The sequence below is a fragment of the Tinamus guttatus genome, unplaced genomic scaffold (assembly GCF_059628265.1).
Source record: "Tinamus guttatus ecotype Peru unplaced genomic scaffold, ASM5962826v1 Tinamus_guttatus_pri_ptg000368l, whole genome shotgun sequence".
Classification (NCBI taxonomy): domain Eukaryota; kingdom Metazoa; phylum Chordata; class Aves; order Tinamiformes; family Tinamidae; genus Tinamus; species Tinamus guttatus.
In genome coordinates, this window is record NW_028288902.1 from 2,195,189 (window position 1) to 2,325,636 (window position 130,448).

The following is a 130,448-nucleotide window of genomic DNA, read 5'->3' on the forward strand; positions in this document are numbered from 1 at the left end:
AGTGATAACCGAACGCAGACGAAGCAAGGACACTGTCGCCTTACACACTGCAGGCCACAAACTGCCTGCATCTGGGGAGCTGGACCTCCCCACCGAGGCAGAGCGGAGCCGAGTGTGCAAGGGTTTACCGTAAAACTAACGTGAAACGAAACAGGAAGAACTAAAAAAGGGCATCAGGGAGGGAGCAGTCACACTCTGTCTCTTCAGGAGTTACTATATTGCGGGACACTTGCGTAACACTCAGAATTCTTCACTATTGGGAAACGAAAGCGGGTTATTTCCTTTACAATGGCGACAGCCAGAATATTTCTTTATTATTTCATAGGCGGTTCCTTTCCTTTGCAACCTGCCAGGACTTCAGTCAGCCTACAATGCAGTGCTGTTAATTAATTACCCAACCTCACGTGTGAAGTAATAACCCGTGTGATACGTGGCTCTTGCTCCATAAATGAGAGCTCACAATGAAATGCCTTTTGCTGATAAGGGTGCCCAATCTCTGGTCCCCCTTGACTGCACATAGGTCTCTGCTACAGTGAATCTACAGGACAGGGCATAAGGCACTGAGGAAAGGGTATAGATTTCACAAACTATATCATAAAATGTTTACATTGTAAATTCTTCTGCACCCACGGTTAAAAAGGACATGCAGCAGCTTGCTACATTGCTGTAAGAGAACCTGCAAACCATAAGCAAAATAATGAAAGAAAATAAACATTTTTAAGGACCTGATCCTGCAAGTTGTTGAGTCATCATCCAGTGATCTCCATGGGAATGTCTGTGCTTAAAGTTAAGAACATACTTACGAGTGTTGCTGATTCAAAGCCAGAGAATTTTCTAGAACTTACAGGAACTTTTTGTACCTACCTTTTACAAATGGATTTGTGAATCATCACCCTATTATAAACAGAGATGTCATCATGTTTATGACACAGTGTTTTCTTTTTCTTTCTTTCTTTTTTTTTTTTTTTTTCACCGATTTCCGTTCTGGCCTTAACAGAACAATTTAACCTTGCACTTTCACCATCGCTTCCTGTGTTCATTCCACGCTGCTGAGAACGCTCTGCTGATCTCTTCACCTCCTGCCTGCAACCTCTTGCTTACTACAAATCACACAGTCATTAATAGAATCAGTAACATTTTCTTGGAAACTTTTTCAAAGTCACTAAGGTTTTTTGGATTGTTGCCTCTTAGTCATCTGCCTAACAAGGAATACTGTAGTACTATAAAACAGCTCTTAGCCAGATCATGGCTCATATTATTGCCATTCTCAAAAATAAAAATGGGATCATATCAGAAGCTTCATACATACAGGAAGAAACATTGCAGAGGAGTTCACTGTAACTCAGATAATGCAGGTTTAAGAAGTCTTTACCTTTAAACAAAATGGCATACAACTTGCTTTAGTGAACAAATGTTGTAATGGTTCTGGCATCCTCAGCTAGGATCAAAACAGCTGGTTTTGGAGAAGAGCAAGTTTTCAACAGAACATAAAATAGTATATAAATGCTGTAATTCCTCTGGCTATAAAGAAAAACCTTTCCAAAGTAAATGGCTGCAAAAATGGGTCTGATATATCATACTGGAATGTACTCTGGATCTTAAAGCCAAAGAAAAAAAAATTTTGCTCGTGTTTTAGCATACCGAAAAGCATAATGTAGGTGCATATTTGTGCACTATTGGCCATTAAAAAAAAAAAGTTGAACCTCAAAAAGTCAAACAAAAGTGTCAAACTTGTGCCACATCATCTACCCTATCTTTTGATTCACATGTAGGACATTTTTACATATTTATCTCAGAATAACTGGGGAAAGTTTATTGTTGCAGGGGGTTGCCTCACTCGTCGCAGGCTGCAGACATGTCAGGAGGTGCCGGGGTGGGAATGTGGGACGAGTGGCAGAACGTGGGAAGCGTGAGAGCTCCTTGCATTGATGCCACCCTTGCGACACAGACCTTCATCCTGAGAAATGTCCTCTGGCGGCCTGGGACCGGCATCCAGGAGGTGGGAAGGAGTCTGCCGCGAGCTACTAGCACCTTGCGTGAAAGCGAGGAGATGTTGACTCTTCCACAGCAGCTTTGAATTTCAAAGCTAATTAGCTAAGCTAATTAATCACAGACATTACAAAAGGAAAAAAAAAATCTGAACTAATACAAAATGCAGATAAAAATTCCTCCTTTTCTTGGAATTTTTCATCCCCTCAGATGTTGTGATGTTACTTTACTTTCACCTGATGCATCTTCCTTAACTGCAGGGCTAGATGCAAAGAAGAGCTCGGACCAGTCGCTCCTGCTGTGTCAGCACCAGCGCAGGGGGTTACCTGCACAGACCTCCCCAAGCTGCTTTTCGGGGCCTCGGTGCCCCGAAGGAGGGACAGCGGCACCTTCCCACCCGCTGGCACCACTACATGCGCTCTCCTCTAACCCAGTTCTGTCAGAACTGACTCAAGCACTTCTTTAAACAGCCCTCACGATGAACTATTTTAAATCATTCAAATCCTTCCAACAGAATAAAGTTAATGTCAACCGTGCTGGAGCCCAGGAGGGCCAAAAATGCCCTGCAGAGGGACAGCGGCAGGGAGGTGGCAGCAGCCTGGTAAGTCAGTCCCTTCACCCCGTTCAGCAGCAGCGTGTGTAGGTTCCTTGCATGCAGCCCGGCCAAATATGACCCGAACCCTCAGTTACCCTGAATGAGGCTTTTCAGCCCCTCAAGAGCATCAGTTACTCAAGAACAACCTAGAAAAGGCAAACCAAGAGCACTCAAGCTCAGACACGGACTGAATTTGTGGGAAAAAAAAAAAGCTATAACAAACAAATAAATATGTAATTTTTGATCTTTTGTTTCACATCATAATGCAGAGAAAAATCTAAAATACCAGTTTATGTTTCAACTTTGACATTTAAGTAAAACTGCTTTGAATGAGAATTGTGCAATTACAAGGCAAATTAGTTTCATAGAATGGACTTTTCCAAACTATAATAAAATATGGAGAGTTCACTACCTTATCTACCTTCTTCTTTTATCTACCTTCTTGCCTTTTCTTTCTCAAGTTCCTTTTTCTATCAAATATGTTTCAGCTCTGGTCATGTGGTACTGATTACATCACACTTGTTCTCTTTTGGATGAGTCTTGAATTGAGCAAACTTAAAGCTAAATCCAGAGCAGTTCATGCAAAATTTGGCTGTGCCAGAAACATAGAAAAGAAAGAACCTTTCTGATGGCAAAAATCACTTATTATTCAATATACAAGATCTTACAGACCTGATTCTTTTTTAACTATCCTGATATAAATCAGTGTTTTGCTTTGTATCAAGCTGCATTGCTGTTGACTGAATACAAGTAGCAGAATGCAACTTCTCTGAATCATTTCTGTCCTAAGCGAAAATTACCCGAGTGACACTTCATTCTTTAGTATAATTTGTTCATGTCTTACTGCTTTCAAAGGAAAAGCAGGGCTATCCTTTAGAGTCATTGCAATACCTAACAGGTATGGTATTGGACAATTACACCTCACGTTGAATAACCAGGTATTCCTAAAGAGTCCCTACAAAACCCTAGGTTTGCTCACATTAAAAATCCTTCCTTACCATTCTTAAAACAGAGCAGTCATGTATCTGCTTACATTATTTTTGCAGCTAATCTCAAGGTTGACGGACAGACTAAAAGTTTTAACCTGTTTGCTTGTGAACGTCTGCTTTTTCATATGCTGGTGTAAATGACAGAATGTGTAAGTCCCAGTGTAGCTCAGACTATTTATCTTCTTATAACTGACCTTGGAAAAGAAAGCAATCACTGTTATCAAGAGCAGCAAATTCATCTCCATCACAAGTTTGGAAAGATTTTACAGGAAGATGTAAGAAAAAAAGCACTTCTCATATAGAAAAAAACACTTTCAAAAATACTCTGTCTTTTAAGGTATCTGTGTATTATGTATCTGCTTTAAGATATCTGTTTATTAGAAGTTATTGGGGGAAAAGAAAGTGCAATAGAAACATTAGTTTAAAAAATATGAAATTTTGAAAAACCTGTGTGAAACCTGAATATATGGGGTGACTTGTATGTTCACATAGGGCCATCAAGGAAAATTAAAAACACCCATGCCACCTTTTTTTTTTTTTTTTGGAGCAAGATATGATTTCCTCTTCAGGCATGCTGAAGCAAAAAAATGTTTCATTCCTCTTTTCAGAGACCATATACAGCGTGGCTTTCTAGGCACCTATGTCCCATGTATCTTGTCTTCAGACCACATAAGTTCTGCCTTCTGAATGTTTGTTGTTCTTTTCCAATTATATTTCTAATTCCTTTCCATATTCCTAACTTTCTTCCTCCCTGACTGTAACACCTAGCTTCTTGAGAAAATAGGCTAAAACACATTTAATTTTTCATAGGATGGTTTAGGTTATGAAGCTATTTTTTAAATTCCTAGGATGGTATCCAAGCCTGATTTCCATATCCATGGTGAGATATGCAGCAGGTAGAACTCCCTGGTCATGTAGAAGAGGACACAGATGCTGCAGATGCTTCTTTCCAGCTTTAGGTCTCGTGAGGACCCTCAACAGAAGTGTTGTTTGTGGTTGGTATTCACTGGTCCCCAGGCCTGGGGGATTTGGCAAAAGCTCAGTCCATGTCTATCACGTCTTGGCATCTCACTGAAATAATCCTCCATCCCTGCTGTGTCTGTCCTGTAATTAGGAGTGGTGATCAGGACATACCATACCCATCTCATTGTACAATATTTACCCTGGATCTGGCACTTTTCTGTTTTTCCTTAATGATTTGCATAATGGAACCAACTGCACTCTTATTAAGTTTGCAAATGATGCAATCCTAGGAAAATCTGCAAGCCCTCCAGGGAGGGCAAGGTTTGAATCCAAAAGGATAAACTAGAGAAACAGTTCGGGTTCATTACTGAAATAAGACGCACGTGGACATTAAATAAAATGGTTTTCATTAAGGACATATCCAAAGTCCAACACTTGGGAGTGATTGACTGAATAAATATAAGATGGAAAAGGGCTAGGCAGCAGTTCCATAAAAAGGATGAGAGGTCAAATTGGATCATAGACTGAACATACGTCAGCGATACCCCAGGGTTACAAGTAAAGCAAATATCACCCTGGAGAAGCGTCAATAGGGAGGCTTCATTCAGGTGGAGCGCTGTGTTCGGCCTGAGGCATCGTGATCCGGGAATGCCGGGAATCCGGTAGAGATAGCGCAGAGGAAAGCACTGAGATCGGAGAAACATCGGAAGGACTGAGGCTGCCTGTCTCCCAAAGATAAGCCTGCAGGGAGACATAATAACGGTCCTGAGGAGGGCACAGAGCCACGGCAGAGCAGTCACACTGCGCTCACACGGCAACGGGAGGGAACCAGGGCAGGCCTCAAGGAGCCTTCTAGCAGGTGGGCACTGACCGGGAGGCTGGACCCAGGTCTGTGAGGAGCGAGGGGACAAAACACGGCCAAAAGGTGGTTCAGGTGCAGGCGGATAGGCCTGGAGAACAGAGAAGGGACCAGCGGGCTTCCCTCAGGCAGCTCCATGCCTATTTCCGTGACTTCTGTGATGAAACACTCACTAAAACCCTTGAATCTCTCCAGAAGCAAAACTCAAACATGCCTGCAGCTTTGGAGACATACTAACTTAAAAACACACAGAGAAAAAAAAAATCTACTCCTCTATTATTAAAAGGGGCTAGTTTAGAACTTAAAAATAAAAGTTAGAGACCAACATCCCCCCAGCAACAGTGAGAAAACATAGGAAAAATAAAAATAGCTTCTTGCGAAGTATTTGCCAATGTCAATGACCAAAAAAAAAATCAATAACAACATGATTGCTAAAAGCATGCATGACTCTGCTGACGCCTAATAATTTTGTATGAGGGCTAAAGGTTTTTACAAGGACTTGCCTCACGACAAAATCAATTGGCAAGCTTTAGCAAAATAACCATTTCTCATGTAGACTCATTTTTTCAGAATATTCACTTCATTATTCAAAGCTATTTTTATCTTGGAATGTTTTTTCCATAGGAGAGTTTTAGCTACAGAGTTAGAATAGATTAGTTATTATAACTATTTCAACACCACCAGCAATAAGAATAAGTCTGGCTCCCCAGGCTTCCCGTTAACTAGGACCTGATTTTTTGGGCTCCAGGGTGGGTTCATTGAAATATTTTTATCTAGATAAATTCTAACTGGGTTTTGAATTTAATTATCGCTATGCTTGGGAACACTTATCATATTTCCTGGTATTGCCTATGTTGGCAGGAGAAAAGAAAGTAGCGCTTTGGGTCAAATACCTCTCCTGTACAGACAAGAGCATCTCTCTGTCCCTGATCTTATTTGCAACTGCACATTTCCACGGAGAGGCAGAAACTTGGAGGAGGATGGCACAGATAGTTTGGGATAAATTCTCTGAGCAGCCACAGATTATAATATTATAGTAGCAGCAAATCCCCCTCAATGTCCTGCTCTGCGTAACTGGTACCGATAACACTGGGTGTTAGTCTCATTCCTATGAGCGGTGCCTTGCTAGTACCAGACTAGCAGAGTAATGTCATGCTTCAGAATTGCAACAACAGGATAAATTACACAAAATCATTTCATTTAACTGTTGCTGCTTTAGCACCAAAGTAAGGCATCTAGGCATTAGGACAAAAGCTTGCAAAAGAAGGATATCCTATGAGGAATATTGCATTTCAGTTTGAAAAGAAAGAAATAAGAAAGCAACTGAACTTGTTACCCAAGGAGGAATTTCAGGTTCTATACATTGAGCACTCAAGCTCAAACATACAGATAATTCATTGAACAAGATTCTGTGAAATTTTAATAATACAAATAATTTTAAAATTTCAGAGTAGGGTATTTATTATTATTATCCAAAATGCAGAATAGCTTCCTCAAAAACATGCTATCATAAACAGCCAGAAGAGGAAATAATTGATCCTATACCACAGAAATACCAAAATGTAGCTATTTCATGTTTCATCTCTATTGGATGAGAGATGTATAAAAACAGAGAGCCAAGAGTATCACTTGCTACTCATGTAATTTTTTATTTATAGACTTGGAAATGGTGAAATACTATACTTAAGGATACATATACCATCAGGAAACTCTATATTAGCTCCTCTTAAGAGACTTTTGAAATGTGTTTGCCTGTATACTCAGACATGGTATTAAGTATCTGGTTATAAAAATGAATGAGAAATAGCACAGAAATGTTCGGAAGTTCTGATGGTTCTTTCCCTATATCGCTTTTACTTATCTGACATAAGCAAATATCAAATATGCGAAGACAAACAAATGCTTTCTTGCATTCTCACTAATCATAAAGGTGGTGGAATTTGCAGTTGGAGGTTTAAACAGCAAAGATTGCCAGATGTTTGTGCCCACAAATGTAGTGAAAGATGAAGTGTCCAGAGCTGAGGGAAGGACATGTGAGCTTTCCTGCTGTATGCCACACAGGGCAGCTCGGGTTAATTTAAATTATCCTGGAAAGCTACAGATTTTGCAGTGAAACAGAGGAGTGCAGTTCCGTGATGTGCTGCTCCCGCGCGGTGGCCGCGCCGCTCCCGCCACGAGGTTTCAGCGTGAGCTTGGGAGCCATGACCAGGCCTGGCTAGGATCAGCTCCAAAGCCAGCGCTAGGAAGAACCGACTGCAGGAAATCCAGCTGCCTTCCCGCTCCAGTTTACACAGCTCATCACAGCATTGGTGGAGCATGCCCGAGTTTTCATGCGATTATCCAAAGACCGATAAAAGGCAGAAATAGAATCACAGAATGCTCAAGGTTGGAAGGGACCTCTAGAGATCATCTAGTCCAACCCCCCTGCACACGCAGGGTCACCTAGAGCACGTGGCACAGGACTACGTCCAAGCGGGTTTTGAAGATCTCCAGAGAAGGAGACTCCACAACCTCTCTGGGCAGCCTGTTCCAGTGCTCTGTCACCCTCACTGTTAAGAAATTTTTCCTTAAGTTCCTGTGGAACTTTTGGTGCTTCCGTTTATGGCCATTACCTCTAGTTCTGTTGGTGGCCACCACTGAAAAGAGAGCAGCATCACCCTCTTCACTCCCTCATTAGTTATACAAGTTCTGATAGTGCTTAAAGAACTCAGAGATTGGTTACAGTAACTTCATACATTTTATGAGCATACCAGAGAAGAATATTTGCAATTACTTCTACTGCTGGAATGTTTTTTTTAAATATTCATGTGGTCTCACACAGCTATGACCATCTAGGTATGGCAGTGTGGGTGAATGTGTTTGTGTATGGAAGCACGAAACCAAGGCAATATCGCAGAGTATTATAATCTTATGTGCTTTAAAACACCTTTGCATAGTCCTCCTTTTATTTCATAGCAGTATAATGTTGCTTAACATTCGGTAATACAGAACAGAAAACCCTGAGAGAAAATGTTATATAATATAGTGGCATGTTTTATACTCTATAAGCTACTACAAGACCTCACTGCTCTTCAGTATTTCCAGTTTTCAGATTTATAGTGGTTCAAAAGAAGATCAGCTATACTTAAAAATGCAAAGACTGTCCCCTGATGCTGCATTTAGATTCTCACTTACAGAATAACTAGGCTGCGCGTTCCAAAACAGATCAACATCATCTAATATTGTCCTCATCGTGATTTGTAAGCAGCTGGCGCGTCAGACTACAACTAAAATAAAAATAAAAATAAATGTGTAGTACTCAGTAAGAAAGTATTTTGTTTACCCATGAAATCTTGCAGTGACTCTACATAGGCAGACTCCCACACCTTCCTTTTATTAACTGCAGGATTGGGGCCAAATTCCTACTGAGTGCCTTTGACTATAACCAACATAATATTATGTAAATACACACTCCCAGAGTAGTAAAAGGAGTCTTGATGTGCAGTAAAAAAGAAATGTTTTCATTTCTACTGCATGACTGTGTACTGAAAGTCACTATACTTCAAGAAAGACGGCGCTAACGGGCATGAATCTGCACCATTTTCCCAGGAATTAGGAAGGTTAACAGACTACGAAGGTGCACATGGGAAGCTGGGCCCATCTGAGGGGCTGCTCTTACCAAGATGAACAGTGAAATTAGGCAGCACTAAGGAGAGGGCTGAATATGGTCTATTCATTATTCTTTTTCCAATGCACTTCACGGTAGCTTGTAAACGCAACAGCAGCAAACCAGCTTTGAACGCACTTGGGAGAGGGCTGGAAGGCGACGGCAGGACTGGCAGGGCTGAAAGACGACGGCAGGATTGGCAGAGGAAGGGGAGAGCTTTGTGGGCGCGCAGCGCTGCTACGACCCGTGGGGCCCTGCGGCTCCCGGCGCTCGTCCCTCGGCGCGAGCGGCACAAGCAGCGCTGGGTTGTTGGAACAACAGGGACACCAGGAAGATGGGAAAAGAGAGTTGTCAGAGTAGCTCTGGGCCAGTCAAGATGGCATTTGACTGCTTGCGTGAAGGGGCTGTGACAAGGTCCTACGAGTCGAGCAGTGAATGAAGCGATGAACTCTTGATGACTCTCTCGCCTCTCCGTGACTCCTTTTTATGAGTCCCACTCTGGCCCTAGTATTTTTTTTTTCCCTTATAAAGCTTTATTATCGTTTCATTCCAAAACTTTTCATAAAATCAAAAACTACAGAGAGAGAAGTTGTGGTTTTTTCAGTGTCATTAGGGTTTTACAAGGTGCTAATCTGATCTGAGGAGAAAAGGTCACGGACACCAGGTAGATACGGAGAAGTCAAGTGGACGAAGTCAAGCCTGCTCTTAGTGGGGAAATGCACATGCTACGTGTGGAAGGCAATAACGCTCATTTTGTTCCATTTTCTAAATACCTGTATGATTCTGTCTAGGCTAGTAATTTTTTCTCTGCAGCGATACTGTCTCACACATCTTCCTTAAGAGAAAAAGAAGACTTCTACATTTTTATGTTTTCTAAATGCATTTTGGCAACAAGGAAAGAGTTTCATTTTACCACAAACTGCATTTGTTGGATTTGTTCCTAATAGCACTAAAATAAACAGTATTTGTAAGCACAGGAAAAAAAATTAATGATGGGCATGTCTAGGACACTGATATAATAATTATTGTCTAGTTTCCTTCATGCTGTAGCAAAATTCATGTTGAAATGATCTCGACATCTTTATTTTCCTGTGAGACTTTTACATTTAGGACTGTTTACTAAAAAGCCATGAGAACAGATCAAGAGAAGTTCAACTCCTTGAGGAGCTCTGCAAACTAACATGATGCTAAAAATAACTCAGCAAACAGAACAGAAAGGAACAAATTGTGTTTAATAATAGCATCCATGAGCCATAATTAATTCTAAAGTTCCATTAAAACCATGTTTCTCTTTTTAAATATACTCTGTGTTTCAACACTAACTGGTGAGTTTATTCAACCATATCTCTCAAGATCATATTTTAAATGGCTCAGTTTCTGATGAAGAAATGTCATTCTACATTCTTTTCTGGAGCCTCCCTGCTCAGTACCTGCACCCAAAACCACCCGCTTGTAGATGTGTTTCTTTGTGTGTGCAAGAGTTCCCGCATGGAATAGAAGCCAGGCGTGCAGATGTCCTGTGTTCCCTAATTTGGGGTTGCTGTGAGTCACACAGATTGCTCCATGGAGCTCCGATCAAAAGCTAACCTACCAAAATGTCCTTATGTATTCTATACATGTCCATTATTTATAGAACTGTCTGCAGTTTTTAAAGTCTTCAGATAATTTATAAAATTTATAGTTATATATAGTGGTGCTTCCAGCAGCCATACAAACTAGCTACTTACAAGATTTTAAAAGAAATAGTAGCTGTAGATATTTCAATGAATTGAGCCTGCATTCTGTCTGCCACAATCCAAGCGTGTATTTGAGCATTCAAGGAGAAGAACATTTTTAAAACCCTACAGGAAGGTGCAATAAATGTATTGGACAGATTTGTGATTCCATAATAAAACCTTCCTACATTTATGAAAAGGAAAGCAATGTTTATAGCTTTTTTCTGGCTTCTTCTGGCCTCAGAAACGACTCAATATATATTATAGATTAGTATCATAAACTATAGATTATCTAGATTTAGATTTAACTGCTCTAGTTATGTACATATTTTCCCCTGTTCAGAAACCATGCCTGCCTCCCTCCCACCTAGAACGATGCAAACATTCAGGCAAAATTTCCTCTGAATAACCACACTGCAAAACTGCGAATTCAGCACACTGGAATGAGCACTGTTATATTATGTTGTTTACAAAATGAGGCATTACAGCCAGGTTTAAGGCGAGTAGCTCTTGGTTTACTTTGCGCGGCTGCCCGAGCGCGCTCCCGCGCTGCTGCGAGCCCTTTGCAGCGGGTCAGCCACACTGCTGTGTCATCCTTTCATTTCCCAAGCCAGGGCTGTCGCCTGATGCACAGCACAGGAAATCCACCCATTCTTGGAGGAAACAGCAAAGCGTGACTCAGCAGCACCCTGCCCACCAGAGATAAACACACGGCGCCGGCCCCTCGCAAGCACAGGAATGCTCCAGCACGGTCATAAACAGGAGTGCCCCAAATGAAAACTAACAGGTTGAAAGGGTGAAATGTTCCACACGTGGGCACTGGTCAATTTGAAGTACTCGGATCTACAGCAAAAGCTCAATCTAATAAAAGAGGGTGAAAGCTGTTCCTTGTGACACTAGAACGTGCATGCGGGTATACATTGGACTGAACACAGAACAATAGCAAAAAATGTACAAAGAAAAAGAAATCTGCTTGCTGCCACTGTATAGGAGACTCCAGGTCTTCATGCTACTCGTTAGCAAATAAAAAGACACCTTAACAATCTTCATTGCCTCTAAACCTTGTCTAAAGGTTCAATAATTTCATGCAGGCAGGTCTATCAAAAACTATTAATTGCAAATATGTAGATACATCCTCTGGCTCAAAAAATCAAAAAATGTCCAAATACTAGAAAATACAACTCCAAAAACAACTCCATGCTTCTCCTCTAATGGTCTTCCTTACATTTTGCTCCCAGAGGAATCTTCTACTAGACTCTGTAAGGAGAAGAGTGTCAGATTCTATGGGCTTTTTCTAATACTGTAAACAGCTGCCTTACATTTCTGTTAGAGTAGATGAAAAGTCAAATTTTAACTTCAACAGATAATGGTGTCATCCATACAGTGACAGTGACATCCATACAGTGACAGTGACATCCATACAGAATCCAATCCTCAGAACAGTTAGGAGTATCAGCTATTTTACAAAAACAGGATAATATGCACAATTTTATACATATTCATTTGCAGAATGGAGATCTCATTAAAATGCTTATTTCTTGTTATTAGTATGTGCTACTTTTTGTCAACAAAAAGTAAGTCAGGGACTGATCCTACTGGCTCACTGAGACTGTTTTCCACAAAAATTCTTGGCTGACATTCCTGGTTGATTGCCTGCCCTAGTTCGTCCTTCACCGCTCTCTGCCCCCATCAGTGCATCCACCCTTACTCTTAACGGGTGAAGCACGTAAACATCTCGGATATTCTACACAATACTCACAGTTTTGGTCCCTTCTGAACAAAACTCCGGCATAGAGACTCTTGCCTACAGAAATCTGTCTAATTTCTTAAACTCACACTGTTTTTCAATGGAACCACAAAAAAAAATGCAAGTGACTTTTGCAAGATCTGAAGCAATACTTATTTGACAAACAATGTACTCAAAGACCTGCTGACATAATAAGTGATGCCAACGTACAAAACTGTTGTAATTACGGTGGAAAACATCTTTGGGAATCCAAACATATCTTAAGTTGTAGTCTCTGCCACCAGCAAATGTTGAAAGAACAAAAATAGTAGCTGTCATTCCCATAAGCATCCAAACAAAAATCCATGGAACAGCTTATAGACAATGACCGATCTTTTGTTAATTAACAAAAGCTATTCCTGGAACTTTTATAGACTTGAGTGTGTGCGTATACTTTAAAATTCATGTAGATTTCAGGAAACAAAACACAGTCAGTGTTTGCTGGCTGGAAGAGATGAATCAAAATTAATGGCAAAATGCTATTTTCACCCCCATCCCCCAAGAAAATCTTTCTGAGTTGAAAACTTAAAAGTAAAAAACATTTTTATAGCAGCTAGCAATGTCTGTTTAAGGCTGACAATTTTTTATGCATGAGTAGTATTACATATCACATGCAACACAGTTTTGTGTGTTTTGCAGTATAATAGCATAATCATATGGCTTAAAAAATCAGACTCAATCTATCCCTGCTTTTGGTATAAATCCAAATTATAATTACAGTAGATGTAATATTTTTTAAAAGAATGTTGTTGCTTATTTTCTTAACATAGTGATTTTGTTGTTTTCATATTGCAAAACTGAAACTAGACTAGGATAAACACAGAGGGAAAAAATTAAGGCTTAAACCAAGTCTAATGTGTAACTCCAACTCACCATCATATAGCCCAAGAGGCAAGATATGCAATCCTGCATTCCTTATGCACTCGTAATTCCTCTTGGCTTCAGTGGAAGTTTTGTTTGGGAAAGAATCATATAATCAGAAGCTACAATTTCATTAATTGCATGCCACAGGCAGGCAGAGTGAGGTAAGAAGAATAAACCAAACTGCTTGGAAAGAAGGTGGAATCCTCAGCCCCACCTGCACCTCCGTGGACCACGGAGCCTACGCAGCAAATTTGCGGATCCTGGTGCTTTTGGTGCCCACCCGTTTCCAGTGCTTCCTTCTCCTACGACGTGCCTGTTGTGCAAAGGGGACCGCTGTGCAGATACTCCACTCAAGGCCTGGCCCTCCAGTCCCTGTCACTCCTCTCCGTACCACGAACCTTCCTCAGCCTCTTGGTAGCACCTAGAATTTCACCAGATACACATCGCTGTTTAAGAATTTTGGTGTTATTCTTTCCAGGCACTGACAAAATGAAGGTTATGGAGCTATTAATACAGATTGCTTTGACATATTACGTATTTCATTGTATGTCCTTTGGGCAATTTAGGAAGCATCATCTCAGAACCATGTGGATGGACTTGACATTTAGAATGTTAGTGTACACATAACTTTTCAATACAAAATAAACAGGAATTATTGCACTGTGCATGTGGCACAGATAGTTTTACAGTACTCTACAAGGCTTGTTTATGTATGGAAGAAGAAACAGTATGAAACAAGAACTTCCTATATTATATTTAGAAGGCCATTTATTTGCTAAAACGTGACCAAAAAAAAAATCACACACACTTGCCAAGAACTTCTTTTTTCCAAACATAAAAACAACAAACCTGATTTAAAAAGAAATCATTGCCAGGCTGAGAATTGGTAGGCCCTGTTAGAGCCAGGGGTGAATCTAGTGCGCCAACTCAGCTAAAAACTGATATGAAGAAGGGTATAGCAGATAATTCTTCAACTACAGAAACCTTGTTACATTCCAACATAATAAATTGAAAACTCTGGTTCACTTCTGCTTATGTAATTGAAGATAACTCAATTTCCATAATACTGTAACTGAAGATTAACTCATAGCTTTGCTCACAACACCCATACAAGAGTAAGTCTTATTGTTAGCAAGTTTTGTTTCATTTTGAAAGTATAAAAACTCTAATGGTGCTAAGATACCTTAGCAAGAAAAATCTGACTAGCATGTTAACAATAGAGAAATCAGTGACAGCTATAAAGATATACTCAGTAAAATACAGAAACTTGTTTTTTTCCAGTAACTTTAAAAGATCCTTAGTGGTTTTAGTCTCCAGAATTATGCTGGATTATTTTTTGCATAAGTAAAGTAGAAACTGACTCTCGAGACCAAAAAAGAAAAAAAAAAAAAAACTTTGTAACTGCACTACAAGCTTGAAATTTACAAAGAAGCTTGAAGTAGATACAAACACAAAAGCAAAGGAGAAAGGGGGACAGTCAGGAATAAAAAAAAATGAAGGTATAAAGCTGAGGGAAGCTAAGGGATAAACGATAACGAAATAAATGGAAGAAAAAATAACAGAAAAAATAAATAATAACAAGTAGAATGAAAAGTGAGACTAAAAGAAAACATTGTTGAAATTATGGTGGGAGGAACTGATTAATATTACGTTTATTATTGTGATTCCAAAACACATTTCGAAATTGGATGAAATACAAATTGTGTGCATGTTTTGCCAAGGACATTCTTAGCAATTACAAACAAAGTCAAGAAAGCTGTAATTCAATCAGTGAAGCATTACTTAGAACAGCTTAAAAATGGCCCATTTGAGCCATCTTTCGAGTTCTGCGGCTAAGGATTCGAGAGAGCGAGTGCTCCGGAGCAGCACAGGCCTGCACTCTACGTGCTGCATGGGGACACTTTCAGTAATGGGGCCATTAGGTAAAACAAAAAGGCGTTTTTTCCTCTTAAATGTATTTTCTGAGTTTTTCTTCATACACATAATGTATGTGTGTAGGTATGAGGGGGCTGCCACCGGCACTCCTACAGCCACGCTCCGTGCTGGGAGAGCGTTTCTACAGGGCATGTCCCGGGACGCCTCCGCGGCGCCCAGCCCGTTATCCCGCCGCCGCATGGAGCACGGCGGCCCGGCTGCTGGCGACCCCCGGCGGCGGGGCGGGAAGGCCCCAACGGCGCCTCCCGCGGAGCCGCTTCCCGGACGCGCCACGTCACCCTCTCCCCAAAGCGCTCCCCGCTCCGGCGGAGGCAGGTGCGACATCCCCATCCCCGTCCCCGTCCCCATCCGTGTCCCTGTTCCCGTCCCGGTCCCTCCCGCCGCTCTCTTCCCGCCCCTCCCGCCTCACACGGCCCCGCGGCACGGGCGGGGAAGGGGGGAGAAAGGAGCGTGACGTCACAGGCCGGATGGAGGTGGGGGGGCAGAACTGCAGTTATGGAAAATTTTAAGCGCCGCGTCTGCTGCGCGTGCGCGACGCGAGGCCCCGCCCCGCGCCCGCCCTGCCCCCACCGCGCCCCCTCCCCCCCGCGGCCGTTAGGGCGCTCCAGAAGGTTCTGCGGCGCTAACGGGCGCGCGCCCTTCGCGCCAGCCGGCAGCTGCTCCTCGGCGGCAGGGGAGCGTCCGCCCTGTCACCACAGGGGAAGCTTCTGAAGCTTCTCTTGCCTTTGCCCGAGAAGGGTGGCGGAATGGCACTGAGGGGCGGCTCTGCAGTCAGAGGTGCTGGTCCCTTTGCTGGCAGGCATCGACGGCCGCCGTGGGACGGCGTGCACCATGCACCTCTGCACATACCTCCACACGGGCTTTCTACCATAGGGGATTGAGGGCCATGTTCAATAAAGTGGGATAAAATGATGGGTGTCCACTAGCTTCGAGGCTGAGACTTGCTTAGGGCCACTGCCCTGGCTCTGGCTGCTGGGTGAGCGTGACTTCAGGGGTTTGGAGGGATTAACCCCTTCTTCCAGTTAACAACATGTCCTGCTCCTCCCAGCTGCTCCCACTGGAGCTGCATTTGCTGTCACGGCCGTTGCAGATGGGGCAGGCAAGCAGTAAGGATGGGCCCCCAAATCCCATGGGAGAGGAGAGGCGCAGAGCAGGCGCTACAAGGCTGCTCACACACGCCCATCCTTCCTCTGCCATCCTGCCCCAGGCGCAGCATGGTTCCTGTCCAAGTTGGATACACACAGAATTGAACAAAATCCTCAAAAGTTTCCGGACTGAGTAATTACCTGATGGGAAGGAAATAACGCGTGTGGCCCCTCTCCTGCAAATAGGATTTATCCTAGCTCGCATCACTGGAGGGAGGCCGTCATTCCAGATGATTTCCCAGGGGAAATGCTGGGATAGCGCGAAGGTCAGGGAGCTTCCCAACTGTCCCCAAGCCCCAGGCTTCCATGTGCAGCTAGGTTACATTAAAAATACTAAGTGACAACAGGGGATAGCTGTAGCTCGGTGGGACTGATTTCATCCCTGGTAACTTTTGCACCTAGGGCCCGGTGTGTGGAAACACTTCAGCGCCAGGTACAGGGGACAGACAGGCAGCTCCACCAGTGCGTTTCTAAATGTCAGAATGGTCGGGTTAGCGGGTGAAAAAACACCTTTTTGAGACAAAAGCGCGCTTTGGCCAAACGCCACCCCCTCACCGCCCCACAAACACCGCGGAGGGCCGGATCCCCCCCGTCGCCGTGACCGCCCCTGCCGGCTGCCCCGCTGCGGGGCTCGGTGAAGGCGCCCCGGGCCCCGGCGCGGCGGGCGGGGCGGGGCGGGGCGGGGCGGCAGCGCGGCCGCCCCCGGCCGTGACGCGCCGCATTCCTGCCTGAAGAGCCGCGACGCCGCGCGGGGCCGCCACACGGGAGCGACGCGCTGCGCACCGCGACACGCTCCGCTGCTACGGGGAACGCTATTTTTTTTTTCTAACTGGGTTTTTTTTTTAAGTGATTTTTTAACCTATATTTATTTAGGTTTTTTTTTTTTGTCCCTGACGTTTGATAGCTAAGGATTTTCTTTTTATTTTCCCTCCGCGAGAAGCGGCCGTAGAGAACAGCAGCGCGAGCCTCGTTACGCGGAGGCTTCGGGAGCAGAGACCTCGCCGTTGAGCTTCGCCTGAGGTAACGCGCGGCGCCGCATCCCCGGGCAAGGGGACTCGGCTCGGCGGCCCTTTGTCCCGGGCGCCCTCCGCTTCGCCGCGGTTCGGTGCTTGCGGGGGAGCCCACAGCGGGGGTAGCAGGGAGAGAAGGGCGGGCAGGGCTGCCGGCGCAGTCTTGTGACCGCTCTTCTTCCTCGCGGAGATGCGGGACCGCCGCTGTGCGGGAGGGCAGGTGGGCAGCGCGCGGCGGAGGATGTGACAATCGCCCCTGGGTGTTGCATCAGGCTTCCCGCCCGTAGCGGTGGCGTCGGAGGGGTGGGCGGGAGCCGCGTACGGGGCCCCATGGCGATCCGCGGCGCTGCCGCCGCAGCAGCCGCCGCAGCGGCAGCCGCCCGGGCGCGACCCCCCCCCCCGGCGCCCCGCGCCGCGCCCGGTACTTTTCCACTCGCGCTGGCGGGCGGGCGGGGGGGCTGAGGCGCGCGCGGCCACGTGACAGGCCGCGGCTCGCGCGGCGCCCGCTGCGGCACTGACGTCGCCGCCTCCTCCTCAGGCGCCGCGAGCCCGGCCGCCAAGGACAAAAGAGCGGCCGCGTCCCCAGCGTCGCCATGAGCCACGCCGAGATGGGCAAGTTCAACATCTCTCCCGACGAGGACAGTAGCAGCTACAGCTCCAACAGCAACGACTACAGCTACCCGTACCCCACCAAGCCGGCCGCCATGAAGAGGTCAGCCGCGGGCCTGCGCCAGCCTAAACGCGGGGTCACAGTGGGCTCGGCTGGTGTTGACACGGGTCGCGGATAGCGGAAATGAGTGTGGGAGTGAGCGTGCACAACGGGTCCTGCAGCCAGAAGAGCAGGGGGTCAGGCGCTTCTCCGCGGGTGGAGGGGAGGGGAGGTCTGCTTGGCTGTCTGTGTTCCTCTCTGAGGGGAGATGGAAACGTTAAGGAAGAAGCAAGCAGGCAACTTGCACAGGATAATTGTTAAAAATGAAAATTTTCTTACAGCCGGTATGCAGATATTGATCCAGAAAATCAAAATTTCTTACTTGACTCTAGTGTTGGAAAGAAGAAATATGAAACTCAGTATGTAAGTATATCATAGTGCTAAATGCTTGCTTTCTTGCCAAATGGAAGATGTTTGTTTTAATTCTGAAGTGATAACTATCTAATTATTATTACCTATCTCCCTTTTTTCAGCATCCTGGTACTACTTCCTTTGGAATGTCAGTATTTAATCTGAGCAATGCTATTGTGGGTAGTGGCATCCTTGGTCTTTCTTATGCCATGGCTAACACTGGAATTGCTCTTTTTGTGTAAGTATATTTTGGTTCATCAAAAAAAGCTTTTTGCTTTGTAACTGGTGCTTGATAAATATTTGAAGTAAAACTAGATCTTTACAAAATTGCCACTCATTGCCATCGGCACAGAACTGCAATGTTTTACTCACTAAATGTTTTTAGTTTATATTGTGACATTGAGAAAGAAATACGTGAATTAAGCAGATACATTACAAATCCTTAAATCTACAGAACAATTTACAGTAAATTTACCTTTAGTCTTAATCTGTAGCTTCTTAAAAATAAAAAAACTATTATAGCTTCCTTGAAAACTCCATTATACAAGTGGAAGAGAGAGATGCCAGACTGAAATCTGTGTTTGTTTTTCCTCTCAGAGCTCAGTGACTTGAACTAACTGACAATTTCCTGCCAACATTAGTGGGAGTCCTAAGAAAGAAAAAAAAGAATTGTAGTAAATTGAAATAATCTTTATCCTAGATTTTTCTCTTGTTTATCTCTTGCAAGTCTGGTCTTGCCTACTCTTAAAGGTACATGAGGCACACTTCTTCTCGTGAGGGATGTGATTTTTTTTTTTTTTTTAATTTATTTCCTCTGCTGATACAGTTATGCCTACAGAGGTATCACATAAATCAATGAAAAATCCATTTTACTGTGGTGCTTTACTCAGTTTATGGGGCTGGTTTCAGCTGTATGTGTAAAAACAGCTGTGTCACTCAGCAAGGGACTGAGGGGAATTACCAGTATCCACAATCCGTATTGGTATATCTGTACTGGTAAAACCCGTGGAGTGCGAGGCAAGGCCATAGTAGCAGAATTGGAAATGACGCTAGTAAACAGTTATGTGCAGTGCAACCCGCATCCATAGGACTGGCACTAGTGAGTATCCGTGGATATGTTTAAATGGACTTTGTATTTTCACCCTGGAAATAGGTGAACGTACTGAATGTTCAAGAATAAATGAACAATAATATTTATCTTCAAAATCTGGTTTACTCTGTTGCTGTAGGTCAGATTCCCTTTCAGATATTTCCCAACATGATGAGACGATGTTTCGTTTTCATGGGAAACCACTGATAAATAAAGTTTTGGTCTGAAGGATTTTATTTTAAATATTTGCTGTTCTATTTATTTTTGCCAAGACTTTCATTTAATTAAATGATACTGAACTCTGTGAACAACTTAGCATAAATTAAGCATAGAAATAGTTACTTCACCCTTCCACATGCCATTTTCATTGTTCTAAAGTTGTTCTACACAAGGCATAGGATAGCCTGCATAGTGCGTGTTACAGCATCTCTGAAGGGGGGGGGCGGAAATGGGGAGAAAAAAGAAAAGTAATTGATTTTTGAACAAATTTTTTCTAATTGTGATGTTCTCCCTTCTTCCCCCCCCCCCCCCCGCCCCGTCCTCATCCCCCCCAAATATTAAAATGTTCAAAAATACTCATTCAGCAATCAGGTGCTAAAGTGATTTGTTTAAATGTGTTTACTGATAATTTCCAGATACTGCATTCAGATCTGTTTTTATTAAAATTGGTTTACAGGAAAACTAGTTTGCTGTTATTTAAAACTTAAGTGTGGTTACTATAGTTCAGATACAGGAAAGTGGAAATACCAATCACTGATGATAGTGAAGGTTCAAATTGGAGTAGTAATGGAAGCACAGGCATCTTTTCAATATTTAGGCTACAGATTGAAACCCGGATGTAGTTGATTATGAGACTAAGTTCCTAGAAGACTCTGAGATGGCTTATCTGCAAGCTGTGCTAAGTACATGAATGTTCTGGTCTTGAAACCAGAAGCTGATTGAACTTCTAGAACAGTTTAGATGAGTATTCAGAAGCTGTACTGTTTAAATGAAATGCATCCATAAACATTCAATTCTACTGTTCCTAGTAGATTGCTAAATTAAATCCTACTTAATATGTATCTTTCACAAATACGGAGGCTTATCTGCGTTCATTTGCACACTATCACAGACACGCTAACACAGATTTCCTGGTTTACTTATATAGACCTGTGAAGCTGTTCTCGAGCAAGCTTGTTTTCAGGCTCTATTTACTGCTTTCACAAACACTAACAATCATACAAAGAGAAATAGAGTATGCTGGGAATTCAGTAAGTTGAGGTTCACATTTTTGAGCAGATGGATTGTTTCTTAGGTTTACTCCTCTATAAGCAGAATGTTTGTATTACTGCAAGGACATTGTGCGCACGTGTGTGTATGTATATATGTATATGGTGGACCATAGGTTTCCTCTGTGTTCTTCAGCTGTGAAGAACAGTCCCCCCCTAGTGTGCTGCTCTGGGAAGTGCAGATGTTGTGGTACACTTGAGGGATTTGAATTTTAGGTGTTGTAAAAATGTGTTTCTGGAAATAATAAACATCTCTCACAAACCGTGTAGGGAATATAGACAAGCTACTAGCAATTCCCATGTAAGCATATTTAATCTGTGCCTCTGAAATTAATTTTAGTACAAGTCTTTCTAAACTAGGCAGTAACTGTTTTAAACACTTTTAGATAGCATTAGAATATGTTTTTTTTTTCCTGAGGTTGTATTAATAATATGATTTTTAAAATGTAATGATGGGTTTTACCATTTTTCTCCTGAAATAGTAACTTAATATGATTATGGTGAGTCATTTATGATTGTTAGAAAGTAAACTTTTTTCTTCTCCCTTAGGATACTCCTACTAGTTGTATCAATATTTTCTTTGTATTCAGTGCATCTCCTTTTGAAGACTGCTAATGAAGGAGGTATGACAAATGATTATTTTACAAACAGATATTTATTGCATGCTATACTTGCGTAGACTACCTCTGGCTCTGTAATGGCATAAAGGATATAATGGCTTTTATTTTGTTTTTTTTTAGGCTCTTTATTGTATGAACAATTAGGAATGAAGGCATTTGGGATGGCTGGAAAACTTGCTGCTTCTGGATCAATTACAATGCAGAACATTGGAGGTGAGAATTAGATTTAAGAAATGTCAGTGCTTTCAATGATAATTATTCCCTATATATTCTTGGAGCCTATTTTTCACACAACATGTGTTCATTAACTGCTTGTGTTCAAGTGAAGTTATGAAACATGTTATGTGATTCTTGCGTCTTGTGCCATATTCTATATTTGTAATGATCTATGATGTTATTCACCTACAGCTATGTCAAGCTACCTCTTCATAGTGAAATATGAGTTACCATTGGTCATCAAGACATTTATGAACATCGAAGAGAACACAGGGTAGGTGTTAGAACGCCTCATCAGAGAAACTATTAGGAGAAAGAAATATGGAGACTGTATACATTTTTATGTGAAGACCACGTTCGGTACACCATAGGGTAGCTTCTTACTCAGACAGAGATACAGTAAGTTTGCCCTTCCCAGAGTGGTCCCATCTGACATAGGTCCAGCATGTCCTGGGAAAAGGGTAGAAAAATGCAGGTATTGCATCATATTACGGAAAACTGCTCTTTAAAGCATGTCAGGTAAGTGCTGACGAATGTACTAGTCAGTATGTATTCTCAGTAATGGAAGGTAAATATGATATTTTTTTAATGTATTCCAACTAGTCTGGGCTGATAATTTTGGTTTTATGATGTTAATGTTGTGGGGATTATTTGAATATAAAGTGCAGTTTTGTAATGAAGGTCTTAAAAGACAGCTTTTGAAAGGGGGCATAAGGTCTAAATACTGGACTTTAACAAGACCAAAATAATAGGCACATTATCATTTAGCTTCAGCAACATCTGAACTCCATAGTGGCTTTTCCATTTGATTTTAGAAGTTGGTTCCTTGGATATAGGGTTCATTTGAGTTAACTAACTTTCGCACTGTTATGGTTATTTCCTTGGAACTAGTTATCTAGTCTCTCTGATCAGTGGAGAGAGGTGACTGTCTCTAGTGGTCAGTTCAGTGCACCTGTTTCAGGCATCTTGCAAGAGCAATTTATCAAATCACTCTGTTCTGTGAGAGTGTGTCAAAACAGCTATCTAAAACAAGATGCCCCACTTCAGATGGATAGAGTTAAGTGCTATAAATCTCACCCTTCAGAGTTGTACTTCTGTGCCTTGTCCTGAAGTGGCCCAGTCTTGAGAGGGCTGAGCAACTCAAGACTCCAACTCACACCTAATCCTGAGTTCAGAAGGTAGGCATTTTTCTGCCTGTGTTCCCCAAGGGGTTCAAGACATTTGGTGTTCTTACAGTTTGATGATAAATACTGTAGGGAAGATGGTGCTAGCTATCTTTTTTTTTTTTTTTTTTTTTTTTTTAATTTAGATGATGCATTCAAAGGAAGAAAGCACCTTCCCTATTTGTTTAACTATGTACTGTTTATGATTTTTTTTTTTTTTCCCTCCCAAGAAGGTTCATTTCCCTTCTGTGGCTGAATTCAAGTCCTTATTTCTCACTTGGCAAGATTTAAGTCCTTGCAGTAGACGATATTAATGAGGGGGCTTGGAGTCAAGTAATTTTTAATTGTCCTCTTCAGAGAATTCAAAATCAACTGTGATTCAACAGGTAGCTGTACGCTGACTTAAAGTAAATCTTTTCTCAGTGTGCCGGCAACTGTGGACCCTATTTTAAGGTAACTGACTCCATGTATTGCATGGGGGAGTCTGGATGGCTACCATTGACATGGATTCCATTCTGGCAGCCTGATGCCTAAAATGTAAGCATTTACACCTGTTTAAGTGTCCCAAAATAATGCTTAATATGGGAGAAAGTATTTTGAAATTGTGTAGCACTATAACAAGTATTAGCTCAATTACTGAAATTCACTTAATGATTTTTAAGATACTCCATATATATCTAAACTGTTACATTCCTATTCTTTTTCTTCAGCACAGAGAAATCTGAAAATTCTGATTTTCGTAATGTAATCTGTGCACACAGATGTTACACATTGTTGTGGCTGTGTCAGATGCGATGGTACTGAACTCTGGCTGCCTTTAAGTTTGCAACTAATCCCTTTCCTAATAAAAGGAGGGCGGTAAGGCTAGCCAGGAAAGGAATATCACATTAATGTCTTACACATCTGAAATTTCTAAATTATATTTTTAAATCTGTTTCAAGTGAAGCTGGAAAAGAGATCACCAACTTCTCAGAGCAAGTCTGTTAAGTTATTTCAAATTTCCACTGGTGCATACAGACTTGCAATTCAACAATTGAGTTCGAATGCCCCACTTTCCAATAGGACCATTAAATACTTTTAGTTTGCCAAAGTAGTATGCAGTCTGTTTTGAAATACATCCTTTTACTTATCATCCAAAAGTATTTAAATTATTCTTATTTGGGATGAATACTTAAGTGTTACTGGGATTAATAGAGAAATACAGGATGTATCTAAAGAATCAAATTAAGAAATTGGTTACCCCGCCACTATTAAGTATTCAGTTCAGCTTTTCCATTCGTTCAATGACATTTAATGATGTTTACACTGATTCAGCATGATTTTTCTGAGTTTTGAATGGAGATGATGGTCTTGAAACACTTCAGAAGTCTCTATTAAGCAAAAAAAAAAAAAAAAAAAAGAAAAAAAAGTGCTACTGCTTCATAGTGGAATAAACAAGAATGATCTAAATGACCAAAACTTCCTAACATGGTTTCTATATTAGAGGGGAGTAAGTGTGCCCCTAGTAGATGCCCTGTGCCAATTGGCATTTTCTCAGCCAGGAGGCTTGAGCTACTGCCTTAACTCCAGCCCTCACCTGTTTTTCCTTATGTCCCACAGAGCACCCAACAGAACTGTATTATCATTAAAAATGGATCACTACCCTGCTGTGGCCCTGCAACATTCTAATACATTTGGAAAACTGGGAACCAACTTTTTTAAAAAAGAAATAATACTTTTCTATGATTAATCCCAGTTGGCTGTTTTTTGCTTACTCAGTGAGAAAAGGGCACTAAAGGAAAGGCACAATGCAGTTTGGGGGTGAGATGGGAAAGTAGCTGAAGGGTTTTAGGTTCATACAGTAAGCTGAATATGCCAGATGCAGCCGCATGTTGTAGGAGAATATAAGTGAGGACTAAGCTACATATGTCATAGTCTTAAAATACTTTGATTACTCATATATACTACCTTTTTCCTACAGAGAATGGTACCTTAATGGTGACTACCTGGTGCTGATGGTGTCCATCATTCTTATTCTTCCTCTGTCCTTACTGAAAAATTTAGGTAAGTCATAAAGTACAATCAAAGTAAAACTGTATTGGAAATACTTTGGGGAAAAGGGTTAGTAACATGTTGGAGTCCTGGAGTACTATGTGAATCGACAGCTGTCTTCCAGCTTCTCTCTTCTGACTGGTCAATGTTTAGATAATTATTGTGAGTCTCTTTTAAAAAATGTTAAGACAAGTATCTTTAGGTTACAAATATGTTTGTGGAATGCAAAAGGACAACTAATCAGATAGTTTTAGAACGAGGGTCAGCAGTACCTTCTGTCTTTGTAGTTTGATTTATCTGCTCTTCTCTGTAGAGTAGTGAAATAGTATTGTTAATCATTAAAGTCCCTTACAGTTGTGGTTAGCCATTGCGTAACAGTCTCACAAGAATGTTGGCCCTGGATGGCCGCTGGGCAGTTAAATTGTCTTTGCAATGTAAGTAAACAGCCACCTTTTTCGTTTTTGGTCATAAGCAGTGGAAGAATATTGGTACCAGATGCTTTATCTGAAATGACTGTAATTCAATGGCATGTGTGAATAGTTCAGATAACAGATCGTCCGTTTAAAGAATACTGTAGTGCAATCTTAAACGTAACCAAGAGTCTCAGTGTGAATTACTTCCTTGAGTTGCTACATTCTACAACCAAGAAATGAATTTAATAGTACAGACCATCACTGCTACACTTATCCAGTATGTCTGGGAGATTTCAGAGATCAGCAGTTCGGGATCATTTAAAGGAAGTAATCTATCAGAATGTTGTTACGGCGTGAATGTGTTCCTGTTTACCTTAGATTTTATTTTTTCTGTTTCTCAAATACAGGATATTTGGGCTATACCAGTGGCTTTTCCTTACTCTGCATGGTCTTCTTCCTGATTGTTGTAAGTATGATTTTGCAGTCTTCCAATGATTACAACACTGCATTTCAAAGTGAAATGAAGAACAGTTTCTGGAAGTTCTCACATACTGCATTAGATAAGAACATAACAACTACATGGATTTATTTGTAGGTAATTTGGAAGATGTTTCAGATTCCTTGTCCTGTGGACAGTGACATCATGAACATGACTGTAAATGCAACACTGATACCTTTAATAGATGAAAACATAACAACTGATGACATGTGCAAGCCAAAGTACTTCATCTTCAATTCACAGGTAACTGGCTAAAAAAGGGCTCTCTGTTGAAGATAAGTAGAAGAGAATATACATGAGGTACAAAATAGATCGTTTTATCCATCATGATGTGAAGTGGGAATGTGCTAACACTTTGAATTCCGGTAGAGGTAGGCACTGGGCATCTCCTGCAATCAGGTATTTCTGTGCTCTGAGTGCATGGTAATGGCAATAAGCACTTGTCACAAGATTCTTCAGCACAGCATTTCTCAAGTCTTATGTAGAGCATAGTAGTTCCATTCAGGGAGTTTAGAAAAGTGTTGGAAAAAAAGGCAATTAAAAAAAAAAAAAGTAGATAGCAGAAGATGATGAAGTAGATGGTGTAAGTGTGTGAATGGAAAGTGCACGATAGGATTTGGATCAGGTTCTAAATTCCCAGTCCCAGATTTTTGCCTCATGGCTATTTGTAACCATAGCGGTGAATCTGCAAGTGTGAGAAAGAAGTGTTGTGTGATAGCCAATACTAGGATCAGACTATAAGGATTCAGATGTATGTGCTGCAGAGCGTCTCCATAGAAATACAGAGCACATTCAGTCCAGAATGGACCTCATTGAGAGTTGAGAGTATTTGATACCTCATGATTTGGACTTTAAAAACCCTATGAAATCCATGAAATTGTTATTTAAACATCTGCCAAAGTTTCAATTAGATTCAGCTAGTCTTTATGAATCCCTGAAGGAGATACCTAAGTTAAAAAATGGGAAAATTACTGATGAGTTCTTCAAAACCTGATTCCATTGAGATATCTTAAAAGCATATTTGTGTTTTTCAGACTGTCTATGCTGTCCCAATCCTAACATTTTCTTTTGTCTGCCATCCTGCAATTCTTCCTATTTATGAAGAACTGAAAAGGTAAATGTTGGACATCTCTCTAATTTCACTTTACCAAAAAAGTACTGTAAAACATTATCTTCTCACTGCTAACAATATTTCTCTTCCTCTTTTTTATTTCTTTAAACAGCCGAAGCCGTAAAAGAATGATGAATGTGTCCTACGTTTCTTTTTTTGCCATGTTTCTCATGTATTTATTGGCTGCTCTCTTCGGATACCTGACATTTTATGGTGAATATTGCCTTCCCTGTTCTCTTCTGGGTGAATTATGCTATACAGAAACACAGTGCTATTTTTAAGTTAGAGCAAGCATGCATTTAATTTTAAATGCACACTGCGTTTTTTTAGTATTTTAATAAGTGCACACCCAAAAAGAAATCAGTAGTAGAATGGAATTAGAGTGGATCCAATGTCTGCAAATAACCGCTGTTTGAAATGAAAACGTGCTTACAGAAACAGGGAATTTTTCAATTCATGTTGCTGTAACTGCAAAATACACTTAAAATTTTGAGCGGAAGTAATAGCTGCTTGAGAAGTAGGTTACCTGCATCTACCTAAACTACTGTTTTCATTATAGGAAATGTTGAACCAGAATTGCTTCATACCTACTCAGCTTATCTGGGTGCTGATATTCTTCTTCTGATTGTACGTCTTGCTGTACTTATGGCTGTAACCCTAACTGTACCTGTAGTTATTTTCCCAGTAAGTAATTTTTTTTTTAAGTCTTACTACTGTGTTTTATTTTTTAGCTTCCGTCCTCCTATGTTTATTTACTGATTTGACAACTATCATTAATTATTATATAGATTTTTACTCCTTAACTGAAAAAAAAGAAATCTTTTTAAGCTGGATGAAATACGTATGTGTCATCAGTTGAAATGAGTTATATAAATAGGCAACATTTAGAAAGCAGTAAATTTAAATGTGCTTGGTTACACTGTGTTTCTAATATGATTAAATTGAGGGGAATGGATCAGATTGTTAATTCTAAACGTGCTTACGCGCTGTTATTATCAGCCTGCTAACGAAAACCTGCTGACAGACACTTGTACACCATGAATGTGAATTTTGGCCAATTATCTATGTATTATTGAGCAGTATCCTTAGATTTTTTTTTTTATAATAGATAACAGAAATAAAAGTCAGGGTTTTATTTGCTGTTCTTTAAAACGCAAACAATTAACAAGAGAAACAGAAAAACAGACCAGAAACATAAAGGCTGCTACCTGTCAAATGCAAGAAATAAGGCGTAAAAAACAGATTTTACTTTCATCCTTTCAATTTCTATTAAAATCTAAACTTTTCAGATACAGGACATTGAAATGACTCCAAAATAAAATGAGAGTTTGAACGATAGTCACAAACTGCAGTGAGAAAACTAAGTTCTTTCTATCTCTCTCTCTATTTTTCCTCCCTCCCTTCCTTCTTTCAACAGATCCGCAGTTCCATTACCCAGCTGCTGTGGGCAGGAAAAGAGTTCAGATGGTGGCGTCACTGTGCAATTACAGTCGCTCTTCTGACGTTCACCAATGTGCTTGTTATCTTCGTCCCCACCATTCGGGATATCTTTGGATTCATTGGTAAGCATTTTCATAGAAGTACAGAGCTTCTTTCAAATCTGAGAAAATTCAGCTACAAGATAATTAAAGCTTACCTGTTTTTTTTTAAAAAAAAGTATTTTTGTGCTTTTCAAATAAAGGTGCATCTGCTGCTGCCATGCTGATCTTCATACTCCCTTCTGCATTCTATATCAAACTAGTCAAGAAGGAACCAATGAAGTCAGTGCAGAAAATTGGGGTATGTATAGACAAATACCTAATGGTTATACTTGCTCTTTAATTCAGAGCAAGGAATTCAGTTTCTTTCCTTAGAAACTAAGACTTCGGAAATCCTGGTGAATATTTCCAATAAATTGGCACTTATTATGATCTTAGTTAAGATGGTAGTTTCATACATGTTCAAAACTGAGAAACATCAACATGAGCTAACTTCAACCCCAGCTACATGGTAGTGCTATGTTGAAGTCATTCTGTTCCTCACTACAACCAGATTTCAACTGATTTCCAGTAAAAATCATACAAAAGAAACTTGTGGTTATCGCTTAAATTTTTTTTCAAGACCAGTTTCTAACTTGCCCCCTAAGAGCTGACCTCCATTTGATCATTTGGCTCATCTGACTATCTTGTGCCCTTACTGATCTGAGACACAGTGGCTCAGAGCCTGGCCAGTGTAGTGTGGCAGAGCCTCACTGTTGTCAGCAGAACTGCATTCATTTCCCTCAGCTAAGAATGAGGTCTGCTCTATAAAAAATTAATGTATTAATTTATTTGAAAATAGAAAGATTCCAAGTATGAAAAAGATTGCTTGTATCCTTATTGTTTGCTGTGATCTTAGTCTTTTTTGGTAGTCATTCCTTCCTTGGTGAGCAATTCAAATCTTAAGCACAGGGCTGGGATTTGTGCCACAGTGGGCATGACTTTGTAGGTTTAGTAGCAGAAACTGAAGTGTTTCACTTTTTCTCTTTCCAGGCTGCGCTCTTCTTTCTGAGTGGTATACTTGTGATGACTGGGTGTATGACACTGATTATTTTAGATTGGACCCACAGTGATGCATCTGATGGCCATTAATTTTCCTGGTTTAATCTCTAAAACTCCACTTCAAATGCCAGTGTTCACTCAGATACCTACCAAGAGTGAAAATGAGCTATTCGGCTTCCTTTAAAATGCAGATTCTTTGTTGCTGGTTCTTCTGACTGTAGAATACCTGAATTCTGTCTTTAAGAAACTATTCTGCATGATGGAAATGGATATTAACATCAAACCACAGGATTGTCTGGCTGAAGGAAGTGGCGATTTTATTCCATTCCAGAGAATGGACAGAACTCTCTGTAGACTTTTATCAAGCCATGTTTGGCTTTTGTCATTGTTACTTGGATATTTTGTTATTTTACTTGAATGTGCCTAATGGAACCATTTGATGTGAGAAATAACTCATAATTTACAGCAAAGTGTTTGAATAACCAATGAGAGAGAGAAACACTATTATTTTTTGTACCAAAAATTCTTATGGACCTCAAACGCACTATTTTGACTTTAAGAAACATTTTTTTCTAAGGAGAATGAAAGAGCTCATAAAATAGTTAATCGGTGTCCTGAATTATATATAATTTGCCTTTCTTTAGAGGCAAAATTAGAGGGAGTCTTATTTTTAAAAGTAATCTAATGACCAAAACAGAAAAGAAGAACCAATTTAAGTCAAAATCCTCTTAATTACAAATACTTTTGATGGAATTCACTTAACTTGAAGTATAGTGAAAATAATTCTCAATGTCTTTACTCAGTGTACCTAAGTAACTACAGTTTATCTTAGTTTCTGAAAATGCTATGGAAACTCAAATTTTAAAGCTTTAAAAACAATTCAGAGTGGGTAGATCTGAGAAAAAATTTGTTAATGTAGAACTTAAAAAGATGGTGTTGACATTTCCCTTCTTGAGGTACTCAATAGTGCAATTGGGTGAAACAGGGTTTTTTTGTTTGTTTGTTTGTTTTCTTTCAGTTGCAGATATAACCTATGAATGGCATTGCAGCACATCATGCCATGAATAGAGAACTCCTTCTTGGAGTTTTACTTAGCCGTTTGTAAGGTCCACTGTCAGTTGTAGCTATATTTGGGGGTTTTTTTCTGCCCAATCTGTCTTGGAACATGGCGTAAGAAAACAAAAATTTTATTAAGCTACTAATGTAGTTCACTAGTTGTATAATACTCAAAAACTGTACAGAGTTTCTCAGATTACTCATCCATTATTGGATTATGAATTACTTGACTATTTTGTTTATAAGTCAAATCCAGAAAATAACTGCACCATGCTTGGTACAAACTCTTCACATACACAACTGGGATTCCTCTTGCAATTTATACTGTATAGTAGTACTGAAGATAACCTCATAGACTGGGTAGTCATCTCATACTTGTTTGCTTCAGAAATAGTAGGTTTCATATGAACGCTAGCTAGCTAGATAATAAAACAGGTGCTGTATGGTTGTGATAGCTGTTTTGTTTCTACTGCATGTTTACTCTTTCATTCTTATCCCAGGCTGAAGAGAAATAACACTTGTATAACAGCATACTTGGCTTATAAGAGGTGCTCAGACACCACAATATTGGGTACAAGAGCCTAGATAGAGATTATTAATGAAATAGTCATGGTAATGTGATCAGCTGTCTTCATCTAGCCTAAAATGTTCCAAAAATATGATTTACAAAGGTTTGCTTAGTAGTTGTGTCATAGGGAACAAGTAAGGGCATGTAATCCATACATTAAACAGCTCCTGAGATTTTTGCTCATGTAGAATCCATTGGGAACAAACCTAAATTATAGTCACTATTTGTCAGGTAATGTCGATCTCTGCCCAGACATTTAAAATCTGTGAAAAATGCAAGTATTTTGTATCAATATTTTTGCATGACTATTACTACTGGTCACTACTTCTGTAATATACAGCTATAATGAGAAGTTAGATTCCTCTTGTCTCGTTTGTATCTTTAGTCCAGTGGTACTCAACTGGCAACTAACAGTCCTGGAGTCAGCACTGACTATAGCTCCTAGGTACTTCTCTGCCTCAGGTACCTGACACCGTGTTACCTGACCGTGTACGGGTGTGCTCGGCACGCGCCTCGGCACTCGGCAGCTTTTCCTCTTGCCGTCTGCATATCTGTAAAGGTGGGAGAGGATTAAAATGTTCTCTACCTTTGAGCAATTTGTAGCACATAAGGGATGAAGCGCTTCCCTTGGCAGCACTAAAATAGGACTGAAAAACGGCCTCCCTCCTCACAGTAACCACGCAGGAGGAAGAGGAGTAGAGCAGTGATGGGAAGTTACTGCACAGTCCCTCTCAGCAGCCAGAGAGGAGGAAGGCTTTGTGGTGACAGCTCCTTGTGCTGTATCGTGTGTGTCACTTCTTAATTCTCTTAATGTAGCAACTTGTGGATTTTACATGATGTATCTCATATGTGATGACTGACTCTCCAGCTGCTGCAGTTGAGTTCCACTTGGCTGGGCTGATTTCCAGTACAAGAATTGTTCAAACCTGTCTGCTTAAAAGTTACCTAAATAACAAACCACCTGAAAGAGCAGCTTCAGTATTAAACCACTGTTTTGTCACCTCAGTTAGACATTACTGTCTTCCATGGTATTTCAGTCATAAGTGTAACATGTTATTTATAAAACATTAATCCATTTAAACTAAACCTATTTTTCGATATTTATGATAGTCTGTGTACATAAACTGTATGTGTGTATATACTGTAAGTATAGTGTATATAATGTAGGTCTGGGATTTGGGATCTGTGTATATATTCCTCTCTCATTATTGATTATTGCATCATTTCAATGAGTTGTTCATGTTGTACATCTGTATAAGAAATGTCAAAGGAAAGGTTCTTTTACAACACCATCTAGTGCTTACAAAGTGGAAATAATGTGTTTACACCTAAGGTGTATAAAAAGATAAAAACAAAAAAAACACTAAGACTGTATTTATTACAAATGTATATGTTGCAGTAAACACAGGAGTCCATAAACGCGTGGGTCCATAAAGCATTGTTCGAGTTCATGTATGATCCTCATACAAGATTTACCATGGATGTTACAATTTCCCGAAGGCTGTGACTTAACAACCCTTATGATCTAGCATATGTGTTAGGCCATCAACTTCAGGCATCCTACGGTACACCCTTGTACATATGTAAATAGCCACTGTACTGTCAAAGGCCAACAGTCCAGCTACAGTTGTTGGCAGGGAGTGCAACAGTTTCAATGAAACATTGTACGTTTGTTTTAACTGAAATAAATAGGTAATCCTAAATGACTCTGTGTGGTTTTTGTTTGTTTTCAGCAGGGGTGACATGCTTGAAGGATTTTTTTTTTTCTTTTTTGAAGCTGATAAAATTGTAGCTTTAAGTTCATGTCAAATTCATGCCTAATTCATGTATGAACACTTGCATGGAAGAAAAGTTAGTTGTTTGGGGATGTTGGGTGTTTTTTCAGTTGCCAGAGCAACACAAACTAAACCAGACATTAAAGAAAATAAGACATGAAATTCTGCAAGAGACCTGTACTATGTCAATATTTACTGTACAGACCTACCTCGAGAACAGACTCATTCAGTTTGGTCTTGTCTATGCACAGTAGAAGAATCCTGCCAAAGTTTATGGTCTCTTGCCCTTTTCATGTAATTAACCATAGGAGAAGTTGCACATTCTAAAAATAGAAGGAAATACTTCTATTAAGATTGCTTTAATTACCTGAACCTACAGTGTTTTGTTCACTGGGATCTCTTACTAGCCACCTACTACAACAGCATCCATTTTCTTGGGGCACTTCTTGATTATCTGAACAATTAAACCCACCTTTCTGCAAACAGGCATCTAACCAACTTAACATGGACTCCTGCAGTCACAAGAGCTCTTTCTGCACCTGGTTTCTTCCCAAAGATTAGCTCATCCTCTCTGGTGCATGAGAGAAGGTACAAGGATTACAAAATCAAAGAAATTCGTCAAAACCAGAAATTGCTTTGTGTAACAGTGTTTCTAAAATCACACGCTTGGAATATCCTTTCCCAGCACAGGGTTAAGCTGTCACTTAAAGACGGCTTGTTGACCAATAGAAGATTGCTTGGACTTGGGCATCTTGAGTCCTCTGCAGGTGAGAGGTTTCTTCCAGCTTCCTTCAGTTTTATCTTCCGCTCATCCTTTCCAAGTCTCTTCATTCCCAAGTTCCCTTACCTCCAGTCACATCTGATGCATCTCAGCAGATCATACTCTGAGGCTCTGGTCCCCCAGGTGTTTAGTTCAGAAAACTGTGCTGTTGGGCAGCACAGTTCCCAGTCCTTACCAAGCTTCCCCTCTTCCACATTCACTTTCTCCACAATTGAAAATATCTCCCTCTGGTTTTCCTACTCTTGCTGCCTAGACGATCTTGTAGCCTCCACTCTACAAGCCTAATTCTCCTTTCTCTGGCTATCCCTCCACTTCCAATATTCAAGCAATCCCAAGCAGACACCTTCAGCAGCACAGAGAAGAGTGGTTCCATTCAGGCACCTCCAAGGCCTCCTCTGTTGAAGTTTGAAGCCCGGGTGTACAAAATGGGAGGGGTAACTGCTCAGGATTTTTTTTTTTTCACTAAATGAGGATGCCTTTTTTTCCCTTGCTTTATTCTCAAGTGGGCCAAATAATTTAGTGTTTTTTTTTTCCACCAAAATACAAAATGCCATTCTGCAGTTACTAGTAATGAAAATTTTCAGCAGGATTATCTCAAGTTAGGAAAAGGTAAAAAGAACAAACATACTACAGTAAGGAATCTGTTGTTTTCAACCATGCTTGAAAATGATATTTAAATTATAAATAAATGTTATTTTTATTTTAGTTACTACTATGTATAGCAAATAGGAAAAAAATGGGATTTCTCATTGCAAAACATGAATGGATAGGTAATAAATGTTCGATATGTACTAAAAATAACATAGAAATTCATTGTGGGTCTTAGGAAGGAAGCATAGATTATATACCTATCTTTTTGGTGATCTTTAAATCTTCTAGACTTTAGATACATCATTTGCAAACAACTCTGACTGTAGCAAAATAAAATGGAGCCAAGAAATGTCAGGTGCTCTGGGTATTCCCACATGCTCCGAAGTTATTGTACAAGGGCTAATGTGATCAACCATGGTTCTACTTTTTGCTAGAATAAAAACCAGTTTGTGAACAGCCAATATTCCTCCTTCCTGTCTAGTTCAGTGATTTCATGCACTGATAGTGTTTCCCGGGGCTGGAGCCCAAGTCATTGTGAAACTATTACTCATTAAGAATTATGCACCCCAAATGAAAATGATACAGGTGAGAGATGTATTTAACTGGAAAATACTAGAAAATACACAAGGAGGCTCCTACGAATATCAACAGTGAGATACAGTGATGCCAGACCCAGTTGCCAAACAGCTCTTGGAGGCTGTTGTTCTGCACAGACATTTGTTGCAAAGGAGCAGCACCAGGAGCATCAAGGCTGTTGATTACATAGCTCCAGGTGGAGAGACGAGGCCCAAACATCTCGACTGAAGGAAATGGAGAAATCTTCACTAATTCAATCAACTTTTTTTTCATGTGGCAGCACAGGCCACTCACCTCAGCCATCATTTCAATAACATTGTGCCGGACTGATGGGGAATTCTCATTGCAACGGCTATAGCATGAAAATATTCACTCTATCTGTCAACCTGGTGACATCACACAGGTCAGACAGTTTACAGACGTCAGAAGGGTGCCCTTTTTTGCAGGCACCCTTCTAAGCAGGATATTAAGGCCACAAGTCTTTGAGGAAGCAGCTTGTAGTAAACGATTCCTGTTTGAAGTAGTAGTGAGTACGGTTTGAGGCAGCTCAGACCGGTTTTGTGTGTGTTTGGGTATACACCGGAACAGAGGCTACAAAGGTTCTTGTCGCCTACTTGGACTCACGTGGAAAGACTGAGCAATAAAAGGCCAAACAGAGAAGTGAACCCTAGTGAACCCAACGTGCATGGATTCTGTAAAGAAAGAGCCAAACTTAACTCCCAGGGCTCTCCAATTCATGCTGCACGTTGTATTTTCAGAAGCCTATATGCCCACAATCAGCCGCAGCAAGCTGCCCTTTAGTTCTTCTGGGAGAGCGTTCATTTCAGGCGTGACGTATTTCATGTGTCTTGCTCCTTCAGATCTCAAAGAGTTGACTTCAACCTCAAATCCATTATGAGGAGGAAATGCAGCAGCTTTTCTTCCCCCAAGACCCAGCCCCAAACGCTGCACTTTTGCTAGAACAGCAAAGGAAATACAGGCTGTGTCACTGAATTAGCTGGGTTAGTGCATATGAGCCATGCTACAAACTCCCTGCAGCAGCCACCTAACTTAACACAAATTTTAATCTTTGCTACCACAGATTTCCAGCTCTTATGGTAGGTCAAATGCATCACTTAGCTGTTCCTGCACTTAACAGAGCCAGTTTCCATCTTGGGGTTAAATTTCTCAACCCATTTAAAGAAGTCATATGTTCGATCAGCATACTGCTTATCTCTGAGTCCCAATGGAGAAGTCCTATGATGGTTATTATGCCTGAATGCAGCCAACTGCTAGAATATCCATATTATTCTCCCCTGCAGTTCGCAGGGAACTGCAGTCTTCTCTTTTGCATTTTCTAGTGGCAACCTGGCTACTTCACCGGAACTAAACTTCTGGAATATTTTCTTTCTTACTCCAGTGTGTGTGAGAGTGAGAAAGAATTGGATCCTACTTTTCTAATCAAAAAATTTGAAGTAGCCTGAAATCCTTCTGGAAATTGCCTGTTCTAGCAAAAAGCATCAGCAACTACTTTTAACAAGTCTGATTAATTTCTGTTTTTATAAATATTGAGAAAACATAAACATATAGTTCCTAAAGTACTTCTACAGATGGTTTCGTTTCTGTCAATTCTGGTGTTATCTGGATGATTTGATTTGCCCATGTGATTCAGATTACTTCTTTAGTGGGCCACCAGAAGTGACTGGGCATGGATGCTTCCTCTGTCTGTTATTTATATGGGCTAGTGACACAGAGATAGAATTAACAGTCCTTCTGCAAGATCTTTCCATTTTCTTTTTAATTTTTTTTATCTTGTCTTCAGAAAAATACATTGTAGTTTCCTTTCTCCTCTCCATCACAGGCATCCATACACATTCATTTTTCAAATTCTCATAAAGTTTTGCAAGCTTATTAGGACTTCTTTTCCCCAAAGAAATATCTCTACTTTTCACTTGCTTTGTGATTCCCATTAGAAGATTCTCTTAGAAATTGTAAAAGAGAACTAAATTCAAAGGGTAATTGGATACACTATATTTGCAAGACTACAGAGTCTTGCAAATACACTGCAGATTTACAATAGTGTTTTGTAAAATTATAAAAGGGTTTTTTGAAACATGTCATGTCTGCTGCCAACCAGCTTATGTGCAGATCATTTACTAACTAGACAAAACAGAACCTTAATTTGTATTGTATTTGTTGTGTATATTTTTGCACTGGATTTATAACATAGTTGATTATCTAGTTCGTAGACATAGGAAAGCGTGGATAGTTACTTTTTTTTTTTAATAAAGCATTTAGAAAAATACAGATTTATCCTTAAATGGTGATAAATATTGCAATAACATCTCACTAAAGATGACAGCCTTCCCTTAAAGCTGGAGAGGGTAACAAGAGCGTAGCTGCATGAAGCTTTCTCTGTGTCCTGCTGCTGCAGCTCACTGCACCGCGGCTCTGCTGACCTGCTATTCTGGGCACTGCTCCGCATTTGAAACGTTTAAGATTTGTGCTTTCTGTCCTTTTATGTGGCGTTATAGCCAAGAGAAAATCCCCAGCAGATGCAGAAACACATGGAAGGAGGCATCTTTCTGCCCTGACAAAGAGAGAAAAGTGCCCAAATGACAAAACTTGAGGGAGCTCTAAGGAAAAGGACATTTGGCCAAAAGCCTGGCTGTGCGTGGAGCAGCAGCCAAGTGATTAGCCAGGATGATGGAGCATTAATGAAGATAACAACTGCATTTTGGAGTTGGGCTTGTGCAGCAGCAGCAAGTCCCAGGGAAGGAAAGAAAGCTGTACGAAGAACAGAAAAGAATAATTCTATGTTTGCCAAGAAGAAAGAAAGTAGATCGCCTAATAAATGAGAAGGGTGATGAAAATAATGTCTTTGAAAAGTACCAGAAAGCCCAAAGTGACTTCATGTTTTGTTTTTTTTCTTTGTTCTTTCTTTTATTTTGCTTGGTTATTTAATTTCTCTTAAAAAAAAAAAAAAGGGAGGGAAGACTTCTGGCTGAGGTCCACATTACACAAAGTGTGAAGACCTGAACATCAGCCAGTCCAGATCGCAAGGGCCTAGCCGGTCGAATAGCTTAATTAATAAATAGTCATTCATAATCGTTTGAAATTATTTTGAAATTATGTGGAAAATGGTTGGAGAAAACCGGACATCTTGAAAGTCTCCAGGGGAAGATGTTACTTAGTGCCCACAAGACTCTCTCTTATTCCACCAACACATTAACATAAATAAATAAATCATTATAAGCCAGAACCCTTTCCTGCTGATCATGACCAAGTATTAGCTTTCATATTCTCAGTGAAATCAAAGATATGGAGGTCCAGATCGCCACCTGAAGCTGGATTTTTGAAGTAACCCTAAGAATTAAGCAAAAAATGGATCAACGGTTTGTTGAGATTGATCTTAGCCACAGATAGATACACAAATTGTCCTCTGCTCTGGTTTTCAGGCTGACAAAAACAAGCTCTCGTTGGAGAACAAAGCAGCCCCAGTCCATGCAACTGCCACGCTCACGTTCAGACCAGTCTGTTCTTCCTTTCCTTGAACAATCCCAACAAATCAAACATACAGCCACGTGCATGTCCCTCTCCAGAACATCCTGTGTTGTCCTGGAAAGTTTATGGTGGTGAGATTGGCACTACAAACATAAGGTGACTTGTTCTATCGAGACGCTTGAGAGCACCTAGGGACCCTGGCACTGTCACTCGATACCAGAACACACCAATGCTGCTGTAGACTTTTATACTCATGACCAATTAAAAATACTCAGACTCATGAGGGTCATGTTAAAGCTGCAAAGTCACAAATAGGATTCTGACCTTAAAGTAGTAGCTTCGCTAAAAATAACAGAAAACAGTAGGTTTCATGCAATCTTCCAGCCATCAGGCAGAAAGGAAAAGAGGATTTTTTTTTAGCCAAGAGATTGATGCAGTATTGACATTTGAAGGGAGGAACTGGCCTTGACTCATAGCAAGCATCTTTGTCTGCAGAAGGATGAAATTACCCTTTGTGGAATAAAATAGATGGTCTGACCTATGACTGTTCTCATAAGATGTTTTGAGGATGAATAACTTTGCCTACTGAAAAAGGAACAAAGTAAAGAAGTATTTTAAATGGGACGTGAGGACTTTCACATTTCTTTATGGTTGGCTGTGAGGAAGGCAGACAAGTTTTAAGTACTTTTAAGAGCATGGAAACACAGATAATGAAAAAATACTTAATTCTGAATGATCAGTTTGGGTTGTATTGTTGTTGTTGTTGTGCTGCCTTATTTAAAAAGTACAAAAATGAAGTCTTTGCTCTGGAGAGTTCAGACTTGCCAGTTGTACTAGAGGTCATATATTCACCCAAGCTCACTCTTCTCAAACCTAACATAAAGTTAACAAGGATTTAATTGAGGCAATTAGAGAAAGAGAACTGAAAACCCTCTCCAAATCCCAACAAGAAACATTCACTTCTCTTCTAACCAACCTTTCTACATAGAAGAGCTGGCAATCAGGGCTTGTTGAAAGCTCTTCAAACCTGATAGTATTGCTATTACAGTCCAAGGGTTGCTTCTTTGATGGAATGATGTGGAGGCTTGTTCAAAGACAATAGTACCTTGTTAGCAGATAGTTAACCACAAGGGTGTCAGTCTTTGCAGCAGATGGGGGACAGAGCCGAGAAAGACGAGGACTGAGGAACACCTCCCCCTGCCTCGTGTGCGACGTGTCTTGCCAGAAGAAAAGAAACAAAGCCAGACAACCGCGCAGGTGGCCAGATGCTGATTGGTTGTGCGCTTTGCAACACTTGTGTTAAGAAAGTATAAAAAGAAGTCGGTTTGGAAATAAAGTTGTCTCACTCTGCACCCCAGACTGAGTCCGTTTCTTCACAAGGTGCAACAAATGGCGCCCAACGTGGGGCTCGAAGACTAGCTGTCTCTCCGGTTGCACCGCCCAGCTGAACTCCCGGGAATCACGCTGAAAGGAAGCGTAAGGATCAAGCTGAAAGGAAGCTTACTTTGTGTGCACACTAAAAGCCTCTTGAAAGGAAAGAGGTAAGCGGCTGGGAACTATGGGTTCATACCTAATGAAGGAACAAAAGGACGATTTAGAAGCTTCTCCTAAAAACTTGAAACCGCAAAGAAAAAAATTAGGTGAAGAAGAGCTGCAAAAGGTTCTTGCATGGGCTTCTAAAGACGATCCTTCGGTGAATAGTAAGAATGTTTTTAATCTGGAAAGATGGGACCAAATTGGGGTCCGACTGTGGGATAGTGCCACGCGCGGTGATAAGGCTGCTGCTAACCTGTTGCCACAATGGCGAGTTGTACTCGAAATATTGAAATCTCATAGTGGGTTGCAGTCGAACATAAATGACGGGATCGGGGCCCCTGCCATCCCCTCCGCGCCTCCTTTACCTCAATCGTGTCCTGATGAGAATCAGAAAAGAAAACGTGCTGCAAAAGCCTTTGCGGTACTGCCACCTGATGACCAGGACGATGATCCTTTTGGTCCGGGTCCTATTGACCCTGGAAAGGAGCCAGACCTATACCCCCCGGATCCTCACGATAAATGGGCCTCAGTAAAACGAGGAGCAAAACAGGCGGGGGATGTGGGCATGCTGAAAGCCTTTCCCGTTATCTGTGCACCAGACCAGAATCCGCGTTGGGAAGGTTTGTCGTATAATCTTATTAAGGACGTGCGACGTACGGTGACAGATCATGGCCTTGGCGCACCATATACCACCCACCTTATACAATCTCTTTGTGATTCTTCGGTTTTTACTCCCCATGATTTTAAAACTTTGTTTCGCCTCATTATGACTGATATGCAATACACGATGTGGGAATCGAAAATGAGAGAGCTTGCTCGAGCTCAGGGGGAGGAAAACCAGCGGCTGTCGAAAAAAGGTCCTTTACGGGCTGTTACTGTGGACGTGCTAATGGGGGAGGGCGATCACAGTGCTACAACAGCACAAGCAGAAATCCCCCCTGAGGGCTTGCAACAAGTTAAGGCACTTGCTCTCCGCGCCCTTAAGGCCGTTCCGGAGAGTGGTAAACAAAGACAACCTTTTGTTAGCATAAGACAAGATGCGAATGAGCCATATATGAAGTTTTTGGATCGGCTTAATGAGGCTCTGGAGAAACAAATTGATAATGAACAAGCACGAAGCTACATTTTTAAGCAACTAGCAGTTGAGAATGCTAACCCTGATTGCCAGAGAGTTTTGCGGCCACTAAAGGACCCTACTATTGATGACATGCTAAAAGCATGTATTAATGTCGGTACCAAACAGTATGAATATTCACTGATGGCCGAAACATTTGCAACAATGTCTATGAAAAGGCCATGTTTTGCTTGTGGCCAATTTGGGCATATTCGTAAATACTGTCCGAAAACACAAGCAAACAAAGGAGCGCCTGGACTATGTCCGCGCTGCCACAAAGGACAACACTATGCTAATCAGTGTCGATCAAAATTTGATAAGGAAGGTCGACCGCAAGCCCCTTCGGGAAACTTCAAGCGGAGCGCGGCAAGGGGTCGCGCCATGACGGCAAATCACCCCTCGGAGTGGCTCCCACCGGGAAGCAGCCGCCGCTTGTGCGCCAGCACAAGCGGCAGCGCCGGGGTGGACCTGGCCACCACAATAGAAGTGCTAATTACTGATACATCAGTTGTGCTAATTCCAACTGGTGTCCACGGCCCCCTGGGGCGAGGAATGGCAGCACTATTGATTGGGCGATTTTCAACAACGAGACAAGGGCTGTTTGTGTTACCTGCAGTTATCAACGCAGATTTCAAAGGAGAAATTAAGATAATGGTATGGACTCCGATACCACCCTGTACTGTGCCAGCAGGAAGCCGAATAGCACAATTAGTATACTTTTTACCACAGACACCAAACGCTGCAAACATTAACCATGGCACAGGCTCTTTTGGGTCCACAGGGCATGAAATTTTCTGGACTCAACAGATAACTATGAATCGCCCGCAGATATCCTGTACGCTACAAGCAGGACTGATAAAATTTAATGTACAAGGAATTTTAGATAGTGGAGCAGATGTTACAGTCATCGCTGCCTCACAATGGCCAAACAGTTTACCCCTAGTTAAGGCACATACATCGCTTTCAGGAATTGGTGGGCAGAGTACTCCAATGCAAAGCAAAAGATTGATAAATATTATTGGCCCAGAAGGAAGAACTGCAAACATTAGGCCATTTATATTGCCTGGATCCATCACCTTGTGGGGGAGAGACTGTTTGAGTCAATGGGGCATGCAGTTAAGCACGGATTTTTCTTAGGGGTCACTATCCAGCAGCAGGTCCCACCCATGATTTGGAAAACGGACAAGCCAGTGTGGGTAGATCAGTGGCCCCTTCCACAAAATAAACTGCTGCAATTACACAAGTTAGTAGATGAACAATTGCAAGCTGGTCATATAGTTCCTACTACAAGCCCCTGGAACACGCCAGTTTTTGTAATTCAAAAGAAAAATAATTCCTGGAGGCTGTTACATGACCTTAGAAAAATCAATGAAGTCATCGAAGATATGGGAGCCTTACAGCCTGGACTCCCTTCTCCAGCAATGTTACCTCAAACATGGACTTTGATAGTAATCGATTTGAAAGACTGTTTCTTTACCATTCCACTTGCACCGCAAGATGCACCTCGGTTTGCATTTTCTGTACCTTCCATCAATGCTATGGAACCGCATAGCAGATACCATTGGAGAGTTCTGCCACAAGGCATGAAAAATAGTCCTACATTATGTCAACAATTTGTGGCAGCAGTTTTAAGCCCAATACGCAAATATTTTGATAATGTCCTCATCTATCACTATATGGACGATATATTGATTGCTGCAGAGCAAAAGGAAACAGCAGAAGAGGCTCTGCATCAGATTACGCGAGCAGCATCAGCTGCAGGATTAAGAATTGCGGAAGATAAAGTACAGGAAAGTCCGCCTTGGCGATATTTAGGATGGAGAATTTCTGATCATCAAATTCGACCACAATCATTGACCCTAAAGACAGACATAACGACTTTGAATGATCTTCAAAAACTTTTGGGAACTATTAATTGGATCCGTCCCTCCTTAGGGATTTCCACAGAAGATTATCTAGTTCAGTAAATCCGTTCGTAACCTGTCTAGTAGGACAGACTGTTGATGTTTGGCATATTTTGTTTATTGTTAGTGTGCCTGCTTTGTTTCTTGTTATGTGTTTAAGGATAGATCATTTAATTAAGTCATGGCTGTTCAAACAAAAACAAATAAAGAAGGGTGAGATGTGGAGGCTTGTTCAAAGACAATAGTACCTTGTTAGCAGATAGTTAACCACAAGGGTGTCAGTCTTTGCAGCAGATGGGGGACAGAGCCGAGAAAGACGAGGACTGAGGAACACCTCCCCCTGCCTCGTGTGCGACGTGTCTTGCCAGAAGAAAAGAAACAAAGCCAGACAACCGCGCAGGTGGCCAGATGCTGATTGGTTGTGCGCTTTGCAACACTTGTGTTAAGAAAGTATAAAAAGAAGTCGGTTTGGAAATAAAGTTGTCTCACTCTGCACCCCAGACTGAGTCCGTTTCTTCACAAGGTGCAACAGAATACAAATATTTATTCTCAAAACACAGTGACTGCGCTGGAGAAGTCCAAACATATGTGGCTGCTCCCATCCATGGGTGCCAAGGTGGCTGTGGCAGCTCTCCCCCTTCTCACTGTCATCTGGTTCCAGACTGGGGCACTCCACCAATGAGCCACCAGAGAGCCACCAAAGAGCTTCAAACGGCCAAGCCTGGTGTCTACACTAGACATAGCAAGAGAGCCAGCTAAGTGAAAATGCAGCATGGTCTAAGGCAACCCAGCTGAGGAGCTGCACAGGACACAGGCAGAGGAGTAGAGCCCTTCTCCGAAAGCATGGCATGAGTAGAGTTATCCCAACTTCCGTGCCTTAGACCTGATCCTTTTTGGGTATGGAGCACTACCCAAACTATTCTCCTGCTATTTTCCCTTTCAAGACTAGAATGCTTGTATGTGTTTTATGGCATCACACACGGCATCTGGAATACAGGATACAGCTTCTAAGTGGCCGGTGAGACCAACTGTGGAAAAACAAACTACATCTCTGGCACGTATTTACCTGGTATTGGTCTTTGAACAAACTGTGTTTTCAGCTTTATAGGCTCTTAAAAACATTCCCAGACATTACTCCAGCTGTACCAGTCACAGAATTTCTCACAGATGCCCTTTCACAGTAAATGCTTCAATGAGCTTCTGAGATAACCAAACCAAAGGCATTTGAAGAAAAATATTGTCACTTTTGCAAGAGGACTTTCCTGCATGGAAATTAGGCATGCTAAGAGAAGCTTCCCAGGGCGCCCATAAGCAAGCTCAGCAACTTCGGCGGGAATATCTTATTTCAGTGCAGGCTGTGCTGCCTGCGAGTGCGACCACCACCGTGCTGAAAAGCCACCGCGCAGAGAGGGGCGGCCGTGGCCAAGGCCAGCGCCCCGTGCGCGGAGCGGGAGGGCTGAGACTGGCCATCGAGCAGGGTCGCATGACACAATATGCAGCCATATTTCCACATTTCCTCTTCACTGTCTAATTAGAGACCAAACTCGTACCTCAGGGAGCAACAGGACAATACTTGCACCTATTTAATTAAGTAGAACAATTATGAAAAGGCAACTGTTTCCTTTAAATTCATTTTTTCATTATCCTGTTATTCCTAATGTTTTTCATTCTGCTGTGATATAAAACCTTTTAACATTATCTCCTGTCTGCTAAGTTCTCTGTGTAGGAAGCACTGTCCTGACGCACTGTATTAATCCCTAAAGAGGATCAAATGAAAGAAGATAAAAATTCAAATTTCAGAGTTATCAGAATCCATTTGAGGATGATTTTGTTGTTTTTCATTTCCTGTCAGAATTTGATTTTGCAAAAGAAGGTGACATATGCAAACTCTGATCACATCTTGTTATCAGCCTTAGACTTATGAGCATGGTTTAAGTTTCATTCGGGACTGGCAGACCTTCAGCTGTTAATTTCTTTAGCTCTAGGTTCTCAAAAACAAAACTAGAAGGAGAGTGTATTTGAGGGCAACACCACTCTATATCAACAAAAGTATTGTTTGTCATAATATGTGAGTGCTAAAGCACTTCCTGCTTGTCAAAAAGCTGTACCTATCTCCTGAAGTAGAAAAAGGAAAAGAGACAAAAACATATATCCCACATCAAATGCATAGCAAAATTGAGATGGAAAACATAACCAAACTAATTGGCTTTTCAACTTAGACATCAGAAAAATAACACTGATATCTTTCTATACATCTAAACAGGACTGAAGAAAAAATTGCAGAATAGCAAAGGGACATTTATTCTCAGAAAATCTAGAGTGTCCCATAAAAATTATGATTTTATTTTGTTACTTGCCTTAGTGAACTTTGTCACATAATACATCATCTCCCTTACGTCCTGCAAAATGAAAAATTAGAACCTACTATTGTATGACAAAGTAAGTTAGCTTCAGTATATATTTAAAGTGCATTGAAAGAGGTAGCGATACAGTAGCCAAAAGACATGCGGACATAAACAAGACAAGATCTGTAGGTAGAGATAATACCTTTTGCTAGGCTAACTAGTCTAATTTAAAAGCAAAAACAAGATTGAAGGAGCACAAGTCTCCTTCAGGTCTGAAATAGAAGCAAAAAACTTCTGTTAAATCAAGATTGAGATACTGATCTTGCAGCACAGTATAATATCCTCCTCATCCATCTTCACATTACCCAGGTGATACACTCTCCATACTTCAAGAGATAAATACCTACTAATATTTATCAGACTCTCCACTTCCCTGCACAAGCAGCAACTACATTTCCTGCCAGCTTATGTTATTCATACCTAATTCATCTTAGAGTAACTATCCTAAATTTATGCCCAGCTTTGAAGTTTGCTTCTACATCCTGCCTGAAGAAGGGCTTGGGTACTAAACAGCTTGTTTTATTCAGGTGTATTAGTCAGACTTACACAAGACACCACTTCAGCCTACAAACTTGGACTTGCCAAAGTCTATTAAAGCAACCGACCTGCATGAACTGTGTCCCATACTGTTGTCACAGAGTATGATGCGTAAACACCAAATAATCCAAATGACTGGAAACCCGAGGACAAGTTTTACTATGCAGGCATGACAGATATAAATAATTCAAGCATTAATATACTGGCATTTGCAAAGTGCAAGTTATTAAATACAGTCTTGCTACCGGCATAGGAAACAAGAAACACTTCCTCGCTAAGAATTAACTTCTTAGTGAAATTGATAGACTTGCAAATGAAATTTGGCTGAATTCAGTCTGACCAATAGTTTTATACTGGTTAGATGAAAGGTTTTGGTCACTTTTGCCAGTTGCCTAATCTTCCAGGCATGCTAAGAGTAGATAAATGCTAAATTAAAAAAAGAAAAAAATCATCCATGTTTGATTTCACCCTCTAAATGCACACCAAAACTGTGGAAAAAGTATGAAAGTAAAGAGCCGTACCTCTACAGGCCCAAGTGGGCCTTTTAGGTGTTGTGTAACACCACCAGCATAGGAAGGGAATCATTACTTGCTTTCGCCCCCTTCTTGCCCTCTATACCACATACCAGCAAGTGAAGTCCTGGTTAGTTCTGCCTCCTCAGAGCACCAGGCAGTGCAGAAGGGCTGGTAGTTGGGTGTTTTAATTAGCAAACTGTTATGTTCCGAAGCAAGTGGAAAGAGAAAGTTGGGTTCGTAGCTAATGTAACTCATGCTTCAGCCTTTCACTGGATCATGATATAACTTAGCCCTTAGTGAAACTAGGAAAAAGAAAAAAAAAAGTAAGGATAAAAGTGGGGGGAAAATAACTTTTAATTTTGAATTTTTTCAAACATAAGATTAAATCAATGAGGAAAAAAAAAAAAACTTAATTGGGACGAATCTTTAGAAGACCAAGTATTGCTGTCTGCAGGAGGTCCTTGGTGGCATTACTGTCCCCCTTGTGCTGCCCAGCTCATAACCCGTGTTGTCACAGCATGGTCAGGTAATTGACTACCCAGATAGGGAATGCAGCTTAATAAGTCAGGAGTGGCAGCGCTAACCACATGTTTGTTTATCCCAAGCCAAAAACTAAGTGAATATCATCAGCTGCCATTGAAAACCAACTGAACGTCAGAGAAAAGCAAATAGCCGTATAGCTGTGACAGTAGGAGCAGGTGCTGAGCGCTCCTCTGGCCCGGAAACCTGAAGCAAACACGGAGAGACTGGAATTCCTGTGTCTACAGAAGCAACATACGTACACACAGGGTCAGCCGTGAAATTGAGAGCAAATATTTGCCCTGCTCAAGACAACACTCCGATTGCAGCAATTGCGTAGTGCTGTAAGCATCTCTCCATGAGGGCTTTCTGATCACTCACGGACACCGCGACACACTTGTTGAGTATTTGCTCTGCGCAGATTGGGACTCTCTAATCAATTCGCCATTGGTCACACTTGTGGTGGAACCCAGGGTGTTTTCACACTGTGTGATCAAACACGTTCTGGTACACCACGCTGACAGTAACTTCATTTCCTGTGGCACGTGCTGCTGCATTGGTTAATGTTTTGCTCATTGTATGTCGTGGGCCTGTCCCTAAGTCAGAGTGCTGTTTCATTTGAGGTCCTGGTTTGGGCCTCCTAACACCAAACTCAAAATCTTGTTGAAATGGACTCTGTTGGCTTGGCCTGGCAGGGCCCACTCTCCTCACTCATCCTCTTCCTCACAGCCCCTGCGTTTGCTCTGGCGCTTGCTTCCCATTCCTGCAGCAAGCAGCTGCGACCTTGGCAAGACACAGGGGCTGCAAAACCTTAAACAAAGAGGAAAAAGGAGCTGTTGTCTCTCCAAGTTAGCATATCCTTTCTCATTCCTAGGTAAGGTTTCCATTGCCAGCCCCTTTCCCCCACTGGGGATGATGTTGGTGGCCTCCAGCCACAGGGCTGATACCCGCCCCAGCTGTCACAGATGTGGTGGCCACAGTGTGGCAAGGATGGGGAAGCATGTCAGTGCACACCACATTTTACAGAGCTGCCTGTCCCAGTGACTTCAAGTCAGGCCCTAAGGGTTTCTCTGATTTCTGGGTCCTGGGTTCTTCTGCACACCAAGAGCAAAGCAGGGTGACCAGCTCTGTGAAACCACCATCCCAACCCTTTCTGAAAATGGCATTTTTTGACAGCATTCTTTTAGAAAAGTACCTACAACCTGGACCAGGTAACATTTGCTAAGAACATTAATATTTTAAAACACATTCACAAAATGCATTCACTCCTTCCTTTTGCAACCACATTAGGCCATTATGGCAATAGTAAAAACACAGTCATGCAGCTCAGGGTATTCTAGTTCATAACAATATTTACAATATGACTTCAGTACTCGGGTGTGCAGTGTTTGCAGGATCAGGCTATGATTTGCTGCCATGGCAAGACTTTGGGAACACAGCATTTTCTAATGGCTATTTTGGACTAAGAATGCACTAACAAAAATATGATCCAGTTCATGCATCAAATGTGTGTTCTAAACCCATTTGTAATTTTTTTTTTGCATTTTTGTACTGTGCATAATCTATCCAAAACTTTTAAATATGAAATAGTAGGCTATATCAATTTGCATACACTATATATTGTTATATGTCATCTGCCTTCTGTTTACCAGAGCTTTATATACCAGTTCTATTGCTAAAGCTCATGGTGAACTCTGCTGTTATAAGAATATTTTCTACAATCTTATACATCAAGACAATTCTTTTTGAACTGGCGTAGAGTTTTATAGGCATCTTAGAAATTTTATTGTACCCTTCATCTGATAAAATTTTCTTAAAATTTTACTTGCATTTTTTCTCATCTTCTGACTAGATATTATGAAATAGATGGAAAACAAGAGAGACTTGTAGATGAGGTAAAGTAGTGGGTGTCAAAATTACTGGAAGCACTCTTCCAATAAGAAGGGCTTTAAATAATGTTTGAATTGTATATGTGCCATTGCTAATTACTGTCTTGTTTGCTGTAAAAATGTACACAATTAGTTTTATGTATTGCTAAGTGGATGCTATCTTCAGCTAGTCTCCATTTACCAGAAGCTTTGTCCAACAAAGCAGGTATTGTTCACTCTGATGTTCAACTTCTAAATCACACTAAGCACCACAGGTTGGGCCTGACACAAGAGAAGGAAATAAGTCCACCAGTGTGGAACATAGTTTTATGTGGATAAATATATGGTCACTGGAAGACAGAATGAAGCAGAAACTGGTGGGGAGCTAGCTCAGCTTTCTATCTCCAAAAGGTGAGAGAAGTTGGTATGAAGACAGACTTCTGTAGTGGCATACATTGACGATTAAGAAAGATATATACAATATTTTGATTTGTTTTCTCCTATTACGCTGTGTCCCCTCTGTTATTTTTATCATACAAAACTTCTTGGTTACTGTATTAATATAGAGCAGCAACTCTTGAAGAAAATTCTTGGAAGCAACTTGCAGGTGTGGTTTCCAGCTGGAGAGGGGAACTGGAGATGTTTTGCATGATTTTTCAAGATCTATAGCACCAAGATCTCCATGAAAGACTGTTGGTTTCCATCATAGAGAAACGCAATGAAAGGCCTTTCAATTGTAGGAATCTCCTCAGAGACACCAGAGAAATGGGTAGCTAGTCTTGAGCTAGCTAGTCTTGCTTTGTCATTTCATAGGTAGTCTTGAATAAAACATTATTCTCTCATCTTCTCTCCAAGCAGTGGAACTACTACTGCTTGTCCCTGTAGCAAAATATTATGAGATTCTAAGATGAAAAAACCACGTAGTTAAAAAGTATCTATCATAATCAACAATTCTACATGATAAACTCTTCAGTTATGTTTACTTTTTAATGATTTTCTATAAAGTCTATCTTTGAAATTGGAGAATTCAGATACAGAATATTTGCCTGGATTGCAGAAATGGACGTCATTTCTAGTTCTGCAATTAGACAACAGAATAAATCTGATCACTTCATTAGTGTAACTCTAGCTGCTATACGAAGCCCCAAAATAGAGACAGAAAGAGGTTATGACACAGGTACCTCAGGATGTTTTTAAGCATGACTCTTAATACAGCTGTGTACTGCAGCACTTTTGTTTGCTGTTTTCCTTTTCCAGTTATTTACAGCTGGAGTTCAGTAGCATGTCCCAGAGGTGCAGCTGGCTTTGACAAGGTCCCTGGTGCCAGAAATGCCCAGGGGAACCACAGGAGCTGCGTTTAAACTTCCTTTTCTTAAGCAGATCAGGAAGTTTGGGTATATTTTTAACAAGAAGCTCTGGTTAGCTTCATTCTACCATTTTTATGTGTTTTCTGTAGAACTTGACTCATACATGAAACGTATGAACATAGGAATCACAGAACAAATGCACGCAGAGCACTGTTTTGGCCAGGAACACCATTGCTGTTTTTAGGGCAGAAATTTCAAATACGTGATAGACGAAACTTCATAAATCACAGGTTAAATTCTGCTTCCATTGATTTCATTTAGGTTGAATGGATGCAGTGAAAATGGAATTTGTTTGCACAATGGAAATATCAGAGGAATAACGGGGTGGTCCCTGACACAACACGCTGCACCTCCCACCCTTAGCAACTACAACTTCTAAATAAGTTTAGCATTTTTGCTGTAGTTAAGCTATCTCTCCTGACGTGCCCTTAGGAATGTCAATAGCTTTATTTTGTTTTATTCTTTAAAAAAAAACATTAGCAGTCAAGATGTTTTAGAAGGATTTAATTTTAATCTAGTCCATTACCTTGCAGCTCTTTAATTTCACAAAGAGTGTCTTATATATGAAGCTAATCTTCAGTGGTTGCTGGTTTATAGTGGTGATTTAAAGACTTACTTCATTCATTGTGTTTACCACCACCTGAAACACATCATCATATTTGCCACCATCCTATTAGCCTGGATGTATCAAAAATAAGAATTTGCCCTATTTTTTTTTTTTTTACTTTTCAACTTCACTAATTTCATGATACTTCCTGATGCATAACCAGTGGACTACAATGAAGTCAGTATACTCAGTGTAGATACTTATATCTTATTATCTAATTTCACACACAGTCTCTGATTTCTAGAGATATAAGAATTTCCTCAGCCCCCATGCACTTGAAAAGGAGAAACAGATGTCTAAAAACTTTCAATACTTTTCATTAATGACATAGATTTCAATGTATAGCACTTGGCACACAAATTCTGATTTTTTTTTCTTTTTTTAATAGAGGAGAATTAAATTACTGGGCTCTGCACTAGCAGGCAGGTCCCTGCAGAAATTATGCCTAGTATGATTCAATTCGCAAAAGTTATAGATTATTTCACATTTTTAGTCACATACCATTTTCCATAGCTATACCTTACACTGGGACTGTGAGGATCAGTTTGCCAGGAATCTGCCTGTCCTGCCTTCACAGAGAATATCCCTGAGTGTAGGAGGGAAGCTTTTTTCCTGGACAAATGGAATGACAAAAGCTATTCTTTTCTGGGGGAAATGGAAGAGAACCTCCCCTTTGTGTTGTAATTCAACACTACATCACTGTTATGATACAGTTTGAATCTACTTATTTCAGAAAGATCAAAGCATTATGGTTTAGTCAGACCTGCACTATAAATTGATGGTACCTTAAAAGAGCTTAAACTGAAAAAAGCACTTTGTTACACATACTTTAAAAGCACGTTTTAATAAGCTTCTGATATCGCTACAGGCATCTATGAAATTTGCAAAAGTTTTTGTTTTTGTCACTGCTGTTTCCTTAGGCTCATTCAAGAAACTTGAAACCTTGGTGTTCTAGCAAAACAATAGTTCAGACCAGAGAAAAGGGTCAGAGAAAATGGTCAGAAGGTAAGAAGAAAAAGCAGGATGGCCTGGTGTGTTACATGAATTCCTGAACCTAAGGAGGACTGGTCATCTTGGCTGTATACACACTTTGGCTAGGGAGCTAACGAACGATGCTATCTCGTGATCGCAGTCACAGAAATGCATGCAAGACTTCCCAGCCCTCTGACTGTCTCAACATGCCGTGTTGCAAGCAGCTGAACACGTTTGGACGCAGCTGATGCTATCAGCGTTCACAAATTCTATGACAAGTGTGGGCAGTCATTTTTGGAGTATCATGCAAGACCAGTCATGTAGAGACCTCCCCATTACACGCCGTCCTCAGTGATGTTTTTCCTTGCTCAGCTATCAGCCAAAACGTGCCTGTCAACGAGCATCAGAGAGCCAGCAGCACCAGCAGGGTTTGAACACACGGCAGCAAGTGCACTTGCAAGAAGCCTTTCCTCTTGCCACAGTGCAAATCCCAGCACCTTGGACTAGATAGGCAGCAGATATTTGTTGACTTGAAATTAAACTTGGAAGTTTAATTTACTTCCGAGAGGCTCTTTGCACGGGGCACTGCTCTAGCTTGCTGCACTACCCTGAGAGAGTTCCTATGTCTGTGGGCCCACATGTAGGCCCAATGCGTTTGGGCTCGTCCTGAGGAGGCTTCGGCATGTTGTTCCTCCATGAGGCAGCTCTGCTGCACTCGCTGAGCACAGAATCTCTGAAATGTCTGGAGAAGAAGGATGTCTCACTGGTTACTTGCTTCCCAAAGGAGGACTAGTACTACTCCCTCCCGTGAACAGCCCCGTGACTTAGACACTGCCCTTCAGAGAAAAAAGTCCATGGGCTTTCCATGGCAAATGGACACAGAGTCCTTAATAAAAATAAAATAAAATAAAAAATACTACTACTAATAATAAATCTCCCAAAGTCCATGTGCTTTTTTACTTCAGCAAATACAAGATAAACAGAGGTGTAAAAATAGCTACTGATTACACCCCTGGGCTTCCTCATCACTCTTGGTCAATCCTGAGGACCAGTCCAAAACTTCAGAGACATCCAAGGTTACCTTCAGGCATCTAGCCGCTTCTCTGCAAAATACAGAATTTCTCTCCTTCAAGTGATTTTCCACTTCTGATCTTCTCTCTCTCTTTCCTCCCTCTCTTTCACACATGCACTAACACATAAGTACAAACATGCCAGTGACAGATGCACTAAAATAGAGGTGAAAAAAAGGTTTCTGTAAGAACCTTCACTTCTCCTGCTGGGCTTCTCATGTGAGCAGCAGTGAATCCCCCCATCCCTCAGCTACTTGAACCACCCTGGGCTCTAGGCAAATATTTGCCCAGGGTAAAATATTTGAGTGGGTAAAACATCAAATATAAGGACTCTCTGTCGTTAATATTGTGCCAGATGCAAAATTTTGCCTGGAAACTCTTGCGGGCTTTAGAGTAATTTGGAAGCAAAAGAAAGTGAGGAAGCCAACTGGGTTCCATGTGAAAAAAAAAAAAAAAAGAAAAGAAAAAAGAAAATGCACCCCAGGTCAAACAGATTCATAAACCATGTACAGAGAAGCCTGCCAAATGTTCACACATGTAATGAGATTTAGTTGCACAAAAAATGATTTTGTGCGTTTTGGTTTCTTTTAAGATTGTTTTTATTACAGAGGCATAGTTTTTCATTATGTGTATATTGTTCCTGTTAGGTGGTTTGGATCAGTCAGCAAGGATCCATGTTTAAACGACAATTCAGAAAGGAATTCTACAAACTCTGGAAGGACACTGCATTTTGGGGCATGGTTCTCATAGTGGCTGTGGATACAGCTAATATACAGCTAAAATACAATCTGAAAAGCATTTGGAATCTGCAAGTCTGAGCAAAGGAAAGATGGAAATGGGGGTATCAGTGTCAGAAGAGAAAGGCAAGGAAATATGTCAGACAGAAGAGAAGAGGTCTAGATAAAGGTAAATTGAAAGGTATCCAAGAACAGAACAGACAGTTCCAGACAGACAACAGGAAGAAAAACGACAGGCCAGAAATATAAAAGCAAATTCCTGAGACTTTAGTGCACTTGAAGCCAGATATAGGAATGAGATTATATATAAAAAAGATAAAAAGAAAAGCCAATATGGAGTGAATAAAGACAGCAAGGAGTGAAAGACATGAAAATCTATAGATGGAAAAAAAAAGCTTACAGAAATAGCGAAAGCAAGAAATAGAAGTCACTAGACACAAATAATGTTTCACAGAATATTAAGCAAAACAGAATCAACAATGCCAAAAATCAGAAAGAGAGTAAAAAAGAAGAGTATTCATATTGCATAGTTAAAAAAGGTTTTGTTTCTGAAAAAAGACTAAATTTTTTGAGGCTTTGGTAAGATACGCTAAACAGATTCCTCCCAAATTCTGTCAAAATAACTATTTTTATTATAAGAATCATTGTTCATGGCAATAAGGTTGGCAATATCTGTAGGTTGCAGATGTTTCTCATTGCAGGCATAAAGTCAAAGGTAGTAACAGAATGCACCAAATTATATACCAGTCATTCCATATTCAGTCTGAAGAATATTTATTTGGTTCAAAGGAAAATAAAAGTTTCTTTTAATGTTCTACATTAGTGACACCTGAGCATTTCCACCACTTAATATAAGTTGTTAGTATAAGTTGTTCCTTAGCAATTGTGAGGTGGATTTCAGTTTAAAGAAAAGTAAGTAAAACTGAGTATGAATAAACTGCTAATTTCTTAGCTGCGTTTTGGTGTGAATAACGGTCTGGAGCTTTTGAGCAGCGGACTGGATCACCATTTAAACCTCTGTTTTGGAATCTGACCCAAATTTGAGCCTTTTTTTGCCATGAAAATTCCACGAGGAAACTTCCATGCACGTGAGCAGTGAAGAGGCTTATCCAAGAGGCTGAACAAGCAGCCCTTGCCTTAACAACCTTGGGCAATTAACTCCTCCTCGAGCCTCAAATTCAGTACTGGAAGGAGGAGCATCTCTCCCTTGGAAGCTGCAGCAGATGTTAATTAAATTACTGTTTGCACAGCACTTTACATCCAAAGAATTACCTGGGTAATGGGAAAAAATCAAATAATAATAATTTTAAAAGGCACAAGAACAGTAAAGGGAACCTGGCAGGCACGTACAAAGGGAGAGATGTGGAACGTCCATTCTCCCTGCATGCCTGTGCCGTTTGGGGCCTGTTGTCCCAAAACTCGCCATGGGGCCGCCAGCAGCTGCCCCCGAACCAGCCTTGGCCACTGCTTCTTGCTGCAGCGTGGGCACAAAGGTGGTTGCAGCGCTGAGGCCGCCCTGTCATCCTTGAGAGCTGCAAACAGGAGCTACTCGGGTGCTTTGCAGCGATGGCTATGGGAGGCACAAGGTGTAGCAAGTCTGGGTGCTCAGTATGGAAGTGAACCCCTCATTACGTATGGGAACGGGCCTTGCCCCATGGCGAGCGCCCCGACCTTTCGCAGAAGTGGCGGCCTTCTCGCATTGTGCACATTTTGCATGATGAAACAGGAAACGCGGCGAGGCGATGATGCCAGCTCTTCCGCTGCCATTTCAGAGGAAACCCAGGGAAAATCCCCCCTTTGGTACAAACGGGTCTGCCTGCCAGGGAAACAAACAAAATAATAATAATAATAATAATAATAATAAAAAACGCACCAGGCCAATGAGGGAAAAAGAAAAAAAAAAGGAGGAAAAAAGGTGGAAAAAGTTTTTTTAAAAGGTTAAAAAAAAAGGCGGTAAAAATCCCCCTCGGCGCAGGAGCTCTGCGCGCGGCGCGGAGCCGCTGCCCGCGGCCACGTGGGGGCCGCGGGGCCCCGCGCCGCACCTGGAGCCGCGGGCGCGCGCTCCGCTCGGGCCCGTGGCCGCGCGCGCTCCCGCCCGCGCGCGCGCCCGCCCGCCCACCGCCACATGCGCACACCCCCGCGGCGCGGCGCGGCGCAGCAGCGGCATCGCGCTCGTCCTCTGCCTCCCTCCGCGCCGGTCCCCCTTATTTCTATTTTTATTTGTTATTACTATTTTTTTTAATTATTTTATTACTAATATATTTGGGGGAGGGGGGCTCTCCGCCGGCAGCGCAGCGAGGGGACCCGCAGGCTGCAGGGCCAGGTAGGCGGCATCTGATGCAATCGGGGGTGGGGGGCACGGCGGGGAGCGGCTCCCCGCGGCCGCCGCCGCCTTTGTCTGCGCGCCCGCGCTGCCCTGGCCCGCGCGCGGCCCGCGGAGCGCGCCCGGCCCGCGCTTTGTCCCCGCCGGCGCGGCCGCTTCCTCGAGCCCGCACATGATGGGGGGCGGGAGCCGCAGCCCCGCGGAGGGGAGAGAAGGGAAGGGAAAGGAGGGGAAGGGAAGGGAAGGGAACGGGGGGAGGCCGCGCCATGCGGCAGCCCCGCGGGGCGCGGGGGGAGCCGCGGGGTTCCGGCTCGGGCGGGCACTGCGGTGCGCCCGGGAACATGGCAGAGAGCGGCGAGCCCGGCCCGGCCGCCTCCGCCGGCGGCGATAAATAAACGAAGTGAAAAAAATATATAAAAATATTAAAAATTATAAAAATATAAATAATAAGTATAAATAAATGCATAAAATACAATAATAGGAAAAATTAAAAGGCGGGTGGGAGGGAGCATGTTCCCGCCCCGCGGCGTGGAGCAGCGCGTGGCGCATCCCGCAGGATGAGGCTCCGCGTCCGCGGCTGCTGCCCTGGCTGGGTGGCACATGAGCCGCTCTGTCCCCTTGCCCGGCAAGTTGGGCGCTATTCCCGATGCGGGCCGGGCGCGCACGCGTGTGTGTGTGCGTGTCCGCGTGTGCAAGTGCTGGCCCCTGAATAGAGAGGAGCAGCTGAGCTGCCTGCTCGTGAGGAGGCAAAGAGAACAAAAAGGCGCCGGGTTTGGGTGCATCTCCACGTGCCCATACGTTGGGCTTCCTCTTGCCGCACAGCTTTTGTCCCCTTGCTGTTCAGAGTTTGCAGTGCTACCTGTAGCTATAATGCATCGCCCCGGGCAAAAGAGGAGCTGAGGAAGTGCGGAAACCTGCGCCTTGTGTGGGTGGCAGTGGAAAGATGAAGCAAACCCCCGTTTGGCAGCTGGTTTCACTGCAGGAGAAGCTCGTCCCCTTCCACAGCCTCAACCTGCCGTGTATCGCGGGATGACTCGGTGACCCACGTGCTGCTCTGGGGCATTTCTGCCTGCCTGTGTGCCCAGTGACTGTCACTGCGGCCTCGTGCTGCCTCCCTCGTCTTCTGTGTGCTTGGGGTTTTGCTGCTGTTGAAAGACAAGATGACACGGACCAGTCCCTGCTCTAAAAGTGAAGGACTGACAAATGCTCTTTTTTTTTGGTTTGTTTTGAATTGCAGTGCTCTTTTTAAGCTGTCAGAAGTAAAAGCAGCCACAAAGGGGGAGAAATATCATTGTTCCAGCTAACTTTTGTTTCCTTTGCCACTCAAGTATGAGCTTGCTCTAAAAGGTATCTAGGAGGGAATTTCATCTGTTGCTGAAGGATACGTAGTATCAGTAACTGCCATTTTCAGCCTTGCAGCCCCTTCTGAAACGGTGCTGAAATCAACTGGCTTCTCTGAAATCTAGGAATTATCACATTTCCAGCGAGCAAAGGCCTTGTGAGGTGACTTAGTGGAAATTCACTGACTAGCATGGGATCTGCCTCACTGTAGTGCCGAATGCCTCCTGTTTGACTTTGCTTTTTTAGAAGGTGTTTTTTCCTCCCTTCCCCCCTCCTTCTTTTTTTTTCTCTTTTTCTGGAGAGGAGCCACTTCCCGAGGCGCCCTGCAGCATCCTCTGCTGCTCGCTGGAGGCTGTCGGGGGCATAGGGGGACCCGCTGGAGCCGGGCTGTGGATGGGCTCCGGACTGGGAGGAGACCCCGTAGGAAGGATTATCCTTCACCTCATTCGACTCTTCCTGCGGCATTGAAGAACAGGGAGGTTCAATTGTCCTTCATGGCTAAATCCTGCTTTTTACAAGGGTTTTAAGGCATGGGAGGGGGGGAAGGGCTCTCCGGCGGGCCTGCTCACTGGCTCCTCGACCTGGGTCTTTGTCCTTCCTTTCCTCAAGATTTTTCTGCTTTTTGGGTTTTTGGGGAATAGTGGTGACTGAGTGTAACTGGAACTTTTCCTTCCTCCCATTTTCTGCCCTATCCCTCTGCCCTTTCCTCGAAATGCTCATTTTTGTAGAAACAAGCTTAGCAACTAGTCCAACTATTATAGTATACAGAACTACTGCTTTAAAAATGTTCTGTGAAGAAGAGCAAGGTGTTGCAGGTCTACTTAAATATTCCAAACCTAACTGAAAGCATTTCCATTTTGATATGTATTTACTGGTTTAACCTTAATCCAATCCAAGATGTTGAAACAGCCACTCTTGGTAAAAATGGCAGCTTTTTGCACGCTCAAAGTGCATTATGGGCCTTATCCAGTGAATTCTCATAATACCTATGTAAAGTTTTCAGGTAAATATCACTCTGAGTCTGTAACAGACAAGGAAATTGAAGCAAAGAAATTGCATGTAAACTGGAGGGGAGAAAAAAAAAGTGAGTTACAGACTGATGCAGAGTTTTTCCTTCTGCAGTACAAAAATTAATGTTAAATGAGAATTTTTAAGCTGCTATTAAGTCTTTACGAATTCGGTTTGAGGGCACGTTGTGTGGAGGTAGCCCATCGCGCACTGCTCTTGCTGCACCATCTCTGTGGGCTACAAGAGTTCATGTATTTGTGGTGTGTTCTGGGATCTCTTCAGCAAGACCGAGAATGTTGAGAGGATTTCACAGAGAAATATAATTAGGAAAAAATGTGACTATATTCCTCTGCCAAATGCCTTCCCTAAATTGACTGGGAAGGGCTCAAAAAAAAAAAAGTACTTAAAGATGAGCCATAAAGGAAAATGGTTTTAAGTGTTTTGCCTAAAGTCATGAATCACTGGGTGAATCAGACTAGTATTTTATGATTTCTTATTTGCCTGCCTTTGATCAACTGAGTAGCCTGTCGAGACTTAATTTGGGACTGTCTTCCCTTTCTTTACGGCTGTATGGGAGGGCAGCGCTGAAAGCAGTGGGGCAGCATAGGAACATTTTCTACTTGCAACACAAGGTCACAGCACTGAAAGAGGTTGAGTAGTTGCATTTTGTGTAAAACTCTCCTTTTTTAGAACATTTCTCTCTGTGCTTCTTCACCAAGTCTTCTATCAGCCGGTTGTTTCTCCCGCCGTGCACAACTTGTCTGTTCCCGTCCCTCGCGCCCTGGGGGCTGTGTCAGGGGAAGAGGCGCTGGCAGGAGAGCTCAGGGCTGCGGGGTGCGCACAGCTGCAGCAGCTGGAGCACGTCTCCCCACCGCCATCCCGGGGCAGCAGGCCGGGGGCCAGCACCTCACTCCCTCCCTTTCCTGGAGCCTCACGGCGAGGGCGGCTCGGGATGGAGGCCCAGCCTGCCTGGGCCACTTCGACTCCGGAGGCTTCAGCCTGTGGAAAGGGCCAGGAGCAAGCAGCTGGAGGCAGTGACGTTTCAAGCCCTGCAGATGCTCCCTCGGTGGATGTGAGTCAGTCTTTAATTGCCCATCTTTGTTATCCCAGTTATCTCTCTGCTTTGTCCTTCCTGTATGTTAGGAGTAAAACAGGAACTTTGTTCTGGATGTCGGGTGTCACTGACGCTCAGGTGTCACTAAGGAGAGTGTTGCTTCCAAAGTGATATCGTTATGTATGAAACCTATTACTGCTTTTTTGTCATCTATGTGAATAGTTTATAGAGTTTCAGACTCAGTCTTTCATTATTTATATCCATAGAGTCTTACTGGTCATTGCGGCTGTTTGAAAGAACACACAAAAATGCAAGCAGAGAAAGATGTATCGCATCTCAGTCTTTGCAGGAATAAAATGGCTTGTGTGAAACCCAAGCTGGATTCTGATGACTCCTAACCGACCAAGAGTTCTTGGTAAAACTCCCTTTGAACAGAAAATTGAGTCATATTTCAGCTTTTAAGTAAATTATCTTGAAAACTGTGGTTAAAATTGCTTAGTGTGTCTTGGATAAATAACACCCCAAACTACTACTCCTAGTTGTACTGAACTACAAGGCCATGTGACTGCAGGAAATGCAGTGAAGGAAGTGAATATTAGCAAGGTCGTGTGGCAGACACCGGGCCTAGATATGGCTGAAATGGCATCAAAATGTATTCTAGTCCCATAGCACCTCTTAGCTACTTGGTCAGCTCCTGGGCAGCCATCTGTCTACGGTCATACTTCTGAATTGTGTCATTTCCAGGTTATTAAAAAAAAAACAAACCAACTGTGAATCATGCAGAGATGATGCTATTGATAGAAATGCAGCTTCTAGTGAAGAGTTTTCAGGAGATGCTCTTCTACGTATTCTTCTTGTACTTCTTCACCAACTTTTCAACCCCATCTCTACCAGTTTTTCAAGTCTGTTACTGAGTTGCAGGGATTTCGGGAGGGAGAAGAGGGCTGTTTCAGAGGACAGTAAAGACCCCAGTTTTTGCAACTGTCGTTTAATGCCTTGTGAAGGTCTCGATGTCCTTGAGAAAAATAACTTAATTTTATCTTCTTGTGTCCTCCATATGGACTCTGTGACTAATTGTTATCTCTCCCATAAGTTTAAGGCAGTGATGTTATTTTGTAAGCAGCACATGATAAATAAATTCTCTGTAATAGGTTTTACAAGACATGTCATGGGATGTCTAAGGACAAGGGCGAGCTTCTAGCCTGGTGCTTTTCTAGCCCTTTTCCTACTCAACCAAGGGCCTGGGTCAGCCACGAAACGCAAATCTTTGCTGTACCTCCCAGCATGGCCTTAGTCCTCTCCTGTTTCCCTCGAGGTGATTCGTGCTGAGTGTTTGCCCATCTCAGTGAAAAAGTCCCAAGTAAGAGAGCTCGTATTTCTTATCTTTGATTCACTTTTTGTATGTGTCTGGGGAGAGAGGTTTGATTGCAGGTCCTGGGGCTGTTCTTTTTTGGGGAGTTAAGGATGGGCACGAGAGTGAGCGCGGTGCCTGGCTCTGGTCGGGATTGCCACCCTCGCCAGTCAGGTCATCGCTTTTTACCTTTCAGCGTCAATTAAGACTAAAGCTCCGTCTTGGTATCTCTGCCAGAAGAGCATTTTTATTTGGATATGCATTAAGACATTTTGTGAATGAAAAGACTTCAAATACAAAAACTATCGTGTTGCTTCTACTGTAGCTCCAGATTGACATATGGTAAATTTTATTAGCTGAAATGTGTTTTTTCTTCTCTCTCCTCATTATTAGTGGCCCCGACCCTTGAGGTGGAGGCTTGCTTGGCTCAGTTTCCCTGTCACGGCTACATTCTCAGGGAGCAATTCCGCGTGCGTATGGACACCTTCCCTAGGCTGGGATGAATTAGCCTGGCAGGGCCAGACTCTTCTTTCTCTGCTATGAGTCCAGATGAGGAGCCTGGAGTGGTCACGCAATGTTCAGAGAGTGAAGCTGGCTGAGGTGAATCCTACCTCGAGGCCCTGCAGACTTTATTTAGAATCTGCGTGTGATTTGTTGCATTCAGAATTAGGTGTTAAAAATAGGCATTTGGGGGGTGAAATCTTATGATCGCCTCTACTTTACCGACTGTGAGGAGAGCCTAGAGTGAGTAGCTTTCATAGAGATGTTGCAGGGTGCTCATGCAAAGGAAAGTTACTCTGGCAAAAAATTAGAGCTTTGCTTAGTCTGTATTTTCTTGTATCTGGCATGTTGCACCTTTCTGTGCTAAGTACGCAAGTGCTTTGCAACATGAGTGTTATAATCTCTATTATAATCTGAATTTTACAGATGGAGATATTAAGGATGAGGTGGTTAACCAAGGTTTGCAGTGAGTCAATGTTATCAGTTAACATCGCAGTCACTGTCCCCACATTTCTGTTTCTCTCCTAATGTTTTGGCGCTGAGATCGGGTTTTCTCAGACTTGGATGTGCAATTCACTATTTAACTCAGCAGTTCTTTAGTTTCAGGGCGTCTTGGGGTTTCTTTTTTCTTTAGTTTTAGTAGATCACTAACCTAGGAAGAACCTATGCAGATTTGAAGATGCGCCATCCTGCAGCTGCAGGAGGAGCTCATCTGTCTTGAAATCTTGAATCTGCTGGATTTATTGCTAGTGCTCCAGCCAACATCAATTGCACTAAGGTTTTGCTGTGTTCATTCAGTTTCTCATAGAATCGGAGCTTTAGTGCAAACAAAACATGGGCACTTTTGCACTGTCGCTCAGGCCTTACAACACACCTCAGCTAGACCTCGGCAGAAATGAGAGGCAGGAGGTGCACACCAGTGAGCTGTGAAGTCTGCTCTCCAGCACGTTGTTTGCCTCACAGAAGCGCTAATTTCAGCACCTATTCTTGAAACATTTAATGTGGAATTTATTAAGTGCAGGCCACGTCGAGGCAATTCTGAAAATCCTCCTGGGAGAACTAAGATGCAAAACTGCCCCCAAAGGCAAAGTTGCGGCACTTGAACATCAGATAAATCTTTGCACGGATTTTAAAAATTTCCGTGGATGCAAATCTCAGCGCAGGCATTGTCACTTCTGTTAAAGAACTGTTTATTTTTAGGAACGCGGGGTCACAAGAAGCTTCAGGATTCGGCGCCACCTCGGCAATCGCACTCTCCTGTGGCTTTATCCTTTTATAAAAAGATCAAGCTTCCCTTCTGAAATAGGTATGCTTATTTTATCCCCACTGCTTCTGAGAAGACTGTTCCAGAATGTCACTGCTAAAACCACCTTCTACGCACCAGCCTGTATTTATTTATTAGTGGTTTAAATCCTTTTTTTCTTTTTCCTAGTGCCCACATTTTAGTACCCAGGTGCTTACTTTCCTGGTGTCTGTAGTTACAGGCTGTGTGTAGACGAGCTTATGGCCCTGGGCACCTTCCCCTGGCCACGTCTGCCACCTCGTCCTGTCCACACGCGTAGCTGCTTGTGTAGATGCTCCTTCTGTAGAAATGAGCAGATTCTACCTTTCCGTAAGTGTTTTCGGCTAAACTTTAAAGTTGGACACTTTAGCATGCGTGGAGAAAGCTGTCTTTTTAGGACAAGGTGAACCTCAAGGTAAAACTAAGTTTCTGAGAAAATTTACAGTGAAAATGCTCTTTTTACAAATCCCTTTTACATGTGGAAGGGATGTAGTATAATAAGACAGAAGTGCTGGGTTCCGTAAAGTCAACTTGAAACGAGCAGATGTCGTATCTGACCAAGAAGTGAACTGAGGCTTCCCTGTTTCCTTGAGGCTCCTGCTCCTTTGGTTGCATGCGAGTATTTATTTGACTTTGGTTTTGAGGTTGCTCTGGTGACCCACCTGGGTCCCCAAACACGACTGGTGTGCGAGCACTCGTGAAGTAGCCAGGGTGAATGGCAGAGGGGTCCGGCAGAAAATCCATTCACAGGATGGGAAGGAAGAGGGTTGAGCTTGTTGCTGAATGACGTCCCGCAGCCACGGCGTTACGCTGCAGTTCCACTTCAGTGGAGAGCGGTCAAACCCTTTCAGTTGACTGACATTTTCAGTGAGGAATATGTAGCAGACTGGTCCTGTCTACTTTTGGTGTTATTCTGGCAGCTTTTGCACAACACATGTACTGGAGGAGGGTCCAGCTGAACGCAAGACATTGCCTAGGGGATGCAAAATAGATGTTATTTGTGTCTTTATGTGATCCATGAGTCAGGGATTTGTTTTGTCTGTTTCCGCCTTTGCTCAGAATAAGTGTTGTGGTAAAGAGAATTTGCAGAGGGTGCTTTGTGTCTGATTAAACTTAACAATTCAAGTGTCAGGAATACAGATGTTAGTAGAGCCAAGTTCTGGAACAATTCTATCCTTCTGTTCCTCCAACCTACCCATGGTACGGACACAAGTGATGAAAAGTATGAGAGAGCATTTTATTTATTTATTATTTTTACGAAAAGAAGCATGGAGAACATTCAGAAAAAGAGCGGCAAGTAACTAATGGGGGCATGGGCAAGCAAAATATTTTTATTTTTTAATTTTTAGGTGGTTAACCTTTTTTTCTGAAATAAATATTATTGGTTTGCTTGCCAGTTGATAAATATAAGTGCCGTTTCCAGCAATGGTTGTGCAACTGGATAAATATGTCTTGTTACTGAAGTTCATTTAATTAAGGAGCATAATGTTACCACTCTTCTGTGATGCATTCATTCACCTAAAGTGCCTCTAGAAATACAACATTGATTGATAAAGATGGTCTCTCTTGTTCAGGTCTCACTGTATTTTTCTGGCGATATTGTCTACTGTGGGTAGCATACATTTTTTTTCTTGTGTTTTGTTTAGATTGCTCACGTCGTGCCTGCAGTTTACTTGCAAGATACCAACCAAACACTAATATTTGGATAGACACTTGGATACGTACAGTTCCTCACCCAGGATGCATTTCAAAGCTGGATTAGAACTGACTGAATTGCAGAATATGACTGTCCCTGAAGATGATAACATCAGCAATGATTCAAATGATTTCACAGAGGTGGAAAATGGCCAGATAAATAGGTGAGTATTTTTCCACTGACGCTGCCTGTGCTAAGAAACACACTGTTTAAAAAACAGCATTCTAATTTTCAGTATATGCCTTGAATTATTCATTATCAAGTCATGCTCCATTTGAAGATGTAATTTGAATTTCATATGTGACATCTGTTGGACATAGGCTGCAACAGCAGATAAAGCAAACAGAGTGGCAATTTATTCATCGTTTTGAATCTTTCAAATTAGTCTAATAAAATGCACAAACATATAATGTAGCAAAAAGCCAACCTTTTGAAATGTCTACTTACACACAGCAAAGAACTAATAATAATAAATGCAATTAGACTGATGGAATAATTTGGGGGAAATCACTTTGGCGACCTTTGGCCTTGATATTATGACTTTAACCTGCATGGTCACAGCTAAGTATTCCAGCTGATGGGAATTCACAGCCTGCGTGGTTGGCAGGAAAAGCTCTTTTATCCAAGGTAACCCCTGCTGTGGCTGCCGCTCCCCAAGACAGCAATAGCAAGAGATGGAGGGAGCAAAGGCTTTGCCTAACCGAGGTCTTGTTACCTCTATTTACTGACTTCAGTAAAAATCAGTATGTGTTTTTAAATTAGTAGGCTGCTGACTTCTTTTTTCCCCTCTTTCTGTAAACCTTTAATTAATTTTTAAAAGCCTGTTCCACATTACAGCAGTTTTTCCAGGCACGGAGAAGTGTGGGGCACCGTGTCCAACAGGTGATGAATCCGGTCGCGTTTCTAGCAAAGCTCTGCTGATGGGCAGCGTTTGCCTTCTGTGAGCTGTAAAACAAGAGGCTGTTTCCCCATCAAACTTCCCGTTCAGATATCGCAAACATAGGTGGAGCAGGAAGGTTTCTGCCCGCAGATCCAGGTACTTGTGCTAGCAAGAAAGCCACACGAAATCCTGTTCGCTTGCTGCAGCTCCACTGGACTCTACTGCCGGGGTTTAAATCTTCAGAATTGAACGAACCCATTTCCCTTGCCCTTGCTTCCTTTTGGCAGCAGCTTGCTGGCTGCGCAGCGAAACCCGGGCCCTGGTGTAGAAAGGCAGCGGTGTTTGCCCGTGTTGGAGCGTGTTGTGTGTTGGGGGCCGAGTGGGCGGCCGCTGCCCCGCGTGCCCGGGCCCCGCACCAGCGGACAGGTCACGCTCTGCGGAGGGGAAGTCCTGGGGCACTGAGCGGCTGCGAGGCTCAGCAACGTGAGCGCACCGCAGCTGCGCTCGTGAAGAAGCTCGTGAAGCGGGCAGGAATTTTCTGATGCAACTTCTTTGATGGAAAGTGCCAAGATGAAACACAAACCACTTCTGTTATCCAAAAAAACATAAAAATTAAAAAAAAAAGGAAAGAAAGAAATAAGAAAAAAACACTAAACACCTCCAACTTTGCCAAAACAAAACAGTTCCCGTATGAACCTGCTGGCTTTTCTACTGGTTCTCTACCTAAGGCAAGGGTGGAGGATTTTATACCAGTGGCAGGAGAAGCAGAGGTCTTTTCTGGGCTGCCTGGGCCTCGGGAACTCTTTGTCTTCTGCTGCAAGTAACAGTTTTGGGGAAAAGCCTTCGTTTATCAGCGAATGTTGATCTTTGATGGTCAAGGTGGGCTTTGATGAGTTAGTGCATGGGAAGCACAGAGATGCCCGAGTAGACTGCCTGCAAAAGAAAGGAGAAGAGTGGGAAGAGCACCAGAAACCTCGGCAGGATTTCTAATTACTATTCTGGTTCTTAGGGCAAGCTAAAAAGCAAGATTCGAGGCTGTCTCTGCCAGCTGGGGACAGCTTGGGCATCAGCACGTGGGCGCCATGGGCTTCCACCAGGCCATGGCCAAAGGAGCCTTCATGCCCTGCAAGCCCTTGCCCAGCCTGTGCGAGTGCCTCGGTGCCTTCTAGGGCAGCAAGCAGGCAGGTAGGCCCTGCTGTGCTCCCCTGCCCAAATGCTGCCCCAAGGGATACGGTTATTCTCGTTCTGGAACTGTTCTGGCAAACGCCTGGTCTCGGAGGAGTGAGAGGTCAATCAGTGCACCAAAAAACATTTTCTGTGCTGTCTGACGCATGGTGTAAGGCTGTGTGAAACTCCACAGTCCTTTAAAGCCAGCAAGACTTTTTTTTTGTTGATTTCCCTTGAGCTGTAGATTAGATCTATAATTTTCAACCATTTATTTATTTTTTTAGCTGTTTCAACTTGTTTCATTTTGCACTCTGCATTTCATTTTAAACCTGCATCTTTTCCTAGATGCAGCTTACCTTGCTCAGTGAAAGTAAAGAGTGTTGTTTTGGGGGTTATATTGGGAAAGGGTTTTCCTTGTGTATGAAAATGTTAAACAATTTCTGGAAGGAAAGAAGAAACTTGCATCAAATCCAGACATCCCCTTCTTCGTGTGCTGTTAACCGGGTATCCTGGATCTAAAACTGTCACCGTAAGCCTGCGATTAAACTCCTAGGAAGAGGCTAGAGCGATGCTGAGCACTCGTCTTGGTTTGCAGGTGCTGGTAGATTAGCAGCAGCTCTTGCTCAGCTAACAAGGTTGTTCACAGGTAACCCCAGATGTGGTTCACGCTGTGAGCCAGACCAACCTTTCTTTTGCATTTCTTGTTCATGCTTGCCTTGGAGAACTTTACTGTTGCTCAAGCTGCAGCTCCATTTGGGAAGATGCCTAAGGATAGAGGTCTGTCATCTTGGCAAAACCAGCTTTTCCTAACTTCAAGGCATTACAAGGCATTTAAGGCATTGTCAAATATCACTTTAAGTTAATTATGATAGCTAAATGGTTTTAACTCAGCTTAAACAAAGTGGTTAACTCAGCACCCTTATATGAGACATTTCTCATGTAAATTCTCTAATAAATTTAACTGTAAACCATAGCTAAACACGGTCCTTTTAAAGCCACTTTGCTGATAAAACTAATTTTCTGCCTTGCACAAAAGAAAACAAGAACTAGATTAACAGATTCTCTGTGAGCCAAGAATGAGGATGGATTAATCCCAAGGATTATTGATTATTTTTGGTCAGGGTATTCTTTTATAAACATATCAGAGAAGTTTGGTATAAACTGTTCATACTCAGCTGTGACATGTAAAGCACAACTAGAAGCAGAAATGCACAAGAACAGGGTATGTCTTTTGATGATGAATAAACTTTGCAGTGAATGTAACTACAGCACAGAAGGATTTTGCACATGTCAGGGCGTCACAAAGCTTTAGTGACGTGGACCATTGTAGTGTGTGTTTCTACCGCAGCGCTCTCAGTGGCCGTGGGAGGATTGACAGACTCCGGAGCAAAAAGTCATTTCACTTCAGTCCTGTCATATTTATAAAGAGCAGATATACATCAGTCTGTGACAGTGAATAGTGTGGTTTCCGAGAACATCTATTAAGCAGAGTAGATGCAAGTCATGGTTTAGAAATTCCTATATTCTAATGCGTGTTCCTTTCATATTGTAGGATAAAATCACCCTGCAATGGAAAAAATTAAATGTTCATAAAAAGCAAAATCTTGGGATTTTTTTTTAATTCACTGGACTACCTCTCTTCTACTCTTCCCCCCCCGCCCAATTTCAGTAACACCTTCCACTTAGGAAGGCCTTACGGTGTTGAACAGAGCCCCGCTCCCGCCGTCCCCAGGCAGCCCCTCGCCCGGGCCTGCCGCTCGTGCCGGCCTCCCTAGCGAGTGCGTCCGCAGCTGGGCTGCAGCCTGCAGAGCTGGCGGGCACCCACGCGCCCCGCGGCTGCGCTGCACCAGCCCTGGGGCTGGGGGGCCGGCTGTAAAAAAGCCTCACCCAGTGCTATGGCCCTCACAGAAGTTGCAATTTGGGAGGCTGGTGGCCCCGTTGGCACGTACCAGCCACAGTCCCTTGGCTGACTTGGTCTTGCAGTCCACATCACACAGCATAAATGGAGAAAAATCTGCCGTGTGACATGGCAAATGTGGAATGGGTGAGGAGCCCCCCTTATAATAGGAGAAAACAGACTGGACAGCAAGTCCAAGCCAGTTCAACATAGGACTAATGCAAAACAGTGTTTTGGATCAAGTTATAAAATCAGGTTAGCCTTTTTTTTTCAAGTCCATTCCAGAAAGAAATCAAAAACTGATTATGGAGAAACCATTTTTTCCATCAAAAATATTTTAATACAAAATTCAAAGTAGCTTCATGTTTGTATGTATTCATAACAATGTGATTCAAGCATTGTTTTTATCATTTGTAAATTCTTCACCAATAATTTTCATTGAACTTTTTAATTGAACTTTACCAAACAGCAATAATATCTACAAAATTATTATTTCTATAATTATTAAACCGGGGTAAAATAGCTAGGAATGAGCATAAGGGGGAGGAGGGGAACAGACTAGTTGCCTCTATCATAACTGACAAAATCAAAAGTGACACGGGATCTCCATAAATGACAGAAGAAGGCAAAGTCCGCAGATGTTCCCAGCAGCACTTCAAAACCAATAGGAGACAAAACTCTTCTCTTTGCTCCTGACTATAAAATTGCCTGCAGCGTATTTCATGAGAGAGCTGGAATGTCTTTTCCAAACTGTTCACACTCAGCTGCCTATATTCAAGAGATGAGCTTTAAACAGACATGAAAAGAAAATATGCAAGCTCTGATTCTAGAGAAGACCAATTTGCAGTTTTATTCCATGAGGGTGAGAGGCCTATGTGCTGAACTTCAGAAAGTTAGTTTTGGAGCAATCTACCACAGGAGTGGTTACTTCGTACTTCTGATGGCAGTGGAGGTTCAGTCAACTCTGCCAGCTTCTCTAGGACTGCTAAACCTGGCACGTTGTCTATATGTTGCGGCTAATTAACTTCTGAAGATAGCAGTTCAAAAAATAAGGGAGTTAATAGTTTAAAAAGTATAGGAGAACTTGTAGCTGGTTGTTGTTTATGTAAAGACAAAGTAGACTGATGGATAGGAAGCAAATTTACAAGAGCAACAGTAACACTAAATATTTTTTGTCAGATTTTGCCAAATATAGGGTTAAACTCCAAATGGAAGTGCATAGTAGAGAAAAGTCAGACTTTTAAAGACATTTTTCTATTAAGGATGTTTACCGCCATATCTAAAAACTGAGCGCAAGGTACTTTATGAAAAAGCTGTTAACGATGCAGGGCCCAGCGTGTCAGCTGTGGAAACGGATCAGTAGCATTACAGCTGTGTCATTTCAGCATATGCCTAGAAACCATATTCTCACCATCTTTTGCTAGTAATTAGGTCACAACCAGAGTCGTAAGTTGATAGAGCTTTGTATTTATGAATTTAGTGTCTTATGACCAGCCTAAATGCCCTTGGCTGCACTGAACTAAACCGCCGTCTGAGTCAGAGTGTGAACTGTCTGTCCCAGCTGTGGGAAGCAGCTAGGAGGGTTGTTCTTCACATGAAACAAAACACCATGTCTAGTTTATTGTTGGCTTTCATTTAAGAAGAGCCACCTTATCTTACCAGCAGCAGAAAGGGTCTCAGAAGCCTGGTGGCAGCCGCTGGTTAGGCCAGCAGAGCCTGGTGGTTCCGCCAGCACCTGAGACCTGCGTGCAACAGAACCAAGATGCCCAGACTGGCTTTTGCATATGTCTTCAAATGCTGAGAAGTCAAGAGAACGCTAGAGGCAAACTAAAACATTAGCTGAAGACAGGGTCTGTGAGAAAAATAACAGCACACCCAGAGCAGAAGTGTCAAAAATGCCAAGGATGCGGAAACATTGTGGCAGGAGGCAAATCTTGCTCTGGCGACAGCGAGTTCCTGACGGGTATGTCTCAAGGACGAAGCACAAGCAACGCATGCTGAGATAAAAAAGCTCTTTACTCTGTGCTTCCCAGCACAGGGGTGTTTCATTCTGCAGGCTGGTGGATTTAATGCTTTGGTTTTCAAGGGCCCTTCAATGAAAATGCAGTAGTGCGGAGCTGCTGGTGTGCCAAGGGGGCTTGTCACCGAGCTCAGGATGGCCCCAGGCAGCGGTGGCTGTGGAAGGACAGCACTTCTTCCTCCTCTCAGCTCCAGACACCTCACTCAGAGGGGGCACCAGAGGGTCTCAGGACCCAGGTGCCACTGCTGCGCTCCCATGGGCTCATCCCAATGCTGGATGCCCCGAGGCTCAGTGAAGGCAGCAGCTCACTAAGAAAATGAACCAAGTGGCTGCGAGCCAGATCTGTAGCTGAGATCCTCTGCAGGGTACCTGGAGAAGCCCCTTAACAGGGCCCTGTTAACGTCTGTCATCTTCCTGCCCTCAGAATCGCTGCTTTTTCATTACCAAATCTCCTGAAATGCCATTCTGTATACATTCCTTCTGCTCTTGTGCTAGCACTACCTTTATTGATGCCCAAGGTTTGCCGTCGGAAAAGCAGCATAATCTGGCTCATTAACAGTTATGAGTTTGACCTCTTTGCTTATCCGGCTTTTATACATTGCATGTTTTGTAATCACATGATGCTTATGGAATTAACATGTTTGCATTTTATAAACACTCCTGCTGGAAATAAATCCTCTGACTTCTTTCAGCAAGTTTATTTCGGATCGAGAAAGCAGAAGAAGTCTTACAAACAGCCACCTGGAAAAAAAGAAATGTGATGAATATGTAAGTGCCTCCTGCTGTTCTTTTCTCTGTCCCAATGAGCTATATGTTGTGCATAAATACAGCCTTTAGACATGGTCTTCAGAAGTGCGGAACACACACAATTATGGCTGAAATTCAAGTTCCGGTAGGAACTGCTCATGCTCACTACCTAAAAAATAGGAACAAAAAAAACCCCAAAACCAAAAAACACACAACCCCTCTCAAGAATTTTAGCATTTTGGTCCAGCTCAGACCTGCCTTTGTTAGACAGGAAGGCGTGGTGTTTCCTTATGGCTTTACAATGTATAAAACACACCTAAGATATTTCACAAACATAGTGAAAGAGGGATTTTCAAACTGAAAGTGCACCATGAGTTGTATATTGCCTATACCACTTATGTAAATTTATACAACCTATAAACAGTGATCAGAATGGAGCTGTGAGAAAGCTCAGTAACATTTTTCTCTTTCAAACCTTGCATTTTTATTGATTTGTTTCCATAGCAGTAACTACTTACATTTGATATATCAAAAATATTGCAGTTTAAATTATAGATGCATTTCTGCTGTGTTCCAAGCTGTAATGTATATGTATATATTTCATTTTTTCCAGATTCCAGGAACTACTTCACTGGGAATGTCTGTCTTTAATCTCAGCAATGCTATTATGGGCAGTGGAATTTTAGGCCTCGCTTTTGCATTGGCCAACACGGGAATTCTCCTTTTTTTGTAAGTATCTGTGTGCTAAGTAGCAGGTCTCTGTGCAATTTCATTGTGATTAAAGAACATGTGCACTGCAAGCAATTGGGGTGATTTATAGTCCATTTAAAATGTGAAGTGCTTTTTTACTTCTCTGCAATGAACCTGTATGAATAGCTTGGTTTTAAGAGTACTGATGGATATGTCTGTTGTTATCTAAAGATGGACTCAAATACTCAAGTACAGTGATCAAGTTTAAAAGTGTTAGTTACAAGTTTCAAACATATTTCTTTATGCAAAATTGTGAAAGAAAAGCCACTAATTGTAGCTCTTGGAGTAAATTAAGTCTGTGTTATTTCTACTGACTTAGCCTAGCCAGGATTTTACCCACGGTCTAAGAGCTACACATATATTAGAAATAGCAAATTTATTCAGAAGCGATAGTTATAGTGTGATAGTACCTGCTTCTTATTTGTGTTATAGGAGCTCTAGAGTTTTCATCACGCATTGTACAATAACTGCCTTTTTTATCAAGAGTATCTAAGCTCATTTATATCTTACATGATGTATTTTAATCTTACTCCCACAGTTTCTTCAGTTTGTTATGTGAAAGTCCTTAGAAGCCAACATAAATATAGCCAAGATTTTAGTGTGAAAAAGGATTTGAGGTAGAGTACTCAGCTCCACACACCAAAAAGAAAAAAAAAAGGCATTTTGCAAAGGACAATTTTATAGTTTAAAAATGAAACAGTGCCAAGGAATGACTAAGATGCAGAATACTGTGTTATTTTGGACTGCAGTATGAGACATTTCATTGTGAAAAGTGATTGTTAAAAAATCAGTTGGGAATTGTGCACAGATTCCAGTAATACATGTTCATTGAGGAAAAAAATATAATAACTTGCAATATTTGAGAACTGTTCAACATTTACAGATATTTCTAAAGAAATGTCATTTCTTGAATGACAAATTTTAAAAAATCTAGGGCTTTGTTATTTGTTAGGTTTTGGGGAAATATTTAATGAAAGCTCTGTGTATTGCAAAGTGAATAGCCAAAGTGGTACGTAAAGCAGGGATTTTGTGCCAGGGTACCAACATCCATACTGCTACTATGTAGTTCACTGTGCTTGGGTAAAATCTGGGAATATCCAAAGAATTAAAACACCTACATTAAGAATGCAGTTTCATAATTGTGTTGTAATTAAGTTAGGTTATAGAGCAGATGGGTTCTAATTTAGAGAGTCCAGTTTTAATTTAATCTTTCTTATAAAGAGCAACTGAATTTGTTTCATGTTTGCTGGGTATTTTGGGGTAGTAGTCTAACCTGTAAGTGATATTGCACCCATGTTCTAATAAGCAGACTTCTGAGAGCACAGTCTGGTGTTTGCAAAAACTGCTGTTACCTCTGTTCAGAAATGAGATAATAGTGTCTCAGCTAAGAAGTGATTTTTACATGTGCTTCACAAAAGGTCATCATACTGCACCCACAGTTTCTCCTTACTGCTCTAGTTTCCTAGAAATAATCCCATCCTCTTCTCTTTCTTTCAGCAAACATGCAGATTTTCATGAGAGCTTCAGTGAAATGTGTTTGCTTTAAAGGATGTGAAAGGGCAGGGAGGCTTTAAGTGAATAAGATCAACCACTGCTTCTGAACACCAGAAAACTTCTAAATGTCTGTGATAGTGACTGGGCTTCTCCTGGTGCAAGTAGTGTGTGTATAGTTCCGTATCAGGACATTTTATCAAAAACTGCCAAAGGTGAATGTCTTATTGAAATGCTATACAGTAAATAATAGTATTATTCTCTACAGAGTTAACTGTTGTATTTAAGAGTGGGTAATTGGTTTTCTTGGCTTCATAGTGCTTTTAGAGCTGTTGGCCTTGAGCTAGATCAGCCTCCTGAGATCAAAGGTAAGGAAGCTAGCAGAAACTATCTGGCCAGCCTAGCAAGGATTTCCCCTATATGGCCTAGAGAAGATCTTTGTGTGTAATATCTTCAGTTATGCCTGAAAATCCAACTCCTTAAATTATTCTTTCATCTTGCCTTAGTGTCAAAGTTAAATCTAGTTCATCAGGATTGCTATATTTTTCCTACACTTTGATTCAGTGCATTTTTTTCCAATAAAAGTATAGTTCTGCTGTCTCTAAGATCACAAGGTAGATTTTAGAATCATTTCTGCTTTACAAGGGATTAGAGTCCTAGCAATAACTTCATTGCTTTTTACACGAGAAAACACTTGCATTCACTGCTGTTAAGGTGCAGAATTCTGGAGTGCGTCAAGGTCGCTCCGTCCAGGTAGCCTGTCTGCTAGCACTGGCATGTACTGCTTTGGAAAGCAAAAAAAAGATCTGGAAAAGCTAAAGGAGCATTTTAAGCACTAATAAAACAGATGCAGCTTGATTTAAACTCTCATGACTTTAGAACTGCCTCAGTCTGAAGGGTACACTACCATGACCGTGAATCAGTCCAGATCCCATATTCTTGGCATAGGACATGCAAAATGGCCAAATAAGAGCATCCTTTCCTCTATACAAAAGAAGAGAAAACCTTGCTGTAGAAAGATGACTCAGAAAAAGCTCAGGCTCAGAAGGCTACAGCTGAACCAAGCCAGCTGCAGGTGACAGAAGCAGTCCCCATAACTGAGCTCCCTCGGCCAGTGGTGGCACCGTGGAGCCCCAGGGCTGCCGTGTGGGACTGCGCTGCAGAGGCACATAGCTGGATAAATGTGAGGTGCCATCACATGTGCTGCTGGACTGAGTCACCACTCCAGCAATGGGCTGCGAAGGTGATGAAGGGACCAGACCATCTCCCCTATGAGGAAAGGCTGAGAGCTGGGCCGGCTCAGCCTGGAGGAAGACTGAGGTGGGATCTTAGAAGTGTGTATAACTATCTGAAGGGAATATGCCAAGAAGATGGGGCCGTCTTCTTGGTGGTGGCCAGCGATAGGACAAGAGGCAACGGGTACAAACTAAAACACAGGGAGCTCCAGCTGAACATGAGGAAAAACTTCTTGACTGTGAAGATCCATGGGCACAGACTGCCCAGAGAGGTTGTGGAGTCTTTATCCTGGGAGACAGTCAGAAGCCACCTCGACAGGGTCCTGGACACCTTGCTCTAGGTGCCCCTGCTTGAGCAGGAGTGTTGGACAAGGCTGGTGTGCAGTTCTGTGACTGTCTCGGCCACTCTCACTGCACACAGGGCTCCCATGCTCCCTTGTGCAGTAGGGCAGGTGACTGCTCAAGCTTCCCAGGTCTGAGCAGCCCAGCTGGGACCATGCACATTTCGGTTCATTGGAAGGGCCGCAGCTGTGAGCAGGCAGCACCAGTGTTGCAGGAACAGTTTGTTCTCCCGAGCACTGTATCCATTGCTGCCCGAAATGGCTTATTTTGAATAGCCTTTAGAGGGAGATGAACGCTGCATGTGCTGTAGCTGCCAGCACGGCTGTAAAAGCAGGCGGAATAGGAAGCGGAGAGCTCTTGGGCCTGCAGGCCAAGCTGTCCTCTCCTGTTGGAGTCTGTGAGCCATGCTGAGGGGCAGCTCTAGCGCAAGCACCTGCGCCACAGTCCTACACAAGCGTTTCACTCAGCGCCAGTAGGAGTGCCAAGTGTCCCCAGCAGCCTCCTACCGGGAGGTAAGGACAGCAGAGCAGATAAACACCTGGCTGCTTGGAAGTGTTGTTTTTATTGCCACAGAGACTCCATGAGCTCAGCGCCTGAAAAACAGGAGCTTTTAATACTAAAACAGACTTGTAGAGTGGGAGCCGCTGGGGCCGGAGTGACTTGTTGGGGAGGGTGAGCAGTAGTGGCCGCAACATGGGCGGCAGCGCGGCCGGCCTGGCTGCAGACAGGGAGCAGGGTTAGCTCATCCCTGCGCTCCCTTCCCACCACCCCCAGCAAGTGGCCGTTGGGAGAAACACCCTTCAGACTGGGCCAAGTGTGATCTTGTCAATAACCATCGTAAAGAGCAGGTCCTGGTATCCCCTCCTTGTATTTCCCACTGTTCTTGGGCCCCGAGAAACCCCCAAGTCATTACGCGTCGCTAAAATATTTTTAACAAAAGGGAGGGGGAGCTTTTTTTCCTGCTCCGCCTGGGTATTACTATGGAAGAGGCGCGTTGCTGCCTATCGAGGGTAGCAGTTTGTTTTCTGCGAAGTTTTAGGTTTGTTTTGCCTGATGTCCCGAGGGCAGTTGCCATAATAGTGAGAGGCAGTGCCAGCAGATTGTCTGAGCGCTCTTCACGCACATCGTGAAAACATCATCAGCTCTTTGTGTGTCTGGGTGTTGGAGCGAACGGCACACATGGTGCTTGGCTTGGAGTGCTGGAGCAATGAGCAGATGTGTTTTTGTGCGCTCAGCCCCCAGTGCTGACTGATTGCTGTGGGTGCCAGCGAGTTCCCCGCACGAGCAGCATGGTCACCGCTTCCTGCGATTCTTCTGCGCGCAAAGCCAAGCCAGGGATCACGGCAGGATGGAGAGTGTCACCAGCCCCTTGCCTGGACAGGATACAAGCATATGGAATGTGACGTGGGAAAAGATGCTTCCCTTTGGCTTGGAAGTCCCCAAACAGGTCATTTCCCCCTGACATTTTTCATTTGGCTTCCAGAAAAAAAAAAGCTTCGGACTGGGTGGTGAGGAACATGCACACTGCATCCTTGCTCTGATTAAATCTTAGCTCAATCTTAGCTCTGGTGTAACAGGTAACATGGGTTCTAAAAAGCAAGTTGCATTTGGCTGCATTCTTGTGCGTATCAGGCTTCATATACATCCAGTGTAATTTACTGATCACACACAGTAAACAGCGTGTAAATCACATCAATTTTTAGAGTTCTCTGCATTCTCAGAAGAGTATAAAAAGTGTTTCAGTGTCAATAGGAATCTGTCTTGATGTGTAAAGCATTTCAAGGTTGCACCTCAGGTCTTATAGTAAACTTTATTTTTCATTCTTTTGTAGGGTGCTTTTGATTTCAGTGACATTGTTGTCTATTTATTCAATATACCTCCTGTTGGTGTGTTCAAAGGAAACAGGTAACTAAGGCATTATTATATATTCCAGTACGGTTGTAAAGAGCAAGAATAAGGCCAAGAGCCTTGTGAATGATAAGCTTCTGTCACCTTGCTGACATAACAGAAAGACCTAACACTGGGTCAGAAGCCCAGAGATTAAAAATAATTTATGACATGCTGAGCAGCATTTAACCATCATTAGAAAGAGAAAAATATATGAAAAAAGAATGACTTATCCTCTAGTGAAAGTCCACTTTCACAGAAATAAGAATCTCTCTGAACATCTCAAATAGTTTCGCGGCATTACAAAAACAACTTTAAATGAATTATAGTGAATCTTTGTTTATAGTGAAGCATACTTGGAAATGCATTTTGTCATTAATTAGTGGTGATGACATTCCTGATAGCCTTGATGAGGAGATTTCCTTGGAAGAAAGTAAAAGGGAACAGTTCCTCCACAGAGAGAAGGATATCTCTAAGCAAAATGTATTTCTATACACAGGAATCAGAGATCATCCGTACAATGCTAAATGATTTTGTATTCTGAGGTCCAACAATCTCTTTCCTTAGGGAGTAATCTCTGAGGCCAGATTTTGAAAATCATCTGTGCATAAGAACATTGTCATATTTAAACAGTTAATTTGGACATACATGAGCTACTGTTATAGTGTGTATAATGACAGCAACTGCCTATTTCAATTAGGTGCCTGCCTAATTGTGCGCACGTTTGTGCTCTGTTAAGTCTCAAAAAGGAAGCCCTGGTTGCTATGCTCTTAGGCATTACATTTGAGCTCAAACTTACTGTTTATACAATTGCAACGAAGAAATGTCAGCTATAAGGAAGTGTAGAGAAATCCAAACAATGAGATAGTGTTTTTTAGATAGTCTGTTGAATGTAACATCTGCAGTTTCTCGGTATTTGTGTATCTCTCCTTCACAACATTCAATCTTTTCAACCTGAACCACAACTGATGGAAAAAATGTTTAGCAGAAACAAAATATAATTAATAGCGGTTCTTGTAGAGTTTGACAAATTATAAAAATGAAGTTTTAGTTATAATTTACACCTTTCCCTGCTTTTACCAAAAATAAAGTGCACCAAGAACTCAGAAGTTAATGCTTCGCTGTTAAAAATTGTAAACCAGCACATAAACCAGTGGCAGCCTTCACTTAATTAAACTAAGCAAAATTACAGCTTTGTGCTACTGTGTCATTCTAGTTTAGCTGCCAGTGTTGAATTGCGGATCCTGCAGTGCTGAATTTTGTCTGGAGAGACAACTTTCTACCTTATTGTCATTGAGGTTACAAATCTAATATGCCGGAATGGGAATACCAGGACTTTAAATGTCACAGGGAGTATATATGGATTCATTAAGGGGTGTAATAGTCTCCTTAAGAGTTTCAATTTCAAAAGTGGTTGGTGGCTAAATATGACATTTGTAGAGGTCAAAAAACCATTCCCATATAAGTTTCAGCCCTTCCAGTTAAAAAAGAAAGCTTTATTTATTTGAAAAGAGAAGTTATAATTGCACAGATGAATGGTTAGCTGGAAAGTGTTTTCACGGTGTTTTTTTTTTTTTCTGATTCAACAGTATTTGACGATATATTAATTATTCTTCTCCCCATTTCTTTTAACACAGGCTGCATGGTGTATGAAAAGCTTGGTGAGCAGGTCTTTGGTACTCCAGGAAAAATGATTGTTTTTGGTTCTACATCTCTTCAGAATGTTGGAGGTAAAGAAGATGAGATGTATGAAAATAAATAAATAAATAAATAAGGCAAAACCTAGGAATATTTTAAAAGTGGATAGTTAGCAATAGTCAGTTTCCTCCTTCTCTCAGTAGTGTCTTAGGATCTTTAATCTCCTTCATATGTCTCTAGCAACTATTTTGCATCCAGTCTTTTAAAGATGATACATTGCTGAAGGATTAGTAGTTTGAAGTCAATTGAAGATCTGTGTCTTACATCATCAGAGGTGGACATGAGGAAGGGTTCAGGATACTTTTCTGTTCATATTCCGTAGAATGTCTTGTCCATTTTCTAAAATGACTTTCTTCTTCCTCCAGCTATGTTGAGCTATCTGTTCATAGTCAAAAATGAGTTGCCTTCTGCCATAAAGTTTCTAATGGGAAAAGATGAATCGTTTTGGTAAGTTTACTTCATTTTGGTGATTTGGTTTTAGAATTTAACTTTGGGTAGATACGGTTACACCTATGTTTTTAAAAGCTTTTAAATTTGGGGTGTTCTTTATGTTTATCCACAGGAAATTTTCACAGGAATATCTCAAAGGGCTAATAGAAAGTAAGACATCCTTGAGTAGGAAAGGAGGAGGGAAGGAAAATGAAATTTTAAGTTATCAGTAGTCACTGCCTGTGAACACCAGATTTTGCTCTAGAATTAGGATTTATAAAAATTCTAAACATAGGATACAATCTTGTATTGCAGATACTGAACATATTCGGCACCCATTGGGAACATATTAAATATTTCCCTTCATTCTTAGCATTTTACAGGATTTTGCCCAACACACAGACCACAGTATAAAATTCTTCAATACTAATATATGCCAATAGTAGACAGTTATACTTAGATTTCTGCCACTTGTCACTCCTTTACATTTACCAACTTCTTTAACAGAGTAGTATTTCTTCATGCTGTTAAATGTCCTTTGCACTGGATTATATCATGTGTTGTCATGCAACAGAAAAAAGAAAAATAGGCATCCCATTCCTGAGGTTTTCATATGAATTTTGGCAGGGCGCTGAACATACATCCCCAGAGCAGTCCCTGGTGCTGCCCGTGTTCCCCTTTCCTGCCTTGCAGCAGGACGAGGTTGGAAGCCCCTCACAGCCCGTGCGGGGCAGCACGAGGCCTCTGGTTTGCAGCTCCAGCAGCTGCTGGGGGGCTTAGTGAACACGTTGGCTGTGCTGGGGGTCTGGCCCTCTCATCCTGGCAGGGTGGCTTGTTTCAAGGTGCGGCAGATATTGCTGGAACCAAATGACTCCAGTTCTTCGCTAAGATCAGACATGGCCCCAGTGTTTCCTTCTGTAGGAGCTGCTAGCACAAGAAGACTGAAGATTATTCTCTTACTGTAGTAATTAAAGAGAGGTTGGTTCAGCGTAAGGGATACCAGGAGTGTTTAAGGTGTATTCATACGGTTTTTTGCTTTTATGTTTTATCCAGGGCATGGTACGTGGATGGGCGATTTCTTGTTGTCACTGTGACATTTGGGATAATCCTCCCTTTATGTCTCCTTAAGAACTTAGGTAAGATGCTAAGGTCATTATGGAACTAAGGTAAGCGCGTGGGATGTCGGGACGCTGGCAGGTGTACTAACAGCTCAAATGTAATTTAAAAGTTTGTGCTATCCTTGCAGCCTAAGCAGCTGCCTGGCCTAGGAAATAGATGCATTTTGGGCATCTTGGAAGAAGTAGGCCTAAATTGTCACAGTGGATGAATTCCGTATAAACAAGCTTCATCTATATGATTGCGGAAATTGATTGCAGAATTTGTACTTAAAAGGGTTGTTATTTCATATTAGCTGTAATTAACTGTATGGAAACTGTAAGAATATGTTTAAATACGATGGGAATGCAAAAACTATTTATTTTTTTATAATTGAAAATAAAAATTTTCGGTGGTCAGGTTGATTGGAGATATTAGACTTGTGTAGTTACATGTGTATAGAGGATCCCATTTTGAGTCCACAGAGATGCTGATAAGTACACAGTGTGTTTTTGAAATCATATAACATGTTTTGGCAGTGAACTCGCATTGCAAGCTTTCATTTGCAAAGCTAACCCGTAGTGATTTTCTGCATGTCAGGGAATCCAGTTCACATTCCAGTGGCAGTTTCCCATTTTCTAGTTTGTTTCAATGATCACAGCTTCTTTCAAAAGTAAAGTTAGTGCAGCTGCCTAAAGATGACCCTTAGACAGATTAGAAAATAATACATAAGTCAAACTGATCAGAACAAAGCTCTGATGTGTTTGAAAGCCAGGAGTCTTATGAAGTGAAGAGAGAGCAGCTTTTGTGCTACCCAGGCACTTATGATACATGTTAAATAAGTTTAAACTCTTCATGAAGTAATAAAGAGAAGAAGGAAAACCAGATATGCATAGTAAAACGGTTACGAATTAGGCTTCTTTTGAATTTCTTTCAGGGTATCTTGGCTATACCAGCGGATTTTCATTAAGCTGCATGGTATTTTTCCTCATAGTGGTAAGTTCAGCTTGCTCTGTTGGCTGGATTAGAGTTGCTTCATAGAATAGTCAAAGTTTCTCAGGTATTTGAATTTATTGTTCTGTTATTACTTATTGCAATTAGATGTTTTCTGCTCTTCTTCTAGGTTATATACAAGAAGTTTCAAATTTCCTGTTATGATTTGGTATTAAATGCAACATCTCCTACCCTATCAAATAGCTCAGAACATGCGCATATGTGTAAGCCAAAGTATGTTATCTTTAATTCCAAGGTATGTTTCCTTTTATGATATTTATTTTTAATACATATAATATATGCACTCACACTCCATGTCTTTTGGTCATTCAAAATTACCACGTAGGGCCTGATTCTGTCTTCCTTGCACACATGCTTTGAAAGCGAATGCACAAAAAGTCCCTTTCCCCATTTTTATGCAAAATGCCATGCTGAATTTAATTCCTTGCAGCCTTACTCTGCCTCTCTGTTCCCCAGGAAGCTGTGATAAAGTGAGCTGCCTTGGTGGTAGATGTGCTAAGGTTGCGAGCCTGAGCAGCCACCGGACAACAAACGCTTTCTTTGGGAGAGTTTCCTTTCTGCTTCTTCTAACTATATATGCTACAACTGAACCTTTAGACTGTAGTTGAGCAGAAATTGTAAGCCTTTTTTTTTTTTTTTTTTTTTTGCATCTGAAGCCCAGAAGGAATCCCTCTATCCTTCTGCACACAAAGCCCTTCTTTTTGACACAGAGTGTGTTTCTGTAGCTGTGTGGGGAGCTGGATCAGGAAAAAGATGCAGTTGCAAGCTAATCCAGCAAAAATGCGGTTGCTTTTCTTCTGGATGCTTTCCTCACTCACTGCACAGCTACAGAAAAGGTGGTGCCATCACAGGGGAAAAGCCACGGGAGAGCAGGCAGCTGTAGGTGTGGAAGCAGTGGGATTGCAACTTGTGGCCATGCTGCTTTGAAGCGTTCATTAAGCTGTGTCCTTATCTAGTCCTCAGGATACTGGGGCTTTCATTCTTGGAGAATGCACAGGAATAGTATGTGTGTGCAGAAATCATATTTTTGTACCTACATTCAGTTCAAGAAGCTGAAAATACTCTGAGCACACCTTTTTTTTTTTTTTAAGTTGAGGGGAGCTGCCAGTTCAGAGACTGAGAATTAGCCAAGTTGGTGTGTGTGCAAAATACTAGCTTAGGTGCAGCTATGTTTTAGATAGTCAGCCCTGAAGGGCAGTCTTGTTCTCCTGAAGTAAATACTAGTGTTTACCTCAGAGTCAATAGATTCCCTGCAGCAGGCTCAGCCCACCCAAATCAGGCACACGGGACCTGAACTCTAGAGCTCGCCCCTCGGGCCCCACTGCTTGCACAGCGCTGTAGCAGCTTTGGTGTTGCCAGTGCCCCTGGTGAAGGAGAAAAGGCAGCACAGGGTTGGGTGAGGGAGGGCCACGGCACCAGTCTGTTTTCCGAGTTTTCAGGACGCGGGTGTACACCCTGTAAGGCAATCCCAGAACAGCTGCTGCAGAAGTGGGATTCCTGTGAGCAAGGCAAGGAGATCTCAGGGTGTTGGGGAAAGCCGCATGCAGGGATTGACTCATTTTATCCCCACAAAAGGGCCCGTTGTCCATGTGATCTCAGCTCCTACCAGTTTCTTGGGAAGAATGGAAGTGTTTGAGCACTGAGGTCACTTGGCTGCATGCTCACAGCTGAAACCCGATGGATTTTTGGTTGAGAAGTGGGTGAGGTTCCCTCAGAGGCCTTCTGCGCTGAGCAGTGACGTAACGGTCTCTCTCTTTCCCCAAGGGCTGAGCACGCTCCCTCCACAGTCCTCCTAGCCCTTTTGTTGGCCTGGGAAGTGATGGGGCTGAGTGTGGTACCTTGAATTACCCAGTTATTTGTAAGTTGTGCGTTCCTCTTCTCTTTCCTTACAGTCTGGATATGGGCTTCGCCTTCAGGACTTCAGCACTGGCCCTGCTGTGCAAACCCTGCTCCGTGCCAAGCAGAGTAGTGTAGTGGTGACCCCTTTTGCAAGTGACCCTGCAGTAGCAGCCAAGGCACTAACTGGGCAGGGAAACCCATTGCAGGCAACAGAGCCAGTAGCCACGTGGCATCCTGTGCTTGGAGGACAAAGTCAGAAAGGATTTTTTTGCACGACCAGGGTCAAGATTTTGTCTTCCCCTTAACAGAGCACTGTTCCCCATGCTGTGTTAAATACCTGCTAACTGACAGGTCTGCTGCTTTCCCTGAACAGGGCTCTTAATGTTCAGTTGAAGAGTCCAGAAAGTTGGGAGCTGAGGTAGTTGAAAAACACTGATCATTTCTTTATGCCACTGGGGGAAATAGGTCATCTTCTTAACTTTTACCCCGATGCTTTCTTTGAACAGACCGTGTATGCTTTGCCCACCATTGCTTTTGCATTCGTGTGCCACCCATCTGTCCTTCCAATCTACAGCGAACTGAAAGAGTAAGCCTTTTTCTTTTTTTTTCAGTTAATTGTTTTGAACTGGTTTGTATGGAAAAATTTAGTGCCGAGGTGCTCTGAGTCATTCCTGCCATTCAGAGGAGATGTGCTTTCCTAAGAACAGACAAGCCAAGGAGCATGGCTGTCAGCTAGGAAATCTGTATTCCCAGATGTGCTGCTGGGGTAGTTGAGAATAATGCAACATTTGGGGAATTTTCTCTGGAAGTACACAGCAGTTTGGGAGAGCCAAGTGGTTCAGATCATTATTTTGTATAGGAGAGGCGCAGATTTCAGCTACTGGCATCTGTTCCAGTGTAACTAAAAATCTGTTGCAGTACTAGAAGAATTATTCCCAGGCTTGCCTGTACTAAAACATCTTTACCAGTACAGCTGTGCGTGTGAAGCCTACAGGAGACATGACATGGTTCATACCAGCAAAGGGCCTCTTCAGTCGGCCTAGCTGTATCTGTGCCGGGCCTTTGGCCAGGCTGATCGGCGCTGTGACATTTTCAGGCTTCCAATAAAAACAGCTTTGGTAGGAAAAAAAAAAAAAAAAAAGTCTGACCAGTTCTGTGTCTGTAAAGAGGGAGTTTTCAGAGCTGTTAGGGATGGGCTGCAGGAGGAGAGGGCCGCGCGGGAGGTGCCTGTCGCAGCTGCGCAGCCGCCCTGCGGTGCCGTCCCCGCGTCGGGCCAGGCAGGAGCAGGGCCGCCCCGGCGCGCAGGAGGCTGCGGTTCAGGTGCCTCCAGCGGCCTCTCCGGAGCCTAACGAGGACACTGCTGTGTGCATTTAAAAGGCTAACTTAAGTATGATAATATGAATATTTCAGAAAAAAAAAATCTAAAAATGAAGTGTTCATACTTGACCCATTTTATTTTCTACTCACGGGAATACAAATGTTTTTCTACAAACATTCACAATATTTTTTTTCCTGTGTGTACTTTTACTCTTCCTTTATTTTGGCCCTTTAATTTAATTACTGAAGTGTTTACAGGCTGCCCTGTCCTCTCTGCTTCTCCCTTTACTCAATTTAAAAGGTTGTGGCTGGGGAGGCAGCCACAGGATGGTCACAGTGTTCAAGCCCTGAGCAAGGTCCATTTTGCCAGCCCTCCTCTTCCTTTTGCAGCTGTCAAAGAACTTCTTGTTTTAAATGAAAATCTATTCATGAGTCTCTCCAGAGTTAATCAATATGGTTTTGCAAAGACTTAATACATTTTTAAACAGTTAGCTAAATACAGTCCAACCATTTTAATGTTTTTTTTTTCCTTCTTTCTCCAGCCGTTCACAGAAAAAAATGCAATTGGTTTCAAATATCTCATTTTTTGCCATGTTTGTGATGTACTTTATGACTGCCATATTCGGCTATTTGACTTTCTATGGTAAGTAAACAGCTTTGCTGATCAAAGTAGAAAGGGAATATATGTGAAATGTTCACTTATATTGAAATACTTTTTCAAATAATTTTCCTTAACATTTTCAAATGATGGTACAAATCCTTTTCTGTCTTTCCTCTGCAGATGAAAAGTGCAAATAAAACTATTTTTTTACAAAAAGCATGTTCAAAATGTGAGAAAGGGATTTGCCTAAAGGAACTGGGGATTAGCTGGGTCCTAGTAAATTTTCTGTTCCAGGGCCATTACCTGATTTTTTTGCACATTGGTTATAACTTATATGCAACTGCTTCTGCTTATCAGTATAAAATGAGACTGATTTGAGAGTAGGTTCTCAGAAATGGCTATGAAATCAGCCACCAGAGCTCTTTGGTTTTCTTATTGACACTGCCATCATAGAGATAAAGGACCAAATGTGCTTCTAGAGCTGATGCCTGCAGCTCTTGGTTCAGTAAGTTGCTGCAAGGCAGCTGGGGAAGCGTGGAGCATCATCCCAGCTCACAGCCAAAGGATGGTTATTTCAGTGCCTGACCCTTAAACCGTTTCTCTTTTCATAAATATCAGTTCACTTAAAAAAGCAAACAAATTATATTGTAGTTCTGTCAAGTGAAGTGGGATAAAATGCAACTTCTGCTCAGGCAGCTACATCCATTCCCCAATATAGTGGAAATCTTGAAATGTAGTATGGTTTTTCATAGCAGACCATTAATAGCATACAAGGTAGAAGGCAGATTACAAAACTGATCCTTGTCTTTTACCTCAGAGTCACCCAAAAGCCTTCAGTCTTATTCTCGGTATGCAAAGTAGTTCTTTAGTTACAGCCTGCACATTCATTGTAGCATTCATTGACAGCCACATGTTTCAAGAGAAAATAAACACTTACAAAATTTGGCATTTTTGAAGGTGTACCTGTCTCATAATTTGTTTTCTCAAGATGTCATTCTGATTATGAGGCCTTGCATCTACATGCATTAAAATAATTTGATATCATCTGCTAGAATTTTCCCAATAAAACTGCTGGAAGTGAGACTATGTAAACTGCAAGTGACAACAGCAACAGCTGTTCTTATCCAGCACCTGGGCTGCTGCTGTTTCCTACATCCTTACAGAAACTCATCAAATGGGTGAAAATGAAAGGTCCAATTAGCAGACCCAGGAAGCGAGTGGGTGTCAGTCAGTGTGAGCCCCTTCCCTTGGGTAGGGAGGGAACCCTACTGCGACTGCCCCAGGGATTTGAGGAGGAGGATCCATAGAGCTCCCTGCGGAGCTGGCTGGAGCTCCCGTGCAGGTGGGGACGGCCGCTTCCTGGCTCTGCCAAGAGGGGACGGCGGAGTCACTGCCTGGTCTTGGCCCCCTCTGCCCAAGTCAGACATTCGCGCTCCTGAGAGCGCATGGACAAGGCTGGGCGCCTTTCCCTGGCTCCGTTGGACTTGGGCAAACCCTCACAGCTGCGCAATCAGGGCCCTGAGAGACACGGAAAATAAAATAAAATAAAATAAAACTCCTCCCTTTTTATCTTTCTTACCCTTGAGGCTGGCAAGAACTTCCCTTTCATATGCGCACTTGCACTTTCCTAGCCCTCTCCTCTGCCCTTGCCTGGGGAAGAACAGCATTTTTATTTTGTCCATTCCTTTTTTGCACCAATGCTGCCTGTCTGCTTGCGATGTTCTCAAAAGCGTTGCAGTTGTACCTATATTTACATTTCAGATTTACAGAAAAGAGGGGCTATTTTTTCCCTAAAAGGTCACTGTGGTCGGGCTCTGCGGTTCGTCTAGCTGACAGCAAAGCAGAGCTCAGCCCGAAGCCCTGCCTTCCGCTTCCGACCTGGCTGCAGCCCTCGAGCTCGTGCCGTGTGCGTGTGCTCCGCTTGCAAACCCCGCTCCGGCTCTGCAGCGAGGTGGGAAGGCACTTTCCTCTCCCGCTGGGAACTGAGCGCTGCTCACACGTGATCCCTCCCTGGGAGGATTTCCTGTGGGGAGCGCAGGCGTTGTGTTGCAGAGCGCTTATCTCTTTCCTCGGGAGTACACAAGATTTTACCATGTGTCCAGGATTTTAAATTGCATATGTCCCCCGAGCTCCCTTTGAGGACTTCAGTTTCAGAGCTGTTCCATTTTACTGCCAGCTTTCTAAGATCAGCAGACGAAAGCAAACGGCAGCGAACGCGCCTTTGTGGTGAGCTGCGCAGCAGCTGCCTCAGGTTGGCATCACTCCACCTTTTCAAGGCTTGAAGCAAAGACGTGGGTCACAGGAGCTTGTTCCTGTCAGTTCATGCACAAGGACCAACTCCTCACAGCTTAAAGGACACATGTTTTGAGGAGATTCTGTTAAAAGTGTCCGTGGCCTCCTCACCAGGCGCCCTCGGAGGTCTGTGCTGGCTGCTGTCAGCCCGGGACATGGGGGGCAGCAGGGGCCGAGCTGGGAGCGCTGCCAGGGAGGGCTGGCGGCCCCAGGGAAGCGCCCAGCAGGGCAGCCCCCCGGGGAGCTGCAGAAGGGCTTGAGCACAAATGTCAGCGTGTCCCGCTGGGAGCCGACCGAAGACACTCTGTTCTTTTTTAAGAGCAGAGGCACTGCTTTTTCCTGGAAGCTTGTTTAACTTAGCTGAGCCTTCTTGTCATTTGTATGAAATTCAGCCACATGGCAGCAGTGCGTGTGGTTATTTTTAAGTCATTTGAAACTTTATTTTTAAAAAAGCCCACTTCAGAACTCAATTAGAAATCCCCCAGTTGGAAATAGCTTATTTTTGTTTTACTTATTTTTTTATGTATGTAAGCAAATATTGATGTTTGTCTCTCTGTCGTCTTTTGTGTAGTGAAAATTACTTTCAACTTAGCCATATGCTTTCTTGAATCAGGCCTCCAGAGGATTAAGCTGGGATAATGGGATCATTAGGATTTGGTTCAAAGTGCTGCTTTAAACTCTAGAATATTTCATTCCATACTCTTTGCCTGCAGATAAATGACTTGTTGTTCAAGAAGGCCATTGTTAGGCAATGGTTTCTGTGCATTAATTGCCCGTTTGCCAGAGCCCTTACCTCCTTACCTTCCTGTCTTTCCCACAGACGATGTGCAGTCGGATCTGCTTCACAAGTACCAGAGCAAAGATGACATCCTTATCCTGACAGTGCGTTTAGCTGTCATTGTTGCAGTGATACTCACAGTGCCAGTGCTGTTTTTCACTGTAAGTAATACTCTCTACACACTTTGGAAATAGGTAATCTCTGTACATGGTGCATTTTTCTCAAAACACAGTTCAGAAGTTTCTGACTCAGTGATGTTGCCACTACAGAAAGAATTAGAGCTTGTATCAGTCTTTTCTCACACCACACTCCTGCTAACTTCTGGAAAAGTTCTCTCTGCCGGAAATCAATCAATCACTTTTGGTCTTAAATCTGTTTCAAATTTAGTCCACAGGGGACCTCTCTTATTTCACATGATTTTACTAGGAGCAGGCTCAGAGATGAAGTTCATTTTTAAGTGCAGAAGAACCACAAAAGGCATGGTAAAGAGAAATATTCTACTTCAGAGCCATGTGCACATACAGTTTCAAAATATCAAACTAATTGCAAGGATTATTTCAAGGGGCCTTACACAAAAGATCCCAGAATTTCTGCTAATCCTGTGAGGGGGCTCATCACATAAAGAATGAGTAAGAAAAAGACTTGAGAAACTTTGAATTGGCTTTTAGACTGTTCCTGACACAGAACTCTCTCTCTTCCTGCAGGTGCGTTCATCACTATTTGAGCTGGCTAGAAAAACAAAATTTGACCTATGCCGTCATGTTTTGGTTACTTTTGTTCTTTTGGTTATCATCAACCTGTTAGTCATTTTCATCCCAACCATGAAAGATATTTTTGGAGTTGTAGGTATGGTATCTCGGTTTTATACAATTAAAAAAGATGTTGCTAATTAGCAACGTAAAAATTAGCTGTTACTGGCAACTAGCAAAACTCATTTATTACAATTTTGCAGGAGTTACTTCGGCCAATATGCTGATTTTCATTCTTCCTTCATCACTATATTTAAAAATTACACAACAGGATGGAGCAAAATTGACTCAGAGGATTTGGGTAGGTGTTTATTCCTAATCAGCTTTTATTTTGTCATTCCTTAGGGTGTACTAGCATTGAAAGCAGCTCGGATTTGGTTATCTGAACATACTAGCGAGCTTCTGTTTGCTGCTTTCCCTTCTTGCTTCAGCCAGTTGTCTTCCTCGCTCGCCCTCTTTCTTCAGCTACCCTGTGAGCCGCCCAGTGTTGGGTCCCTGCTGCACAGGGCCCCTGGTGCTCCCTGGGCTGTCCTCGGCTAAGAGACTTTGCAAGCAGCAGTAGCTGGAGGCCGGGTGCTCTTCCAGCACCGTTTGGCAGCTCTTCCAGGCAGACAGGCCCTCTCCGTTTCAGCGTACAGAGCGCTCTGTGTGCAGTTTCTTGCTCTGTTTCATGGGGGCTGAGTCAAGCGCTGGGTGCTTCCATCAGAGGAAGGCAGCTGAGGCGTCAGCCCGTGCACATGTTAAGCCTGTGGGACAGAGCCTTAAAAGATTTTCTGTGAGGCCAAGAAAAAGTTTCAGCTGAAAGGACAAAACAGTTTTCTATATTCCCACTCTAAAATTCAGCAAATACTGTCCTCATGGGAGAGAGCTTTTGCCAATTTCCCATTTTGAGACAATCTATCATAAATTCCCTACAGCTTCTGGGGGGACAGCTGGGTCGCTACGAGCACTCTGCGGTCCCTGCTTTGTGCTCGGAACAGAGGGCAGGGAGCCCGTGTTTTGCTTTGGGCTCCATCCACAGGCTGCAGGATGAAAAGGCTGGACTTTGACAGACGCAATCCCAATGGGAAAAGCCACTTCTATGTGGCTTTGGAAGGGGCAGGACTGATAGGTCTTAAAACCGGACTCGCTTAATCCTCTTTAACAATGATTTAAGAAGTGAATTGGAAGTAATGATACTAATATGCTCAATTGTCTGTGGAAGTAGAAAAAAATGTTTTGGTGTTAAGCAAGTAATTACTAATGATACTGATATGCTCAATTATTTATGGGTCTTACCTTTATCAAAGTGCTGTTCCATTTTCACTGGTAACTCTGATACCTCATCTTGTAAATCTCTTTAAGAAGAAAAAAATATCATATGTCAATTAATTGTCCTTCGTTTTCTTCCATTAATTATCCTTCCTTTTCATTCCAGGCTTCTCTTTTCTTGGCACTGGGGGTAATGTTTTCCCTAGTGAGCATTCCTTTGGTCATTTATGACTGGGTACAATCAGGAGGCAGCACTGAAGGCCGCAAGAGCTAACCTCAGTGTGAAACGGAGACATCCCTGTTTGCTACACACCAAAATCGCCACCATCCCTTCTGTTATCTAGTCCATCTTTTGTGAGTTTATTCAAATCAAATCCAAATAATGATTCGCCAGTACTGAAAATAATGTTCTGGATGTATTCTCTTGCAGAAAACAGACCCATTTTCCAAGTGACATATCACTCTGTCCCATGATACTGAGTTATCAGATCAGCGTTAAGTCTGTGTTAATCATCTGTGAGACTGTATGGAGAGCGCTGCTCATAGGAACTCACCATAAATTTGTTTTTCCTGTTCCACCCATGAATTGTTCCATTATTCTTAGCCCTTAGACCATACACTCTGCTCCTTTAGAGCAAGCAGTATTTGTCGTTATCAATCCAAACTGGAGTAACTGTTCCAAATGTTGTCACTTCACATCCTTCCACTTGCCTTTTAACCAAAATTCTATTCTTAAATTGTATGCATTTGGTTTGCTTGTTTGTTTGTTTTGTTACTGTTTTGGACCCCATTTGCCTCATGGAGTAAGTGTAGCATTCTGGATATGAATATGAAAAGCACCAGGGGAGCATAAATTAGCAATGTGTAAATGTAGGTCCTCGTAAATATGGTGCTTCTCCCAAAAACATCACGGTGGAGGTGCCAGCCACACGGCTTGGCTGTTTGGTGGCTTTGGGGACAGACCTGTGTGTGTGCGGCGTGTGTTCGTGTGTGTGTGTTTCTGAAGGGCTGCGAGGAGCAGGAGAGGGAGGATCATCACCAGCTACCATTTCCCAGGGACTTTTCACTTTGAAACTGCCCAGAAACAGACCTGATGCAAAGCGATGAGGACTTGAGAGCGAGGAGAAGCAGGTGCTCTGAGATTTCCATAGGAAGTCTGCATCTTCTTCAGCATTAAATTGTTTACTAATGCCCCACTCTTTTCAGGAAAAAAAAATGGCAAGGTCCTTATTTTTTTTCAAAGCCTACAGGTTTAATCATACTTTATGCCTTTTCCATTCTGGCATTCATTTTACACTCCCAAGGCTGACTTTGTAACAACCAGCTCCTCTCCTATATGTCCTATTCTCCTCCCATTGAAGCCAGCAGGACTTTTGACAGCAGCAGGAACAGAATTTGACTCACCCTGCTGAACTACTGGATTTCTAATGGGAAATGAAATCTTTAACACTCCTTTAAATAAGCGTAAACACTTTTATGTTTAAGATGTTTCATTTACATTTCTCATCTCTAAATTCTTCACTGCAGTTACGGAAAAGACATTAAATTACTACTAGCAGAAACACTGTAACTTGCATCACTGTAACTTGCATCTGTTGTCCACACAGTGAGCATCTGCCTAATGCCTTATAGCTGGTGTAGAGAACTACTTATAGAGATTCAAACGCTAAGCAGGTGGTTGCTAACCATCTTAAGCAGACATTAGTGCACTGCCAGCTGCATAAGTGTGTTCACTTTGCATCATGTGCTGTTTAAAAAGTGTCTGAGTTTTACTCTCAGAGGCTGAACCAGGCTCCTGTTGAAAGGACTAGTGGCTCACGAGAGCCCTGGTTCACACTCCAGGGCTAAGCGATGCCCTCTCCGTGTTCAAGACGTGTCTGTCCGTGTGCAGTGACTCTCTTGTTCCCCGTAGCTGATTCAGCTTTGACTCCCGTTGTAACTCTGGAAGGAGATTGTCATTAGCAGTGCTGTCTGTAGGTATTATATGTCACTGCAGCTTGTTCTTTTTAAGGCTAGGGATGGAGAATTCAAGATCTTGGGATTTCTGTGAGCTATTGAATTGCCTCAGTTTCCACTGCATTATCCTACATTTCCTGAAGTCACTGAGAGTTGAAAGCACAGGGCACCTCAGGACCTTTAAGGCTGCTCGCTAGGGGTAACGTCCAGAGAGGTTATTGTGAGGCCTCCGTTGGAACTGAGTTAGAAAAGGTTAGTTAGAAAGTCCGCACTGCAAAAAAAACAATTAACCTATTAACCTTAGGCTTCTAGATCTGCATCTTGAGCTAGCCGGTTTTTGCTCCTGTCAGTAGTACTCTGTGATCCAGAAATAAGAGCAGCCTGATCCAGATATGAGCCTAAAACGTCCATATGTACATAGGGGCAGGGCTCAATGCAGCACAAAAGCCTCGAGCTCTTCTGATTCGCAGTGCCAAGGAGAGAGCCGCCTTCCTGAATAACAACATAGCGAGGCAGGACTCCCCTGGGGATACGAGAGCGTGGGGGCTTGATGGCCACCTCACCTGCAGAGAAGCAAGCTCTCATCTCAGCAATACGCCATACAAATTGGCCAGCTGGACAGGACACTAAAAAAAGGGTTTATGCTTCAATCTTACCTTGCACAGTTACTGGCTTTAAGAGGAGGAAGAAGAAGAAAAAAAGGACCCATATCTATAAGGAAGATCAAAACTAGAAGTCTCTTTCCTTTTTACAAAGTGATCTTTTGGGCTACAGAGTCAGGTTCTCTTTCATCTTTTCTCCTTGTGATCCATTAAACTTCCCTTCCTTGCTGCCCAGGGCCCCAGCAAGGTCACAGTTGTGGCATCCTGCCCCCAGGGTGTCCTTAGTCTAGGATTTAAAAAGCTGAGCACGGGGCTCGTGGGAGCTGGGGGCTGCGGTGGGCTGAGAACCCGGCAGCTGCTCACACAGCCCTAGGGGTTCTCTGCACCTTCTCTGTGTGGGGCCCTGTGTGGGGCCAGCTTGGGGGGCCCTTCATCACAGGCACCAGCCCATACAGCAGCCTACGAGACCAGGCATTCGGCAGACTCTGGAGGGAAGAACCCGGGCTCCCCATCCAGGCATCCCCCAGCCCCCCTGGGTGCAAGTTTGTGGCTCCCGTTTCACGAGCACCCAGCTCTCCCTGTGAGCTAGAGACACAGCCCAGCATCTAACTCGGCTCCCTGAAACAGCCTGCTGAGGTCACATTTTAAGTTTTGAGGTGCCTTTAGGGATCTCAATCTCATCACAAAAAAAAAAAAAGACTACAGACTATTCTCAAAATGCTCCAGGGCTCTCCTACTTTCCTTCCCTCTTTATTTTTCTTCTGCTATTAGTTTATGAGCTTGCAACTCGTGCATCAGGGAGTTGTGAGGGAGGAGATCCTGGGAGCAACTTCGAATAGGAGCTACAGGTCTGATGTGCTGCACAGGGTCCCAGCAAGGCCACACGTGACATCCCTCTGCACCTTCTCTTCCCCCAGCAAAAAAAAGAAAAAAAAATATATTCTGTAGTCTAGTGTTTTAAATACTGAGATTTTGGCCTTGAGTTTCAGCTTGAAGGGCTGTTGAATGATTGGTTGCTCCTTGCATCTTTCTAAATCTCCTCCATCACTATCCTTCTGCCTTCTCCTTTTTTCCCAGTTTATTGTATACTGGTGTCTTCCTGAATAAATACGGAGAAGAATGAGCTGAGTGTGTGCACAGAGTGAAATTACCTGAGGTACTGGGCCATCAAAGCATATCTTAGATACTGAAAATTAGACACCCAAAATACTGAGTCTTGAAATAGACTTTGTTGTTTCCGGGTCTCTGAAAAAGAGAGAAATTACTTAGGCTGATTTACTGACATCATATTTATAGATATTTATGGAAACGAATCATGTGTTTATTGATGTCTGTGATAATGAACGTGAAATAACGTGCTTTTTGTTTTTTCATCAGGTTTATACATTCTTAACAGAATGCAATAGACCCTGCTGTAACTGTCAACATCAGTGATGGATGACAATATTTGTATGAGGTTATCTGTAAAATGTACTGCTGTTATTCAGTTCATTTGGAATAGTGAACTTGTAGCCAACGATGTCCGAGTCCCACATTTTAGCTAGGATTTTAAGAGCACAGTGAAATGCTGTAGGAGTTTCTCTGTTGTAAAATTAATAGGATCCAGAGTACCGTATCTACTTAGTAGGTGGTAGCATGCTTTCTTTTCATAGAGAGTTTATCACTGTTGTGAGCACTGCAACTTTCATAGACTGGATGCAAAACCACTCCAAATAACTGTAACAAAATACTTCAAAGCTATTGTTTGTATAATAGCAACAACGGAGTGGTTGGGGAGAGGAAGGTCTGTAGAAGCAGGGGCTCCTAGTAAGACTGTAGGGGTTAATCCCGTGCTTACAGGCTGGCCTTGCTGCCTGTCCTAGGCCACATCACATTGCAAAGAAAATACTTGCGAGCTTAAGCTACGCTTATGGTTGCAGTATACATCTATCCTTCCCTGGATGTCCCAGTGGTAAATATGCCTAATAAAGAAAATACATTTGATTGTGTTATTTGGGAGCAATATCGAGGGAGCAGTGACCTGGCTGGGTGATTCTGGTTTCAGGGGGCCAATGCCGAGGCTGTGCAGCAGCTCAGAGCTCTGGCAGAGCCAACGTGGGGCTCGCGAGGTGCCCAGCACAGGCCATGCTCATCCCGTGGGGTCAAGGATACCCAGCTACTCCCCAGGGCTGCTTTCCTCAGCTCCGTGCAAATCCATAGGTCAAACCTGTAAACGCAGGCTGGATAACATATGGAGATACTAGGGGGTTTGTCTGTACGTCTGCCTTACAATACATAAGCACCATAGCTATTTCTGCTATCGTGCATTAATAATAACTAGCAGTAATAATTAATGGTATCTCTAGCTCATCTTTAAATCAATAGGTTTCTTTGCTTGAACCTTACATTAAGGCTAAAGAGCATCTTGGTCAAGACAAAACTCTTTGCGTGTGGTGTTGTCCCACCTCCAGTCCTACAGCCCAACCCCGGTGCCTTTAGGAGAAAGGCCCAGCAGAATGTATTCAGTTCCAGCAGCAATTCCCAAAAATGGCTTTATCACCTGACACCACGGTGCTCTCGGAAACAGTTCCCCAGAGCACCTGGCATCAGGAAAATCTTTATTTCCTATAACCTACACAAAGAATGTTTTATTTGTATCTAATGTAAGGATTTCTGTAACAAACTGTGAAAGAGATAATAAATTAATAAAAAAGTACAGGGCTGGAAAGGTCTAGAGTTCACAAATTGTACACATACCTATGTTTCTGAAGACAAATCTATGCAGTTGTGTTGTATTGTAGGAAATTTCATTTTTATGTATATATATATATTGTAAATAAATAGGATGCTGTATATTTTTGCAGTTCTTTATCCCCAATGATATAGAAGTGTTGAAATAATAGTCTCTGCATATTAAGAATAATTTTAATAGAAATACAAATACTTTAGCTTCTGACTTAGCAAAATGTATATCCTTTCCTTTCTCCCAAGAGTCCACAAGTTAAATTCAAAACTTGAGCTTATAATTACACTGCTAAATGTAACAAATAAAAGAAAAATAAAAGGTCCAATGAAATTGCTAGAATTAATTCCCGTGCACGTCTTCCTGTTTTCTCAAGAGCAAATTTTCCAGCCTTGCTGCTGAGTGAAATCTCTCCCCCTGCAGAGGGGCTGTTTAGCACAGGGATCCCCGGGCTGTGCGGAGGAGGCGCCTTGCGCAGCCGCTGCAGCCGCGCCGCTCTCCCGGGCACCAGTGCCCTCCGCAGAAGGCAAGTGGCACAACTAGGAGTGAGGCCAGCACTCCTGCATTTCCACTGCAGCCACGAGGCACAGCTGCAGTTCAGAAAAATAACAGTAACTCCCAGCCAGGGGTGGGCAACAGTCAGAGGAGCTCGTGCTGTTTATAGCCAGCCCTGGGCATGCTGCTATCCTGCGGCCAAAGCGCCAGCCAAAGCGGGTGTCCCCGGCCAGTGCCAGGGGACTGCTTGCCTCGAGGCTGTGAGGGTTTTGGTCCAGGGATACCTGCATGTCCAGGGAGCAGAGATGAGGGCAGGGGGACGTTTGCGTGTGTCCTGAGAGGGCCTCGCGAGAGCCCCTAGGATCTCTCACTTGTAAGACGCAGAAGTGTGATTTCCAGAACTGATAGAAAGCAGAGGTTGAGCAACACATCTAAAAATAACTGTATTTTTTTCCATGTTTACTTTATAGTCTTGGATGAAAGTGAAACTTGAAGTGACGTTTGTTTTCACCATGAGCACAAAATTGAGGGAAAACTTATACGCAGTCACTTTTACAGAGCTTTTCAAATACAAACGCACATTTTGTTTGCAGTGTTATAGCCAACAAAATATAAACTGTAAAGGTATTTTTCCACAAGACTTGAACTTTAACTTGTTTATATAAACCTGTTTTTAAGAGTCCCAAGGTATGTTAAGGTTCACCCAGATCCAGTATAAACAATACTGTTTGAATGATGTACACTTGATATGAGCTCATCTCTAGTAGATTGTTCAAGTGAGTCATTGTAATATTTTGCTCCTGCTAATATCACCATACTTTGTGCTGTTCATATTCAAATAAACAATGCCGTTTTTCATTTTCTGTGTGTAAATAAATAAAAAAAAGTATTAAGTTCTATAATCTCTCTGTTACCTCTACAGTTTTTAAACATTAAAATTGTGATCTAAAGTAATGCCAAGGTCGTATTGATTTCTTTCAAAGGGATGAGCATACAGGTATCTGTTATAACCTCTTGCACAGGATGTGTTCCCAGCTCTTAGCTTGTGCTCATGCGAGGAGTCTCCCTGAGCCGAAGGCACGCAGCTCTGCAAAGCCCCGCAATACAGAGAGAGAAGTATCGGTGCAAAGTCATGGAGCATTTACATAAATTTTTCAAAACAGTGTTAAAGGGACCTGAGGTCACGGTATAGAGGCAGCACAGGTTGGGGTGGCTGAGGATGATGCTGTTGTTCAAGCCTGGCACTCTGTCCTACCCATTTCATGAAGACTGTCCTAGTGTTTCCCCGTCTGCTTCAGGCAAAGCCAGATGGTTTAGCTTCAAGAGCTACTGTATATGGGTTTGAGCTCCGGTGCCAAACTAGTGCCTGGAGTGGATAACCCCCTGATGTCCTTTCTTGGCTGCTGACGCAGAATCCTTTAGCAGGGGGATGAAGAGATATCTGAGGACAGTAATACCTTAAGTATTCCCAGTTATATCTGCCAAAGTGCCTCTGTCAAAGCCTGAGGGGCTCTGGAAAATGTTAACTTTTTGCCTTTGAGTCCTATTTTTAATAGTGCTCAGGTTTTAGTGACCACATACAAAAAGAGCTCTTGGCTAGAGCCCTAGCCATAAGATATGAGAGCCATAAATGTCTCCCTTGCCCGAACAGGGAGAGATTAGCCAGTATCTCTGTGGCATCACTCCCCCGATCCCCTCTGCAGGAAAGGCAGTGGAGATTCAAGTATCAGGATTTTTGGCAAGCCTTTCCGTAGTCCCTGAACCCAGGGACCTGTCTCAAAGTCTTGGGTACAAACTCCTGCACTGACCTGAGCTAGCATCCTGTCCTCTTGCTCCGTTTGCTCCGACTTCTGCACCCAGCAAAATGTGAACAGCTCAGAGCCACACTTTAAAATATGGGAGCATGGACTGGAGAAAAAAAAAGAGGAGAGACTACATTCCCTCTTTTCTTCCTGAAAAGAGGGACAACCATCACCTTCCAGAGTAGTTTCACAGCTTCACCTGAAGTTCACCTGAAACCACCAGCCAGAGAAGGAACACAAACCTTTCCAGTCACACACTCCAGCCTCTGGCTTGGCACCAGTCTTCTTGTACCCCCATGGGCAGCGAGGTCTCTTGAATTCACATAACCAATCCTTGTGGGAAAAAAAAGGGGGGGAAAACTAGCCTTTCTCTAAGGCAAGATTCTCTGCCTAGGGGAAGAGCCTCCCTTCTGGTTTGAGTGTGGTCTTTGATTAACTTAATGTGACATTGCACACTTAGTCTTCAAGCTGAAGCCTCCCTTCAGGCCACTCTTCAGATGTCTCCTTTCCCACTGTGCCAAGCGCTGGAAGTTCTCACACCAACTGTAGGAAGCATGGAAAGAAAGGAGGTGGTAGTAGCTGGCACGAGCGCGTTTCCAAGGCTCTGCTATCGGAACCCCCTGATAAATGTGGATGTAACTTCTCACACTTTGTTCTCCTCAGATTTGTGCAGGGCAGTAGCTCCGGCTGTTTTGCACTTGTTTGTGCCAGCAGCCCAGTGTCCTTAACAGGGACCTCCTGGCTATTTTCAACAGAGCCCCCAGTGCTAGAAGTTCTCGGGCAGTCTGGCAGCTCTCCTATGAGAGCCTGTATTTTACAAAGAATAGGTACCATGCATTTCTGCATCAGTGCGCAATTAGGGAAAATGAAGTCTCTTAAAGCTGTTCATATTACACTGCTAAATGTCACGGCTTTGGCAAGGGACAGTTCCATTGGCTTCATGTGCCACAGCCTTGCCATGGTTTATTGCTTGAAAAACATGAGGTTATTGGGATTCTTGGAAAAACGTGTAGCTGAGTCGAGACTTTGACAGTTGGGCTCAGGAAGTAAATGGGTATGGACAGGGGTGACTCTATCCTGAGCAGGCACCAGGCCTGCCAGGGAGAGCTGGTCTACAAAGTCATCTTGTGATGTTGATGGTGGCTCCTAGCTGGCCGCTACCCTCTTCGAGATCTCTGTGCTACTGGGTCAGCTGCGAGCCCTGCTCCACAGAGATTTCCTCACTGGAAAAAAATGGGGAGAAATGTATCACTGGGAGCCAGAACAGGGCCAGGACCAAAGAACTACATTTCCTCCTTGGACAAGGCCACCCAACATAAGCCCCAGGTCCTTTTCACAAAGGTAGCAGTCTCTAACACCACATACATCCCTTTAGCCCTGTGTTTGCCCAAAGTCAGCAAATCTCATGCAAGGTCCCATTGCCATAGATGTAAATACGGAAAATATGCCTACTTTTTGGTGGAGATCATTACTTTAGAGCTTTGAATATATCAGCCACTGGCCATGCTTACAACATACTCCTACGAGCTCCTCCTTCCTGGACTCCTTCAGGGCACTCGTGTTCAGGGAAGTTCCAAAAATTACCTCTTGCACTGTTTTCTGTTGTTCACCCAGCACTGCTCACCTTACACAAGCTTTGCAAAAGCAGGGACGTACTGCTAAAACTCAGCTAGCCTTGGCTGCTGGGAAGGCATAAGGAATGATCCAAATAGCGAGGGAGGGGATCAGATATTGCCGGATCTCCCCAGGGTCAGTGTAACATTCCTGTTGCTTTCCCCTCGCCACCCACCCATGCTGGCAGGACCCATGGGGCATACCCTATGTGACCTGCACAAGCAGCACACTTCCATTTTGTCAAAGTAACAAAATCACAGCGGCTGAAAGCAGACACATGACAAATTTCAGCCACATTTCCAGCCCACTCGAAGCTGCTCAGAAACTACCACGATGAGTGCCAGCCTTCAGCATAAAGCTGCCAGGTGACTGCTCTGGTGCTGCGATCCCAGTGGCCTCGTGACCTCAGCCCATCCCCACTAATGCCCGTTATCAGCTTTGCCCAGCAGCAGCTGCAGAGCTGCTTGCTCCTCTTCCTTCCTTCAGAAGGTGGGCAACCTTAAATCCCTCACATGCAGCAGAGCAATAGGCCACAGAGAGGTAGTTGCCATGGGAGAAGAGATGGGTGGCAAGGTGTTGCTGGCAGAAGGCAATGGAGGGCAGCTGGTGTGGATGGAGCAGCAGGGAGGATAGAGTCCTGTACTGAAAAAGCCCTTGGGAACATCTCATGAATTTACTGTCATATGATAAACTCCTTCTTTTGAAATAATGATCCCTTGCGGCTTCTGTTTATTTGCCCAACACAGGACAGCAAGGAACTTGATGCGGCGGTGTTTCCACGATCAGGGTGGTGACAATAATGCATCAAATGCAGCAGCACCTGTGTGCTGCTTCACCTCTCCTTTCCACTGAAGAGCCACAGAAGCCTGGTAAGGGGCTCCAGGTGGGCACTCGGCCTCCCAGCTCTGCACCCAGGACCTGCCACAGGCCACACTTTGCCACGGACGTGGCATTTGCTTCCTTACGTTGCTGCAGTCAGTCCCTACAGCACAAGCAGTGTCGGGCCAGCAGCCCTGGGAACCTTCGGAGATGACAGGCATGGATCGAGAGGAGAGGGAAGTGGGACCAACCCATTCACCAGAGCTGGAGTTGTTTTTCTGAAATGTGTGAGACAGCGGTAAAAGACCCAGCTGCAGAGGCTCCCGTTTATCTCTGCTGCGCTTCCTCATCTCCTTTCCCTGTGTTTCTATAGAAACAGTCTCACCTCTGCTCACAGCTAGGGAGGCGACGCAGCGGCCACGCGGGCTGTGTCTGGCAAACTCAAATACCCTTGTGCAAGGTCACTGCCTCCGCACCAGGTGTGCCGCATGTCCCCTTCCCTGTGGCGCCCTACCGCGTGCCCCCACCACGTGTCTCTATAGCTCCGCCTGCACCGTAATGAGGTTGTCTTCAGCGCGGCCATATTCTCAGGTGTCCAGATCCTAATGCTCTCCAGGGGGCTCTGCAGGCACTGACTCTTTTCAGCTTCCCCACATGGAGGTCTCCTGCTGCACTCAGATAGGAGAGTCCCGTGGTTCAAAGGGCCATGGTGGTGCTGGTGAGTCAGCTGGTAGAGCCAGATAAACGTGGATGTGGTCTGAGAAAGCTCCTGGGAAAGCTCCTTCATCCCATCTTGCCATGTTGGGTGGCAGCTCTAATGGCCACATTGAAAAACATGCACAATTCGTCCTCCTGTGATGGTCTCCTCAGAGCCACAGGCAGCTGGTGCCTTGCACTGATGTCACTAGTGGAGCTTCATGGGTGTCGCTGCAGATGTCTCCAATCCCTTTTCATCCGTGGTGGGAGGAGCAGAGCTCTTGTGCTGCCAAGTTTTCAAGCAAGGCCCGGAGCGGAACGGCTCTGCTGGCCAAATGTCTTCCCAGGCTCCAGGACCAGCTCTCCAAGAATCCCCAACTGTGTTCCTGAATGTTCACTTTACCACAGAAATGCGGCAAACACAGGGCTCTGCGACATCATTTGAATGAGCTAAGCATGTCAAGTATAAAAAAGCAGTTGTTCTACCCGGGGTAATTATAACAGAGCGAAGCAGCACTAGGCGCCAAGGTATTGGAAAGTGTTATGATAACAAAGAAACTCATAAAGAGGGTGGAGAAATTTTTACGATGTGAGATCAGATTAATGACCTGCACAGCGACTGCAGTAAAAGCAGCAGCATACAGATGCTACAACATTTGTATAACACATTTCTTGAAACCATAACACAAACCTCTAATTTACTTGGGTGAAAAAATACATATATATGCATATGTTCACTGACAAAGCTAGGAGTTCTTGCACGCTCCGAAGTCTTCTCAAGCTTTGTCTAGTCGACAGTTCCCAATAGTGCTTTTACATGAAGACTAGACATCCTATTAATTTTCAGATGCAGTGTGTAGATAATCAGAACAGTGCCAGTTTCTGGAGAAACAACTTCCCTGACATAACAACGAATCATATATCTCTTGCAATTAGATCATCATAAAATTAAAGGCAAACAAGCATCGGTCTGCCATTCTTGCATTCAGTGGCATTTAAACAATGACAGCAGTCTCTTTTACTACTTCTGGCGGGCTTCCAGCAGCACTTTGAAAAGGCAGTGTGGCCTCCATGTAAATTGGTAAACAATCTTGCTGAGCAACAGGCGCAGGAACATTCAGGCCTTTGTTAAATTTTGACTGAAGTGGAGCACTAATTGGCATCTTTCAGGGCAGAACAAGCAGGGTCAACTTGTTGGCTTTACATAGGCAGATTATTTTAAGAGGTTTCCACAGTCATCACCATTAACGCAACCAATGGCAGGAGTGAGGGCACTAAGAGACTCTGCAATTGCTTTGTTAAAGGGTCCTGGAAACAGGAATTATCAAAGCTGTTTTGTGAAAAAAGCTTGAATGTCTGGATTCTACCTTTGTGGATGGCTTTAGTGCACCTGCAGTATGACTACACAGGTATTTCATCTTCACATTGGATACAGTTTTCCTAATGGAAGATCTGATCAATTACCAATCTGATCTGGAAGATCTGATCGATTAAGGATCATATTTTTGATCCTTTGGGGCTGCAAAATAGGGAAATGGCCCCAAACCCTTTTCACAGGGCAGTTAAGGCACTCCAAGATGCAGAGCAATCTCTAGTAAGTGTGAAGTGTGCTCAGGCACATTCGCACTCACTAATCCTTTTCCTTGTCCAGTGTCCTGTGAGGTCCCTGCCTTCTCCACATTGCAGCAAGGACAAACTCTGTTCTTCTCTCTTCCTCCTCCCAGCTGGGCAGAGCCTGAATCCCGCCACACAGAAGATGCACCCCAAAAGCTTTGCAAAGTCGCCCTAGGCAGGTGACTAAAATACTGAGCAAACAGGTGGCAGGACATCAGGCAAAGACAGAGCCTGCGTACATCAGCAATATTCCAACATCTCTGAGGACAATTTTACTATTCTAAATAGAGAAGAAGATTATAAACCAGTTTATTCAAGTAAGAAAACATACATATTTGCAATACAGCTCTCTACCAAGCACAGAGATAGTCCTGTTTACTGCAGAAATAACCCATACTTCCCCTGACCTAACACCAGACTAGCTAAGGATAGTTGTCTAAAACTGGATTTTTTTTTTAATTTGGTGTTTACAAACAGTCCAGATGCCAGTGAACAAAACAGGTCAAAACTAATAACTAGAAAACACCTCTTGCAACATGCTTTTTACCTACTTACCTGCCCCTGTGAAAACACTGTGGTTAGTATAGCTCAGCCATGAAAACAACATCCACAAAGAGCAAGAGTCAGGGAAGCTGGCTCCAAGAGGTGCCTTTTTCACAAAGCACAGGCATGATGAGGGCATTTGCCCACAAGAAAAACATGCAGTGATTTCAACCCCACCATTTTACAGAGGTCTGTGGAGACAGCATCTATACTTGTCTCCAGAGCTCCACCAAAGGGAAGCGCTGTCCCAGCAAACAACCCATACCGCATACACCTGGCTGAGAAGCACTAGCTTTTGGGTTGTCCTCTAGCTTGGAGTTACAAAAGAGGTTTTCTGTGTCCTTGCTGCTGATCTGCCCAGACAGTTTTTTGATCTCAGGGCTAAGCCAAAAGCAGAAAACCCACTGTTTTTTCTCGGTTCCAGCCTTGGTAAGAAATGAAAAATTATCTAAATTCACTCTGAAAAGATAGAGAGAATCAACAAACTGTCAAGGAAACAAATAACAAAGGCTGCCAGTGTTACACTGCTGAGGAAAATATTTTAAGAAATGAAAACAACTGTAACCGAGTTGTAGGAGTTCTGGGCCATCTAGGTCAACACTATTGCAGAGCGCAACTAATTGAGAAAAAAAAAAAAAAAAAAAAAAAAAAGGCAAGTGCAAGTGCAGGTGTAAAGTTTAATGCAAAACCCCAATTAACGTGCAAGGGGTGGCTGCCCATGATGAGGCAGGCAGTGATGGGTACTGAGGAGGCACAACTGGGCACAAGAGTTGTCTCTTTTCTTTAGACAACATTACTTTGCAAATGCACTCACATTTCTAACTATGTCTTTGTCTATTACTGCTCTTTTTTCTCATCTCCATGGTCTCTTGAGTGAAAATAACATCAGCTACACATTTTTCTGCTTGTAAGTTACATGCACAGGCTAATCCCTGACACAAATTTATTGTTCTTGTCCAAGACCAAGCGCTAAATCGAAACGGACACCAGCATTTTAGCACTAAATGAATAGGCTTGGCAGCAGTACTGCATGTGAAAGAAAATACATCTGCTCCCACCCCTGGTGAAATTAGGTCACGAAACGTATTTCCTCCTGCCTTATCACTTTGTATCTGAACACACAGAAACAGAAGTGTTACAAGTTCCTAATGACCTGTAGAACAAATTCATCTTTCCCAGCAAGGAAATAAGGTGACTACAGTGTTACTCCCAGCATTTGTCGTGGGATGAGGCCTGGGACAAGTCAGACTCTGGGTGTTCCTGCTTTGACATCTGAAAAAAGCAGCTGTAACACAACTCCAATGGGCTGCGTTACCAAGCGCCCAGCTCATGTTTCTTGTGATGGCCTTGAGCAGTTTTCAAGACACTGGGTGCCTCCTGCTTTACCTGTTTCAAGTCGGCAGATGGTGCTTTTGGCAGGATTGCCCTCTGTCCAGGCTGCTTTAAAGCCAGAGAAGTTTGGTAGAGCCTGTGAGAGATGATCCAGAGAGCTGCAAACAATCTGCGAAGCCTGGAAGTAGGAGTAAGAGAAAAAGGATCTTGTAGGATTAACCTCAGTAGTAAGAAATAAGAAGACTCACAGAAGCCATAAAGCTTTATATTAAATTAAAACAGAGGTGCCTTGAAGGGCCGTGCGCTCACTTGATGCATGAGGCTCTGTCTCGGTGTTTTACCCTGCTGCCTGTGAGCAGAGTCTCTCTGCTGCAATGCATCACCAGCAAAGGCAGCGGACTCTGTGCAAGTGTGTTCTGTGCTGGAGGAGCAAAAGCAACTGCAAAGGGAAGAAGTGTCTGCCTAAGGCTACCCCTTCCCCCCAGCTGCCCAGGCGACGGGATGGGGGCCAGAGGGCCTGTTCACCCACTGTGCAGCACTGGAAGGTGCAGAGGAGGCCAAGGGAAGAGAAGAAAGCAGCTCAGATTATTTATAACTCCCTTTTTTCTGTCTTTTTTTTGTGGCAGCCTGAGCTTGGGGTTGGAATTTCGTGTCAAAACCTGAGCAAGTGAAATGTATTTTGGCAATATTATTGGTAAAGATATTGACAGCATTATTATAATAATATTAACTCTGCAAATGGGATTACTTATATTATTTAAATGTATATTCTCTCTGCCTTTTTACTGAAAAATGATCTCTTCCTCACTCTTTCACCAATATTGTGAGCATCTTTATGTTCCTCTGCAACCCAAAAGCTGGGAAGAGCAGGGGCAGCTCTGACCTGAGGTTGCCCTATGCCACCCGGGACAGGCCATGTGCCAGGGTGTCCCACACACAACCATGGTGCTCTCGGCCTCTCTGTGCTTGCAGCGCAGGCAGGAAAGGCAGAACTGCCTTCATGCCCCTCAACATGGTCTCTAAATCACCCAAGAGCAAAATCAACTTCTGTCAGTGAACCTGCAGGTTCACTGAACTGCCCCTGGACTCCTAGGGCTGGCTGCCCTGCTTGTCATCCTTCCCATTCTGTTCTCCCGACTATAAAACTGCAATTTTTCAGTCATTTCCTTTGTTCTTTCAAGAGGCTGCCAGCATCCTGGTTCCTGCAACACTGACCAAAGTACAGAGACAACCTGTCCACTTTCACAACCTGCTGCACCACTCTGTCCTTTCAACCCGCCACCCTCTGCCTACGTAACCAGCTCCTCACTTGAAGGTTTAATGCAAAACCCGGATGACGTCAAGAGCAACAGCCAAGGGAAGGCTCTTCTCAAAGGTCTCCATTTGACTTAGCATGTACTTGTGGCATCCTGATATTAAGAAAACAATAATAAAAGTCAGAAGTATGCTGCTTTCAGAAGTCTTTCATAATAACGGAGAGCTAACACAAATACTAACATTCTCCGAAGCAAATCTGTAATACGTTTCAGTCCAATATGGAAAATATTTCAATGAATGAGCAGCTCTACACCAGTTTCCTTGTTGTTCTGCAGAATAAACATTGTCAGAAATATTTTAACTATAGCCTAGTTGATTGGTGATATTCAATGTGTTTCATTAACCTTGCAAAGATCAAAGCATTTGAAATCAAATGCTGGGGTGCTCATTGCCTAGCAATATGCAGGGAAAAGAGGGGCAGTTGTTAGTCCTAAGCACGTAGAAGCTGGCCAATATGGCTTTCTTGGTTTATTGCCACAGCAAATGACAACACAAAAATGATCCTAGGCAGGAGACTGGCAGAAGATCTGCAAACTGCATAAAGGAGTTTGGCTCGCAATGGTTCTCTTAGCCGTGCCTCCTGCAGCTTGTTATAACATCATCCACACATGCAAGCAGATGGTATGCTACGTATCAATTTACTATGCCTCTCTTTCACAGATTTTTTTTTCAGCTCCGTCTGTGTATTTTTATTCAAAAGGGGACCATATGGTCCCTGTGAGGTAGTTTATAAATAATTGTATATTTACAGTAGCAATCGAAGCCAAAGTCACATGCTTACCTTGAGGAAGGCAGTTGAAAGTAGCTGGGTAGTATAGAGTTCTGAGTAATTTCTTTAGTATGGCATAGCGATATGCGATGAATAATTAAACAGAAATTGATTTCACGTGGCCTTCCTGACCACATTTGTTCTGCTATTGCTGCAAAACACAGGGCTCCTAATCGGGCAGGTCGAAGGGAGATGGGGCTGTGCCTGCCCCGATGGCATCACCGCTGTGGGGACGGCCACGACACTGTCTAGGTCTGCCGGGTGCTGGATAGGGCTCCAGCGAAGGAAGGTGACAGAAAGATGATGCTGTGTCACTAGAGGACCTTCCTTTACTCCATCCTCAAAGGCTAAAGAGTCTGATTTGAACATCAGCCCCATCCATCCCCCAAAAGAGCTGTTTTCCACATACAGTCGCTTGGAGGTCAGCAGATATCCAGGTAACACCACTCTGGGCTTTCAAGGCTCCCGCGAGCAATACTGGGCTGGGGCCTCCTTCCGCTTGTGCTTCCCACACACTCGTTAACAGGATCTTACTTCAAGCCCAGTGAAAAGTGAATTTACTGTAATAGAAAAAATAATAAAAAAAAGAAGTATCCAAAGAGACGAGAACAAAATTACTTACACAAACTCCCTACCTTTTGCAGTAGCAACTTAATTGACACCCATCCCTGCCCTGAAAGGTGAATACTTTCAGCACTGCCTTCATTTTGCACGTAAAAAATCCAAGACACAAGACTGAACCTCCCAGATATCCCAGGAGGCTGTTCAAGGTTAGATTTTCCAAATATTTGGTCTCCTCCAATAGGGATAAATTGCCAGAAGATCTCAGCTCCTAAAATTCATAAATAAGAGCATTTTTTTTTTTATTTGCCTCATGTCATTATTACTAGCCAGGATACAAGCGAGAACTCTCTTCCTGTGCTCATTTTGTCTTCGGAAATCCTCATTTCTCAACTGTGGGCTTAACCCGGAGCACGGGAGTAAGCACGGTGCTCTGGCCCCTCACTCCCTAGTCCAACACCATAAGTATAAGATCTGACTCCTCTGCTCACAGAAAGTCTTGTAGTCCAAATCTACTTTATTCTCCTCACCTTCAGGCACTATTCTGTGGGTATAAATATATATTTTTGTCTAAGAATTAATATCGTATAAAACATGAAGATAAAACTGATTCAATTTAGGCAGCAAAGTTACAATTTTTTTTTCACTTCCCTTTCTCTATCACTTCCACTGTTGATCGGTAATGAGATTTTCTTTTCATCTTGATCCTCTGGGTTGATGCCTAAGAAGTGGGCTGTGGGATGTGATTTACAGAGCTGAGAAGTAGGATTAGATCGGTTATGTAAGGAAGACAGCTTAATCAATCATGAACAAAATCTAGACTCATTCGAATGTTGTCTTGAACCCTGCCCTCTCTCCTCCAGCTTGAGAGGAAAAATTGCAGATACCCATGCAATAATTTGAGAAGTCACTTCCAGGCACTGTCCTTCATAGTCTTTTCTAGCCTTTCTGCTTCCCTGCCTGACGCTGCTGGTATCTTCGGCTCCAGCTGTCCAGCATACTCAGTACCACATACATTGATACGTGCTGGGACGTTTTTATCATATCAGAATGAAAGAAAAGCAATAAAAACCACACATGCAGTCCCTGCTGATTCATGGGCTTCAGTGCTAAGTGGATGTGGCCAAGCACGCAATGACCATGCAGACCATAAGCTGGTGACTGGCATAAATTGCGTGTAGGCCCCACCAGAGACCCCGGTGGGGCCGGAAGGGAAGGAAGGGGCTGGAAGAACGATGAAGAAAGCGCAGTTGCCTGGAATTGCCACTTTGTGAGGTGGTAGCAGCAAAAGGGTAACAAAAGCTCCCCAGAGTGTGCCCTATATGTGCGTGTATAGGAGCGGAACAGGCCACAGAAGGGAGCAGCACCGGCGCAGTGCTAGATTTCCTATCCTTCCCTGCACAGCAGCCAAGGGAACGGAGTTTTGGTTAATTCACTCCAAAAAGTTCTCAGCACTGCGAACTGCCATGTGCAAATCTATGGCAAGGGACTTAAGTGATAAATTTTACATCACTGGATGTAACGCTTCTCTCCACTTTCATGCTTTTGGTATTTTAAAACAGGAAAAGATGGATTGGTTTTCATTGTGTTTTCTTTTATAACCTTTCTTTAGTAACCAGCTTAGTGGATCCTCGTTGCAAGATCAGAAACTAATATCTGACTCCACAAAAATATTTATTTTTATGCCCTACATTTCAGAACTGAAATACCTCTGAAGATCTATGTCTAAGTCATCACACCAGAAAAACAGTGAGACAAATTATACAGAGGGCTATCAAACACACAGTTGATTGTTTTCTCCTTGCTAGCCTCTCTCACTAGCAATTACTTTGGTGATATTTGTGATAATTGTTCAAATTTCTTCACTTCATGGGATTCCCTTAAATGTTCCAAAGCAATGTTAGACACCAAGACAGCAGAATAATATTGTGCTTCTGCAAAAGATCCAGACAGCAAAATTGATATAAAAATTAGGAAATATATATATGTATTTGTCTAAACAAATATACTGCATTAAGATAAAAATTCAACATAGCTTAAGAATCTATTTTTAAGTATGACTGCTTCATTGAATTTGTAACTTTATTAGTTTAGCAATCTTATCTCTAAACAATCTTAATAGATCTGTTTTTAAAGATACGTGACCAGTCGGTACATTGATGTGAATAATGATTCTATTGATTTCACGGAAGGTGTGTTTCTTTTTCGTAACTGACAAACTGTTTCATTAGAATCTGTCCTCTATTTTTAGCTCTACTCCCAAACTCCTGGCACAGCAAAATGACACCTTCCACAAAGGCAAGAAATTCATTGACTTCATATTATAAACAAGCTATTGTTAAAACAAATGGAAGTCTCTTAAGTCTGAACAATAGCGGTCAGATGCATCTGACCTCTGCGGGTGGGACTTTAATTATGCTTTCTGTGTTTAAGAAAGTACAGTATTGTAATAATGATATTATTCACCACATACCAGGAGTTCCATCAAAGGCTCCACAATCGCAGGAAACGATGCACATCCTCACTTACAGTACTGCTACAATGCTAAATATGCCAGGTCATAGAAAGCCTGATCCTGCGACGTTTTGGCATCACCTAATTGGAATTCGGTGCAGCTCCGCTGGGCCCCTTTCCCCATGGACAGTCCTGGCGCTCAGTGCCCCATGGACAAGTTGTCCCTTATCCCTGCCCAGAAAAAGAGGACAAGTGGCAAAGAGAACGGACATCAGTCCTGCGCAAGGAGTGTTTCTTGGGGACAGGAAGGAGTGTGAAGCAGACATTATTTCCAGAAAAAGAGGGAGACTGGTAATTTATAATTTGGAAAAGACAGAAGGCGTGTTGGAGGGAGGGAGAGGGCACCGTGACGCAAAGCGGCATCTCTGCAGAGTTTGCGCTTTCTCACAAGCAGCACGGGTAGGAATTTTCCTTCCCAAATAATTCCCTGGAAGAAGGACATGCTGCCATCTGCTGCTTGCGGGCCCCAGTGCAGGGCTGCGACCATCGCGTGCGCACAGCGCTGCGCGTCTGCAGGCCGCAGGGGCCGTGGGCCGCCGAGGGCAGAGGGGTTCACCTCTAAATACACAACAGCGCCGTGCCACAGGTACACTTCTCGCACATGGACAGTGGGATTCACAGAAACAACCGCAGGGGAATTTTTCAGCATAATCTGAATTTTAGCTCCCACTGAAATGCTTTTCAGGTGGAAATTAGGCACTATGTTCAAGCAGCTGGAAAATTAGGTTTGTTCGCTAACCCAATGTTTTAACTGTAGCTGTTGCGTCCATGTTGGGGTGTCTGCAGTGTCCTCTACTTAGCTTGCCCAGCATTCTGCTGAATCTCTTCCGTGTTGAGTCTTGGTGAAGGAGAAAAAAACCCTCAGATTTCTGGTTTTTAGAGGGAAAATGGCTTTACTTTCGACTTTGGACATGTTGTTAATTCTAGAAATTTTAAAGTGGAAAAAATATATTTTAGCTAAAATCGTCTGTTTTTCTGGCTTTGCTCTCTTTTTGAAGGTCTACTGATCACTCGTGTCTGGGAAAGACCAACTAGGCAGGTACCTGCCAGTGGGTTGGGAGACGACATCTCTCCAGAAGCGATCAGCATCTCTCAGTGTGCTTTGGTCTTCTCCTCAAAATCAGCTCCACCATGTGGCCAGTTGTGCTAGTTTCCAACCGCTGTCACTTGCATCAGGTATCGACCTGAGTAGGAAGGAAATATCACCTATTTGGTGACTGCTTTGTAGGAGCCACCCACAGAGGTGGGCTGAAGCATGTTTCCAGCTGCTCCCCCTGGCCTCCATTTGGGGAAAATGCCAGTTCAGAGAGGATTTTATATCTTTTGCCACAATTATCTGAGTAAATAAAGCTCAAGAAAATACAGACGATTGATGATGGTTTCCCTCACCCTGCGGCATGGGGCTGTTCTACCCAGCAGAGAGGCTCTACCCAGGCCCTGCTCAGCCTCTGATCAGTCTGTGCTCAGGCCCTGCTCAGGCTTTGTTCAGGCCTTGCTCTGGCTTTGCTCAGCCTCTTCTCCGGCTTTGCTCAGGCCCAACCAGGCCATGTATTGGAGTCCCCGTGATTACACTGCAGCAGGGGGGTGCTTCAGTGGATGCCCAACTTACTGAATTCCTATTGGAAAGGTTATTTTCCTATTTTTATATATTAGTTATAGGATGCAAAGGTGCTTGGTCTTGGTTAGATTTTCTTTCCGCATTTTAAATTCTAAGAACTAAGAAATATCAGCAAAAAAATTAGAAAAAAAAATCTTAGCTTATCTGCTAAAAACCACTTCTGAGTGTAACCATAGGAGAACAAAATAAAACAAAATAGCCCAGAGGCATGTGATGATGGACCTGCAAATAATTACCTAGATGTTTAATTTATATCCTGTGAGTAATCCCAGTGATTCAACAGAACTTTACAGTGTACCAGGCACCTCCTCCAGCCCTGCCAGGACAGCCGCTGTATTCGCTTGCACACCATGTAACGTTAACAACCCCTCCACCTAGCTGCATTTTTCCATAATGTCAACATATGCAGCTACAGACAAGCAGAGGCTCGTTGGAGTGTTATTTCAGAGGAAGTGCCAGAAATTATTTATTTCAACAGACTTTTGAGCATATTGCACTGTTACACTTATAGTAAGTGGGCTGCACTTATAATAGTAGATATTTAATTTTTGCTATGGGTAATCATGCACTAAAAATATACCAGCAGTATTATATATGATTAAGGGATGTTCTTTTTGGTGGTGCCCTTATTAGTGAACCTGCTATGAAAACTGCATTTATTAGAGAGCTAACAGCACTTCAGTTTAGCTAGCAAGCTCCTGGGTGACTGTACTGCTGTTACTGGGTGATCAGAGCGGGATTATTATCTAGGAACTGTAATAATGTGGTCCAGTTTGGGTGCAATAAGTCACTAATGTGCAAATTACGTCACCAACATAAAATACTTGATAATAATACAAAAGTAACTGTTGGAAAAGGTGTCAATAGTGGGTTTGACATTGGAAAAATCATGTGAGCTATGTAGCAAATATTTGAAAATATGGAGCTTTTTAAAACTTATGGCCAAGTTTTATTCTTATTTTAGTAACGTGGATTATTGTCTATTGTGCTGGGTCTTGCCACTTGCTGAATGCATTTAAAGAACGTGTTTAAAAAGACATACAAAACTTTAAATCTAATTAATAAAAGACATAACCTAAAGGTCCTGAGAACCTGCCCTGGCCCTCACAGCTTGCATCTCAGAACAGTTGCTCTTTCCAATAGAGAAGTGTTTAGTTGCGTTTCTACATACCTATAGTTTTCTGCCTGCTCTGTGAAAGACCCATGCAGTCAACAGAGGAAACCAACAGACTGACTAAACACTCAGACTTGCCAAAAATATGTAATGAGCCATCTCAAGAGCAAATGAGTCTAGTAGCATTATCTTACCTTGCTACTACTTATGCAGCTCTACCAGTGCTACCAAAAGTGAAGGGGCTCATCTCCTACCACGTCCAGGTGCCTCCAGACGAGCTTGGGTGACTCAAGGCAGTCAAAGAAGTTCAGCTCTCTAGTTATCTGCCTTTTCCTTTTGCTGAAGGTTAACGCCTCTAGAGTCATCAGAGCCATCATTCCAAACATCCCAGTCCATCATATCAATGTAAGACACTACCTGTTTGGGATTTGTTATTGTGTTTTATTGTTTTCTTTTTTTCCCCGAAATGGGACTTTCAGGAGAGGGACAACTTAGGTGAAGAAGGCAGCTTCTCACATTGATTTGTTATGGATGGCCAGATATTTTCAGGAGAAACTCTTGTGCAGCAGGTTCTGTGACTTCCTTTAGATCAGATCAAGTGATACTGTAGATGATAGAATTTCAAATAATCTGGTTCATACTCCAGTTATTGCAATTTAAAAACTACAGAGTTACAGAGGTAAAGATCTACAACAGCAGGAAATCTGGAGATGGTATAGAGTAGTTAAAGGAGAGGAAAAGGAGAGGGAAATGATCCTGCAAGACTCAAAATGCTGTAAAATCGAGAAGAAAAAGACAGATTTTTTTTGAGCACCTTTGAGCTGCTGTACTTAATATTTCGTAGAAAACAAATCTATTGTAAAGATTCAGCAACTTAAATGAAGTGTTTGCCTCCTCTGTAGTAGAACCAGCAAAGGCCAAAACACTGTTTCTACTATCTCAACTACAAGAGGAAAAAGATCAGACAAATCAGCCTGGCCTTACTTGCAATATAAAGAAGCAACTAAGAAATCTTTTGCATCTGTTTAAAAAATAAAAGTCTTTGTTCATCATCTTTCAAATATTCATATGAGGACAAAAATATTGATTCAAGTGGGAACAATCAGATTAAACTGCAACGTTATGATATTCTCCAGTAATGGTTCAGATTGCATAAGCTCCTGAGAGATGCTGTATTTTCATCTCTCAGGGTAAACAAAAAGAAGGAAAAAAAAAAAAAGGATAGTGAAGGAAAGCTCTCATAAATTTATCCATGCAAAAGATTACTGGTATCCGATAGCTGTGCTTCCATCTATGGAGCCCAGCTGTATGGTTAAAGTTAGGAGACAATATGCAAATAGCAAAATACCAATCAATGCTATTATGTGCCAGAAAGACTTAATTTCATAGGGCTCCTCCATTTCTGCAATAATTCCTGGCTAATTCCAAATTTATTACTCATTTGTAGTAGAGACATGAGCTAAAGAAGTCGAACTGCTGAATTTGCCCTTGACAGATGTTTTATCCAGCTGAAGCATTTTAAAACACGAGAAAGGTGCAGTTCACCCATCCTCTCATTAATCAAGAATATTTACGGATAAACATACACATCTTTATATATATGTGTGTATGTTTGTACACGAGTACCCTATATATATACACACATATAATATGCACACACACACATACACATATACATATAATATAAATAAAGATGTATCAAAAGTTGAGTCCTGCCAAGGTGCACATTTAGATAATATTACATGATAAAGTTAAGCAGAACTATCTATCTCAAAAACACAAATTGTTATTATTTAACTAAACAAAAACATGCAGAGGTTAATGCAAACAATCAAAGAATTACAAATATAAAACAAGAACTTGTACTTTTTAAAAAGAAAATATGAAAAAAGCAGAAATGTATATCACTTTCTAACATTCCTCAGTCTTTTGAGACTGTACGGGTTTTGGAGCAGTGGCTGAGGTTATTAAACAGCTGCAGTTCTGTCGAGCATCCTTGGGCAACATCTGAAACTCATCCTGATTGCAGCGACCATTGACTCTCCTGCTGTAGTTCATAGTGGCACCAGGTCTTGCTGAAGGGTTGTATCTTCAAAATGTTGGGCCTGCTTCGGCGCCTCACGGCAGCGCTGCCGAAGGTCCTTGTGAGACCTGTGTGGGGTTGAGCATGCGTGAGGCAGATAAGCTACGCACTGACACCCCATTCATGAAAGTGGATGGATAAATAACAGTGTGGGATTTCACAACACAGTAGAAGAACTTGATACTGGAGTAGGGAATCATTTGTTACCTTTTTTGCTTGTTCTCTTTACTTGTACAAATGGAAAAAAGATTCTGCACCCCTAAACACTTCAGCTCTACTCTCAGCTTTTTCTTGGTGTAACGAATAACTGCTCACGCTTTCCTTCTCTTCCTCTGCTGCATTCACACTCTTGGAGCAGTTCAAAACAGATCACAGCAAAACCTCTCCACCCAGAGAGTTCAAGTCCATGTACGCCTTTCATTTGGGTTTAACTTGGCTTGCACTATAGTTCTATTAAGAGAAGGGTGGTGCTTATGCCAAAGGTTTCAATAATATTTATCACAACCAGTTATAGCAAGTCTGAGTGGAGCAAATAAACATGCTCAAGGAGGCAAGTTGGACCATTGCATAATGCGCTGCAGTTTGAGCCTCATGTGCTAAATTAGTTAGACAAGTCATTATCCCATAGATTGCAAAGCACAATTGAAATGAGAAAAGAATGCGACGATTTTTACTGATGAGTGCCCTTTTTTCTCAGAATTTGCAAATTATGCATATATTATACATTGGTGTTAAATACTCCAAGCATTTTTTTTGTATTGAGACTGTGAATGAATGTGGTTTGTCCCAGCTTCACGCAGCAGCATTTGTAAAAGGCTCATGGAACTCTCGCACTAATTAAACAACGGTGTTTCCATGCCAGGGTAGCACCCCTCCCATTTCTTCCTGAGGAAACAATATGGTTATATATTATAAATTATGGCTAATTATCTCACATCCTGTTTCCTCATTGCCCTACACACAGGAAATCTTTTCTTCTTCATGATATTCATTCTTGCTATTAATAACATCTTTCATTTCTACAGTGGGAGCTATTCCAGAGGATTCCAATGTATCTCCACTGAGCACAATCGAAACGTGACTGTTAACTGGCACAGTGGGAGAAGAACATTGTGACCAAGAGCATTACAAAATTCCTCTGATTCTATATGAAAGGATTGCTGCTACCCACAAAGAGCTGAGCAAGTTTTATTTTCTAGGGCTTTATCCAAGATCCTCCCCCTCAACTTCAGAGCCAGAAAATACTTTAATTGAACGGGAAGCTGTCAGGAACTGACACCTGGTTCCTGGATATGGAAATATTGTGAATCTGAAATGTATGCTGCCAAATTTTATCTGAGCCGATCCCGCCCGTCAAACTGGAGTTTTGCCAAAGATTATGCCAAAAGGGTTTTTGTATTTAGTTTGCTAAAAGGCAAACATGGCTGTTTTAAACAGCAACAGTGGAAGCAGTAGTAGCTGATTAATCGTGTTTAATAAGTTATAAGAGAAAAAAAAAAAATTAAAGGACTCCCGAGCAAAGTCCGACGTCGATGTTTGAAAGATACAGATAGGCTGGGTGACACGGGAAAAGGCTTTTAACAAGCAGTGAACCAAAGCACAGGTTTAACTCTGACAACTCTAAGATGATCCCAGCACGGCCCTCAGTATTTGCTAAAACACATACAAGAGAAGAGGGAAGTTCTCTAAATTGACTATAGATTCAAAACAGATTTTTTCAGCTGTTAGACCAAACTTTTGCAGGCCATTCTCTTACCATCCCTTCGGTTAAAAAGCAGAACTCCTGTATCCTCATTACCTGAGTACATCTTGACTCATCCTGAGTAATTCTGCTGACTTTTACTTACAGAAAATCATGCTATATTTCAGAATAAGGAAGCTTACAAGCAAAGACATGCTGCATGTAAATAAAAAGGAATAAAATCTCAACCTGACAAAACTTTTAAAAGAAGGAAAAATTGAAAAACTCTTAACACTAAATAATTCTCTCAGTTCAGCCAAACATCCAATGTGTCTTGGCATACAAAATATACAACCTGCATATATATATATGTATATGCTTATATACACACATAGAGCAGAATTTAAAGATTAAAAATTTCCTGAAAAACAATCAGAATGTAAGTACCAAAGACAGAGGCTTCAGAAAACAATGTGATTAGAAAAAAAATGAGATAACCTATCTGGTTTGTTTCCAGTTAATTTAACTTTTTTCCCTAATATATATGAACAAAAGCCAAAGCTGAAGTTGAAATAAAAGAGCTCATTTGCTGGAATTTGAATAATCAGAGCTCATTGCTAGAATGGGGAAAAAGAGATTCTTAGAAAATTTCTGGAAAAAGTAATCCAGTAAACTATTTGTAAGTACTTGGGAGATAAGAAAAAGCTATATAACAAAACTCAACTGATTTTTCAAGAATAACTCACTCGTTTGTTTTTCCTCTTATAGGAGGTGGATGGGAGAGAAATAGAACTTATAGGAGAGAAATAGCACTTATATATGTTTTTTGTAGGGCTTTTAAAGCTGTTTAACCTAAAAAAAAAAAAAAAAAAGGAATTTTAAAAAGTCAAGAGTAGATAAAAAAAGATCAGATTAAAAAAAAAAAAAAACTGTTACAAAGAAAAAAGGAATTATCCTTAGCACGTAGTGGGCAAGACTGAAAGTACCATCTTATGATGTAGCAGCAAAGATCCAGGTAGGGCATTAGGAGCAGCATTCCGGGAGTGGGAATTTCAAAGCAGTGGAATTGAGGTGGGTTGGAGGCGCCTGTGGAGCCCATGAGCAGAGCTCTTGGAGAACAGTGTGCACGAAGGACCCAGGAAGGTCCTCCATGGGGCAGCAAGGCTGCGTGAGCTCTGAGTTCTGTCAGAACCCATTGCAGACTCTTTTTTTTAATACCGTTTGAATATATTTGACATTCTTTAAAAGCTCAGAATCCAGAGGCAAAACAGAAGAATTGTCCATTGCTCAAGTGAGCATCCAAAACTGGACAGCATTTTTTTTTTTTTTAGTTTACTGGATATAGAAAATTGGAATGGCTTTAATCAATACATTCTAAAAATGTCTGAATAGGTAGACATTATTCTAAAACTCATTATTCTAAAATTTATGTCACTTTCAGAGACACAGCGCAGTACTAACAAACAGCTTCAGGACTCCAGAAGCAGCAATTCAGGCTGCTTCAAGCTTATTACATTAAGAAAGTGACAATAATAAGGTCAGCCGCTTGTGCCTTATTTGCTTTGCAGCAATGATGTGTAGAAGGTAAATGGTGTAAGATCATTTAAAAGGTGACAGATAGTTTAAAGCAAATAATTCAAATCTACGACATAAACACACAAGTACCCCCACCTTCCCCTTAGCACCTCATGGCCATCACAATTTCTGCGCTCATGAGTGAGTGCCATTTTCTTTACCATGTCCTACCTCCCTGTTTTCTTCATCTGCCCCTACCCCTCAAACTCAGTCTACCATATTACTATCAAAATATCTTGGAGAATCTCGTCCTTTTCCTTCCCCTGCCTAATACCAGTCTTTCTTACTTCTACTGTCACACTCTGTCTTTTCCCTCTCTGCAAATTAAGCTGCCCTTCTCCCTGCCTCTGTCTCCCAGTCTTTTTCTGGCACTTTGTATTTCTACCTGTTCTCATAACAGCTCTCACGGTTTTGGAGAAAGTCTGAAAATGGAGCCAGAGTATGTCCAGCAGACAAAACAAATCACAAACCAAAAAGGCCTCCAAAGTACTTTTAAAAACACGTGCCTCTTTTGGCCTGAGTAAATACTCATGACTTTTTGAGTATATCATTTTTGAGATAGTTGGAAAATGAAGAAACAGTCCCATTTAAGTCTAGCTACAAAACAACAATAGGCAATATTGTTTTTACTAGACCCAGGCTTTATCCCCAGAGCAGTTCTGGGAAGTGATGTGTATCTTCTTTAAGAGTAACCTCTGATTTCAGCCACTTTGAGAACATTTAAAGCTATAAATATTAAAAACGGAATTAAGAGATGATGTTTTTACCCATCCTAAAATGTAAAGCAGAAAATGAAATGCCCAAAATCACCAAATCTGTCTCCAAAACGATCAGATTTTTTAAAATAAGATTCTCTTTTCATCAGATTCAGGTAGCAAGACGCAGGCAGGTGCCTGGAGCACCAGATTTTCCACTTTAAAAATGTATGAATTCTAATGAATTTTCTTTTCCAGAAATTGCAATGAATTATTTCTGTAACCATTCATATCAACTTTATCCTGGTCTAATACATCCCTCTTGCAACATTCAATTCCCAATGATTTTTATCTATTCCCTCCGGACAAATCATCCTCGTTTCTAAATGTTTGTGAAAAATACTAATGGATGCCTAAATGAGTGCAGCCTGACAAATTTATGAATCTATCTGTTACACATGATTTCCAGGCTAGCAGAAAATTAGGGTTCACGACCATCTACTTCTACGACTTCTACTTCTTCTCCCTATACGAAACCCAAATTCCTTGCTCCTCCTTTCCTCAGGCACTGAGCAGACAGAAGGAGCCGTATCTCAAGCTCTGTCTTTCTTCCTTGGCAGATGTGACTGACTGTTCACCCTTGACAAGCTAGTTGTGGGAGCAGACATCCAAACAGGCAGCAGTGTCCCTCAGCCCTAGCAGGACTGGAGACCTCTGAGAGCTGGAATCTCATGGCCAAGGAAAGCTCAAGATATATTTGCCTGAGCTGGCAGCAGGAAACTTCCAGGTTTTTCTTTACATCATGAGCAGGGTGTGGTATGTGCTCATCTCAAAAGACAAACAAGAAAGGGCCCTTTCTAACTTCTGATATCCTGAAGTTGTGTGAGGAATGGATGCTTTTGTTTTGCTTATTCAAGATACAGAATCAGAGGATCAAACCTCTGTGCCGGGCACCTGCGCAGTGAGCGTTTCCCTTGCTGCTCCTCTCGCACACAATCATCTCTCTCAGCTTCCCCAGCTCTGCTGTACAATACGGTCTCTGCAGCACGAGGAGCTGACAGCAGCATCTTCATGACCTGTGACTGAAACAGTGAGTAACCTTTCTGTGCATCCCTGACTCCCAAGTGACTTTGTAATTGTTTTAATTATGAGATTTGACAATAACAAATAAGCTCATAAAGCAGTTCTGTATAGGATGTTCTCCTGTTGACCAAGTCATATGGTTGGAGACAATCACATTTCTCCTGTTCTCCCTTCATAATTGCTTCAGTAACTTTTTCTAGGACCATCTGAGACTTCAGCGTATTCAAAATGCAGCACTGAAAGTTATATTTCTTACTTTATAACATGGCCTTCCTTAATCCCAACACCTTTCTTTAGCTGATCTCACTGATGCTTTGGGGAGTTCATTAACAATAACAACCTTTAAAGTCAGACTTAGCTTAGACATTTCATTTTCCTTCTAAAGTCTGTACATTCCTACCTATGTTTTCTTGCTTCTTACTATATTTCCCTGCAGCCTGCTAATGAATCTTCCTTTCTTCCTGTGACTCTTCTTAGATGCTCTGCCTAAAGGGTACTAGTGCTTAATTCAAGCTCTTCTAAGCTAATCCTAGATTAACATTCTGCCAGTAACCACAGCAGCTAATAAGGTATCATCACTCTTGGTGCAAACTGACCTCAACACAAACCTTGCTCCAGTTGGGCTAAAACAGCATCGTTCTGGGTATGACACGACACTCCGCGGAGTCCCTGCAGGTGGGAGGCTGCTCCTCTCCCCCGTCCTTGCGGCAGAACCAAGCTCCTCGTCCGTGAGGTCGGTTTCCCGCTGACAAGCGGGTCCAACAGCCGGCCCACGCTGTCGTGGGATGTGTAAACGGGGATCCCCTGGGCCCGACCTGGGCCTCCCGCCACCATTGCCGCCCCCCAGGGACACACAGCCGTAACGCCCCAAGAAATGCACCAGCCAGACACCCTTTTACTACTTCTATTTATAAAAAAAAAAAAAGGAAAGGAAAAAAAAAGAAAAAAAAAAAAGAAAAAAAGAGAAAAATGTTTTTATTTCGCAGCAGGGTGTCCCCCGGCGCCGCTAGATGACGTCACCCGCCCCCCGCGCCCAGCGCGCTCCCCCCCCCGCCCGCCAGCAGGGGGCGCCCGCGCCCCGCGCGGCGCCGCCGCGTCACGTGGCTCCGCCGCGGCGGGGGGGGGCGGCGGCTTCCCGGCGTGCCCCGCGGCGGAAGGCGGTGGCGCAGCGCCGCCGCGCGGCCCCCGCGGGCGCTGCGCGGGACACGCGGCGCGGAGCGGCGCGGAGCGGGGCCGCACCGGGAGCCCCGGAGCCTCCCGCGCGGCTCCCCCGAGCCCGGCCCGCCACGGCCACCGGTAGGCGGCGGGGCGCGCGCGGCCTTGGCCGCCGCTCGGAGCGCGGCCGGTGCAGAGCGGCGCGGCGGGCCGCGGACAAAGCGCGGCGGCGGCGGGGGGTGGGGGCAGCCCGCGGCGCCCACGTGGAGGCCGCCGCGGTGGCCGCGCCGCGCGGACAGGGTTGCGCTCCGGGGCGGCCGCGGGGCCGCGCGGGAGCCCCGCGCTGGGAGCCCCGCGCTGGGAGCCCCGCGCTGGGAGCCTCGCGCGGCGCCCTCGAGCTCGGTGCCCTCGGACTCGGTGTCTCAGGAGTCGGAGTTGGCGCCGGACAGCGCGGGAACCCGGAAAAGTCGCTGCGGAGCCGGCGGGAGACTTTCCGTTCCGTGTTTGCTGGAGTACCCCGTGCTCTATTTTTTTCCCCTAACGCGTATTATTAGACCAAGCCCCAAGTATAACTAATTTTTTATAAACTCTCAAGCTTATAACTTTGAAGCAGAATGATTCCGTCTAATTCTGGTTTCTTCCCCCCCCCCCCCCTTTTCTGGGCTACAAATTACTTCTAAGTTTTTTCCGGAAGAATGAGATGCTGTTATGTGAATCTGCCGCTCCGTGCAATAACTAGGTATGTTTGGCAAAGAAGCTCACTTTTAAAAGGATGAGAGTTTGTTAAGGCTGCTCATGTTGAAGTAACGACTTATATAGCGGATTGGAGTGCTCCTTTTTATTGAACGGCTTTCTTAAGGTTGTGATTCTTGCAGTATTTTGAGGCTTCGCTAGTCTTGAGTGCAGATCAAGCCAAGGTACCGCGTGGTGTTGTGTTTGTGTATCGCTAACGTACACAGCTTTGAATTCGGTGTGCAATGGTCTGTCATTTTAGATGAAATGTGATTTAGTTTAGCAGTTTTACTGTGTGGATGTTGAAACTTATTTCTTTGTGGAACAGGAAGAATGGGAGAAGTCGTTATTCCTGGAAAGAGAAGAATGGGAGAAGTTGTTATTCCCCTGCCATGGTTTCTTTCCATGTCCATAGAAATAAGTATTAGATTTCCTAAACGAATAGCTATTATTTACTTGATCAGCCATGATAACCTGTCTTGCTCTTAACTGGAAGGCTGGAGAGATTCACAAAATAAAAAAGCAGACCAACATCCCCTCTAGCCGTATAGATGACCTGGAAATGATCCCAAGTACTTTTTCAAATATTTTTCTTAGAATTTTTATAAATCTGATGTCTGTTCTGTTTTTGTTGGTGCCTCTTAATTCCTCAATCTTTCTCTTGTCTGTTCAGTGTGGTGTGGGTTTGTTTGTTTCCTTTTTTTTTTTTTTTTTTGAGTGACTCTTGCTGCTTTCCTTCCAGTAGTTTACAGTTGCTGATGTGTTAACTTTCAAAGCAATAAATGACCCAAATAAGAATAATCACTTCTGTTTCACGTTCCACTCACATTAAAGTGTTATTTGTGAGTAATCTTCAGGCATGTGTAGAATGGACTCTACAGCTTTAGAAAAAAAATAAACTGTTATACAAGTGCTCCTAGAAGAGACTGTTTTTTCAGACCCACTGCAAAAAGACTAAAAATATGATCACCAGTTCTTTTCATTATCAGGTTATTAGGATTAGGAATACTTCTGCAGAAATGTGTTTTTTTTTTTTAACGTTTATTTTCTAGTGCTCAAACCCTTTGACTCAGTATGTGAGGGCTGAGTTTGGCTTGATGCTGAGATTTAAATGCCCACCACCATTACTCAGCTATCACTTTTGAGATATCTAGATGACAGGATTTGTCTTTGTGCTCTCAGTGACTGTATTTGACAAATCTTATCTGTGACCTCCTGCTGCTGGTCTTTCAGAACTTGTTGCTACTCCCCGATGCATCATAGTTCTGCACAGGTTATAAACGTTTTTACCTGTTGCAGAATTTGAGAGAGAGAGTGGAAAATCAGTGGAAAACTATCATAAACCCTGCACAGCTTCTGTCTGATATTCTTTGCAGAATCATCTCAGATTTTCCACTGTCGTGATTATTTCAAAGCATACCCCAAAATAAGTTACTTAAAGCCTGCTTTTAGTAAATTTTAAGCATGGCAGTTTACTATGTGGTTTTAAGTATATCATTAAGAAAGAAATTGATAGTTATGCCAGAATTCCTGACTGCCTGCTGCATACATGCTGTTCAGTGATGAGAATTTTCTTGCAAGCAGTCTCAGATGGGGAGAGATACTCCTTTTTCATGCTGAAAAAATATCTAGTCCAGTTACTGCTAATAACTAGATTGATTATTTAGTGCTGACAACCACTGTTATCAACTTGGATGCGTGAATTCTGAAACGATTTCTGTTAATCAGCTAAAGTTCAGCCTAAGATTAAAGTAGGTTTCTATGTCTTTGCTGCTGAGGAGCTTTTGACTTTCTTTTGCAGACCTAGAAATAGTGCTGAGCTGGCTCATGCCCTAAAGTATTCCCTAAAGAGTCCTTCAGAATGAGGCTAACGCCTCATGGCTTTTCAGCCACATAGGCACAGTTTGTTTCTTGCAGACATACCAGTCTAGTTTTGTAAATACTAGTCCCATTTGGCCAGAAGGACAGAGCTGAGGGGATATGGAAGTGCAGTGAGATGGTCTTTTTGTTTTCCTGCTTGTTTGGTCCTCTTCCTTCTCCCTTCCAGCTCCTTTTTTTCCCTCCCCGGCGCAGCACGTGCACAGTCAGCCTGCAGTGAGGAATGGGACATAGTTTGCAAGCAGAGAGGACATGAACTTTTTTTAATCTGAGCCTGAGAATCACTTGGTCTTGGTATCTTCAGCGATTAAAGCAGGACACGTTTGCTCTTCTGAACAACCTTCTGTTGCCTCTCTACACCCAGGACCAACAGGGAGCCCAGGGCAGTCAGACTGCGCTGGAGAGGCTCTCTGGTGGTTGAATATTTATCATCTGTAGTTCAGTGGCCACATCAGATTCAACAAGTGGCTTTTTCTCTGTTGGGAATAACGAAAGTTAAGGAAAATGCATCTTAGAAGTATTGCTTGCCTGCAGCTTGTTTTACCTGATTGATATATTTTCCCTAAGAAGTTTAACTGGAGAAACAATCAAACTTCAACCAAGTGTGGAAGTTGTCAGTAATAGATTAAGGAAATAGTAAAGCGGCTTGACAAATAAGGATTTGCTGGTTTACCCAGTAGGCAAGATTAAAGTAAATACTGTGTAGGATGCATTGAGTCCAGTACCATATGCACCAGTTGAACATATATTTATGTTTACTTTATGCTAAAATGAGTATTTTCCCCTTTTCGACCAAATCTCCACTTGGCCACAAATGGAGATGTCTTTATTAAATAATGTTTTCTCACCAAATATTTCTGTTCAACAAATAGTATTACTCTCTCTTCCTAGGAGATTGTAAATATCTGAGTGTTATTGTATCAGATGTTAGATCATTTTAATTTGGATTTTTCTTCATTTTTTTCCATAAAACTGTTTCCCCCCTGCCCCCATACTCTTGTGTATTAGAAGGGATTACAGACAGTTTGGTTAATGATTTATGGACTGGATCGTGGTGTGGTGTGTGCAGTGATTGGTGTGCAGCTAGCACTTATTTCATCATTGCAAGAAGCACAAGAAGATAACCATTTTGTGTCTCTGTGGCTTTTTTCTGAGTTTAAGATGTTACATATATATGTGTGCATGGATACATAGGGAGAAGAGGAGAGCTGTGGAGACTGATGTGCTCTGTGCTGTCAAGTAGGGTATTGAAGGAAGGTTTCAATAAGCTGTCTTCTAATGCAGCGTGCAGTGGTTAAATTGCAGCATCTGATAACTTTTTTTTCTAATAGCCTCTAACAACTGTGTTAATAGAGATGTGTTTAAAGTTGGTGTGCTCCTCTTTAAAGTGCAGTCTTTGTTCCAGGGCTCTTCGGTCTTTACTGCTTAATTGTGGTTTTCCTTCAAGAGTAACGTCTGTGAGTAAACCTAACTGATACACTGAAACATGTTTGGACTTTTCAAGCTATCTCATATTAGTTTTTAACACTTGTTGTCACTACACTTACTACTTAGCTTTTGTTAGCCTGTCAACAGCTATAATGCATGTGAAAATGTGTGGGATTAAAGTTTGGGTAGAGTTCTTCATGTATCTTTAGGTAGCAACACGGATCAGAACTATGACAGTGAAGACTTCCTGTGTTGCTGTGCCTTAGGATGCCTGGAAAAAAACCTTACCCAAAACAGCTGTCTTGATATTCAAAACTTCAGTTTTAGTGTAGAAATTGAGGATAGCTGGGAAGGAGTAGGTGAGCTGTGCTAATTGGACTGCTCATTATCCAGAACAAGTTACTCGAAAGTTTGTGAAGACAGAGGAAGGAAAGTCAGTGAGATTTTTCTCTGCTTTCTATGCAGCCACAGAATAAGCGCTTGCTCTTCTTGGGCAGGTTTTCTTAACATTCTTAGTTTGTCACTTGCAACACAAAAAGTAGTGGCCTGCGGATGGATAGGTGTAATAAAAGTGCAGTAATTGGAAGTATTTTAAAATGGTTGGGAGGGGAGGAAAATAGTAGTCTGTTAAGGCTAGTTTGAATTTTGTCTTGTATGTTACCAGATACCTATAAAATGAGACTGAAGTGCATCCTTCTCTCCCAGCCTGTATAGTTGATTTAAAACATGACTCTACAGCCCTAACAAGGACCGTTATTCCAATTCTCGGTGAGTCGGTTGGTACAAGAGGTATTTTGTGGTTTAGTGTGGCAAGCTACTTTGAAGAATGGGGCCCATCATTGTACATAGCTTCTAATATTATTGATGTGGGAAACTTAAATTCTTCTGGAGGTTTGGCAACTAGGTAGAACAATATATATATAAAAAAGGTTGGTTGTTTAAGAATTCACAGCAAAGATCTGCTTTGTTATAGGGGATTTTTGATGCCATCTGTGTGATGAAAGTAGATGCAATGGTGATGGATGTGTTTTTTGTTAGCAGGCTGTTTTCACAAGTGGAAAGTAAAGAAGGTGGAGTTTGAGTTAGATTTTTTTTCAGTGTGGCTTTTCTGCCTTTGGGCTGACAGCTTCTCTTACCTTTTGTGTGTTGCTCTTGATGTTAAATGAAGAAAACCTTCTCTCGTGTTTGTCTTGCGTTACTTACTTTATTTCTCTAGCTTTATTTTAATTATCTTGAAAGTATTCACTGAGTAGACTTTGAAAGCAAGATCAGCAATAACTGAAACTTCTTACTCTCCCAGCTCAACTACTTATGAGGCCTAGTGCTTTATTGTTCTGTAAAGTACTTTGAGATTCTGAAAAAATGCAGTAACACTCAAAAATATTTCAATTTTCATGCTGGATATTTGCAAACTATTTACTTTTCCATGATTTCCCAAAAATCATGTGTTTCCTTATTTTGTCAGAGATTTTGAAAAGGTTAAAGTATGGGTCTCTGACTTGAGCTTATAACATATGGCTAGGCCAAATGAAAAGGAAATGGAGCATCACGCTTCAGACACCACAGTTTTTATCTAGTGCATTTTTAAGAGCATACCTAAACAAGGCAAAATCTTTTATTTAAGAGTGTTATTTTCTTTGTCTTGATTGTTTTGAAATGTGTTTGTATATTTTACTTGCAGGTGGGATTTACTTTTTATGGAAAATGATCTAAGTACCCAAAGAGTATATATTACTAGGCACTTGATGCTTAAAGTGAGGGAGCATGCTTTTTGGTAGAGGATCAAACTCAGTATTTTTATGTTAAGCATGTATGTTTAGTTATATGTAATCTTCAGCAGTGGATTTTTATTTTTAAATACATACAATGGTAGTGGAGCCTGTATATTACATTACACACATGCTATTAGAAGCACACTCTTTAGTTTGCAGAGCTTTGATATTCAGAAGCTGAGAAATAAGAGTGCCAAAATGTGGGTGGCAGGAAAAATAAAGTCAGTCTTTAATTAGGCGACTGAATGCTATTTCTTCCTTGGCAAAATTTGGCCCTTCCTATTCTGTCTCCATACAACCTTCTAATCACCTACCACTCTGAGTTCATCGTTCTGTTAATTTTTTTGCGGACTTCTTGCCATTGCTGCATCCTCTGAGCTTTTTATTTGGGCTTAGTCTTGGTCTGCGTTTTAGTCCATCAGTTTTGACCATCTTTTTTTTTCCTCCATTGATTTCAAGCCCTCATTTTCCATTTCTCACTGTCTTTGCCAAGGTCCTTTGGTTCAGTTCTTGCTCCCTGGTATTTGAGTCTCGCTGCTTGGGCATGTTTAGGATGCCATTAAGGAAACATAAAGATGGTCTTCTGGTTTCTTTAGCATGAGAGCAGTGACTGCAGCAAGCCCTGCTGTGTTGCCATAGCACTGGCTGGGGTAACCTCATTCATCTGGTGGGAATGTTGCACGTGCAGCATAGCTATGGAGGAAGAAGTTAAAATTAGCAGTGTGTGCTAAGAGGAGATTCAGTCTATGGGAGAAAAAAAAAACCAAAATGCGATGACTGGTGAAGGTCTGTTGAGTAAGTATGAACTTTACTTTTTTCAGATCTGTGATTTGGCCGGACTTGGAAGGGCTGCATCTGCAGGAATCATATTGTTGATCTCAGTGACCCACTGCCAAATTTCTACTTTTTGCTGGAAAGCAAGAAAGTATTGATGTTTTCAAGCGGCTAAAAATCATAATGAATGTGAGAAAAAAAATCTTTTTTTTCCCCAGCTATTCTTGGAAATCCCTGAACAATTTTTGCTGACATTGTCCTGTAACACTCTCCCCTCCAGCTGCACAAGTATGTGTGTGACTAGGGACCCTTCTGCAGCTGAAGACAGGATCATGTGTTTATGCTGATTTGGTTTAGTTTGGATTGAGCCACAGGCACCATGACAATAGTTTCTAATCCCTAATTAGTTCCTGTTATTTCTGAATCTCCATTTCACACAGTTTAGTCACTGAGTGCTAAAAGAAACACCTAAGCACTGACTCCTGCATTTGAGAATGTTATGATCAGCCATATGAGAAAGTAAAGTACATCATACTGTTTTGTTTCTGTTAATCACTACAATACTGAAGTGTCTTATTGGCAGTATATAAAAATACTTGATTTAGCACCTAGCATACATCACCCTTTTCCCAGTAGGGATAGTTATGATGCAGAGCTTGTTTGGTTGGGATTCTTGTGTCTTGTGTCTGCAGCGCAATGAAAATCCTCTTGCTAGGTTTGAAGGTAGGCGAAAGGGCTTGTGCTCTTTACAGTGGCAGAATTTTAACTATTTGGCTTCAATAGTTTTATCTTGTGGCTTTGCCTTGCAATTTTATGGAGTTCACAGGCAATCCAGGCCTGCTGCCTCCTTGAGAGGGGCAGTTTCAGAAGAGAGATTAAGCTAATGCAGCAACTTGCTGCAGTGACAAGAGACAGTCCCGTTCTCTTCCTCCTCCCCATTCTGTCACCGGCAATGCCTTGGTCATATTGCTGTCCCTTGGCTGGGTAACTGCATCGTTGCAGAGCTTGGAAGGACTCTAAATCAGCAGCGTCTCCTTGCCTGAATAGCACAGGTGAACCACTGGATCTACACGAAGAGGCTTAAACCACCTATAGAAAAAGATTTCTATTCCCCAAAGTGCAGCACTCATCCCGTTGGTTCTGTGATTCTGCTTGGGAGGGATGTCCTCAACTTGCTTGCTGAGGGAGACTCTTAAACATCCCTCTGAAGTTTATTAAAAGACCATCAAAATGCATATGTCAGTTTAGACCCCTTGATTACTGTAATTGCTGCCCAAAAGTTTGGTGGAAATAAAGAGTTCATGTAGTTTTCATTAGGCAAATGCAATGCTTAGTGTATGTTGAACATATGGCTGGCTAAACCTGAGCTAACAAATCAGAACAGGGCTAATAGAATGCCCCAAATCGTTTTCAAGAAATCTGAAAAGATTTTGTAGAAACAGGCCAAGTGGTTCCTAATGAAGTATTGATGCAACAGGTACCTGGAGAAATTGGTAGGCTACATAAAAATATTCTCCGAGTTAAACCCTGAAGTTGAAAGAATTAACCAATCTTGACATCATCTTGCACTTCCTTACTGGAGGTTTCCTTGTTGCATGTGTTCTTGATTGCTTTTATTTGGCATGTGCCAAAAGCAATATTTGTGGCGCCACTTTCCTGTTTGTAAATTTTCATGCTGTGATGTTTCTGTGTCTATTTGATTGTAAGATTTTAGTACAATAGACTTCTAGTTTAATAGGAAGTTCAGGTGCATGACTGAGCAGTAAGATTTTTCTTTCTGCATGTTCTGTGCATCAGTGTTAAAACCTTAAATCTGTATTCCTAGCCTATATGCTAAATTATTATATATTAATATAAAATCATATTTTTTGTGTAATGCAAATGAGGGGTGCATTTTGGAGTGCCAGCATAGTGTGCGGACTTGTCAAGTGTCTTTCATTTGTGCATTTGGGTGTTTTTTAATACTTCACATCAGCTGTATGATTGTAGCTACAACAGCTTGCTGCGTGTTGGTTTTATTTAAAAAAAATGGAATTCAGTGCAACTATTCTTTGCATATTGATTTTTTTTTTTCAGATATATATTTGCCATATTTGTCTCAAGCTGGGGCTTGGAGCATTTCATGAGAAATCATAACTGGTAGAATCAAATGAAAATCGATATCACCCCTTTCAGCTCCTGCCTGTACCCAAGAATAGCGATTTCTAATGTAGTGTGCAGCTGTAAAGAATACTTGGGAAATAGAAATCTTCTTGAAGCTGAGGAATCTAAAGCAGTGTATCACACTCTCGAATAAATAAAACTCTTAATATTCTGTGCCATTTTCTCCTCTTAAAGTATTCTATTTTTTAAGACCTGGTTTTTGATTTACTTATAAAAATTTTAGTGTTAATTCCCTAACTGTTCCACTGCTTTTAGCATCCTTTTTAAATTAGTGGGGAAAATAGTCTTTCTAAGGTTCGTTTGTTATCAAAATGTAGATATTTAACATCTTGGTCTTTATTTCAGTAGTAGTAAAATTAAAATCCTATGCTGCTTTGTGAGAAATATAGTGTCAGACTGACAAAAATAATGTTAAGTGTGTTAAAGGCACTCAGTATCTGTTTGAGTAACAAATTTATAAGGAGGGATGTAATGCAACACAAATGCTTTTAGTTGCTGCAGATCTTGGATTTACTGATGTTATATTAGACTCCTAGGATCTCTGTTTCATTATTTACTGTAACTCTGCAAGAGTTCCTGAGATGTCTTTGATATAATAGAGTATAATAGATAAAGGTTATATTTTCTTTTAGAAATTACTAATACAAAGAGGTTCTACAAGGCTCTCTTTCTGCAAACTACCTTATTGATCTCAAGATCTTTAATGAACTCTACTACTACTTCTAATTGCAGTTTGGTGGCTCCTCAAAACCTTGTCGGTCCTCAGCCGCAGAGCACAGCTCTCGGGGCCTTTTCTTTAGCTAGGCTGAGCTGTGAAGTTTGTCTAGGAGTTTGAGCCTAGCTTGCACATTTTTCTGCCTTTGTAGAGGATTGCTGAGGCTTCCGTAAGATTTAGGACGCACGGTTTGTTTATTTTAATGCTCACTTTCCCACCCACCCCTCCTTGATGTAAGTAGCTTTACGCCCAAAGGCTTTAGAAGTCTTCTTGCAAACCGGAGTAAAAATAATAGGACTTGATCTTGTATTGTAAGTTTGAATTTTAAGTTCGACCACTGCTCGGTGGTTGTTTTCTTAAGAGTTTGTATGTAACCTGTGTTAATACTGATTGGGTTATGGGGAATGCCCTTAGTGTTACTAATTGCTCCCGAGTTGGTACCACTTATCCTAATGCACGTGTGTTTGGCAGCTGTGAGCCCGGCATTTGTCATGAAAGGGTGTTTGAAACAGTTATGTTAATTTTGTATGTTTCTTTAAATAACTTCTATGCCATTTTTCCTATCAATAGATTTTTCATATCAAATAGAGTAAGGGAATTTACCCCTATATTGCTAAGTTTTCATGTTCTCTCTCTCCTTCCCACCAACCCCTGACTTGACTCACAGGTTCCTTTGGAGGTTGGTAAGGTAGTTTCTAGTGGATAGGCTGAAGTCATTTAGAAGTCTAATTACAGCTTTCTGATTAGATTCACAGTTTGAGCATGTCGTTAATGAACCCTCTGTGTTTGTGACTCAGGGATGAGAGTCCTAGATTGCCCAAGAAAGGGAGAAATGTTACGTAATGGGCATGTTTGCAGGAGTGTTCCTTTCCTCAAAGAGACGTGATCACTAAAATGCTTCCTGCTGCCAAGAACAAGTAGTAAAGAGTTGATACAAAGTAGTTTTGGAGGGTAAACACTGTGTAACCCCTTCCTAGATACCCAGGTAGAGAGAACAGTGCAGTTAGAGGTAGTTTCTTCTGTGACTTCAGGCATTTGAAAGGCAGGAGATTCACTCCTTGGTGTCATTGCTTTGTAGCTGCTTGCACTTTGCATGTGGTAAGCAAGCTATTTCGAACATACTC

General features: G+C 42.5%; 2 protein-coding genes across 2 annotated transcripts; both read left to right on the forward strand.

Moving 5' to 3' along the window:
* The first annotated feature begins 17,367 nt into the window (after positions 1-17,367).
* SLC38A2 (solute carrier family 38 member 2) lies at positions 17,368-29,879 on the forward strand. The gene is made up of 16 exons (XM_088530379.1): positions 17,368-17,506; positions 18,035-18,208; positions 18,487-18,568; positions 18,679-18,794; positions 21,464-21,537; positions 21,655-21,747; positions 21,943-22,024; positions 24,874-24,956; positions 25,765-25,823; positions 25,953-26,099; positions 26,891-26,970; positions 27,080-27,180; positions 27,527-27,651; positions 28,385-28,529; positions 28,649-28,746; positions 29,478-29,879. Exons 2-16 carry the CDS (start codon positions 18,090-18,092, stop codon positions 29,574-29,576), a joined length of 1,503 nt encoding a protein of 500 aa, XP_088386505.1. The 5' UTR covers positions 17,368-17,506; positions 18,035-18,089; the 3' UTR covers positions 29,577-29,879.
* A 25,876-nt stretch (positions 29,880-55,755) lies between these two features.
* On the forward strand, positions 55,756-93,544 carry SLC38A1 (solute carrier family 38 member 1). Its single transcript, XM_088530367.1, has 17 exons — positions 55,756-55,790; positions 63,974-64,186; positions 70,680-70,755; positions 71,348-71,463; positions 76,384-76,457; positions 78,077-78,169; positions 78,503-78,584; positions 79,620-79,702; positions 80,599-80,657; positions 80,785-80,910; positions 83,021-83,100; positions 84,374-84,474; positions 87,545-87,663; positions 88,207-88,348; positions 88,455-88,552; positions 89,669-89,856; positions 93,438-93,544. Exons 2-16 carry the CDS (start codon positions 64,068-64,070, stop codon positions 89,774-89,776), a joined length of 1,476 nt encoding a protein of 491 aa, XP_088386493.1. The 5' UTR covers positions 55,756-55,790; positions 63,974-64,067; the 3' UTR covers positions 89,777-89,856; positions 93,438-93,544.
* Positions 93,545-130,448: the final 36,904 nt, after the last annotated feature.

What these genes read in the sequence shown, in the direction of transcription:
- SLC38A2 (XM_088530379.1), top strand. Translation starts at nt 18,090, where the DNA reads ATGAGCCACGCCGAGATGGGCAAGTTCAACATCTCTCCCGACGAGGAC. An exon ending in AACATCGAAGAGAACACAGG is followed by an intron (nt 22,025 to 24,873) that starts GTAGGTGTTAGA and finishes TTTTTCCTACAG; the next exon opens with AGAATGGTACCTTAATGGTG. An exon ending in TGGTCTTCTTCCTGATTGTT is followed by an intron (nt 25,824 to 25,952) that starts GTAAGTATGATT and finishes ATTTATTTGTAG; the next exon opens with GTAATTTGGAAGATGTTTCA.
- SLC38A1 (XM_088530367.1), top strand. Translation starts at nt 64,068, where the DNA reads ATGCATTTCAAAGCTGGATTAGAACTGACTGAATTGCAGAATATGACT. An exon ending in AAAAGAAATGTGATGAATAT is followed by an intron (nt 70,756 to 71,347) that starts GTAAGTGCCTCC and finishes CATTTTTTCCAG; the next exon opens with ATTCCAGGAACTACTTCACT. An exon ending in ATCTCTTCAGAATGTTGGAG is followed by an intron (nt 78,170 to 78,502) that starts GTAAAGAAGATG and finishes TTCTTCCTCCAG; the next exon opens with CTATGTTGAGCTATCTGTTC.